Source organism: Hydra vulgaris, chromosome 01 (assembly GCF_038396675.1).
Source record: "Hydra vulgaris chromosome 01, alternate assembly HydraT2T_AEP".
Classification (NCBI taxonomy): Eukaryota; Metazoa; Cnidaria; class Hydrozoa; order Anthoathecata; family Hydridae; genus Hydra; species Hydra vulgaris.
The window spans coordinates 8558047-8702225 of record NC_088920.1 but is presented as its reverse complement, the minus strand read 5'-3'; the positions used below and the strand labels follow the sequence as shown (position 1 = coordinate 8702225).

The window sequence follows — 144179 nt, the reverse complement described above, 5'->3', positions numbered from 1 at the left end:
CAAAATAAGTGTAAAAATATTATATAAGTGGAAGGCATAGTAATGTAGATTGTTTCTATCTTGCACCAAACTATTTTATGTTACCTAGACAAACTATTAGAGAAAATGCAAATTTTATTTGCTGATTTTCACAAGATTCAAAGAATTTAAATCATATTTATATAGACCATGTTTCAAATGGTATGACAAAAGATGAGTTTAGAAAGTTTTGTAAAATTGCTTGGTCAGACCCTCATAGATTTGTTGTTATAGATTTATCTTCTAAAAAAAATTATGGAAAACATAGAAGTGGTTTAAATAATTTTTATATTCCATGTGAATTTTCTAAATAATAATTTTTTTTTTTATATATAAAAAAATGTATATAATATTGAATGAGAAAAGTAGTCATATAAAAATTAATTTTGCACCTATTATACAAATAAGTAAAGATAAAGATTATGAAATGGCATTAATTGGTCATGATACATTCTACAGCTATCCAAATGTTGATTATTTAAATAACAATTCTAAATATAGTCCAGATAATGGAGCAACTTGGATAGATAGATAGACATTCCAGAAGGTAGTTTTGATACTGATGATATAAATAAATATATTGTGGAAAAAATTACTGAAAATAATAAAATTGTTAATGGAGTTGAAACTAGCATTATATTTTCAGCAGATAATAACACATTGAAATCAACTTTAAATATTGAATTGATAATGATTCAAAACCAAATACAATAGGCAATTATATTTCTTAAGCTTTAGTAGATGATCATATAGATGACAAGGAATTTGAGTTAATACTTAGTGAACTCGAAAAATTTCAGACAATGATGGAACAAATTGAAGCAAAAGTTAGAAATGAAATTGATAAACAAACCAAGTTGTTATTAATTGACCAAGGAAGACAAGAAGCTATCAAAGTAAGTCTAAGTAGGTGTAATAGAAAAATAGTCATTAAACATTTTATTGACAAGTAATAATATATGCAACGTTTATATCTGTTCTTCTTAGAATGTACTACTCGTGAAACAAATTTGAATAAAAAAAAATATTTGGAATTTCTTGGATTCGGAAAAGGAGGTATTTTTACTAATTCAGAAGGTCACTCTATATTTATCACTGATTATGAAAACTTTCAGATACCGACAAGTTATAGTGGTGATGAGAGAAATAAACGTAATAAACTTATCTGGAATAGCGATAGTGATTTTTATTGTCTAGAAAACGAGATTAAAGAATCGATTAAACAATGTAGTAATGTTAAGAAACAGGATAAATGAAGAATTATATATAATTATGTACTTCAATTAGAGTGTGATTTCAAAGACAAAAAAATTAGTAAATAGTATTTTATCAACTGCTCTTATACTAAGATTATTAAAAACAAATGAAATCATTTATAAAGACTTTGAAATTAAGAGTATATGTGAAACATTTGATATTGATTATTTTAAAATATTTGCCAAAACATAAAACATAAAACGTAAAACGCAAAACACAACATATAAGTTCTTGTTGTGTTTTTTAATCTTTTTTATATAAAAACAAAATGTCATTTTTAAAATTACAGATCCTAAAAAAAGAGATAAAATTGTAAAAGAATACTTGGATAGTAAAAAAAGAATACAGCAGAATGATTTTAATGAAAGGATAAGTGATTCTAATTTACAGATAGACTTGTCAAAATTGTACAAACCATTAATTGAGAGTCAAGCTGAAATAAAAGAAGATATATCTAAATTGAATGATCAAGCTGATAATTTTGCACTCACATTTTCAAATGCTTATCTTGAAATAATGTATAAGCCTGAATCTAAAGATCTAACGTCTATACCTGAAGCTAATTATCTGATGAATGATGAAAAACGTATGAAGCTTGAAAAACTTGCAGCAGATTATCTCAGAATGTATACTACTAGTAAAAAAGTCTACAGATACTACATTTGGGATAAATTCTTAAGATAATAAGTTTTACATTGGAAAAAAGCAAATATTTATTAATAATGATAATATCATTATTGATAATAAAATATATTATAGTACTTTTGGTTTTTGGGAGTTGATGACAAAGTTTAATTCTGATAAGAACATATATAATGAAGATGACCAAAAAACTTATGAAAATATATTAATACAAACAATTGCAATTACTACTAATACAGCCAAACCAAAATCATCTAGAAATAAAAAATACAAAAAAATAATAGCTCCAATTTGGAGAGATATAAAGAGAACTAGAAAGCTTGAATCAAAGGGAATAGGAATAACAACAATAATTCTTCCTAGTGATCCTAAAGCACTAATTAAAATGCTTGATTTACCTATAGCTGCTTTTAAAGCAAGTAATACTGGGGTAAGAAATAAAGCTGTTGCGATTTGCGGTGAGTTATTACGGCAAGGCGTTATAAATAGTGGAGACTGTAAAGCAATACAAAATCTTTTATAATTTCATATCTATAAAAAAAAAATATTATACATAAAAATGTTAATTATACAGAATAAGAGATATGTGAAAAAACATGTTGTCTGAGGTAGTCGAATATTTGATACTATTAAAAACTACTTTAAACGGGCAGCAGCATCAAAAGTAACAAGAGTATCATCAGCTATGTTGAATAGGTTAGCTGCAAGTGATTTAAGAAAAACTGCAATAAATGCTGCTAAATCAGCAGGTAAAGAACTTTTAACATCACCAATAGAAGCTGCTGGAGATATTGCAGTTGAAAAAGGAAAACAGTTAATTAGAAAAGCATCTTTAAAAGTAGTTTCATCACCAAATACTGTAAAAATAAAGTAATATTATCAAATTTAATGAAATCTGGATATAATGATCTAATAAATAATGGAACCAATGAAGTAGCAACAAATATAAATACAATAATAATGGAGTCTGCAATAAAATCAACAGCTATAAGAATAGAAGATCTAGTAAAAAAAAGGTCGTGGTCTCAGACTTGCATAATTATTTCTATTGAAAATTTCTTTTAAATTGTATCTAAAAAATGGCAACTTCTGATGTATTAAATTTTACAGAAATCCCAACTGTGGATGATGGAATTGAAAGACTTGAATTCCATGAATACGAACCAGTAGCTTGCACTAATTTAAATAGCACTGGAGAAACAAGGATCAATGTTGAGCAACAAGATTTGTTCACACTTCCATCTGAGGCTTATCTCTTGTTTGAAGAAAGACTTCTTAAACTTGATGGGACATCTTATGTTAATGCAAATGTAGTGACACTTACAAATAATGGTATTATGCACTTATTTAGTCAAATATCATATCAATTATCAAACCAAGAAGTAGAGTCAGTTTATTATCCAGTTCAAGCAACAACAATGTTACAAATGCTCAAACACCATAATGACTTTCAATTATGTAATTCCGTCAGATGTAGAGAGAGTTAATCTTTATAAAAGTATTGAATCAAAAGTGACACTTCAAGTAACTTTTTGCGCAAGGCAGTGTGATACTATAACTGTTCCACAATCTACAACGTTTTCTTGGAGGCTTAGCGTAAAGACATCTTCTGAAAAGCTAAAATACATCATTGCTGGATTCCAAACAAATAAGGATGGAAATCAAGAAGTTAATTCCTCGATATTTGATCATTGTGATTGAAAAATATGTACATTATGCTTAATCAAGAAAGATACCCAACTGTTAACCATAGTTTATCGTTTCCAAATCATCAATTTTCAAGAGCATATAGAGAGGCATCTGTATTTAGTGAAAAACTTTATGGAATTAACGATTTGATAACACAAAGCAACATAACTCCTTCAGACTATAAAGATTTATACCCTCTTATCTCTTGATGTTAGCAAACAATCAGAAAGATTAAAATCATCAGTAGAAGATGTACAAATTTAAACAACATTTAATGCAGCTGTTCCAGCAAATACTAAAGCGTTTGCTGTTGTAATATCTGACAAATTTTTACACTTTCAATCAGACGGAAATAAAATAAACGAATTTTGGAATTGAGTTAAACAATTTTTTTCTTAACAAAATAAAAATGAATTGAATGAAAAAAAAATGATTATACAAACAAATATTTACGAAATCTATTAAAAGATAATAATATCACAAAAACATTTAACAATTTCAGCACTTTGTTGAAAATTACTGTTGATAATGGGTTGATAGATAAAGAATCAATCATGCCAAAAGCAATAGAAACAACTGATAAAAACCAGTTGGTAGACCATGAATCCATCCAGTAAAGAACCAAGCGAAACAGAAAAAGTATTAGATCCAAAATAAGAAAGATTAAAAATAATAAGGAAAAAACCAGTCACAGTTAAATTAACAAACATGGAAACAGGAGAAATTATAATATATAAATCATTATATAGTGCAATGCGTGAAACTAAGCATGGGTGTAGATATTTAGAATTGCGAGAGGGAAAAGTAGATATGCCTTTAAGATTGAAATATTAAATTCTGAAATGTTAAAGAAAAATAAAATATTTACATTTTTTTGTAAATAAATAAAAATAATTTAATCAGAAAAAATATTTTTGAAAATGACTTAAAAAAAATCTGAATATATAAAAATGGAAAATAAAACGGTAAAAGAATTACAACAAGTTGCAAAAGAGCAAAAGAATAAATATTATTATAGAATGCGAAAAAGTGAGTTATTAAATGCGTTAGTACCCCCACTAGTACAATCTACATCAGTCGAATAGAGAAATATATTAGACGAACATATTCCAGATACATCTTTTTCAACAATTTTAACTCCTATACCTTTTATTGCACCTAATAGATCAATATCTCGAAAAGAATCAAAAAATAATTCTTTTGCAGATTGGATTATGTCTTATGTTTCTAATATAAATAAAAAAATTTACTGCAAATAGTGAAGAAGATGATGTTCCACAAATATTTGTTGATAGATTAGAAGAAGATATCAGGCAAATTTATAAGATGATTAAATTAAAAAAAAATATGATATATACTCCTGAAAATAAGAATGATTTTAATGAAGCAACTAAATAGCACATTTGTGGAGAAAATCTTGAAAATAATAAAGTAAGTTACCACTGTCATATTACTAAAAAGTATATAGGTGCCGCTCATGAAAATTGTAATTTAAACTATGAAATTCCAAAATTCATTCCAGTACTATTTGACAATTTATCTGGTTATGATCCCACTTATTTATAAAAAAATTATCAAGAGGAAAATTCAACAGTATACCTAACAATGAAGAAAAGTACGTTAGCTTTTTTAGTGAAATCAAAGTTGATGAGTTTTTTTATAAAGAGGGTAGAAAGTTAAAGTTAAACGTGAAATCCGTTTCTTAGAGTTTCTTAGTTTAGGCGCTTTATCAAAGAATTTAGCAAAAGACATGTGAAAATATTGGAAAAATATATTCCGGTAAACAGTTAGATTTATTACTAAGAAAAGGTGTGTATGATCGGGTTGATTCTATTAATAAATTTGATGAAACACAACTACCATCAAAAGAATCTTCTTTTCAAAATTAAATCATGAAGGTATTAGTGATGATGATTACACGCATGCACAACTGTATGGAAAGTATTTAAATGCGAAACATTTAGAGATTACCATGACTTATACAATGCTTCAGATGTATTACTACAAGCTGATGTCTTTGAAAATTTTAGAGATTACTGCGTGAATTTTTATAAGTTAGATCCAGCTTGATATTATATAGCACCAGAATTAGCTTGGGATGCAGCACTAATGGGTGAAGCATATAATCAAAGCAATCCAACAACATATATCAACTACTTAGTTGATAATAATTTTATGGTTGGACAATGACTAAACCGCTTTCTACACATGGATTTAAATGGATGGATAAAAATGAAATAGAAAACTGGAAATCAATTCCCTCTAAACTAGAGGATGGTTTAGAATATCCATAAAATCTACATGATGATCACAACGATTATCTACTTGCCCCTTAAAAGATAACTATCGATAAAGTTAAAAAGTTATTTCCAAATTTGGGAAAAAAGAAAAATTATTTCATTCATTATGAAACTCTAAAACTATATGAAAGATTACGATTTTAAGATAACAAAAATTAATGGAGGCATAAAGTTTGAAGAAAAAGCATGGTTAAGTAAATATATTAAACTAAATACAAAAATGAGAACTAAAGCAACTAATAACTTTGAAAAAGACTTTCATAAACTCATGGTCAATTCCGTATTGGAAAGACAATGGAAAATATTGAATATAGAGTTGATGTTAGATTAGTAACAAACAGAGATGAAGCTGTTAAATTAACATCACAACTACGCTACGAAAGTAGAACAATATTTGATGAAAATTTAGTTGCGATAAACATGAAAGATCAAATCAAAATTAAATATGATCTATAAATAACTATAGAAAAAAAAAATCAATTGTCAATTGTAAACTAAGTAAATATTCAAATAAAAGTTTATTTAAATATATTGGTAATTATAAAATGGACAAACTTATCAATGTTGAAGGAATCATTCTACCAAATGAACCATTAACAAATTCTCAATTGATCAAAGCAGCAAAAAAATTAAAAATAAAAAAATTTAAAGGTGTATTTGTGAGAGATCAATTACCTAAAAATACACAAGGAAAAGAACGTGGAATATTAAATACAGGAGATTCAAATACAAATGGATTTCATTGGATTTGCTGGTACAAAAACAGAGATAAAAAACTAAGTTTTAACTTAGTTTTTTATCTCTGTTTTTGTACCAGCAAATTTTGTACTCTTATGGACTACCACCACCAAGGAAAATTGTTGATTATTTAAAAGAACCTGTTTATTATAATAGTGATGGAGTTCAGTTTGGATATACCTCATTATGTGGACATTTGTGTCTCTATGTTTTAAAAAAAACTAGATAAAGGATATGATTTTCAGAATACTATAAATAATCTACAGTAATTTTTTTTATAATCTATATAAAAATGCCTGTTAATAAATTCGGACGTACAGCAATTAATTCAACTACAAGTTGAGTAGTTTCAAATGGCTTAACAGCATCCCAAGCTAATAGTTTGTTTATTAAAAGAGATGAGCAAAATGATGCAACTGTGATATTGATATGAATACATATAAATTAATAAATGTAGTGGAACCTACAAATCCAAATGATGCTGTCACAAAGTAGTATGTGGAGGCAATAATACCTAATCGTAGCAGTTTAGAAATAGTACTAAATTCTAAATTCAAGTTTAACATGCATGAGAGTAAAATCACAGACTCTTGAACCAAAAACAGGTACTTATAGAACAGTATTTTTATTCAAAATAGTGGTCGTGGTATTCTCAGAAAGCTATGGTTAGCATTTAAAGAAGGAACAAATCCTAATGGAAGTGTACCAAATAACGTATTTACTAGAATATACGCAGATATATTTAGATACACTTTGCATAGATGCAAAAAAAATAGGAAGTATTGGAATAAATACTATAGGTTTAGCTTGAGATTTATTATTTGCTCCACTTCGTGGACTATTTTTTACTAACTCTTTACAAGGTTGTAATATGGATTCTAATATTGAATTAGGAGGATACTTTACACTTGATTTACCATTTAAGACTAATCTATCAATTGAGTTGTACAATAAAACTGGAAATCCACTTACATATTGGTTGCAATCTTTTGTTACAATAAGTTCAACACAACAAGCAAAAATTATCTCATTAATAACCCCACATTTATTTCAGATCTTAAACTATACTCATCAACATTTAGATATTTGAACACAACTTATCGTAGTGAATATATATTATTGAGCACTGCAGGTAATATAAACGGTGTTAATTTAAAATATATTAGAATGCATATTATCAGTAGATCTGGAAGCTGGTAGGAATCAAGGGTACGCATGTATGACGCAATTAATCCTCCTGTACAATAACTCATTTATTCAACCTTGGACACCCTGTAACTATAGTAGTTATACAATATTTCCTTGATATGACAATAATAGCAGATGAATATACTGTTCATTTGGTTAAGAAGATTTTTATCCTTCTTCGTGGAATAGCTCTCATATTACCTCATTTAATAATATATCATCTGGACTATTGCATCAATCAAAACGAAAAATGATCGTAAACCTAAAAAAAAATCTGGTAAAAATGATTCCATGCCCAGCGTTACTAACAGTAGAAGATTAGTAGTGACATTAAACTCTGGTGATGCACATGTTGCACAATCAGGAAGTTTTGCTGCTTTAATAGGTGAAGCTTACTATTACACCTAAACTAGATTACATTTATGCGTAGATTTCAGTTGTAAAATCAATGAGCTATAGCTTAGCTACCTTACATTTACGCTTTAGCTGTATACTACACAGAGATTCCAATTGTAATTAATATATAAAATAAAATGACTTAAAAAAAATTTTACTATATAAAAATAGATAACGCGTAACTTTTTATTTACAGACAAATTTTATGATCTAGTTATAATGTAAAGTTAACAAATAAAAATTATAAAATTAATTTTGTAATTTTGAAATTGTTTTCTTAATATTTTTTTTATTTATAATATTTTTATTTATATTATTAGCTCGAAAAATATGAATAAGAATGTGGTTGAAAAAAGATATAAGATTATGGACAAAATGATATCTAAAATAAAATAAGCTAGAAAACGATACTACTTTATTAGTATATTGATGTGAACTAAGGTTATTGTTGAGCTTACTGAGGAAGACAATTTAATACAAATGATAAAAGACTATCAGGTTTTGAAAAATCGTTTTGAAAATTTAGATGTGAGTTTAAATACATAAATACTGGTATTCAAATCAGAGAAGGCAAAGTAAATTTATTTAGAAAGAGATTAAAACTTATTCTTACAAAGTATATTGCACTATGGCATAACGTTTAAAAAGATATTAGAAAAAAGCAAAGGGTTATTAAACACATGCGCAGCAGAATTTTAGAGTTTTGAGAAATTAAAAAATGGCTGCGTTCTCAAACAACATAGAAAATTTAAGTTAACTATCAGTTATTTGTAAACTTCTGGTCATAATATGTGTTAATAAGAGTAAGTTTTATTGTATTATAAAAAAAAGAAATATTTGATAGTAGAAATTAGCTTAGGCCAATTTCAGTTTTTAAAATTATTAATATAGTTGCATCACCAGCTAACTTAGCGAGTTTAATAAATTTATCAGCAAAAAGACGTCGAATAACAAAAGAGTTTGATGAATCGAATTCTTGCACCAAAGGCGATTGAAAGCAAATATATTATTTGATTTAAAAACGGAACCGTCAAAAAAAATTGAAGGTGGCACAAAGAACATCATTTATCAAACGTGAACTTAATTTAATCAAACTATCATTACTGCTTTACACTCAGCTAACCATGTTGTAAGAGAAAATGAGGTCAGAAGATGATTTTGTGTATTTCTTTGATAATAAACTTTTAAAGAGTGTTTATGAAAGTACTCATAAAAATACACATGCAGATTTCCATCTTGTCAAACAATTTTTGAATAAAAAACGAGTGCTCGCTATTAAAATTATTGATTAAACAAAGCCCAAAAGTTAAATTACAGAACCGTTATAGTACATATCAAATTTCACTGTCATTATGAAATGATAGGGAAAAAAATTAAAATATTTGAATGATAATATAAGACTTTGATAAATTAATATTAATTAGTTGGGGTATGGACAGAGCCTAGGTCGGATTGACAAGAGAAGTTGGGGAATTACCCCGGGCCCTTGTTTTATCTAAAGGTCCTGGTCGTCACTATAAAGTACAATACACAAATAAATTACACAAAAATACAAATTCATAATAACTAGTTATTGTTAATATGCATCAATTTTGAAAAGAAAATTCAATAAATATGGTTGTTTCTACAATTAAAATATGAAATGTTTTGAATGAAAAGCAGCCTTATACAATATTTATTAGTTAGTAGAGTAAATTATCTTGAGTAAGAGACTAAAAATCTAATGTAATACAAAAAACATTAAACTTTGTGTTTTTTATTGAGTCATGCGCGTATATTTTATATAAGCCCAGGGCCTTGAGAGGATAAAAATATGCTGGTGCAAAATAATTGTTGACCCCCTCCTTCTGATGATTATTTTATTAATACATTTAGAACGCAATCATAATTATGATAATAATCATAATTATGATAATAATCACAAAGCCGGTGCTTTCCACCATATAGGTTCAAAAATATTAAATTGAGCTCGAGATTTTATTATTAAAAAATTTTATTATTTCTTAGTAAACATTATTTTCAGTTATATTTAACAATAATTTTTGCATTTTTATAAATACAAAAAAATCTAGTGAAATATAATTCGAGTTCAGCTTTAATTACCGTAAAATGGGTTAATCTAAAAAGTTTCTCATTTTCCAATAAAAAAGTTTCTAGAAAATTTTTTATACATAATTAAAAAAATATATACAATAATAAAATGAAATATATAACATTATATTGTACAACTAAGACAAAATTTTTACTTTTTCAATTTTGTGTTAATGGCTATCATGTTTTTTAATAATAAAACGCAATCGTAATTGTTTACATTGCCACAAATCCATTTTAGCATGGCAATAACGTGCAGAAAAGAGATTGGTGCAAAACGACATTTTAGAATCAAAGCAGCCGTAGCGTTGTGGTTGGCGCGCTTGCCTTAGAAACCAGAAATTCGTGGTTCAACATCACCTCTATGCAAGTTTAATAGTATCTAAAAGAAAAGAGGCGCGAACTTCCTTTCAAATGCTCTTACGCAGAGTTCTGTGATAAGACCGTAAGTACTTGTTGGGGCACCTAAAATAATAAATTTAAAAACAATTTCAATACTTGTAAAACCTTGCATATGGATTTATTTTTTAAATGTGTCAAATAAGATAATGGACGGAGTGCATTGTCAAAGTTATGGAAAATGCACCACTTGAAATTTTTAATTTTTTACTGCATAATTATATTATAAATTATATCATAAATAATATTTTGCATAACTTATTAGTCAGTTTATTGTAACTTTTTTGTTAAGCATTTTTCTTACAAAAATAAGAAAAGTTTTTTTAAAAACTCTCTTAAATTTAATGTAATAAATATGGCATTTAAATATTTAAAATACTTGTCATGTAATTATTTGAATCTTAAAACCGTGATAAAATATTCAGAGTAATAAAAGTATTTGTAAAAATTTTAGTTGTAAACTTTAATAGGAATGCACCATTTACGCAATGCGTTCTTGTGGATGGCGAAATTCTTTCATATTGACTAAAAAAAATTGTTTTTAGAAATTTTGCATCATCTAATTTAATTGAAACAAACTTTTTCTTTCCTAGACGAACCCTTAAATATTCATTCCATTGATTAAACTATTGAGTAACCTCTTAAACTAGTTTCTAAGTTAATGCTCTTTAAAATCACAAAAAGTTTTTACTCCAAAACAAAATATCATTTTTATCTCACCATTATAGAAAAAAACATGCCAGAGTTCAACTTTTTTTTTAAAAAAGTATCCGTCGCATGTCTAAATATTAATACGCTAATGAATATTGGTGCGCATAGTTACGCATAGTTTCGCCTATTGTTCGTATTGTTACTTACGGTTCTGTATTCTGTAAAATACACTACTTCTTAGTTTTTTTATTAGTTTCTAGACTTTTTAATGCGCGGTTATATATTCCATGTGGTCTTTCGAGTAGCAAGCAAATTAGAGCTGATATATTATTATTTTCGAAAAAGAATTGATGTTGTTCATTGTTTAAAATAGAAAATTTAAATAATCGTTTGATTGTTGTTGGTTATTTTTGTTTTTCTAATTTTTATAGCTTGTTTTCATTTTTTAGAAGAAGTTTATAACTAAAATTTCTTTTTTAGTAAGCTGTTTCAGTTTTTTAGTAAACTATTTCAGTTTTGTCGTTAGTCTTTTTAGAACATTTTAAGCAAGTATTGTTTTATTTTCTGGAGCAGTTAAGAGGAGCTGATGACTTTTTTAGAAAGTTCAACTCATTTTCTTATTTATAGATTAAGATTATTTTTTTGTAGAAAGAATAATGAGTATAAAGTTTTATTTTATGTGTTTAATATGAAAAGTTAAATAGAATAAGATTGTTGTTTGTGGTCAAGTAATTTTGCGTTTATTTCAATCTATTTTATATTTCTCTATATCTATATGTATATTTTAAATTCTTAGTAAAAATAATAAGGAATAGAAAAATAAAAAAAAATTCTGTTGGAATTTGTCAAAAGAATGTTGTGTTATGCTTCATTTTAAGGTATCTTAATATGTATTTATTTGAAATTTATAATTTTGTTCTTTAATGGTTTCATCTTTTTCATTACAATGTTGTAAATTGTAGTCTGCATTCTTTGTTACATTAAAAATAATTGATGCTAATAAATGTCGTTTTATAGCTGTTAAAGGTTTGCTTATATGTTTATCTTATGCTCAAAGTTAAAAAGTTTTTGATAAATATGTGTATGAGGTGATATATGTAGTTTGATAAATACGTCTATGTGGTGATATATATAGTTGTTTTATAAATGTGTTTATATGAATGTGTTTTTATAATAGTATGAAATGTATTTTATCCAGGGATGCTAAGTCCTAAAAGGACTCCGGCTTTTTGTCTCTACTTTTTCCAAGCCTGTAGTGTCCAGAAGCTCTAAACATGTTTGATGACTTATTATCTGCTATAATAAACAAATTGATGAGATTAAATGACTTATAACTTATTGTTTTTAAGCCAGGAGTCCTTGCCGCCATGATAATAAGGAATTCTGGGCTCAAAAAACGATTGTTCCTCTACCTAAAAGTCTTAATTTTTTTCCAATTAGTAGTCCATAAACTTATTTATATTTTTAGTGCTCCTGTATACCAAAAACTAGGATAAAGTAATCTTTTTGTGACTTTCTAATCCGGAGTCTTTTTTGGTACTCTGCATCCCTGATTTTATCTAATGTGTACATGATTATTAAGTGAGGTGTTTTTATATGTTATATAAAATTTTAAAAAAATATTGTGTTTTATAGTTAGTATAACTATAACACACAATATATTTGAGATATAGATCTAGAGCAACATTCGTCAACCTTACCAGTCAAGCGGTGTTACTGCTTTAGGTCTAAGTGTAGCCTAGCCTTCAATATAACTATTCTGAAAATACATAACATCTTTAATAATTTTTTGTGTAATGTTGTTACCTTTGGCTTATCTTTATGTTAGTGTCTATTGTTAAAAATGATTAATAGGTAGTTTCATTACTAGATCTCGCAGCTTTTGTTTCTTAATATAAATACATTAATATAATTTCTTCAAGCAGAAACATAAATTAGTGACTTTTATCTGAAATGGCACAGTGAATATTATTATTATAATTAGTGCGCATAATTATACCTATTGTTCGATATTAGTTACAATTCTGTATTCTATAAAATACACTATTTCTTAGTTTTTAAGTAGTTTCCAGACTTTTCTTAACAAAGTGTTTTCTTAAAGAAGTCATGACCTTTTATCGTAGATAATGCTTAATAGCTTAAATTGATAGGTAATATAAAATCTTTTTAAAATTTTATTAAGTAATTAGTTTATTGTAATCTTTTTTTATAATGTACTTTTAAATTTAAAGCTTTGTGTTAAAAATGTTAATATTGAAAATATAAGTCACTATAATTCTTAGATGGGGTCTACCGTTAAAAGATATTTATGGGTAGTTTCATGCTTTCACATGCTTTTAATAATTGAGATAAAAGCCATGACAACATTTTGTTATAAATAAAATTTATCTATTATATTGTTAAAACCTTTGCTCTTTGAAAAAAAAGTTTCTGGCTTTTCAATAAGTGTATAATAATTTCTCTTGCATGAATGAATTGTGGTTTAGGATATAATTGTGTTATTGTATGTTTGTTTTTCTATATTTAATATATCATTAATCATTTTCATACATTTTTTTTAAGTTTAATTGTTTATAATTTATTAAGATTTAGATTATTAGAAAATTCATGTTTACAGAGTTGTTATTAATCATGATCGAGTTGTTGTACCAAGGAAATTGTAGAGGTTTATTTATAAAATGTACTATAAATGTTATAAAGAAAATTTTAGATTTCATATGTTTTCACTAATAAATAGTTCAATATATATATATATATATATATATATATATATATATATATATATATATATATATATATATATATATATATATATATATATTAAAGTGGTTCTAAAAACAACTTTTTTTGAAAATGACTGCTGGCACCCCCTGAATATGTTGTATATAATTAAAAAAATGCTAGATTTAAAAAATATTTATATTTATATATATTTATATTTAAATAAAAAATATTTTAAGGGGTTGTTACCGACCCTCGAACATTATGTAGGTCCCTGATATTATTAAAAAAAAAATTTTTCAAAATTATGTCTTGTTGGGTCTAAAACGAAGGGAAATTATATAAAAATTTCAAAAATAATATTCATTTTATAAAAAAACATAGATAAAAAAAATTATCATCAAAAAATCTTGTTAAATTCCGTATTTTTCATTTTTAGTTAAAAAACGTAACTTTTTGTTTACCAAAATCTAAAATAAAAATTTAATTATAAAATGATTAATGTTTTTAAAATTTTTATATAATTTCCCTTCATTTGAGACCCAACATGACATAATTTTTAAAAACTTTATTTTTAATATAATTAGGGACCTATATAATGTTCGAGGGTCGGTAGCAACCCCTTAAAATATTTTTTATTCAAAAATTTCATAAATCTAGCATTTTTTTAATTATATGCAACATATTCAGGGGGTGCCAGCAGTCATTTTCAGAAAAAGTTGTTTTTAGAAACACCTAATATATATATATATATATATATATATATATATATATATATATATATATATATATATATATATATATATATATATCTTTGGAGTTGCAGCAGCGTCAAATTATCTGTGTTGGAGGGAAGTGGGGGGGGGATTTAAACACTTCAAGTACTTAAGCTTTATTTTCTTTTTTTTTTTAGGAGAGTTGGAAAAAAAACTAAGTTTAAGTTATGTGATTAGTATAGTTAAATAAATAAAGCATTTATATCTGTATATTAAGAAGTCCAAGTCAGTTGTCACATTTTAGAAATTGTCCAGGAGAGAGTAAATAGTAAAATAATTAGCCTTCATTGGCTTTTTTATTCTTGATGGTTAAATTTATGTTTTACTTAATTTGTCTTGAGGCACATGAAATATAATTTTGACAAAAATAAAAAGTTAAATAAAAGAAGTGAAAAGTCATTTCTGAACTACAGACGTTTTTCCTTTAAACATTGTGGGGACACCAGACCCTTTATATTGACCAAACTTTGTTTCACATTGTTGCAGGAAAACAGTCTTTATACCTATGTAGATACTGAAAAAACTAAAAAGGTCTCATGCATAACTCATTTTCACAAAAAACTGGATAACCGACCTTTGCCTTCTGAGGTACAGATATTAAAATTTAAAGTTTATTTTAGTTTTTTAGTTTTGGTTTAGTTTATAGTTAATTTTAGTTTAGTTTTTATTAGTTTTAGCTTCAGTTATCTTTTTTCTTACTTTAGACAACTTCATGGAAGAAATTAGGGAATAGGTAAAAAAAATAATAGTTATATATTTATTTATATATAAATATAATTCTATCAATTATTCTGAGGTATATTTTTTGTCTTTAGCGTCTGGTAGAAGCATAACTGGTAGGGCTGTGTTTTAAATTTTATATATTTTTTACGGAGAAATATGTGCAATAGGTGAAAGAATTATTTAATATAAATATAATATTTTTAAATTGTTTGCATTTTACTCATTTTTTTATTAAAACTAAATTTTTCACAAGTTTAACCCTTTTTAATTTACTTTTTTTTATTATTATTATTTTTAGCATCCTCTTCATCCTGTGAAAATGGTGAGGTTATGCTTTATATTTTGATGAAAAAAAAATTGTAAATATTTTTAAATTTTATTATATCCTTCTATTTGTAATTTTAGAGTCGTTAACATTTGAGGAATATCCAGGGCCGGATTAGGACATTTTTAGGCCTGGGGCTGTAAGTATAGGAGGGCCAAATGATGAGGTAAGGTAAAAATCCCGAACGTTAGCGAGGCTAAACCTGGGGGTCAGTGGGCCGGAGGCCCCCAGCCGGGGGGGTTAGGGGGCCCCATACCCCCCAAGTAGGAGGGTCAGGGGGCAGCTGCCCCCCAGAATTTTTTTTTTCAGTCTTGCTAATGAAAGGACACAATCTAGGTATGTTTTAGAGCATTTTTTTAATAATTTTTTACCAACTGGTTAGGTACAGCTACACCCCTTTGGCCCAGACACCCATATATATGTAAACTGACAAAAGGTCTTGAATCATGACTTAAGAAAGCAACTGCTGAGCTGTAGGTATATTTACTATTGAGACAGTGGAGTACGTGTATCAAATTGATAATGTGTTCACCTCCAATAAAGGAAGAAAATACCAATAATATTGGTATTTAAATGAAAAAATTAAAAAAATAAAAATAAACAATATTTCAAATACACAAAAATTCATTCTTTAACTCAATGTTTATTACTGTGTTTATTAGTTTTTAGAAAATGTTTATTAGTTTTTTATTTTTGTTCAATAATTCATTTAATTGAATCTCATTCTTCTTCTTTTTTTGCATTTTGTCCCAACCGCTCAGGCCGCTCCTTTTCATTTTTTATTTTAATTTTGTAAACGAATGAGCAATGCTTTAATTTTCTGCGGTAATGGAAGTGATCATAAAATAAAATAAAATTAAAAAAAATTTTGATGTTTTAATGTTTGAGAACATTCAAGTTTATTTATGTTTCCATCTATGTCCGCACAACTATTAGTTTTTTAAATACACGCTAAAAAATTAACTTCGTGACATAAATTTTCTAATCAAATAGGTTTTATAAGAGAGTGCTTTAAAATCATTCACTAATATAATTGTTTTTCCTTTAAAAGGCTTTTACATCAACGAATGTTTTAAAAGCATTCTCTTATAAAACCTATTTAATTAAAAAATTGATGTCACGAAGTTAATTTTTTTAGCGTGTTTTTTAAAAACTGATAGTTGTGCGGACATAGATGGAAACATAAATAACTTGAATGTTCTCAAAACATCTTTATGCGGAAAGATAATTTAAAAAATATTTGCGAATACCAAAATTCCGCCAAATATACGAAGATAGAGATATAGTATATCTCTATTCTTTTATTTATTCACAACGCCTCCGCAGCTCCCAATAAATTGATTTAAAAAAACTGAGAAACATAGGAACATTTATCTGGTTCCCTTAAAAAAAAAAAAAAGTAAAAATAAAAAAAAAGTCACGGGCCTTAGGGCCTATTTTTTTTATAAGGGCCTGGGGCTGCAGCCCCATCCGCCCCCGCCTTAATACGTCAATGGGAATATCAAAGATATTGCTCCCAAACCCCACGGCCTCTCTCGGAGAGGTCCTTCAATAAGTGGCAAAGTAATGGCGGTATGGATGAGCCATCCTTCAAATCGATCCATACCGGGGTGTTTGGAGACACCGAAGAAAAAACAGCAACCAAAAGGATGTAAATGTCTTCTATCAGTGAAGATATTTATAACTTTTTTGTTGCCGTTTTTTCTCCGGTGATTTATTTTTGTTTTTTTTAATTTTGTAATTTTTTTTTTTAATTTGTATTTTTTTATAATATACTGTTGCATATTTTGTTTGTTTTTGTCTTTTTTAATTAAAATTTTATTTGTTTTTCACCAATTAAACTTAAATATAGTTAAATTGATTCACTATTCAATCATCATAACATGATGCTTCATTCTATTTGTTAAAAATAATTAATTGGTAGTTTAATTTATTGAAAACACTGCTTTTAAACTTTACTATAAGCCAAGACTATTTAGCTATATAAATGCAATTTATTTATATCTGTTTGAATTTTTATCTTTAATGGTTTTAGTTTGGCTCCTTGAAGCATTTGTTTTTTTGCTTTTTAATTAAAATATTTTAAATCTATTATAATGTCTTTTAAATTTAACTAAAGTTTACTAAAAGCCAACGTGAAAAACGTCATAAAACAACACCGACAAGTTGCATCATGACAGCAGTTTAAGTATGACAACAGGCTACCGAAAAGCAGGTAAATTGTATTCCAGTTGTTTTTTTTTATTTTGTTTTGTTTTTCTTTTATGTCTACTTATCTGTAACAATTTTTATTTTAGGTTTGTCAAATGACGCATTAATGCAACATAAAAGATCAAAGTTTACATATTTTTTACAATTTGTTATACACATGTTTGATTGTAAATCAGCTTTTTTTTGTTTGAAACGTATTTGTACTCAATTGCTTAGTTATTTATAATAAATTTATTTAGTTGTGTGCATTTATCGTTTTAAAGACAATTTCCTTTTTTAAAGAAACATGTATCAAGGGGATACCAAAAAATTAAGAACTCATAAATAATTAACATTCACTTTATATTAATCTTATTAATTAAAGTTCATGTTATAAAAAATATAACAAGAATATAGCTTTAATCTTTCGTCAATTTAAAGCATGATGAAGTGTTATTATTTTGTGTCAGTAACTAAAAACGTATTGTGTTGAACTTAGTAATGTCTTGGTAAATGGTTCTGCCATACACTGATATGACCTATGTCAGTTGTAAATTACTCAAATAACGTTAAATAATTGGTAAATTAATTTATTTTAATTTTACAGATGGTTTAATTATTTAATTTGAAGGCGTTTTTCTTACAGGGTATTATTAGTTAAGGTTTCGCAACTTTAAATTGGAAAACAGCCACTATAAATTAAGTAACAGACCGACCGTAACCCGTATTACGGGTTTCTTTCTGCTAGTTAATAATAAATATTATTATCTTGAAATAGTTGAAGTATAAAACTATCTTGTTCAAAAGTTATTAGCTGTTAAAAAAAATGAAAAGATCTTTTTTTTTTTTTTTGCTTAGATTGAAACTCTATGCAAAATAGCCCACTACTTAAATAGCGGCTTTTTCAGAACCATATCAGATATTGATCTGAAAGTTTTAAAACATGCTGTTCCTTTATTTATATATGTGCAAAATCAAAAAGTATCTGCAAAATCTGAGATGGTCCACAAGGACCTTTGCTCCTTTTGGCATGGAATGATACATAAACTTTTTTTAAATAGATTTCATGCTTTTGCAAAAAAGTATTTTGTCATTGTCAATGTTTACCAAATAAATATATATCATCATTTAATTTTTATGTATAAAATCAATAACGATACGATGCCAATTATTTTAAAAACGCTATTTAAAAAAATTCAGCACAAATACCTTACTAGACATGCAAACAATAATTATAATTAAGCTAAAGCTCACTTTGAAGTCACTAAGTTTTCTATCACAGCTAGTAGCTCCTAACTATGAAGCATAGTAATTTAAAATGACATTAACGCTTGCAAACATCAATATTTTTAAATCAAAACTAAAAAAATAATTTTAATTTTTCAAAACATGAACGACTAAATCCAGAGCTATATTTATTAGTTTGCCTTTAAAATATTGCATAGCATATTTTCATTTTGTTTGCAAAGGTTTAAAATTTTAATTCTCTGTAAACTTATTTTTTATTTTTTATTTTCTTATTATGAAAAACTAAAACTTTTTCCTTGAAATTTTAAACTCTCTTTGTTATACTTCCTAATTAGGAATTCTTAATCGCAATAATTAAAAACTTCTGTATATAGTTTTGAATATCTTTATTTTTTTTTCGTTTGTTTCTTTTTTATTTTTGCTTTGTCTTCAATTATTTTTGAAAATATATTTTAGAATTTGTTATCTTTACTTTTATAAAAAAATTTTTTTTTCCTTTTTATATTTGACAACATTTTTAATGACAAGATTTGATGGCTATATTATCTGCAGATTATTGGGAGCTTGGCGATAAGACTATATTGTCTTCTTCTTGCCCCTGCCAAGTGTATATTTTACCAATACGAGAGTTGTAATTATTTTAAACGGCAAACTTATAACTAAAAAAAAAAAAAAAAAAAAAATGTGCAGTTATTGCAATAAGTTTTTTGACTCTTGGTAAGTATTTATCAAAAATTTTTTGCAACAAAGTGATAGGATGTCAGTTATTATGAACTTGGAAATATATAAACAGGTTTGTTTCCAAGTAGTTAATAATAAAAGAAATTAAAAATAAAAATAAAAGTCTTTTATGCAATTTTTGTTTAAATAAAGTTTATAAAGTCTTTCGTCTACTTTGGATTTATTACTTAATTTTAATATATAAAAAATGTTTATCTACTTTGGTTTTTACTCATTTTCATTTATCGAAAAAAAAAACGTTATTTCCAAATTAAAATAACCTTACAATGTTTTATTAGAACTTTCGTGATTAGGATTAGTCCATAATTTACCATTTCCACAATATTATTTTTGAACTTATAGTTTTTTCTTGCCTCGCTGCAAGCTATACTTCCTGTGTGTGTTCTTTAACTTTTGAAAATAACTTTTCTGCTTTCCATTGTCGCTTTAGACATATCTTCATTGGTATAAGTGTTCATTTATTTGAGTCAATTGGTTTACTTTAATGTTTTTATTTTATTCTTGTAACATTGCAGTTTCATAACAATTTTTCTTAAAAGACCATCTTTTTTATATCCATTACAATGTACGCGTTCTATTTCAATTTCTCAGAAGCAAAGCCTTAGCGATAAAAACAGGTTTAACAACTAAACCCTTGTTTAACAAATTAAACCCTTGTTTAAGTTGTCAAACCTGCTATACTAATGTTGGTTAACATGATTCTCTGGATAAAGTAAAAACTCAGCTGCTCAATCTAGGACAAAATTATTTGTTACTATAAAAAAAATCCCGTATATAGAATATAATATTAGTATTAAAACTATCGCTGTACAACTTATAAAACTGATTAAGCTAACACAAGCAAAACTGCTTAAAAACTTATACATATTCGTGAAAGCTAAAATTAAAAAATTGCTTCCAAAACCACAACGTAATTTCGTAAACAACCTAAAAAGCCATTAAAACACCAAGATTTGATTGATAATACCGCAGGGATTGTATTATGGTACAAAAAAGTTTTCCTTTAGAAATTTGAAAAACAAATGGAAAAGAGCAAAACAATCTAAATTCATTACTATTGCACGCTATTAAGTTTATCAATTATGTAAAATTAAACAATAAATAATTATATTTAAATTTGTTAATAACAAAAAATAATAAAAACAAAATACTTTTTTTGTTCATTAAATTTTTCTTTGAAAAAATTTCATTAGTAAATGTCTGAGGCATATTTACAAAATATCAAAATCTTCCATATAGCCATTATGCATTCATTGGCGTCAAAAACTTACAAACTGATTGGTATATTTGCTTCATTTCAAAAAAAAAAAGAAAAAAAAAAAAACGATTCTAGAAACCCTAAATAAGCAAAATTATCCTTTAAATATTCTGAATTTAAATATCACTAAAACAATTTAAATTTTTGATTATTAGAAAAAGAACACAATGAACGGAGTTTACATATTTCAAAGACATTCAAAAGATGATATTTGTCATGTTTAACTAAAATCAAACACCTAAGTTGCAAGACTTATGTCTGGGTCTTGAGATTAATACTTAACTGACTTGGTGTTAGTCTTTGTTTTGAAATTTGGAGATTTGGTCTTGTAAACCCAGGGTATTAGTCTTGGTCTTGGATCTATACTGTCTTGCATTTGTATGATCTTATTAAAAATACAATTATAAACTAATAAATAATAAAAAACTGGGTTGCCGGACTCCTCACCTGTTTTCTTTTAAGGAGTAATGTACCCAAGTAAAGTCTTATACTGGATTTCTTTGTCCTTTCCAGTGTTTTATCGATTACCAAAATGACCAAAACGGGTACTACTAGAAGTTACACAAGGTATGTTTGCAATTGTTGCTAAGCATACTGCATTGGTATATTGCATTAATACGTTTAATAATAATATAATAATTTTGTATAATATTTGTTAAGTTAGATCCATGGAAAAATATTGTTTGTATTCTCAATTTCAATTTTTGTTACTTATAATATTATCAATAGTTTGAAGATATATGATGACATAAAATATATTTCAACACCAATGAAAATTGATCGAAACATTTTATATTATTTTGAAATGAACTATCTAAACATTATGGGAACAATTCTTTAGTTTAACTGCATATTTCATAATAGGACTATCAGGCACACATTTTATATATTAATAAAATTTTGGCATAAAAATTTCCCAAAAATGTCACACAGGAGCGTTGAATGCATCAAGGAAAATTGAAATACGCAAGAAAAAAGAAAAATTGTATTTAAATTTGCAAGCGTTTCGAAAACTAAGGTTAACAAAAAATAGTTAAACAATATTTTTTATAATATGTGACAAACTGGTACTCACTTATTTTACTGTTTGACGAGTAACTGGATTTCTCGGCCTATTTCACTAACTGTTTGCTAGAACGAAAATTTCAACGCTGCACAATGGGAAATCATATGGTTAAAAATTAAAAAGGTGACATTATATTTGATATTGAGTTTTGTGACCAACACCCTTATTTTATAGATTGTTTTATAGACTTATTTTATTGATCTGTAAGTGGGTTTTGATACTAACACCCTTACTAAGAATGTTTCATTTTATGAAATTCTGAATAGGGCAGGGTCGGTGGTAGAAGCTTTTTGATATTAGGATTTTAATGTATTTTTGATAAAAAGTTTTAAGATTTAGTTCAGTAGTTTTTTTTAATATATAGATCATTGAAAAAATAATATATGCAATATTGGAAAGATTATAATACAGGCTGTTAATAATAAAACGAACTAAAATATTGCAATAAAAATTTCAAACTTTGATGAAGAATAAAAAAATTGCTCCAACTTATACCTTCTACATATATTGATGTTTTTTAGTCAATAGTGTCTACTAACGACCCTGAGAATGACGGCTGCAATTATCCGCCATCTTGAGCGCTAAATAATTTAAAAAAATTAACGATTTCTAATTGTTTAGAAAAAAGAGTTTCTTTTTACTTCGTGAGTATTTTTTTATGAGCAATTAAGGAAATTAATTCAAGACAAATAGTTGAGTGGTTTCAGGTTTCAAAAAATACTTTTGAACATGTAGATAGATTTAAATACATAATTGCTATGATTCATGCTAGAGAAGATAAATTTATTAAAAACGAGATTAAAACTCTTACAAACTATGTCGCACAATAGCATGTATCATATCAAAAAAAAAAAAAAAAAAAAGTTAGATAATGAAAATCAGTTTTTCCCTATTTCAATTTTTAAAACAGTTAATTTAGTTGTATTACCAGCTAAGCAGGAGGGTTAAAAAATTAATCAGCAAAAAGAGATTAAACAACAAAAGAACTTTATGTTTTTACGCCAAAAGACAATTGATAGCCAATATATTGTTTGATTAAAAAACGAAACAGTCGAAAAAATATTGCTAGTTGCACAAAGAACAAAAAATAACAATCACGAATTTAGTTTAGTAAATTTACTTAATATTGTTACAGTAAGGCAATAAAATGAGAGCAATGGTTTTAGAAAAATAGCTATGAAGCAATTTTTAACAAAGTATTTCTCATTCTAAAGTTTTATTGTGAGCTCAACCCAACAAAAATGTATAAGGTTTAACTCTTAAAAAGAAAATAGGATAAAAGTGACGTCAATTAAAAACTTTACATCATTTTTTACAATTGTAATTGATTATAAAGCACGACTTGTAATTAATTGTAAAGCATGTGTAAATTGTAAAACATATAATATTCAAAAAATATTTTAAATCTGGAGATAAAACAATATTGCATAGAAAATCTTTTTTGAATTTGAAAGTAATCTAATTTACTCATATGAAGTTTGCATTGAAGTATATTAGATTTACAATTTAGATTTAATGAAGTTTTTTGAAAATCTTTGACTTATAAATAAAAACTTTATTTATTTACTAAAAAAGTCCTTTATAACTATTTTGTAATTGGTTATAAAGCATGAATAGTAATTGATGAAAAAAAATTAACATATGGGGGAAGGTTGCGCAAGATGTGCGGGTTCCTAAGATGGTATAACCTCTTTTACGGGTAGACTAATGATTTTTTAGCGAACTTTTTTGGTCAAGAATATTCATACAAGTTTGACAGTGTTATTTATTTTAAACTCTTGGTTGTATAGATAATATTCTTTGATTGCTTTACTGTTAAAATATTGACCATCCCCTTTATAATTTTTTATTATTCAATATTTTGTAAATACGTCAGAACGAATCAAGATCATTAAAAATGAACTTCATCCTCAATATTATATGCTTATCTACTGCGAAATCCATGGGTTTTATAGGATAATACATAAGCTAATGTCATGCTATTTAAATTATGATAGTACTTGGTAAAGTTGCTTTAATTGAAACGTTATTAGACGCTTAAGATGAGATGCCGCTTTTTGTTAAGAAAAGCGCGTTTTTTAGTTTGTTATTCTCCACGGAGCTTCATTTTAGTTTTCAAAAGCGAAAGTTTTTAAAAAAATTTTTTTTTTTTTAGAGGTATGAAAGATTTGTTTTTTTTTTTTTTTTTTTTTTTATGGTTGAGATAATTAATTTTTACTTAAGTATTGTCCTTGAAGATACAATTTATTTAATTTTTTATTTGTGATTATTTTTTCGTTATTTTGAGGTTTTTTGAGTTCCATCAAAAAAAGCTTATCTTAGGAAACTGGTTTCCTAATTCCTAACATCGCAATTTTTGGTATGAAGATCTTTTTTTAATGAACTGTTTATTTATATTCTTTAAGAAGAAAGATTAAATTATGATAATCTGCAAAATAAAGATAAATATTGATAATATAATAATATTTCGGCTGCAAAAAAGCATTCGTGCTCATCATACCCTAATAAAAAAATATTTTAAATCTGAAGATAAAAAAATCTGCTTTAAATTTAAAAGTAATCTAATTTATTCAAATTGAAGTTTGCACTGAGTTTGTGATGTTTTACAATCTTTTTGCCTTCAAATTAAAACTTTAATTTTTTACTAAAAAAGCGCTTCCTAATTATTTTGCTAACACCATTACCCTCATTTTAAAGATGTTTTACAATTTTCGGGAAATTTCTTGCGCTCATTGATAGCCACAATGCAAATAATGGATTTTTGTGAAAAAACAATCGAATAAAGAAAGCTCTTTTTTTCTCAAACAAAAGACTTTACAGGTGACGCTAAAGTAATATATAGCAATATAACCTAACAAACTTATTACGCTTTAAGGGTTAATAAAAAAAAATTATTTTAATTTTCTTTTATCAGATTCCAAAAATGTAAAAATCGGTGACTTCAAATCCCTTATAGAGCAGCTGTAGCGCAGTCGTTAGCGGGCCTCATCCGTGGTTCAACACACCTCTGTGCAAGTTTTATAAAATCTGTAAGAAAAAGGCACTTTTGCGGTGCTCTGTATTACGACCGTATGGACCTCTTTGGGCACTTAAAATAAGTAAATAAAAAGTATTTAATTTTTAAAATAAATACCTAAATTCAGATCTCAACTTAGATCAAGGTATTAACTTTTTCTAATGATGTGAACGCGTGATCTTATCAATAACCTTATAATAATATTTCCATTAATCAGTTTTTAAAATCTATAATTCATTTTTTTAACTTGATTTATTGCTAGATATATTAAATAAAGCGAGCTTTTAAATCTCTAAAAAGAAACAGAGCAATCGGTGCAAACAAAGTTACTAGAAACACAAGATTGCTTTAAAAACTTGAACGATATTATTTTGATGTTTTCAATTTTCGAGTTATTTTAATTTACAATTACACAAATGATTGAAATAACAAAGCTTTGGATCTAATGAGCGTGGTGTTTGCTGACGATACCAACTTATTTTTATCATACAAAAAAATAAACAAACTTTTTTTAAATTTGAATAAGGAACTTGTAAAAATTTCTTAAATTGCAATAATTTAATCTTATCGATAAAAAAAAAAAAAAGGATTCTTTTCCATTTCTCAACAAAAAAACGTCTCCGCCTAAAGGTTTGCATTAATTTTTACTGGAAGAGTAGAAATTAAAAAAGATTTCTTTAAAACGCTCCTTGGTATTTATCTTGATGAAAATCTGTCATTAAAAATTCATGTTGATTATATATCAACAAAAGTTACAGAAAACACTGAAATTCTTTAAAAGGTTTAAAAATATTAAAATAAAAATATTTAAAATAACCATTGGGGAGACCCAAAATAAATGTTATTGTCCCATTAAATGCAAAGTTTATAGAAACTTTTTTACTATTCATTTTGGCAACAGTTCTATGCCAAAAATTTAATATTACATTAGCTGGTACCAAATATTAGTTCATTTAACAAGACAAAACTCAGATAAAAAAAAAAAAAAAGAAAAAAAAAATATTTTTTTTCAATTTTTGGAAATAATAAATTTTTTCAAAATTGTTAAATATTTAAAACAAAATAAAAAAATAATTTTGTAAAAATATATTTTTTTTTTTTCACCGGAAACGCTATGAGGCAATTCGCTCAAGATTTTTGCTAAAATACCCTATAAGGCCTATATTTCAATAAACATATAAAAATTTAAAAAAAGAAATGATCGTAAATAGTAAATTAATTGTAACTGAAATTGTTTTAAAATTTTTTTCATAGGACTACTTTTTTTTATATATAGTAAAAAAGAAGAGAATTTCCAAAATTTACGATTTTATCCAAAAAACTCATAAATCCCAATATCTTCCATGCGCATACGCGAATCTAAATAAAACTCCAGTAAAAGAAAAAATGGCCAATTAGAAAAATTCTATATAATTTTTGATAAAAGACTTTCAAGAAAAGCGCAGTTCATTAACTTACCCCAGTTGCCAACTAACCCCCTGTCTCCCTATGCAAAGATTATTTTTATTTTAAACACTTCAGTTCACATTTGTTAGTTCGTTTTTACAATATAATAAAAGTAGATGAAAATTTATGCATTTTTATAAAGTAAGCAAATACATTTGAAAACATTTGAAAAACTAGGTACTGAAAGAAGATAAGTAAGATCTTATCGTCAGAACTTTATACTAGTGTAAACAAAATATTAGGTTTTAAAGTAGAACACAAGTAAAATGCAATAAAATAATATATACATACACATATAACTTTGTAGTGCACGTATTAAAGTTTAATAAATGTTTCAATAATATAAATATTATTGTTAAATTTTGATGATATGGGAGAGTAAAAGACTTTTCAGCTTAATTTTAAGAAGATGTAAAGAAGTAAATCAAAATTAAAATTACGGAAATTTTAACTTTTATTCCAAACATGGGGCCTGCAATAACCAATGCAAAATTGGTTAAAATTAGTTCGGCAAAAAGGCTCATAAAGAAGGCTAGTATTTCTTAGAGAGTATTTATTGGCAGGACTCAAGGCATTTAAATCATTAAAAACGGCAGGAGAAAGGTTATTTTTACATATTTATACAAAGCATAAAATATTAAAAATAATAAGTTTGCAAATATTAAGTATTCTTATTTCAAAAAAAAATTGTTTAGAGTGAGAAAAATAATTCACGTATTGCATGTTTCTGACCGCAACAGAGAGATTGTAACTTACTTTTTTTACTGTTTGCCCAAGCAATATTTGCATAATTAATAAAGCTTTGAATAAATGCATTATAAAGTTGAGATAAAACATTTCTATTTGTATAGATTCTGACCTTATAATAAATTCCAATATTTTTGGAAACTTTATTACCAACATAATTAATATGTTGCTTCCGTGTGATGTTCTCATTAAGGAATACAACTAAAAATTGTGTGACGCATTCTCTTTTTATTTAAATTTGGTCAGGTAGAGCTGAGGGTAAATAACGTTTTTTAGCAATCGAATTAAAAAAATTCTATTTTGTTTTTTTAATTTTTAGGGTCAGTTTATTGCATTTGAACCAGCTAGAAATATTCTTAAGTTCATCATTTTATAATAGTAAAGAGTTTATTAATATTGTTATCAGATAAAAATAAACTAGTATTATTCGAAAACATAATACTTAAAAGATTAAAAGTTATATGCAGATCATTAATGTAGATTAAAAAAAGAAGTGGCTCTAAAATTGATCCTAGCGGAACATTACATGAAATATCTAAAATATTTTTCTAATAAGGATTGTTAAAAGAAACAATTTTTTTTCGTTTGTTAAATAACTTTGAAACCATTATAAAAATACGCCATTTACTCCATAATAATTAAGCTTATGAATCAAAATGCCATGGTTTACAGTATCAAAAGCTTTGGTTAATTTAAAAGAATACCTAATATGAATTGAACATTTATGATAGAGATAGAGATTTCATGGAGGAATTGGATTATTGCATGCTCAATAGAACTTTTTTCTCTTTAAAGAAAGTATATAATCTTTTGTAAATAATTTTTTAAGATTTTTGAAAATGTTGATAAAATAGAGATAAGTCAGTAGTTACATATATTAGTTCTGTCTCTTTCTTTGTAGATTGAGATTGTCTTACCTATTTTTAACTGATCAGGAAAAACTTCGCGTTGTATTGACGCTTTGAAAACTTTAAATAGAATATCTTTGAATTGTTCAAAACATACTAAAAAAGAAACTACTGTTTCTATTTATTTCACCAGCTCCAGGGGCTTTGCTTTTTTAATAGATTAAAATGAAATTTGAAACTCGTGAATGGATACATCAAAAAATAATTCATTCTAGCAAAAGCAATCATCCATCAATATTAAAAAGTTATTGAACACAACTTGGGTATTAGTAATTTTATTTGCCAGTATGGAACCAATGTCAATGAAGAATTTGTTGAAGTAAAAGTAGTAATTCTTTTTTAAGTTTTTACGAGTTTTTTTAAATAGATATTTATATTCAGGGCCGTACCGAGCCAATTTTGCGCTTCGGGCAAGATAAGAAAATTGCGCCCCCCTTCCCCTCCCTTCCCCCTCCCCCTCCTTAAAAAAAAAAAAGATGAAAATTAAACGAAAAAAATGATTTATTGATCACAAAATTTATCACATCAAGTTATATGTAAAATTTGTCATTAAGGTTGCACAAACTTTAGTTCAATGCCACTTTTCTGGCTTTTCTTGAAGCAAATTCACTAATGACATCATCAAAATCAATGTTGCTTGCTACTTCATTTTTAATTGAAATTATAGCTAAACTAGACAAACGTTCTTGGCCAATTGTTGACCTCATATAGTGTTTTATGAGCTTAAGTTTACTGAAACTTCTCTCACACGTAGCAACTGTGACTGGTATGGTGAGGAAAATGCGAATAGCAATTGTTGTGTTGGGATAAGCATCGGTCAAAGAATATTTATGAATGAGCTGCAAAATGTTGATCGGGCTAGATTTTTCAAAGTTGTCCATCATTGCGGCAGCTTGATATTTTAAGCTTGCCATTTCTGACTGGAAATCGGAAGAATCTAAATCTGCCTTGTCAATTTGAGATAAATTTGCAGCTTTTTTCTTGAGTTCATCCACTGAACTTTTAGAGAGTGAATGCCCACTGAGGTAGCCAAAATCAGAGGATACAGCAGACATCAGCCTCAAACCGCCACTCTATTTGTGTAATAATGCTGTCAAACACAAGGTTGCACTGAGATCCGAATTCTGTTTCTGCTGTGAGAAGGTGAGAGTCATCTTCAGCTTCATAAAGTGCTATTCGCTTCACTTTGCGCTTCCTCTTAATTGGAAAGCCACCATCAATTCCGCTCTGGTTAGCTTTTTCTGTGGATAATATTGTCCACCCCAACATCTCAAAAATTCTAAATGAAAGCCTTCAACCATTTCATTTTTTTTACGGCAATGTCAATTGAAATGGTATTTGACTGAAGCAGTTTGTTTTTCTGGTCAACTAGAGAAAGAATTTGACACCAGAAATCCAACAAACACAAAAAACTGATATCAATATGAATGAGAAGTTCTTTTGCACTGCTAACTGTGACAGCATTTGTCATGGGATTGTGGATAATGGATTCCAAAACTTGAAGAACATCTTTGATTTGTCTGTACAATGGTGTAGTTGCTTCTTATTTGGTAGACCATCTTGTGTCACTATTTCTTTTTAATGAGATGGTCAACGTTTTCATCAGTTTTTCCCATCTTGGCGTGAAGCTTGAAAAAAAGTTAAAGATGGCTTGAACCTTTCCAAAAAACGTAATCATGAGTGGGGAAACCTCAGCAGCATGAACACCAACAAGATTTAAAGTGTGAGCTGCGCATGGAACAAATCTTGCTGACTCATTAAGAGAATGGATGTGAGCTTTGACACCATTGTATTTTCCAGACATATTGGCTCCATTGTCATAGCCTCGGCCCCGGCAATCGGAAATGCTTAGACCATCCTTCTCCAATTTTTTACTTATCTCTGTTGCAAGACCTTTTCCGGTTTTTTGGTGAGATTCAATGAAGTCCACAAAGCTTTCCTTAATTGTGCAGGTTTCATCACTGATGCGGACATACCTGATGATCTGAGTCATCTGCTCTTTGTGGGAGGTATCTGGAGTGCAGTCAAACAGAACAGAGTAGTATTTAACTTCTTTGATGTTTGACCAAATTTCTTTCCTGACTTTCTGCCCAAGTAACTCAATCAGCTCATTTTGAATTCGAGGAGAAAAGTAGGATGTTATGGTTTTTTTTGCTTTAACGGACGCAATGTGTTCAGCCACTAAAAGATAATAATGGCTAATCAACTCAATTAAGCTCAGAAAAATGCCACTGTTTTGTTGACCGATGTCTTCTGTTGTTCCCCGAAGGGCAAGATTGTTCTTGGCACAGAACAAAATTGCATCAACAATCACTTTTAAGATATCTCTCCTCTTTTTCATCTCTCCACTAATAACTCTCTACAAATCAGAATTCAGGGTCTTTCCTTCCTTTAGGTTTTTTTCAAAAGTTTTCTGATCAGAATAGCATTTTTGGTTTTCATTGTTGTTTTCATGCTCAGGAATTCTTTGGTTTTAGTTTTTTCCAGACACAAAACCCTTTAGAAATTTCTGAGAAATTGTTGGTTTTTGTTGTTAAAAATAACAAACAGCAAAAACAAAATAAAGAATCTTTTTTATTGCTGTACTGCAGCCAAGTGCGAACAAATTTTTTACCATTGGGATGAATTTTTTCATACCATTTTGAGCTGAAGTGTCGCATTCTGTTGTCAAAATCACACAGCGTGTTTGGGAAAAATTCTCTTCTGTCTTGCTCTGGCCTATGCTCAATCAAAAAGCATCTTGTTTTGTCCGTTATTTTAGGCCATGTTGCTGGATCCCTATGTTGAAAATTTTCTTCTGAGGCCACTGGAATTTCTGAGATTTCTGAATGAAGTTCATCCTCGTCCATTTCAGCTGGGCCTGAAAGCTAGGCATTTTCATCTTCCCTGGTTGGTTCTGAATCAGTTGTGCAAAATTCTTCTTGTCTTTGGCTGATGAAAATCTTCTCTTAAATTAATTCCAAATGATGATCTGAACTCAATTAAAGTCAATTATAGGATATGAAGAATTGTCATTAATTTCAATACAAACATCCTCTGAAATAATTTGTTTCTCCACTGAGTTTGTTACCAACCACTTTTTGAAACAGTTTTGCAGTTTCTCGTCACTTTCTTGGCGCTGTTTTCTTTTCTTCTTAAATTCAGCACCAGATAACTTTTGGGTTTGACTCATAATAGAATTATAATGCTCAAAAGTTATCAAAGGTATATTAGTGTTATAGGGCGCTTTTTTATTCAGTATATGAGCGTTAATATTTAAGAGTTTGTGTCAAGAGGCGGAATTTTAATTAATTTTCATATCAACAGCAGCGACACCGTAAAAATTAGTTTCATAAACTGATTTTTGTTTTTTTAATTTATTAAAGTTTGCGCCCTTCCAATTTTGGCGCCTCAGGCCGCGGCCCGGCCGGCCCCGCCCTTGGAACGGCTCAGTTTATATTCTTTGTGTAATTTTTCATTTAAAGGTGTTTTTGTTTTTAAGTAATTTTGATAAAGCCTTTGTTTGATCTCAGGTGATTTTTTAAAACTCTTAGTTATGCAAGGAGCATTGAAGCTTTTTCAATTTACTGCTTTTTCACATATAGGAAAATTTGCAACGTATGTAGATAAAAAAATTTTAATAAAAGTTTTCATAAATTTTATTTGCGTTGTTATTAAAATTTATATGCTTCCAATGAAGCAGTAATAATTGTTTTTTAAACTGTTCAATATTGTTCATATTATAAATGCGTTTACTTATTTTATTATTAGTTTTAGTTATAATTTTAGTATTTGAGTTGAATGATAGAAATATTTGGAAATGTTCAGATCTGCTTTCATTATACCTTCTTGTATATTGAAGACATTAGTTGCAATAATGTTATCAATGAGAGTTGCTGAGTTTGTTAACACTCTAGTTGGACGAATATTTAGCGGAATTGCTTCTATTTCAAATATTAAATCATAAAATTTATTGATTTTACAGTCATTTTCGTAGTAAATTACATAAGTAATTTTAAAAGTTTAAAGTATATTTACATTTCCATATAAGTAGTTAATTTTTTTGAAAAGACTGTTACTTTATAAAGTGAGTTTTTTTACTTTCAACAGTAAGTTATGTAAACAAAGATTACATCATAAAGAAATTTACTTTTACATGTAACAGTAAGTCACATGAAAAAGCTGTTTACTTTTACATTTAGAAGTTAATTACTTTTGAAAGTTACATTACATAATATAAAAGATCCTTAAACTGTAATTTATATTTACCTATAATAGTAACTAATTAATCAAATATATATTTAAAAGTAACTTGCATATGAAAGTAAATTACATAAAAGTAATATGCTACCAAATGTAAATTAAGTTTACAAATAAAATAATTTTTTTTAAGTAGGAACTTTTTATTTTAAAAGTAATAACAAATCTTTATTAAAAATAAGTTAAATAAAATAAAATTTAAATTACATAAGCTTACATTATTAAAATATAATTTGTAAAGTAAATTAAAAGTAATTTTATAAAGTATGCAAATAAAATTACTTTTTTTTTATAATAACTGACAGGATCTTGTACGAAAATAATGTAAAATATTAAAATTTTAAGGCACTAACATTTATTTTGCCGCAACATTCGATTTGCGCTATGGCATTTCTTTTCTGAAAAGTTTGAGAATATCAATAATAGGTTTCCGCGCAAAGTTTTTTGCGTAAATGCCTTTATTATTTAAAATTTAATGAGAAAAAGTTTAAACCTGACATGAATTAAGAGGGTTGTAAACCATACCTTGAAGATTAAGGAGCCCCGAACTTTATAAAAGGACGCATCATTTTTGTAAAGATTTTTTGCCACTTTGATACAAAAAAAGTCCACCTGCTTAAGAATATCCTATGATTCTTAAAGTCTTGCTTTAAACAATTACGGTACTTTTATATGGACATGACAAACTAAGAACTTTTCACGTAAATATCTTTATCTGCTGCACTATCAGCGGCCTAGCTACAGCAAGACCAGTATAAGCAAAACTTACGGTACCACAAGCAACAATGTTAAAATTGTTTTCAGGGGCGAAAAAATCATTGAAAAAAATATCTTTAAAATTTTTTTATATTTACTTGTTGTTATTTACTTGTTGTTATTTACTTGTTGTTATTTACTTGTTGTTATTTACTTGTTATTATTTACTTGTTGTTATTTACTTGTTGTTATTTACTTGTTGTTATTTACTTGTTGTTATTTACTTGTTGTTATTTACTTGTTGTTATTTACTTGTTGTTATTTACTTGTTGTTATTTACTTGTTGTTATTTACTTGTTGTTATTTACTTGTTGTTATTTACTTGTTGTTATTTACTTGTTGTTATTTACTTGTTGTTATTTACTTGTTGTTGAGGTAATAAAAATGAAAGCGCACATAAAAGAGCAACTCAAAAATAAAATAACTGAAACTGACTAAACATAAAATTATTCTATTTAAAAATAAGTGAGAGCTATTTTTAAGCATTTATTACATATTTAAACTTTAGCATTCATCTCTTAAATTTTGTCTTTTTTTGATTTCAACATAGGCATTGTTTCCCGATTACGCAATTGCATTCGTATCTAAACGTCGTTCAAGTTATCTTCATTATTTTATTTTTATTCGTTAAATGACAATCTAACTCTAATTTATCTCCACAGGCACAGTAAGTTGGTAAATTGGCAAGTGGCACATTGTATCTCAATTTAAGTGCGTTTTTAAACTCTTCCTTATTTAAGTCGAGATTTTGTTCTTTAATTGGTAAAGTGTTTAACCAGCTGCTGGCACCTGTTCACACGCCTGTTTAACCAGTTGTTTCAGATTTTCTGGAAGCCTTACATGCATTATATTATTCAGTGTCATCATCAGCTAACCATACTTGTTTTACTTCAGGCTCTTCTAATTTCAGTGCATTTATGATTGTCACGGTGCTAAGAGAGTACCATGACATAGCAAGGGGGTCGCCTTGTGTTGTTCCTTCTCTCAAAAAAATAGCTTCTCCGCCATAGATGAATAGTTTTGCCGGTTTACGATAAGTCTGAATTAAATACATGGCTAAAATTGGACAAGTTATTTGAATATTATGTAGTGCAACGGAGCGGTTTAGGCAGTAAAAAGCGTTTCTAGCATCGATTAGCAAAACCCCATCTGTATCTTCTTGGTAAAATATCTCTTGCATGGCAAGTATTGCAACTTTTGCTCCTACACCGCGTCCTGCGTATGTTTGTAGTGGTCCCGCTGACTCTTTGATTTCTTTTTGACAGTGTTGGCTTATGGTCTTACCTACAATTCTTCGTAACACTTCCCCTATTCCTATGGGACAAATCCCCGGGTTTTTGTCCAAAGGAATTAAGCAACAAGCAATGTAGGTTTGAATTAAGTTAGGATGGTACAATTTTGTTGCAATACTTTTTGTGAATATTGTTACTTCTTCTCGCATCATCTTACAAGAGGGTCCGAAGCACTTTGAGCATAGGACTCTTCGGTAAAGGTCTGCATCCATACCAGAAGGACCTGAATATCCTTTAGTCCTCAAAGCTGAGTTAAACATGCTTATCTCGCCAGTTGAATCATAAAGACACTCTGGAATTTTTTGCAACGAGCCATATAGTAAACAATCATCTTGTACCGGAGATATTCGTCTGGGTGTTTACTTTTCAATTCTTTCAATACATTTTCTGAGCATTGCAAGATGACAGATGACTCCTTATCTAAAACCTTTAGCGCAGCAGCAACCTTACCTTCCATCATTAGTTTTAAAAAAATCCTTGAGGTATCCTCAATTGTCTTCTTTTTTTTTGAGGTATTAATTTTGCTCTGGATATATCTAATTTCCCGCATCAATTCACTAAAGTTTTCATTCCTCCATAACGTAATTCGTCTCACTAAACATTCTGCATGTTCTTTGGCTTTAGACCGCAATGAGGGCTTCTGTAGCATTAAAAAAGAGAATTATCATGAAGCATTTCATGGCTATTCCGTTTTATTTTTTTTTTGATTATTAAATTGTTTCAGCCAAAAAGTCTATTCTTCTATAATCATTTTGCCCCCTTTTCCTGATGGCACTTTAAAAACATTTTTAGGATAGAAAGCTATCTCATAGGATAGAGTTTTGACACAAATTGAGAAGTGAGCTAAATGGCATACTGCTCCATAAATGGTCATTGGGTTCTACAACTGTTTCATAAATAATTATTTTGGGTAAGTAGGGTGTATTAGTTGAATAGTGTTTCACAGATATCTTACTGCAGTTTAATATCATACCAATTTCCACTTTGCTTCCACTCGGTGTAGTTAATTCTTTTTTAACTACAACGTTTATATGTTTATTTGTATTTGTAACAAAGATCTTACATTGATCTCTATGAATACTTATTCCATTTAGTGTTGTAAAGCTACAATCACATCTTTTGCATTTGGACACCATACTAATTAAAGATTTTTCTTTTTACCGAATAGTTTTTTCGTTATTTACCGTAACAAGAAATACAGTCTATATTATGTTGTTTACCGTAACACGGGATACCGGTATTGTACCACAACAAATACTTTGTTTAACTACGTATTCAATTGTTTACTGCGAAGAAAGAAGAATTAAATATTTTTGTAGTGAAGTATATAGTATAAGTATACAGCGAAATAATTTTTACGGTTAGTTGAGCATTAAATTACAGTTTTATAATGAACAAATTCAAAAGTTGAAAAACAAAAACTATTAAACCCCTTCATTGGTGAAAAATGGAAATAAGGTTTAAAAAAAAAACTAAGGCGTTTCTTTAAGTTTAATAATATTAGAACGATTATTATTGTGATAAATTAAAAAAAAAAAATTATTTTTTTTTATTTCTATTTAATCGTTAACAAAATTCTTTTGTACAGTAAAAAATACTAATTTCGATTTCGATAAGTTAGTTGGCGGAAGAATATATTAAGCAGATTGAGAAAGGTAAGAGTTCTGATTGAAAAGTTCAAATCTATAGAACAACAGCAATCGCTGCATAAATTTTAACACTGCGAACAATATTACAACAACAACCATAATAAACAATATACCATAAATAAACGATTTGTGATAAATTAACGAAGTAAACCAAATAAAGGATTTGAGGAATTATAAACCTACTGCAGGCGGTACCAGATACCATATATTTAAAATCGTAATATTTTGATATTAATAAATAAACTTTAATAAGATTATTATCACATTCGAAATTTTCAACTTAACAACTCTAGTTTAGGTATCCTAACGGACACTTAAACTGCTACAGTTAGCAGACAAATTGGAGTTCTAAATACAAAAGATAGTAATTATTGGAATAAAGTTATTTCTTTTTCACAGTTCTTTAAATATTAAAACTTAATAACTTCTTAAGTATATGTTGTAATATTATTAGTTCTTCATAAAAGTTACTTAAGATTACCTTCTCATAAGCAGTTGAATTACGCATAGCAGTGGTAAGTGGTATTATTTGAAAAATATATATTTTTTCTTTTATATGTACATTTATTATATATGAACAATATTTTTTTATACGTATATTAGGGATGCTATATATATATATATATATATATATATATATATATATATATATATATATATATATATATATATATATATATATATATATATATATATATATATATATATATATATATATATATATATATATATATATATATATATATATATATATATATATATATATATATATATATATATGTAGCATAAAACTTAAAGAATCCGGATCTTTCGAATAAGCATGATTATAAAGATGTCTATTTTTTACGTCACCTAAACGTTTAGTTTTTTAAACATCCATTTAAGCATTAGCTTAAATGGATGCTCAAAAACTAAAGGTGATTTTTAATTAAATAATCATTAAAATTGGCCATTTTAATGATTATTTAAATTAAAAAATGTTGCGTTAAAAAAGTTTGTGGTTAAAAAAGTTTACATACAGTTCTGCGCATGCTTTACGTGTGCGCATTCTTATTAAAAAGTTTCCGTTAGGGAATGAATTTAGCTGTTAAAAAAAGTTAACCTCGTTTCGTAAGGGTATGAAATTATCAAAAATTGGTTTATATTTATATTAAAAATGGCTGTCCATGTTGATGATGTTAAACGGTATCTTTCTGATGGCATATTTAAGGTTTTTAAATCGTAGAGTGTAGCTTTTCTTAAAAATAAAAAAATTTTGGATTCTGTTGTATGTGTTGATTTATAAATATTTATAATTTTTAATTAAGTTTATAATTGTGTAATATTATATTTATATATATGTATATATTTGTATATATATATTAGGTATGTTAAATGAAATTTTTTAATTAATCAAATTTTAGATTGTTATATATCATTGGAAAGAGCTTTAGTACAGTTTTTTAAAAGTGAAAAAATTATCAAAATCAAACGATTTGACAAAAATTTATAACGTTTTAAACACCGATTTTTTGATATATGGGTTTGTTGAAAAAACTGTGGTTAAAAAAATACTTTTCTTTACTATAATTAATATAAATTAGTCAATTACTTTTTAAACACCTATAACTTGGTATCAAAAGGTCAGTAGAAGAGTGGGCTACAAAGTCATGTTGGTTTCTAGCCACCACGCGTATCCGGGAGGCTAGAGGGGTACCAAAAAACATCTACACCGCCAATAAATGCAAATTTTATTTAAAAAAAATTTTTTTTTTGGTAAAACAGTTGGTTTTCATATTATTTTTTAGAAGTTGTTATTATTTGCTTCCAGACCACTGCCAAATATGATACTTAGGGTGGGTGTAAAGGTGTTAACACACCCTAAAATGAAAAAATCTTTTCTATAAAATTATTTTCTTAATAATAAAAAAAAATTTAGTATTAAATACAAAAACTTAATTTTACTACCACTACCAATACACACATTGATTCAGTGAAATAGTGGCACCACGTAATACACACATTGATTCAGTGAAAAGTGGCACCACGTCCCCCCAACCTAAAAATAGAATCCAATTTTTATATGCAATTTAGATAAAGATTTAAGTTGCTTTTATGTAAAATAAAATAACATTAAAAAAATTACAAGTTGCATCAGAGGATCCATTCTTTCTGTAAAAAGAGCGTTTAAATCCCCCTTCCCAACCTAAAAATAATATTTTTAAATTAAATTATTTTGAGCTAAAACAATTATTAATTTTTGTCTTGGCTTTTTGTTAATGAATAAAATTTTAAATGAAACAAAATAATAATCATTTTTAATGATAGACACAACGAGAATATACGCCAGAGCCGTCAATAAAAAAAATTGCAAGTTACACCACTTGCAGTACTTTTTTTGCAAGCCACACCACTTGCTGTACTTTTTTGCAAAGTAGCACCATTCGCAGTACTTCTTTTTCAAGTCACAACACCTGCTGTACTTTATTGCAAGTCACAACTTGCTGTAATTAATTTATACATATATTGATAATAACTTTTATGTATATATTTATAATACTTAAATAAGTAATATTAATATTGGCTACTACTATTTTATAAATAACATTAAACCACATAATAAAACAGCATAATTATGAAAAAATCAAATCTCTGCAATAACATTAGCAGCAAGCTAATGCATTCACGAGCCGCACACATGGTGTCACTGGCATTGATAAAGTGCAAGAAGGTTCAGAGATCTCTAGCTACAGATACAACAATTGCAGATCCTAACTTAGCAGCAGATATACAGACAGAACGTTCTACATTAGCAGCTGAAGCTCCGATTGTAGCCAATAATTCACCGGTTGTAGCAGTTGAATCTCCGATTGTAACAACTGAATCTCCGATTGTAACAACTGAATCTCCGATTGTAACAACTGAATCTCCGATTGTAGCCCTCGAAAACGAAAACGTTGTGTAACGAACTGGAAGAAAAATGTGATTAAGCGCTTACGAAATACAGGTAGCGAATATGTAAAGCATGGCGGAACGTTATAAAAAGCTAAGAAATTAAACGAACATTATTTAATAAATCACAGTTGCAAAAACAAATGTGCTGAAAATATGATCACAAGACACAACGCATTCATGAGGAACGCATCACTCGCATTAAAGATCATATTCGCATGTTTCCCACATACGAAAGTCACTATACTAGAAGTCACAGTGCATCTCGCCGCTTTCTACCTGCTCATTTGACGGTATCCACTATGTACGACATGTATAGAGAAAAATGCATACAGGATTCAGTCGAACCCCAAAAAGAGTGGAAATTTCGGGACATTTTTAATCATGAATTTAACTTGACGTTTCATCAGCCACTAAAAGATACGTGCAAGAAATGTGACATTTTTAAAACAGACATTGAAATAGAAAAAACTGAACACAAAAAATCTCAACTAAAAGCAGCGCATGAGATTCATTTGCGCAAAGCAGAGAAGGCGCGTCAATCCTTAAAACTAGAAAAGGAAAATGAAGACAATAAACATGCATCTTTTTGTTTTGACCTGCAAAAGGTCATGTCATTGCCTTGCCTTACAACCAATGAAGTTTATTATTGCCGGCAATTATCAGTGTATAATCTAGGCATTCATGACCTTAAAAATGACAATGCAGTGATGAATGTATGGCATGAGGGAACAGCCTCACGAGGTGCAGGTAAGATTGGTTCATGCTTATTGGCATATTGTAAAAATCTGGCAAATAGGGATATTACGTCTATTACAGCATTCAGCGACTCGTGCGGCGGCCAAAATCGAAATATAAAAATTGCACTGTTATGGATGCATTTGACGCAGACGACGAGTATTAAACTGGTGAATCATAAGTTTTTGGTCTCTGGGCATTCTTATTTGCCTAACGATGCAGATTTTGGAATAATTGAGAGAGCAAAACCAAAATCCACAGAGATCTTCGTGCCAGAACAGTGGTACAAATTGATCGAGAACTGCTCTATGAAGAAGCGCTTCAGTGTTGCAAGATTAAGCACTGATAATTTCAAGAGTGTGGAGCCCTTATTGAAATTAATTACAAATCGGAAAGTGGATGAGAGTGATCAGAAAGTCAACTGGCTGGATATGCAATGGCTGCAACTTAGAAAGAACGAGCCATACAAACTGTTCTTTAAATACTCTTTATATGATGACGCATCATTCAGTTTCATTTCGCTAGCGAAACGCGGACGTCAAACGAATCTTAGTGAAGTGAGTTTGGCTCCACTGTACTGTGGAGCAACAAAACTGAGCAAAGAAAAATACTCAGATCTAATGAAACTGTTAAAGTATATTCCTCCCATCTATCATGACTTCTATCAAAAGTTGGAACACAGCGGTCACAACAAGGATGTACTAGAAGATGGTCTGCTCGATGACAGCGGCGATGATGATTAGTAAATTCGTGTGGTTTTTATTGTACTGTTTGTAATAATGAGGACTATTTTTGCCGATAATTAGTAAATAGTAATTGTGTTTTTTTACAACATAGTATGAATTTGTACTACTTGTCTTAATTTGAACTGCTATTGTAAACGAATAATATGAAATTTGTTCATGATTTTACACTAAAATGATTTAGCGATTTCTTGATTATGTTTAGAGAAAAATGGACCAAGTCCATAACTATTATTATATTATTAATAATTATTCAAAAATTTATTTGTGCATTTCACATATCTTGTTGTCTAAGAAAAAAGATTTAAAATGATACTAGACATCAATAATATTACATATGGCTGATTTATAATATATGCAAACACTAAGAACGCTTATTTCTAACAATATAGAAATATGGACTTGGTCCACTTTTACTCTTATGGGCTCAATTGTTAATTTGACATTAGCTGAGTTGTTAATAGCAAGACATTCCTCTTAAACGTTTTATAGCTCAAAAGCAATTTTTTTAAAATAAAACTTCCCTCTAGTATTGTTGTCACAGTACTCGGTATTTCGGTACCAACACGATTCTTTATTAAAAAGGTAGTTATGGTAAAAGTCGATCAAAGTACCGAGTTTATTGGTACTAATATTAATACCGAGCAATTTTATCCGTCCAGTAGCGCTATTTATAAAGCTTCATTCAGATATTTATCAGAATTACCATCAATAAGTAAAGAGTAATATCGTGAAATAACGATGTAATAGCGTATAAAATAAAGAGGATTTGCAGTTTCGTTGTTTTGACTCATTTTCCCCCTTTTTCGAACATAAACAACTTGTACTAGTATTAAATTTACGATTTTTATTTTTAGTTATTTTTATTCTTTAAACTAAATATAGCATCTAAAGATAAATTGACGGTTCCAACTCATAGACTTTATTTTCAGCAACTAACCTAGTCAAAAAGTGTTTTAGGATTCTATTAGAATTTGGAACAAAAAACATTTCAAATTTGAACCCCATTAAATAAAAACACATAAGTTAAAAAGTGTTTATGGTTATCAAAGTTTTTTTTTTTTTTTTGTTCAAAAATCCTATAAGTCGTGTAAGACATTTTGGCGAAGGTTTGGCCCACAGGCTAAGGTTTGGCCCACAGGCTAAGGTTTGGCCCACAGACTCTAAATCTTATAATGAAAAAACCGCTTGATATCTTTTTGATGACACCAAAATTGTCAATTAAAGCCTAATTTGGAATGGTTTTGAAATTCCTAGCGGTCTCTGATACGTAGGAGGTAAGTCATTTCCAAAAAAATGCTTTTTGTAAAAGTATTTTTTTTTTTTGTAAAAAAACAAAAATTTGGTATAGCAGTTTACATACAACAAAACGAGCGACGGAAAATATTTTTTTATACTTTAGAAAGTTTTTAGGAAAACAGGCTAGAAATACAAAAAATACAAGTTTTTGCTAAAAATGCAAATTCATAATGTTATATTTATGCACGCTTTTATGCACACATTATCAACGCTTACAATTTGGTTTGTGGCCAGTGTAATTCTTCCTTCATTTGGGTACCGAATTTGATAACGAGTACCGAGTATATTCATAGGTGCTGGTACAGAATACTAAAATTTCAGTTTATGACAACACTACCCACAAGCGCACCGTTAACTAACGTCATAACATGACGTCACGGCGTGGCTAGACAGTTTTGGGTATTTATAAAACGGTAAATGGGTTCTTTTTAATATATTAATTATAAATAAAATTTTAAGTTTATAGATTTCCATGAGACGAAGAAGAGAAAAAATGTTGAATAAAATGCATTCCTAATGCAAATAATGTGACAAGTGGCCGAAAAATCTTGAAAAGTTAAGGTAAAAGGAAGAGAAAGACCAAAAAATCCACCATCAATTTGCCCAATTCTCTTTTAAGTTAAATACTAACATCTATACACTCTTTAAGATCAACTAAGCTTGCATTATCCTCAAGCCAAAATTTGACGAAATCGATTTATTTTTAGCACAAGATAACTTTAACTTTGACATGTTTTGTGACGCATAGTTAAATAAAAAACGCAATTTTACTTTTGAAATTGTAGCCTTCATTTCAGATAGTAAATTTTGTGTACAATCCACAGACTTTATTAATTATGCAACACCAAAGTTTTTATTTAAATTTGATTGCTGTTTAAAGTTTGAATCATATTTCAATGGTGTAAAAAGAAAAGTATATACTGTGTCTAATGTTGTTAACACATGGTCTAAATTTGAAGAAATTTTGCGATATTTGAACCTTTTGACACCAAACAGTAAAGAAATAGTAATGAATGAGCAAATTGATCCCATGAACACAAATAAGTATATACTTAGTGTACTCATCAGAGCATTTGAGTATTTTGCTACGCCTCGTAAACTTTATAAAAAATTGCGTGATGATTTTAAACTACCTTCTATTCGAACATTGACATGCATTACTTCAAAAATATCGAAATCTGATGATAATTTTTTTTTAAAGAAGATTTTGATAATTTAAGTGTTGATCAAAAAACTTGTATTATTCTCCACGATAATGTTTATGTTTAAAAAATGTTATTATATCATGGAGTGGTCTTTTTGGAAAAGCATTAGATAACCCAGAGTATGTAGCAAAAACTTCTTTTGGTGTCATGACAACTTGTATGTTTGGTGGACTAACTTGTATGTTAGGTGTAGCTACCCTAACACTATTTTTTTTACCTTTTATTTTTTACCTGATATAAAACTTTTTTATTTCACTATTTAAGCAATTTTATGAATTGAAGCAATAAAATAAAGTTTATTATTAAAAAAATTAAAAAAATTTATTAACTGTACAAATTTTCACTTCGTTTTATTTTTTTTAAAACGGGAGAAACATATTTTGTTTTAAAACAATTATCATCATTTTGGTTTTTGAAATATCGACTCACACGTTTTTTCCAAAGTTTTGCGTGTCAAGGCCTGTTACTTAAGCGCCGTGGATTCAACTTATAGTTGGTTTTTTAGAAGTATAGTCGGAATTCGGACGTTCCAGTCGGAATTTAGAGATTTAAGGACATTTTTTTTAGAATGTAATAGTCAATTAAATTATACTTTTCTTAAATTCATTTTTTTATTATAATTTTGCCTATATTACATGGGGTAGCACGCAACCTACAAAATTTAAAAAAATACCTAATGTTCAAAAACATGTGTATTGAATTATAGGCGGAAAAAACAAGGGGAGTACAGTAAACCCTTAACGAGACATGAAAATGATGAATGTTTATGAAATAGATATTAATCAACAACTAATGTTAATGTATAAATATAGAAACAACCTCTCCAGTATCTTTATTTGTAAGTTTATATATAAATGAAAAGTATTTCTTAAGAACAAATCAATGAAAATTTTTTTAAATTTCCTAAGAAATTAAATAAATATATAGAGTTTTCGATAACATTTCCAGGACCAAGAAATGCAATTATTTTCAAAAAAAAAAAAAATAATATGATAAAATCATAAACATCATTAAACTCATCAAAGTTTCAAGCTCTCATTTAGTTATTTATGTATTGGTTTTTATATTTTAAATTTTTGAGTGTTTAAATTGGAAATTTAACATCTTACTAATATCTGCAGTTTATTAGAACTTTTTGATGATATTTATTTTTTAGGAACTCTATGAAAAGATTGAGATGATATTGCATTACCCATATCTTCTTTGTGTATTGATCTGTTTTTTAAACAGATCAATACACAAAGAAGATATGGGGGGATATTAAGAGAGAGAACAAAAAATAATTTTTAAAAGAACTTAAAACCAGTAAGAAACATTATATCAGAGGTCGTCCATAAAGTACGTACGCCAAAAATTTTGAAATTTGGTCCCCTCCACCCCCTGCTGCCGTGTGTACTTTTAAGTTCCCACCCCCTTAAAAAGTACGTACGTTTTTCAATTACCGCCCCCCCCCCTTTTTTTTTAATAAACTTTTTTTATTCCTATAAAAAAGTTTATTAAATAAAAAAAGGTGGAGGAGGTACTTTAGATGCTTTATACAACCCCAAATCCCTTTGTTTGCGCGATTTCAAAACGTCTTCAAGTATATATACAAATATTAATTTTAATAAAGTTTAATTACATTATATAAATGTGTGTGCATGGCCTTGAGGTTAATGTGTAGGACATCGACGGCGAAGACCGGAGTTTAATTCCTGGATATTCCGGGTTGCACTTTTTTTTGTTTTAATAACGAATTAAATAAAGATAGATTATACTTAAGACGGACGTTTTTATCCGGCACCCTTCTTTAGTAAGTACGTTAAAAACGAGTCTTACGCGAGATCAGTAATATTGAAAACAAAGACTAAAATCCAGTGCCGAGGGAAGACTACCCATACCTCTTAATTTGATGTGGTGGTGCGGGGATGGGGTGGGGGAGGAGTTTGGACAGCAATTTTTGTTACATTTTGCTAATATAAGGAACTTTTTAATTTAGCAAACCTAGCGGTAAAATTGGAAGATTTTTTGGGACCTTAATGACACGTTTTTTCGAGGGGAACTCTGACCCATTAAGGGGCTACCCCCCTTAAAATTTCAATATTTTCAAAAAAAAAAAAATTGTTTTCAACTACTTTTACCTGTGTATGATTGTAAAAATTCTTTTAAAAGTAGCAAATTAACCTATAGCTATATTAATTTGTCTATTTAAATAAACTATTTTTAAGTGATGTCCCTAGTAACGTCATAGCAACGCACTAGTTTAACTGTATACATCCTATATATTACCTTTATTCAACCCAAATGTGTGTTATAATTGTCATGTACAAGCTTGAACAGCTTCTTTATGAATTTCTCTAGAACTTTTGTTAAGGTTGCTACATCAAGTACGACAATTTAAATTAGTTATAATGTTATTTTATCAGCTTAGTTTTATTAGTGAAAATGGGAAAAGATTGTCGAGTAAAGCAACGTACACAAACTCACCGTAAAAGGAAAGGATTTATGGCAAATCTTAATAAATCTGTGAACATTGATAGTGTTTCTGATAATGTTAGTATTGAGTTGCCAACAAGTAATTTAAATGCTGCTAACAGCACTTGTGTTTTGGAACAAAATAATGAAAACTCACTTCATTTGTCAGCTTCGTCTCGAAAAGTTGAAGACTTAGAAGATACACTTGTTTTGAAACCTTGTATATCTGGTTATCGTATTATTGATGTTGCTGTTTTAGTTTCTGTTTTTAGTTCTTTTCTGTGTCCAGAATGTGGTAGTCCCACACTCTCATTAGGTGAGAGATATAATAAACGACATGATTTATCTTCCTTGTTATATCTTAAGTGTCAAAAAAAAGATTGCAACTATCTTCATCAGTTCTACACCTCTATCAATGATAATAATAAAAAAGGATTTGATATTAATAAGCGAATAATTTATTGCATGCGACTATAGGGCCATAGATATGCAGGCATTAAAAAGTTTTGCACTTAATGAATTTACCTAAACCTATGACAACTAAAACTAAAAACAACTTTAAAAAACTACTGAAAATATTTGCAACAGCTGTAACAGAACAAACAATGATAAATGCTGCAAATAAATTCCAAAAAACATCTTTGGCACCAATTGATATTTGTATATCTTGCAATGATACATTGCACAAACAAGGATATTCATCGCTCAATCAAGTCTTTTCTGTTATCTCTACTGATAGTGGCAAAGTGTTAGATGTTGAAGTCATGTCTAGATATTGTATAAGTTGTAGTATTATTCAGGACCTTCAAAAGTCTAATCCAAATGCTTAAACACAATAGAGATATTTTCATGTTCATGCCAGTTAAGATAAATTCAATAATTAGGTGATTGAGACAGTAAAAGTTACATGAACGTTAAAAATACATACCCTGATATAGAAATTGAAAAGCTGGAATGCGTTGGACATTATCAAAAGAGAGTTGGAACACGGCTGCATATTTTACAGAAAAGAGAAGAAGGCTATGGTGGTAAAGGACGTCTTACAAACGCGACAATTGATCGCTTAAAAAATTTTGTTGGAGTTGCAATCAGACAAAATGCAGGTAGCCTAAAGGAAATGAAGGTAGGAGTGTTAGCATCGCTATTTCATGTGGCTTCATCGAAAAATAATAGCTTACATTTTCCACACTGCCCTACTGGTTCAGACAGCTGGTGTAAACACAATGCTGATAAAATAATTAAAACAATAGCATATAAGGATCGGGTTTACCAATGGACATCGTTATGAATTTGAGATATATATTAATATAGTTAAGTGAAGACAAAAATTTTTGCACGGCAAAACACAAAATGCTAATGAATCGTTTAATAGAATAATTTGGGACAGTATACCAAAACAAACGTTTGTCTTGCTTACCCAATTAGATATTGGTGTATATGATGCTGTTGCTTTTTTTGATATTGGAGCAAAAGCATCATTTGATATTTTTATAGAATCAGTTCTATAAAAATATCAAATGATGCTTTTGCTCCAATATCAAAAAAAGCAACAGCATCATCTGAACATGGAACCAGGCTTTCATATGATTGCAGGATGCAAAGTATTTAATAATGAAAGAAAAAGAAATGCTGAATATCGAATAAACCGTGAAAATAAGTCAAGACAGCAATTTTTACGTGCCAAAAAGTTGAAAAAAAAATGACAAAATAATTAAAAAAGATGGTGACTTGTATATACCTAGTGGATTTTGAAAATTTGGAATATTTTTTTTACCTATTTTAAGAATAAAATATTACTGTATTTAAAGTTTTTACTTTAATCGAGTTTCTCTCAGAATAGCAATTTGTGGATGCCGGCCAATATATCTTGAGAACCGTATGATATTTGTTAATGAAATTTTCATGAAGTGTTTTTCATATTATACTCTATGATATAAATTGAATGGATTTTATTTAAATTAAAAAAAAAGTTTTGGGTCAATAGAATGATAAAAAATTTGACCTTAAACTTTGGTCGTCCTGTTGTGGTGTTGAGAAAAAGTTATAAAAAATCTGTTCCAATCATATCGTAGACCTGCCTTTTAACAACATTATGATTCAATATGGAAAGGTGGAAATAAGCCAATTTTTTTGTATTTTAGGGATATTTTGTGGTTACCATGGCAACAATATGGATTTTCAAAAAATAAGTTAGTGCATTATACTTAATTTAATATAAGCATGTTACCAATAATCATTTTTTGTAAAAATGCTTAGATTTAAAATCAGAAGGGAGTTTTTTCAACTAAAAAAATAGATTGCCTGAAATATGCTTTACTCAGGTCTAGCATTTAAGGTGTGAGATGTGCCCCTGCCCATACGCGAGGGCATTATGTAGTAAAATTTTCAACGTTACTATCTAAAACAAAATTTAAATTTATCGACAGATTTTACATCTGATATTTTAAATTTTGTAATAAACAAAAGTTATTACCCTGCAAAATTTACACCTTCCTCATTTTAGAGGGTCGGAATATTTGCATGGTCATAACTTTTGTAATTTACAATATTTTTCTACAAATATTAAAATCTGTCGATAAGTTTAATTACTAAAGTTGAAAATTTTACTACATTAGTGCCCTCACGTATGGGTAGGGACAAGCCTTTTAGAACTCTTTGTTCCCAGGCCTCCGCCATCCCAATTTTTCGCAAGGCCTCTTCATTTGGCATAGACATAAACATACTTAAGTTTGGAGTTTGCACGTAGTGTGAAAGTGTCCTATGTAGAACATCAAAAAAAAATATAGAGGGCGTTTATGCATGTGTGTGCGAAGAGGAAAACTATACCCTCTACTCCCTATACCATACATCCTTTTATGTTGGCAAACTAGGATCTTTAGTCAGAATTTTAACTTTTTATTGATTAGCTGGTTAATTGTGATAAGTTAGAAAATCGAGGTACGTACTTCTAAATTGAACCCTTCCTCCTCCCCCTATACGCTTTTCGAAGACCTCCCCCTTTCCCCCTATGAGCGTACGTACTTATTGGACGACCCCTTTGAACTATTTGTTGGTCGTAAAAAAAAAAGGTTAATTTTTAAATAAAACTTTTCACATAAAAAATGAAAACTATTTAAAAAAAATATATTGACTTAAAATATTTGTTATAATATTTATTGAAATTTTATATTTTATAACATTTTGATCGATTAAATAAAATTTAGAGACGGTTTAAAATAAAGTAAAAACGTAAGATGAAACATGAAATTTCGAACTGAAAAGCTTCGACGAAAAATTCTACTAAACCATCGAATTTTTTTATTTTCTTGACGACGCATTATCTCTTAAATAAACAATGGCGAAAACCTTGAAAAATTATTTTTTATCAAGATTAATTCGTGTAAAAAGTGTATAAAAAGTGCAAATATAATGTCAAAATAATTTTTATATTTATTATAAAACTAAATTTTTTCATAATTAAACCAAATTAAAAACTTATGGCTTTATCTTAAATTTATAGTATGATACTATTCGAAAAGAAATTATAACAAAATTGAAAAAAATATATATTTAATTTGCATATTTAGTAAAAATTCTTAAACATAATAAAAAATAAAAGTATACATAAAATATTTAACAAATATTTATAAACAATATTATTTAAAAAATTATATTTAAATAACATAATAATTAAAAACTGAAAATATAAAAATATAAAAAAAAACAATAAATTATGTACCGTAATTTAAAAAGTATAATATTAATATTAATAAAATAAAAAATAATTATAACAATGAAAAAATTATAAAAATTTATATACCATAATAATAGTTATATTTAATAAATTAATAATTTATTAATTTATATTATAATTAAAACTATTAATATATTTGAAAACGAATTATTTTATGATATTTTATTAATAAAAATTTAAACTTTTAAAATAATAAATCTAATAAACTAGTAAAATTAATTTGTATATTTAAAAACATATTTATTATAAATTAATACATTAAATATTTCATTATTAATTTATAGTTATTTTTTTTTTTTTAATATATTTAAAATATTAAATATTTCATTGTTGTAAAGTTTTTTATTTCTTCGAGGTTACGAAAATATTTTCCACGGTAACTGATCTTAAACTCCTCGATATTCGAACAACGAATCCATTCATAAATTTCTTTAATAAAATCAATGTCGTTGTGAAGTTGAAGATGTAATTCTTCACAAAGATTAATCCACGGAAGAAAATTCTCTTCAAAATCTTTTTTTGTTATTAAATAACTTGAGATCGATATCCACAACACTTCAATCTTATCTTTCGGTTTCCATCCTTCGAAATTAATTGGACGATTAAAGTAGACAACGCAAACTTTAGTTGAACATTGTATTAAAAGTTTTTTTTCTTCATCACTTAAAATATTTTTATTAACATCTAACGACAATAACTTTCTTCCAGATTTTAAGTAATGATTTATGAAATAATTTTCGCAAGAAGTTAAGTAAGAAGTTTTCCCATCGTGAATCGAAATCCGCCATCCACTATTCATACACCATCGTTCATCAACAATTGATTTTATTTCACCAGTAAATGATTGACTTTCATAAAAACATTCAATGAATAAATCGTGGTAATCTTCTCGATCTTGACTTTTACTTAGACGATCTAAAGTAAAATTAAATATTAATTATGAAAATAAACAAATTATTAAAATAATAATCAAAATTTAATACATTATAATATTCTACACATTCATAAATATAATTTTAATAATTTTTTATGAATTTAATGAATGAATAAAAAATCATATACAAATTTTTATATCTATTAAATAGATTATATTTTACATAACAATATTATATACATAAATAAATATTAAATTAAAATGATATATAAAAATATTAAAATAGTAAAACTTTTAAATAAAATAATTTTTTAAAAAAAAATTATAAAAATATAGACAATTTTTTAATTTTGTTAATTTAAACATTTTATCACATTTTTAAAACGAAATAATTTAAATATAAGTTATAAATTAAATATATTTAAAATAACATAAAAATTAGTCATTTATATAACTTAAATATACTTTCTTTTATTCATATATTCCAAGAAAATTTCGTCGTTTGGTTGTTTTAATAAAACATTTTATTAAACAAGTGAATGTTTTTTATAAATCAAATTTCAAAATAAATTTTGTAAAAATAATATTTGTTCATTCGATTTCGACGTTGATTAAAAACTTTGACGAATTTATTTCTTTAAGGACTATAGTAGTGAATTCGTAAAATACTAAAACTTTCAACAGGTTAAGTGCAGGAGTAAAGTTCAGAAAAAAAAGTTAGGAAAAATATTTAGCACTTTATTCCCATAATTAACCCGTTGTAAATAACCGCAATTTCGCATTTTTTCTGTCTTCCAAATGATGTATTTTTATAAATTTTATAAGATAAAATATAATAATATGTGATACAAAATGCGTTTCTTGATTTATACTTAGCGATTAAAGTCTAAACAGAAATACGCATGACTTGTGAAAAAAGGTTGTCATGGTGAAATACAAAGAAATTAGAAAGATTCATAATAAAGAGGCTTTCACACATCATAGTCAACATTATTTCATCATTAAAGCATAGCTACAAAATGTAATATATATAATATATTAAAACAAGCAACAAACATACCTTAGAAAAACCGATAATCGATTAAATTTAAAATTTACCATAAAATCGCATCAAATGACGTATTGTTTTAAAAAGTAAAAATTAAATCCATGTAACATTCATTCAAACGTAAACAAGAAAATAATTTATTTTTTAAAGTTAAAAATTTGTAAAAATAATGTTTTCTACTTGACGAAATCATTTTTTTTGCAGTGTAGAATTTTTGTGGCGAGATGATGTGTTAACTTATACGTCATAAAAGAAGAATATTTATAAGGTTTATAAATATGTTATTTTATTTTTGCACCACTAACGTTTTGAAGGCATGTTGATTTATTTTTCAACATATTAAATTTTCTACATATATTTTCAATTTACCTTTTCATAGAAAAAAACTTACTCTTTCATACTCAATTATCGTATTTCCAAGAGGAAACTCGTATTATATTTTCATACTTTAAGAAAACATAAACAGATTAACGAATACAAAACTTAAATTTCCTGAACGCAATTTTTTCAAGTTGCAATATTCTTGTAAAAAATTTTCATACTCAAACGGAGATGAAATTTAAAAAGTAAAAAATAAATCCATGTAACAAACATTTTAACGTAAATAAGAAAATAATTTCTCATTCACAACTGTTTCATAAAAACAATATTTCTCTGAAACTTTTTGCAAAATAAACACAGGTTCAAGCCAGAATATTTAACTTAGACGAACTGTCGACTTACATTAAAAATAGTACCATATTGTGCAAATGTTGTAAACATATAGAACGAAAAAGAAACGATTAAAAACAGTTGGTTGAAAATGCAATTGAATAATACCTCAGTATGTTATAAAAGTAGTATGACATAGATACGTACATACATTTATCATGATGTACTAGTTTTTGGCATACAAAAGCATGGCAAACATTTTTTAAAGTAAAAAATTTGTAAAAACAATGTTTTCCACACGACGAAAACAGTTTTTTTTTGCAGCGTAGAGTTTTAGTGGCGAGATGATGTGTTAACTTACACGTCATAGAAGAAGAATTTTTAAGATTTATAAATATGCATTTTTTTTTTGCATCACTAACGTTATGAAGGCAGGTTGATTTCTTATTTAGCATATTTATTTAATTTTTTACATCTATTTTTAATCTACCTTTTAATTGAAAAACTTACTCTTTCATACTTAATTATCGTATTTCCAAGAGGAAACTCATATTATATTTTCATACGTTAAAAAAAAACAAAAAACAAATTAACGAATATAAAACTTCAATTTCGTGAAAGCGATATTTTCAAGTTGCAATATTCTTATAAAGAATTTTCATACACAAATGGAGGTGAAACAATATAAAATCGTTCGTTTTTATAACATATTTCACCATTTTCATATTAATTTAAAACTCTTTCCATTAACATTAACGAATAAATATATAAACAGTTTTAAAATTATAAACACGTTATCTATATGCTATGTTATATTAAAAAGAATAAGCTTAAAGATAGAAATCAAAATATTATAAAAAATGTTACATTAAATTTAAAGGTTTATATATTTTAGCAATTTAATCTTGCATATATATAACATAATTTAACTAATATATCCACAACAAAAAAAATTCTGTACAAAAGACAGTCGTCAAAAGTTATTGTTTTGTTTAACAATATAAATTTAGTTTTAAAACATAAACTTATTTAATAAAAACAAATAAATGAATATAAAACTGAACAATACTTACTTACGAATTTTAATAAGTTTTGTTACCAGTGTATATTTTAATAAACATTGGTAACAGGTAACATTGGTGATTTCGTAAAACTGTTTTATGAAAAAAAAGCATGAGGTTTTATAAACATAAAACTCGATGATCGAACTTTAAAAAAATCTTTTCACAAATTCGAACAAAATAATTTGAATCGACCGTTTAGTTTTATATAATGATGTCGTAACTATCGCAACCATTTTTTGAAATGAAAGTATTCGAGGATTCACCATAAAGTTTAGATCACGTTAAAAGCTTGATAATATGTCAAATAATAAATTATTTATTTTCGTTGAAGAACATAAACTTAAGGTGACCATATTTGAAAAATACCAGACACATACAAGGCAAATTTGGCATGTATAAATACATACATAAAAGCCTGATTTAAATACCATTTCTTTAAAGGAGGAGCACTTTATCAAGAGGCGCCAAAAATAAAATAAAAATAAAGGCGCCCAAGAGCAATTTTTGTTACTACAATTTGCGTCTACATTCACCTATTTTTTGATAAGACTTTGCATAAATTTAATAAAATGATTAAATATATTTTTTATATTTTAAAGACGGTTTCGCCTTGCCCTTTTTGTGTTGTACTAACAATTTTTAACATAAGTTTAATTTCAATTTTTAAGTCGAACAGGACAAAGCGCAGGGAAGAACGTGCCCCCCTCCCTCGCGTCCGCCCTGCATACGAGCTTGGTATAAATGGCTTTTTCTAAAAACTCGTTTATTTATTTTAAAATAGCATGTGAATAAACTAAATTATGGAAAAAATATTAAACAATATTTGTATTTTTAAATCACAAATATTTTTCATAAGAATGAATTGTTTTCAGCAACATGACATCTTTTTCAATTTTTTCTGCAAATTCTGAGCAGCTATATTTTCTTAAATTAAATTTAACGAAGAAAATGGCTGCCAAAGTTTTCATTGTAAGTTGGAATTTTCTTTCCGTCCAAATATCATTGCAATTAAAAACAATCTAATAACTTAGTTCTCCGAATTTCGTTAAACAGTTCATTGTCATCGAATATGATTTCTGTTGATTTTTTCAAAAAAGTTATAGTTTCAATAATTTTAATCCATTTAACTTTACAGTTAAGTAAAGACCATTTAAAAACTTCAACCTGATTAAAGTCACGCGTCCACTCGTCTATATATCGTCTGGCTAGATAAATATATATATCTAGCCAGACACTCCAAAAATGTCTACTTCTTTCAGAAATCGGTTTTTCAATGATGACTACTTTCTTTGGTAATTTGCAAATGCTGTCATACCATGAAAGATAGAAATTTTTCTTCTTTTCTAGATTTTATCTGGTCTTTCAAACCTTTTAATACTACGGCAACTTCAGCAGCAGAAATATCATCTTTCTAATTTTTTTTTACCGTGTTATAAAAAACATAGGCTTGACTCTGAACAAAAAACAATACTATATCACCCATTTCGTTATTGAAAAAGTTAAATAAAAGTCTCGGACAATTTTACAAGCTTAATAGGTATGATCTTAGTGGCTGATTTAACTTAAGCACTTTTTCGATAGGTAGAAGTAAGGCCAACCAACGAATTTTTTAGAACCCAAGCAATTTTTGATATTCCACACTGGCCTCATCGCAGAAATGTTCTAAACTAGAAACTCAAACAGCAAAACGGTAAATAAATATCAATAGATAAACAACCAGATGCAGTGTTTATTGGATACATTTTAACATCCTTGCGGTTTGATGCATCAGAAAGAATTGACATATATGATGCTTTTAATAAAGCATTTTCTTAGTTAGTTTCAACTCTTGAACACGTTTACAATTATTGCTTCACATTTTGTATGTGCACAAGCAAATCTTGGACTTTAAAATTTCTTAATTAGCTTTGATGTACAATCAGCACTTCTAAAGCTATGATTGTGTGGAATGCAATTGTTCCTTCTTGAATGGTTAATAGTTTTTCATTTTGACCAAAGCTGACTTTTCATCAACTTTGTGATTTTTGTTTGACGATATAGAAGCACCCAATGTTAATTTGTGTTTGATAGATTTGCGATGATCTTCACCGTCAACGACTACTAATGTCAAATAGGCTTTGACAAATAGTACATTTGAAGCTTTTGCTTTGCGTTAAGAAAGGAAGCATTTTTTTAAATTAAAATTAAATGTTAATAAAAATTAAAACCTTCTCTTCTTCCTATTCACTTTTTGAATTTAATGTAAAAATAGTTACAAAAACCTTAAACTACTTTTTTATGAACACTTATTTCTAAAAACTTCTTATTAAAATAAATCGCAAGGCGTTATTTACAACAATTAGAGAAAAAAGACATTACAAGGGAAGCAAAATTTGTGTAAAAAGAGCGCATTTTCTTCGTCGAGGTTGAAAAATCTTTCGAAGTAATTTTTTTTTTTTTCAAATGGGAATTTTAAAAACTTTTTTTTTTAAACTCTACGGGAATTTCATTTATTTAGTTTCGTGTTTTATAGTTAAGTTTTAATAATGGAATTTTTTTTCATTTTTTTAAACTATATTATAGAAAATTCAATTATTCAAAAAATATTTTTTGAAAGAATTTTATTTACTTTTTTTTAATATATAAACGCGTACACAAACGCGTATAAACCCCAAACGCGCAAAACCACCGTCAAACGCTTACTGCACGCGCTAAACGCGTACGTATAGTCACCTTAAACAAACTATTAATTTTATTGATGTGAAATAAATAAAACGAAAATAAAAAATTAAAGATAGATTAAAGTAAATGTTATTTTTTCTGACGTCATTAACATAATTTTAAAGGAACAAAAAATAAGCGAAACGCGTTTTCTTTCAAAACAAAATTTACAGTTTGTAAATTATTATTAGTTACTTTAGTACAGTGGTTCTCAACCTGTGGGTCGCGATCCCGCCAGGGGTCGAATGGCGATAAAAAAACATGAAACTTTAGCTATGTTCAGTTTTTCACAATGAAAATAATTCCTGTATATGCGGAAATTTATATTGCGATATATAATTTTACATTATAACAACAGCAAAAGTACAGAATATAAAGTGAACCGAATATAAAGTTATATATTCATAAAATATTTCTTATTATAAAAACGTAACAAGATAAATAAACAATATATATATATATATATATATATATATATATATATATATATATATATATATATATATATATATATATATATACATGTATGTATATATATATATATATATATATATATATATATATATATATATATATATATATATATATATATATAAATATTATATATATAATATTTGTATTTATCGTTTTCTTGATGTTTCTTATTTATATCGGTTTTAAACCATAACTTTCACGAGTTTAACAAAAAAAATTTTTTTTTGCATAAAAAGTATAAAAATTCACTAACTTTAGAATAATAGTATTTTAAAGCTTTGATCTTCAAATACAAAAAATAAATAAAAACAAAAATGGATCTATCTTTCCTTGTTTGATAGAGCATATAGCACAAGGGCAGTGCCTTCTTGTTTAATCCTTCTTAACTTTTCATTTCGATGACGATCATTCAAACGATGAATCGTCTAGTTAGGCTATCAGTATAGCAACAACTTTACTGAAGGCCTTACAATTCTGTTCAAAAGTATGATTTTGCTTTGCATCCTCTATAAATTTAAATTGGATGAGAATTTATATCCAAACTAATTTCATGGTCCACAAATTGCTTCACTAATTGAATTAATGAACTAATCGTATCTAATTAAAGACATCTTTTGTTTTAATTGCCGAAAAATGATAAGAATAGTTTTTCAAAATATGAGTATGCAAAACATAAGTATAAATTCTTAGACACAAATTAAGGTCTGCTTAAGGCAAAGTTAATTTAACACAAGTTAATTTAAAAACAAAATATCTTTATAAAGGTATTTATCTCTGCTTGAGAGAAACAAAAAAAAAAAAAAAATCAAAATAATTGCTTTACTTTAAAAAGGTCCACAATTTATAAATAGATTTCATCAAATTGAATTTTGGTGCATAAAAAATAAAACCATATATTTTGTAAATGAACAAAAAAGCGTTTTAAAAAAATCTAAAGTAAAAATAACATCACTAAAAAACATATAAAAGAATCTGTCTTGTGATTTTAAAATCAGTATAAATAGTAAGCAACTTGGAAATTGAGTAATATTTTACACAATAAAAATTATTTATACAATCATTATTATCACGAAAATATAAGAATAAATATCAAGTGAAATTTAATCTATTCTCTACTTAGTTATAAAATATTTTAGTAGCATTATATTTAATAGATCAGTAACTTTATTTTCTTTCTATAACAAAACATTGTTTAAGTTAGTTTTGAATTGTTAGTTTTAAGATGAACTATTTAAGGTAAGGGCATCCAATCATTTACAAAGATAAATTTATAACATAAACAAAAAATTTATTTTAGATCTGTCACAAGGTGAGCTAAAATCTGGCTTACTTTGTGACAAATCATTTTTCAGATCTGCAAACACATTAACACAGAAAAGGCATAATTTAGAAAAAGATATTTTTGACCAAGACCTGTCTTGTTTTATTTAGCAGATAATGGAAGCATAAGCTGACCAAAAAAATACCAAAATTCTTTTGATCAGCCTATAAAAAAAGGGATGCAAAACTGCAGAACTACAAACCGCAGCCTACAAACAGCAGAGCAGATGGACTGACACACCTTGATTTATTCTAGAACGATTTGGGTGGTAGTTTAATGCCCTCATGCATTTAATTACCGCCATAACAAGAGGTCATAACATCCATAAAATTGCCCTCATAACATGAGAGCGATTCCATGTAGAAACATCCAGAGCATGCCACCCTAAGTCGCAGATTTTGGTGATATTTACACCACTCAAAGATTTTAATAAGGTATGAATATTTCCAAAATTTTATCATTTAAATCCAAATAGTTTCAAAGATATAACTATTCAAACTTTGCCTTGAAAATGTTGCCCTGAATAGTTTACTTAAAGTTCTTACAAAGAATTGGAAAGAGGTCTTTTCGTAAACAAAAAAAAAGATGGTCAAATTTACTTAATTTGTTAGTTATAAAACATTTATGAAACATAAACAATAATAAAAAATGAAAGGCAAAAAAAGGTGATACTCCTAAGTGCTTAATACTCAGAAGTTAATAATTTTCGGAAAATTTTCCTACCCACCTGGAGCTTACTAAGACCTCCTCCCCCTGTTTATTAAATTTTACTCAGGGATGCGGAGTGTCAAAAAGGACTCCGGTTCGAAAGTCACAACAAGATTACTTTTTTCTAGTTTTTAGAATCCAGGAGCTCTAAAAAAATATAAAAGCTTATGGGCTACTAATAGAAAAATATTTAAAATTTTAGTTTTTAAACCCGGAGTCCTTAGGTATAATGACGGTAAGGACCTCGGGACTTTGGGCTTAAAAACAATAAGTTCTAAATCATAAAATCATATGAATTTTTTCTTTTCGCAGATCATAAGTCAACTAAACAAGTTTAGAGCTTCTGGACACCAGACACCGGGACAAAATAGATATGTAAAGACTATTTCTGTAAGAACTATTTTCTTCACAATAATTTTAGGTAAAGAAAAAAATAGAGGTAGATTGTTTATATATGTTATGATATTCTAATGATTATTACATTTTAATTTGTATATAAAAAATAATTTAAAGATAAAAAAATAAAAGCTTTTTAGACTTAATATATTAAATTTATATTTTTAAATAATTTATAATTTTTTTATAATTTATATATAATAATTTAATTAAACTATATATAATAAAAATAACTTTTAAATTTTATAAACTTATACCTAAATGCTAAATTAAATAAAATAATAATTGGCCCATCATATCAAACATGTTATGGTGCGTATAATGTAAAGAGTGATAAAATAATGAAATGCAGAAAGTGAAAGCAAACAACTTTATGAAATGTTGATGTGTTTCATCAATACTTGTCTCAATCAATTGGTGGCCACTGGTCAATAAAAAAATAAATCTTTATTATTCACTAAATTAATTTAGTCAAAATTTGCTTAGTATAGTATAAAAATTTAATAATATATTAAGAAACATTAAATAAAAAAGTCTAATTATGATTCTAAACTTACTCATTTAAATTTATCCACTAATAATGTACATTTGACAATGGTTTTTATTTCTCTTTTAGAAAAGACCGCATTCATTGTGCTAACTCTAACTAAAATATTATATAAGATAAAAAAAAAACAAAAAAAAACGGAGCCTCTACATCTTCACTTTTATAATTCAAGTAATCCCAGGTTAAATTTCAATAAATGTTTAAGGTCGGATATTTTAAACTACTAAGGAAACAGAAAAAGCAAGTCAGCAATAACTAAAGGAACGATTTGATATGGTTAATGGTTTTCCAGTTCATTACTGTTAAGTTACTCTCAGGGGCTTAATGCAATGTGGGGTGGATGGGAATTTTTTTAAGATTTAATAAATGAGGGGAGATAGGAAAGGAAGAAAGGGCAGGAAAAAGTAGTCTTAACAGAAAGGTGAGTGGGATTTTTTTTTTCCTATAAGTGAGTTTATAGTTTATAATTTTGAGATTTAATTTTGAGATTAAATTTGAGATTTAATATACAGTTTCTTTGTTCATAACATGTAAAGTTTAATAAAGTGGGGGAGGGGGCCTTAATTAGCTCTGGGTGGGTGGTAAAAATTTCCAAAAGTTATTAAACACCAACTTTTGTGTATTAAACACTTAGGAGTACTACCATTTTTATTTTTTTATTTTTCATAATTCCTGTTTTATAAGTAACAAATTTAAGTAAATTTAGTTTTTTTTCTTTTTAAGAAATAACCAAATTTCATTTAGCCACTGTTACATCCCTAATTTATGCACGTATGATTATAAACCATAGAACACAAACATTAGTTTGTTTTGGTAGCAAAGAAGTACAAATTTTGAGTTGATTTTGTCAGCCTGAGCTTTTTTTATTTCCTCAACATGTGAAACAAATATGTATATTACCTTTTTGCATATAACTCATTTTAAATTAACATTTTGCTTGAAATAAAGTAATACGATTTCATGATTACAACATGCATTTAGTTGCGAGTAAGCTGTAACTGTGTTACAACTTACATTTTATGATTACAACTGATTTTATTCGAATTTTTACACTACAAAAACATGCCTGTTCATGAGGAAAACATCCCTGTTCATGAATAAGGCTGCAAAAAAAAAAAAAAAAGTTTTAAAAAAGATAATATTTGTAATGCACAAAAATTTTTTTTCTGTAATGTTAATTCACCTTCCCAATGTCGAGTAGGCAAGTAAAGTGCCTCTTAACTCTATAACTCCGAAACACAAACCTTGACAAAGTTAAGTGCTGTACTACCAGGAAAGTGGTAGGGATCGTACTCGGAACCTCTTGCTTATGAGGCAAGCGCTCCACCACTAAATAAATATACTCTTCAATTAGATATATGTTTACAATATAATTATATATAATTTATGTTGTGGAAGATATTAATGTATTATAAATCGTATAAATATATATCACATATATATATATATATATATATATATATATATATATATATATGTATATATATATGTGACATATATTTACACGAAATATATATAAATATATATATATATATATATATATATATATATATATATATATATATATATATATATATATATATATATATAAACATGGACATATGAAAAAAAGGACCAATTTTCTGTATAATTAACAAAAACAAAAACTTGCCAGAAAATTCATAGAAAGTATTTGTTGTTCTGTCTACCATTAAAAAAACTATTAAAATTTATTTCTTCTGGGGTAAAATTGGTAATCAATGCCAATTTGTTTTGGGGCCTAAATTATATTACTATGATGCCAAAAACTTAAATAAAAAATAACCCAGAAATGACATACAATAAAAAGAAGTTAAGGTAGGCTGCAAATAAAAAGGCAGAAGGTAATAATGCACAAAAAATAAAAAAGCTCTGAGAAAATCAATGCTAAAGAAGATAAAACATCAGAGTTTGATAGAAAAAGAACTGCAATATTACCAAAAGTTAAAGAATTCTTTGTTGTTAAAATTGAGCATTGTACAAAAATTGGCTGGCCTTATGACAGATCTGCAAAAAAAAAAAAAAAAACTACTGTCAAAACATGAATAAACACATATGGGAAGAAAGGAGACAGAAAAATAAGAGAAAAACATTCCTTTCTATTCCATTTAAGCAAAAATATGAGATCTTAACTGCAGAAGATTTCATTTAAAGGCTAAAGTAATTAAAAGTAAAAATTTGTCTTCATTTACCTTTTTCTACAAAAGCTGCTGAAAATCAAACTAAAATAACTACAACTAAAAAAGATTAATACTGAAAACATTTTTAGGAAAAATAAAAAGCAATAACAGAATAATTATAGAACAAATAAAAACCTCTGTTGACTTTAGTCATTTTTGATGCTGGATGCTGATGAGATTGTTGTTTTTAATCTTATATCCTAGTTTCAGGGTAAAATGATCAGCAAATACACCTTTGACTTTATTGTTAATTTGAGTCTCGTGAGGAGCAACACAAAAATTTTTTATAATTTTCTTGCAGAGTATGTACTGTTATGTCGGCAAAGTTAAGAGACTATATTACATTATTCTGCACAGTTATGGCTTTTTAAAGATAAACAAGACTAAAAACAACAATTTTCACAAGATCAAGATCAAGACTTAGACTCTTAGATGTTCAACACAATAAGGACGCATGCTCACACCTGCATGTATACTATTAGGCTCTTAGCTAATGTATTATTTTACATCTTGGAAAAGTACCCATTTTACTTTTACTAATAAAAATATCAAAAGGTAAACCCTACTCTGATATTTTTGTTTATAATAAACAAGCTTTTTTAATAAAAAAAAACTGGGAATGTGTTTTATTTTGTTCTTGTTAACTTTTACAAAGTATAGGAAACATTTAAGTATAGTAAAACATACTGGTTGCCATTGTGGGGTTATAATCAAATTATATAAAAACAGTGTTTGTTTTGCGCAATTGTGCACAACATTATGATGGAATTTTACAAATAGTGCTAGCTCTATTTGTGAAGAAGTGATTTAAAAAATATATATATGCACACAATTACTTCCACGACTAAACTTAGAATGATGCGAGTTCAACCGCATGTCTTACCATACTTTAGATGTTCATCTTCAGTCTTATAACCTAGTATTGCACATAAAGTTATTTAAAAATACAAGGTAAGTTATTTACAACAAGTAAAATAATAAAAGAAACCTAATAAATAAAATAATACTTTTTAGGAGCAAAATAAAAAATGAAGAAAACAAATATATAGTTTCACAAGAAAAAATTTTTTTTTTTGGGTATTTATTTTCAATTTTATTTTTTGTGACAATAAGAACTGTAATATTTCTTCAAGACACAATTGTTGTTTAAAGTCGAAAAATTGTTTAAAGATTTAAATTTAACATACAAAATACACCATTATACAAACAAAAACAATATATATATATATATATATATATATATATATATATATATATATATCTATATATATACATACATATATATATATATATATATATATATATATATATATATATATATATATATATATATATATATATATATATATATATATATATATATATATATATATATATATATATATATATTGTTTATGTTTGTATAATGGTGTATTTTGCATGTTAAATTTAAATCTTTAAACAATTTTTCGACTTTAAACAACAATTATATATATATATATATATATATATATATATATATATATATATATATATATATATATATATATATATATATATATATATTGGTTTGTGTTATCCTAAAAGAACTTTTTCAGGGTATTCCATCAGAAGGATTTCTAGAGACTTATAAAGCATATATACAAAAACAGTTACAACTAAAAATTAAAAAAACTTAAAAAAATCTTTACATTTATTACAATTTCATTATGAAATGGTATTATTACAATTGTATACAACATCAACTATAAAAATTTTACAAAACATTACTTATAATGTCTTTAACAAAACATCAAAGCATTAAAAAACAAAAACACTACATTTGACCTTTATTGTCTTTTTGCATTGATCATTAATTATGCTCAGATATACTGTAATAAAAAGTTGATCAAATTATGTTGCCCTTGTATTTTTAGTTCTGAAAGAATTTATATTTTTCACAGCCCATCATCAAAGTCTAATAAAACAAATACCAAAAATTTTACACTTGATTTTATCAGTGGACATTAGTGAATCTTTTAAGCTCAAGTGAGGTTAGCAAGAGAGATTTAACCTTTTCCTTTATCACCTTTCCAATAAATCTAACTTATATAATGTAACTTATACTATACTAGTCTTAAAAAGTCTTTTACCAGCAAAAAGTCAAATATAAACATATAATAAATTTGAGAATAACCATTATGCCAATAAGAAAATTAATAAACCTTATTTAATCTGACTAGCAAAAGGTCATAGGGAATAACACATAACTGTTTTATCAACACTAACAATGTTCTGTAAACTAATGATTTGCAAATCATGTTAAAGTTGAAACAAATGACAAAATCATTAGCACCATAAAGTTTACAGATGGTGCACTCAGCAGAAAAAATTACTAAAAACATGTTTCTGCAAGAAGCAACTGGCCCTTATGCTCACAACATTTATCCTTAGTGGGCAATTTAGCACTTCATTACGATAGAATTAATCGAATAATTCTAGCTAAATTTGTGAGGAAGTTATTTTAAAAAATTATAAGCACAAACTTCATGCAAAAGTAATTTAATGCAAAGAAAAGAATTCTTAAAGTAAATTTATAAATTTATCTTGTAAAGGCATAAATTTATCTTGAAAACAATGTTTTTTAAATAACTATATGTCATACTCAAATACAAAACATTAAATTATGTTTTGTTTCCTAAAGAAAAATATTTTAATCAACTCTAAATTAAAAAAAAAAAACATGCACAAAAAAAATCCTGTCTAAACGTAACCAAAACCACATAACCACCTTCAGCATTTACAAAACGAGCAATGATCACACAATGAATTTAATTTTTTTGCGTCATATTAGATAAAGAATAGTTAATTGAATTTTTTTAGACAACTTGCCTTAATATTCAGAAACATATCAAATATAAAATAATATATTATACTATTCAATACCTTGTAAAAATAAATATTTTATTAAAAATAAATATCTTAATGAACACCTGAATGATTATCTAAAATAAGCTCACAATAATGCAACAGCGTTTTAGAACTTACCCAAAATGGAACACAAAAGTGAAGATTCTTTACTTGATTTTTTTAAAGGATTCAGGTAAGCAAGAAACTTTAATAAACTGTTTTGGTTTTTATTGGTTAATCCACAAACCATTGATATGCAGCTCTTCAGTTTTTTATTGCCCATAATCTCATCACAACTTAAACAATTATAAGCATAAACAGATGCACAAAACTCCACTATTGTCAAATGTGCAAATTGATAATAACAACCTATTTCTGTTTTAATCTTTTCTATAAATCCAAAAAAATTACCTTCATTTTTATCAAAGTCACTATAAAAAGCTTGAACTTCTTCTTTGGAAAAAAATATTTTATTTTCAACTAACAATTTATATGCAATTTTACAAATAACCAAAATATATTTTTTATTAGAACTGTCTTCCATTACCTCATCTACTAATTTATTGTTTTTGATGTGTTTTTGCATACAGTAAAAAAAAATATTTACATACAAATCTGTCATTGTTAAGAAAGAATTTGAATCGATTTTTTTTGAATCACTAATAATTTTACACATTAAAGATAAATAAAACGGAACAGATGCCATGGCTTTTGCAATTGACTCCTTTAAAGTTGTTTTTACAACTTCTTTTTTTTCTTCCACAACATGATTTTCTATATAGTTATTTATTTTATTTTCATTAAACCCCATTATTTGAATGATTAACTTATCACTATGTTTTGTAGATAGACTTTGGTAATGATCTATTGCATAAACTCTACCAGCAACTACATGTTTGTATTTTGTAATTTCTGCTAAAGCATTAACAATTGGATAAAACGTCAAACTTGGATTTAATAACTCATTGAAATATTTAAACTCATCTAATCCATCAACTATAAACATTGCAGTATGACTATTAATATTGAAGCTATTCATGATATCTTTGTATAAAACATTTAGTAATTCATTAATGTTAGAAATATTTGGATATTGATTGAGTCTCCTGCATTCCAAATAAAACACAAGTTCAACATTTTTCCAAATTAAACCATTTGACCAATCAAGCAAACATTTTTTAAGCAACCATGTTTTCCCAATACCAGCTATTCCAGATATTAATATTACTGATTTTTCTTTTGTGAATATTTCACTATATGTAATTGGTGTATAACTCATTTGGTTATTAAAAAGTTTATTTTGTTCAACACTAAAATCAAAATTCTCATTTATCAAAATACTTGTTTGAGTATTTAGATCAAAATAATTATGTATTGAAAAATTTGCAGATATTTTTAGTAACGGTTGAAGTTCACCAATTTTTCCGTAATATTCTAGATAAAACTTTTTAAGTTCAGCAGACGACCTTGACAAATCTAAATAAAACAAAAATTCTAGTAAAATCATGATTTTGCTAACATCTATGATCATAACAATAATAATTACTATAATTTTATATACTATTATATATATTATATTGCATATGTTATATATATTTTTATGTAAAAATAAAAATATTTATAAAACTATACTTTTTTTATGTAAATTCACCTCCTTAAGGCTAAGAAAGCTACTTAAGACAAGAAGGCTACTTTGTGGTTTTAACTACTTTGTGGTTTTAACTACTTTGTGGTTTTAATTGTGTTTATAACTCTCTCTCAACTCTATAACTCCAAAACACGAACCTTGACGAACAAGGCGGATGTACAGAGAAACAAGTTGAGTGCTGTACTACCAGGGACATAAAGGGGATTGAACTTGAAATCTCTTGCTTATGAAGTGAGTGCACTACCACTAAACCACTACCGCATACATTTCACTTGACACAAAATTTCTGATAAATTTAATGAACCTAACTTTTTGTGAAATGATTTTTATTGATTCAAGATTGAAGTTACTTTTAATGAACTCTTTATTTAGAGTCAACGTTGTTATATTTGACAAACCTTTTATTTGTTATTCTGCCTGAAAAAACTTTTGCTCAAGTTTTATGTTATTACTTTTAACAAACTTCTTAAATAAAATTATTTCAAGTCTTCTAAAAAACACTTTAAAATTGAAATTTGTTAATCTATTCACTTCAAAAAATCTTTATACTAAAGGCTCTTACTCAACTTTTTTCTTTGCACAATAGCGTTTACCAAGTTTCACAATAACAAAAAAAAAAAAAAAGCCTTTTTAGCTTTAGATTTAAATTAATTTTAGGTTTAAAACAAAAACAAGATAAAAAAGAAAAAAAGCTACCTTAAGTTAAACAACTTTGTCTGTTCGTTTTAATACCTTTTTTTTTTTTAATTTTCTTATTAAATTATCAAGTTCAAAAATTTCTTAACATAAAAATTCTGATAAATATTATAAATATTATTAATTTTTATGAAATTGATTTTTATTGGTAGTTGTTAAGATTGAAGATACTATAAACCAAAATTTTACTTTGAGTTGATTTTATTATATTTGACAAAGTTTTTTATTTGTTATCATTTTATACTCAAGCAGTTTGAAAGAAATTGTTTGAAAACTTTTTAATTATAACTAATTAAAGTTATTATTATAAAAACCTTTTTTTTTTTACTAAAATATCTTTAAAATTTTTTAATAAAAATTCGTACTAAACTTTAGAATTTCTCACTGAAAAATGAATAACTTAATCTAATCTTTAGCCAATCTTTCTGTAAGATTTTTTTAAAATGATACATTATTTGTTAATATCTTACTTTGGATTAATGTTTTTAACAAACTTCTGAATTAAAATTCACTATAGTAATTACTTGCAAAAATGTTATATTTATATAAAGTCAATTTTAAAAACTTAAGAATATTAAACTATCAAAGCTTATAATAAGAAATCAAAGGTATCATAAGATTAATCTGACATTAAAAACATTAAAGCGATATCAAAAGACAGAATTAAAGATTCCTCCTCAAAAACTTATTTTAGTCAAGCATCTCTGATTTACTGGTACTTGATATATCCTCACATAAATTATTTAGGTTAAACTTAAAATTTCAGACTTCCAAGTATGACAGTTTGGAAATTATAGCCTTATAAACACAACATAATGGCTGCTTTGGTTTATAAATGGTGACCCTTGACCCTGCCTATTGACCCTTTTGAAGGGTGCAACCTTTTATAAGTAATTTCTTAACAAAAATAGAAATATTGTCGGTTGCCACCACCTTGATTTGGTTTTTATAGTGGAAAGGGGCACAAAAAAAAATGGCAGTAAAGTTTAGTTTTTCTTCTTTATTTAATTTTAAACTATGTAGAATTTGTTTTACAGTTATTTTAAGATATCTCAAAAATAAATTCTCACCATTTTGATAAGACAGATTAGAAGCCATAGTTTCGTATCTAAACAAATTATTATGTAAAATAATTCTTGACAAGCAATCATGATTACATAAAGGTAATAATAAGGACAAAAATATTTATTGTATATGTTTATAAAATATTTAATTATTAGTAAACTGGGCATGTAAAACTTTATATTTTGTACAAAATGTACATTTTTGTATATCTTTTACAAATGTAAACAGTAGATTTTACCAGTATGCATAATTTCTATATTTCTATATTGAAGTGTTATTAATGATTACACAATCAAAAAGTGCATTAACAGTTTTTCACTTTATTTAGAATATTTATTAGTTTTATTTAGAATATTTATTAGTTTTATTTAGAATATTTATTAGTTTTATTTAGAATATTTATTAGTTTTATTTAGAATATTTATTAGTTTTATTTAGAATATTTATTAGTTTTATTTAGAATATTTATTAGTTTTATTTAGAATATTTATTAGTTTTATTTAGAATATTTTTTGAGCCAATAGCTGTTAATAAATTCTTAATTTTTTATTGTTTAATAATCATATTTCTTTAACTAAATGGTTTCATGAAAATTACAAATAAATAAACAGTAGTAAGTTAACAATTATTTTTTGTTGATACAGATTGTGTACTAAGCGATTGCATGCTTCTTGTGGGCAGCCCAGTATCAAAGTGGTAAACAATTAGGCGAAGATTAAGAAAATAATCTTTATAAAGAAGTTGTTTTTGTGATTGTAGGGCTACACTAAATTGATTCTTTAATTTATTCATTGTGAAACCTTTACTAAAGTTTAAATAACAGGTTTTTGTTTAGAAAAAGAAATTGATGAATATATATGTAATTACCGTATGATGAATATAATGTAATTACCTTATGCAATCTAAATTTAAAATAAGAGCTGTTTCTACCAATAACCATTCTAGCAATGTTAATGCATTTTCATAGTTTTATAAAGCATATACTGGAAATGGAAAACTACATATTTGTCATCCAGTTTTTAAACGGGGTATTTAAAACATACTAAATATTTGATATACTCCACTTTATAAAAAATTAAAAAGCAAGTTGTTGTATGCCAAAAAATATGTTTTTTACTTCTTTTTTCATTGGCAATTTAACGAAACAACTGCAGCTTAATAATATCAATAATAAAAAAAATTTAACTTTAACTTATCTTTGTTTTATATTATGATATTTTATTTTAACTAGTAAGCGACTGGGGCTATGGCCGGAGCTAGGTTGATAACACATAGCCGTGACCGGGTTTATGATCAGGGCTGCATTAATATTGATAGATCCTATAAAAATGTTACTTTTAATTAAAATTTATAACATGAATTTTATTTAAAAACAATATTTTATAGGATCTATTAATTTTAATGAAGCCCCGGCCGGGTTTTTGACCGTGCCTGCATTAATATTGATAGATTCTATAAAAGTATTGTTTTTAATTATAACTCATATCATAAATTTTGATTAAAAATAACATTTTTATAGAATCTATAAATATTAATGCAGCCCTGGTCATAAACCCGGTCCCGGTCACGGCTATGTGTTATCAAACCTAGCCCCAGACATAGCCCCGGTCGCTTACTAATTTTAACCCTTTAACAGTCCATGCCATAATAATACGCACATCCAAAGTGGTTTCTAAACGTCCATGCTGTAATATTACGCAAACTAAAAGTGGTTCCTAAATGTCCACACTGTAATATAACGTTTTAGTGTATCTCCTCATAATTTATTTCTTTTTATGAGTAATTATATACTTCTAATCGTCACAAAATTTATTACTGCATAATTAATAAGCTTTTCATTCAATAATTTACTTTTGCACATGTTCACTTTTATTTTAAATATGGCAGACAAGCAAGTTTTTTCAGTGCAAAAATCATTAACGAAAAAGCGAATATTTACTCACAAGGAAATAGAAAATTATATATTTGATAAAAACGAGGAGTTGAGTGAGGTTTCAGAAGTAGAGTATAGTTTATCTGATGTTTCTGATGAAGAAATATCCGAACCAGAGATATTAGAGTTAAGTTTAGAAGAAGAAATGTCTGCATTGGTCGATGCTCTTAGTTCTAGTGACAATTCCTTAGAAAATGAATAAAAAAACAAAACAAAAAAAATTTAACTTTAACTTATCTTTGTTTTATATTATTTCATTTTAATTTTTTTAAATTTTTATTGTCGTGATTGATTTTTTCACGTGTAAAATGCAAACACTTTAGGCTTGAAGCAAAGATCGTAATTATATAACTCAATTCTGATATCTAATAAAAATTTATAATTTTATTCTAATGAAAAAAAACATATATATAATTTAATTTTGCTTTATAAAGTATATAATTTAATTCTGATTTAAAAAAATATATTTAATATTAGAAGTAAAAATATATTTAAAATTAAATATATTTTTAAGATAATGCTTGGGTTTAACTTTTATTTTTAAAATTTATTGGAAAATTTTACTAAATTTTAATTTTTAAATTTTATTTATTCTTAAAAAAAAAATTAGCTAATTTTTATCGTTTTTATTGTTTTTTTGGTTTTCCTTCCTAAATATTCTTTTTTTTCACTCAAAATTTAAATAAACCAAACCTCACTTTAAATAAAAAAAGCATAAAAATAAACTTTTAATAAATAAAGTAAATAAATAACCTAATTTTTTATTTGTTAATCCCTAATTTGCAAAGCTTGAATTAAAAATTTAAGAAATATTTTAAAAAATTTACATATTTTAATTCATTTACACAAATTTCAAGAAAAGAAATATATTTGTTTAAATCAAAATCATATTTTTAAAAATGCAATATTAAATTTAATTAGTTAATATAAAAAAAGTAAAAGAAAATAAACAATAGAAATAGTAAAATAAAAATAAAAAAGTAAAATAATAAAATAATAGTAAAATAAAAAATAGTAATAATAAAAAACAAGTTAAAATAAAATTCAACTTGTTTTGCGGTAATTCATATACATTTATATCGCACAATTAATCTTCATGATGGAGTCTGCATCTTTATATCTGATACACTAATTAGCTATGAAGTAACAACATCTTGAACTTAACAATGACTCTGAACAAGTTTGGTGTTCAGTTAATCTTGGAACTGAAAAAATTCTAGTTGGCTGTATATACCGTTCACCTCTCAGCAATAACTTTGTAAATAATCAAGCCTTTATAAATTTTGCATCTAATTTGGTCAAAAAAAAAAACACTACTCTGGTCTTCTTATCGCAGGAGATGTTAACCTTGACCATACCACATGGCATAACAACACAGCAATCACCACAAACTCACTAGCTGAAGACTTTATTGAAACATTTGATTCAAATCATTTAACACAGCATGTCAATTTTGATACTTTTCAATTGAACTCTATATTAGGTCCATCTAGCACTCTAGATCTTATTTTAACTGAGTCATCTCAATATATATTTTCTCTTGAAAGACAATCTTAACTGGGGTGCACTAAAAAAGGACAAGCTCATTTAATTCTAACTTGGAATTTTGCTGTAGAATCTTCAAACCCTCCTAGAAATCGGTTTTCTTCATCTCAACAAAATTTTAAAAATTGTAATTTCGATAAACTAAACATGTATTTCAAAGATATTGACTGGGTTAATTATTGTAAAAATTTAAATATTAATGAATGTTATAATGTATTCCAATCTATCTATATTGAAGGATGTAATCTTCAAATACCAGGAATCAAATCGAATTATTTTGTTTTACACACACCTTGGATCACAAAAGAAGTAATCTCTGCTATTAAAAATAAAAAAAAAACTATAATAGAAACAAAAACCAAAACTGGCGTCTGTACCCTAAATTATATAATAATAGCTGAAATAAAGTAAAACAAACTGTAACTCATTCGATTGAAAAATCTATATCCCAAAAAGCCAAGACAAATCCTAAACTTATATATAGGTATATAAACACGAAACTTAAAGTTAAAAATCAAATAAGGTCTATGAAAGAGTCAAATGGAAACATTACTTCTAATAAAAGCCATTTAGCTACGATCCTTAACAATTACTTTTCATCTGTTTTTACTCCTTCAAGTTTGAGTCAATCGCTGCCAACATTCGAAAAGTGCACATTTTCTGTGATTGATGAGACGTAAGTCTTAAATAGACTTAATGAGAATTACATACAAGTGTTACTCTCAAACCTAAACTTGCAGAAACCAGCAGGCATAGACGACATTCACCCACATGTCCTCAACAAATGTTCTTCATCTCTGAATGTGCCCATTACCTACATATTTATAAAATCTATTTGTGAAGGTCGAGTCCCAGCCACGTGGCTGGAAGCTAATATAACATTGCTTTACAAGAAAGGATCTAAACTTGATGCATCAAACTACAGACCAATTTCCCTAACTTCTGCCTGCTGCAAAATCGTATTGTAAGCGTATTGTAAAAGATTGTTTAACCAAGTATCTAAGTGCAAATAAACTTTTATCTCAAAATCAGCACGGGTCTGTTCCAAATAAATCATGCATTACCAATTTATTGGAAAGTGTCGATCAGATCTCACACTCAATGGCAAGAGGCTATAGTGTAGATGCTTTATATCTAGATTATGAAAAAGTGTTTAACGCACCTCCTCATGATCTTATGCTCCACAAACTTTTTATCTCTAATATGCTTATTAATTGGATAAATTCTTTTCTTTCTAAAAGAACACAACGAGTTGTCATGGGTTCCACCATTTCAGATTCATTACCAGTGGTGTCCCTCAAGGATCTGTTCTAGGACCTCTTCTATTCAACTTATACATTAATGACATGACAGACCTTGTTAGCAATCCAATGAAGTTATACGCTGATGACAGTAAAGTTATTTCCACAAATTCTAGACCTGAGAGCCCAGCTCTGCTCCAGATGGATATAAATCACATTGTGTCTTTGACTCTAGCCTGGCGCTTACAACTTAATTACAAAAAATGCCTTATCTTACGCTTTAAAAAAAGCAAAAATCCTAACCACCAATACTATATCTTGACTCAGCAAAGGAAGCAGCTTCTTGATTCCTTGTACAGTGAAAGTGATCTTGGGATTTGCATTTCACACAATCTCAAATGGGATACACACGTTGAAATAATATCATCAAAAGCTAACTCTGTCCTCGGTCAACTAAAGAAATTATTTATTTATAAAAATGCACAAGTTTGGAAGAGGCTCTACACATCGCTGGTCAGACCTCACCTTGAGTATGCTGCTCCTGTGTGGAATTATTTTTCTGCACACAACGTTGAAAAACTTGAAAAAGTCCAAAACCGTGCCACCAAAACAATTCCATCTCTCAAAGCTTTATCCAGTGAAGCCAGATTAGCACACCTTCATCTTACCTCACTAAACGAAAGACACAATCGAGGTGATTTAATCTACAACTTCAAATTTATAAATAACTTAAAAAATATTTATTGGAAGAACCCACAAATCGGCTATCCATTTGTGCGAATAACTAGAGGACACTCTCATCGTCAATACAAAGAGTTCTTTAATGCTTCTGACCTCATTAACAACATGCTTGCTATTTTTACTAGACTCAATTTCTACCCTAACAGAGTGGTTAACCGACGAAATTTACTCCCACAAACTTTGATTGACTCTTGTCATCTTAATGAATTTAAAAACCGTTTAGACAAACACTGTAGCCAGCACTAGTATTACAGTTAATGTACCGAATTGCTGCTACAGCTCATTGTCTACTGGCAAAGAGCTCAAGGGCTGCTACCCCTTTTAAGCAACATTATTGTTTGCTGCAGCTTATCATCATTATTATTATATATATATTTCATATGTATATAACTGTTTTGCGATAATTCATATACATATATATATATTTCATATATACATATATAAATATATATATATATATATATATATATATATATATATATATATATATATATATACACACACATATTTATATATATATATCTACTATAGCTTGTTTATACATATGTGTGTGTATATATATATATATATATATATATATATATATATATAAATAAAATTTAACATAAAAATAACCAATTTTATAATATTTATACATAACTGCTTATTTAAAAAAATAAGACTTACATGAAGTTATTTTCATGAAAGATTTGAAACTGTAAACTTTTCTTATATTTCACAAAGTCATTTGTAGATCCACGATCAATAAACTCCTTGCAATTTTCATCTACTATGAAGAAACCATCTTTTGTTTTTTGATTTACTGTACTGGATGTTGCAACAGTAATTTTTTCAACTACCTCTTCTGACCAAAATTCTAAAACATTTCCAATAGTTTTGTCGCTATTTAAAAGCTCTTTGATACCACTGCAACTCTTAACAAACACAGTTAAAAATGAGTTTGATCTTGAAATAGCATCCACAAGAACATGACGAAGATATATCTCTTCTGGACTCACAAACACAATAACAGATTCAGATTCGGCTCCTGAAAACCCTTTGCAGTCAGTTACAAGAATGTCCAGTTCACTTCTTAAACTCTTATGAATTTTAAATTTTGCTTCTAATGTTGGGGAGTAATTCTGCAAATGTGGTGAATAAGTTACTGCTTTAAAATTTTTAATTGTATCTATTGCATATGCAACAGATTGCACTTCTTCGATATTGTTGCATATAACCACAGTTTTTCTTAATACATTAAAACAAATTTTTTCTAAGACAATGGATAATAATTTAACAGATTGCTCGTCTGTTATATCATGAAAAGGTAAATAAACAACCTTGGGTTTTTCTCCTTTAATTGAGTGTCCTATATTACCAGGTTTGAAAACATATTCAGTCTCCATATAACCATTTGGATCAATATTATTAATACTTTTTGTTATTAACTTAGCCATATAATCTAAATCATTGTCATGGAAATCATTAACAATTGAACCAATAAACTTGTTTTCTATTCTCGCTGAAGACTGATCTGATTTATAGTCTGTAAAGTTATCAACAGTTTTGTTATCAACAGTTTTGTTAGTAATTTCAACAGCTTTGTTAGTAATTTCAACAGTTTTGTTAGTAATTTCAACAGTTTTGTTAGTAATTTCAACAGTTTTGTTAGTAATTTCAACAGTTTTGTTAGTAATTTCAACAGTTTTGTTAGTAATTTTTGAATCTGTAGAGTCTTTAAATTTAATCACAGTTTTATTATTAGTAGTTGATGAAAAACTGTTATCTTTTTTAATCATGACAGATGCATATTGATTATCTTTATTTACCTTAATTGTATCATTTAAATCATAATGTGACGCATCATTAATTTCTTCCTTATCCTTTACATAGTTTTTAATAGAATTAGGTGTTTCATTTTTAGAATCATTTCTAGAATCAAATGTCAACATTAAACTTTGAAAATCTTTCCTTTCCTCAATCTGCGAATCTTCAACTCCAAACAAGCTTTTTTTTTTATTTTCTTCCAATATTTTAAAGTTCGTATTTGGTATGTTTAAAACACTTTTCGTTTCACAAATAACCTTTTGGGCAATATCAATTAACAATTTATTGCATTCAGTAACTCTCATTGATTTATTTAGAGATATGACCTTCATTCCTATTATTTCTTCTTGAAAGTTATTTCTTTGTAGTGTACGTTTTTGTTTATTTGTTACCAATTCTCGATTCTTTGTAATACTCTCAGGAATAAAAACGACTAAAGAATCTTTTAATTTAGATGCGAGCAAATGTTTAATTTGAGTTGCATCTTCTTCTTTAACATACTCTTCAGAAAGTTCTTCAAGTACAAAACATACTTTATTTCTGTTTGTGCTAGCCAAATACTCTAGTAATTTTGGTAGTGAAATGTTATTGCCTAAAGTATTTTTGTTTTGGCACATTTTTTTCCACAACTCATACAAACTATCACAGACAACCTTAACATTTGAAGATTTATCTATACTGTCAACAAACTCTTTCATATGGCATTCATACAAGGAGAAATGGTTACAACATATGTAAAACAGGGTCAAAGGATTTTGTGACTTATGAGTAATACAATTTTTAACAATCTCTTTTCCTACTATAGATTTTCCGGAACCATATCCTCCAGTGATAATTTTTTTTAGTGCTTTGTCATTGATTGCATTCCTTTGTTCAACATTAAGAACCAATGATTGTATCTGTTTTTGAGTATCTGATTCTAATGTGGGATAACAATAGTCAACTATAGACATTGACATCATAGTTAAACTGATGAGTTTTTTAAATAGTACTTCACTATTATTTTTTGCATTTACTTTTTTAATGCAGTATGCAACAACTAATCTCCACCAACTCTCAAAATTCTTATCTTCAATGTCATCTTTACATAGAAACAAAATTTGATCTAAACCAAAATCCTCAGAGAAGTGATAAAATAGCTCTTCTTTTAACTGTTTACGGTCATGTAAAGGTAAAACTACAATTCCCAAAATAATTAGTTTATTAGTGTCAATTAGAGGATTGTTAACATTAACAAACAATATGACATCATTTAAACACTGTTCTGATTCAAGCTTGAGACAATCCATTGAAGTAGCAACACGAGCAATTATAACAAGATTGAATTCAGAGGCAAAAATCATTATTCTATTTTCATCATTATAATAAGTAAACTTTTTAACATCACAATTTAAAAGAGATGCATGATAATGTAAACGATAACCGGGTAATACAGCACGTATGCCCGTACAATTAATAGTAAATAAATCAATAAACTTGGAAACTACCAAATTATCATTGTCAACAATAGAAGAAGTGACATAAATAACATCATTACAATCAGGAAAATTTCTATTGAAATAATCTAATGCAATTAACTCTATTGATTTATTATGAGGTACTTTATTTAAAAAAATATTGTTTCTCTCTCTCCAATCCAAAGAATTCAATGACTTTATATTTTGTCTAAACTCATCATTGAAAAATGGTTCAGGTGTTGCAACACACAACCCATTATAGTTTAAATCATAGTTGCAATTACCTAGAAAAACGTAAAATGAAATAAAATTAACCAATAAAATTAAAAAAAAATGAACATGCAAAAATGAGCATAAAAAAAAGAATAAATATAAAATTATTTTAAACTTTGCTTATTCAAATTGGTACTAAAGTTTTTAAAGTAGTACTAAAGTTAACAGTAGTACTAAAGTTTTTAAAGTAAACATAAAAAATACATAAGACAAAAAAATTAAGATGAATATGAAAAAAGAAAAAACAGTCTTGAAGTTTAATTTGAAAAATAAAATGTTATTTAAGATTTTAAAAATATATGACTTGAGTTGTTTTATTTTTAATTATATTGCAAAAAACAAGTAAAAATAATACCTGTAATAATAACAGAGCAATGATGTTGAAAAGATTTTTTATTTAAACCTTGAAATGAAAACTTAAAATTAATTGTTTCATTTTGAAACAATAACTTTTCTACTTTCACAAACAATGTAGTATTCTTTTTTTTCGTTAAATAATATCGAAATGCTTGTCTCTTATTATTGATAGCTATCCAATTATTAACAACACTGTATAATTGGAATTCCACTTCTCTACAAAATTGACCTTCAAGTAAGTCAAACTTAAAAACACAACCATAAGGAATTCGACATTTAATAATGCTGAAAAAAATAATACAAATAAATTATTAAAATAAATATGTATATATATATATATTCATATATATATATATATATATATATATATATATATATATATATATATATATATATATATATATATATATATATATATATATATATATATATATATATATATATATATATATATATATATATATATATATATATATATAGCTATATATAAGGGTGACTCAAAATTGCAAAAGAAATAAAAAAGAAAGGATTTTGCTACCTAGTATGAGTTCACAGGCAAAATTTTAAGTATGCTGTATGATATTATAAATAATACATGTATTATAGTGTTAAAAATCTATTTATTTAACGAATTTCAGCAGACATCATTTTTCTATTCAAGGTTACGTAATAGAGGAAATAGTAGGTTAATGCTGATGTACAATTTTATTTGTATTATTTTATTCATAGTCTGTGATTTTATTTATAAACTGACAATGCACACTAACTCCTCTCCCCCTTAATCGTTACCCTAAATCTAAATCCTAGGACTCCACCATCCCACCACTACTACTGTCTGCCATTATACTGTCAGTTCTTATATTATTCATAAAACTTAAAAACACAGTTTATTAATTTTAATATTTAACTTTATTTAATTATTGTTATTTAATATTTAATTATTAATTTAATTATATTTCACTTATAAATTATAAAGTTAAATAAATAACAATTATTTGTTATTTATACTTAACTTTATAATTGTTTAAATCAATTCTTTGTTCAAACATTTAAATATTTCAGAAAAATAAGAGCTAAAGCTAAAAAAGGTCAATCAATTACAACCCAAGAAGACCTGCCTATCTCCTTGAAATTCCACTGAGCTCTCTACCTAGCAGTCAATTGCCTACTAATGGTCAGGTTGTTAGATACTTTCTGTATGTTATTACCCTCTAGTTAAAAAGTTCAGACCAATCAAGAATGACTTTGCTGTGCACTAAAGACATCTTCTGTAGATATGAAGTGCAAAGGAACTGATGGACCTTGCATTGCTGTGATGGAGAATACTGTTTGCTCTGAAGTATTGTAAATATTTGGGCCTCTTGTGGTTTTCAAAACTATGTTGTTTCAGAAGTAAGCATACTAACCAAGATTCAAGAAAATTTTAACCTGTTTGACATCAGTTCCCAACAGTTTGAGTACACAATGCATCAGGATACTTTTATGCCAAGAGAGAATGCTATATTATAATAAGACCTAGACTTTCTTCAAGATCAAAAACAGACACAAAAATGTTTATCAGTGCTTGCGTTGATAAGGAGTTAGAGGCCAGGGTAATAAACATTTAATGAAACTAAAACTTATTAAAATGTGTCAAATATCTAAATGTTTTTATATACTAAATTTCAAAAGATTTTATTTAGATCGAGAGAAGAATTGACAGATTAGACATTAAGAGCTATGGAAGAAAGCTGAAACAGATTCGTTGGTTACTAATGATACAGAGAGAACAAACAATAAAGATCAGGACTATATCAGTGAAGAAGACAAACCACCTTTTAAAAAATGTAAAAGAAAATCAGTGTTAGGTATTATGTTTTTTAGTATCTTTTAATTATTTCCTAGTCATTTCTCTCTGATAAACCTGATAGATCTAGAAGGAGATCACTAGGGAGGGTTTGATTGCAGCAACCACACCATTGTTTATGAGAGCTGGTATCGGTATAATAGATCAAACTCTATTTATCCCCAGCATTGTAAATTATCTTGAAGGAGATATCACAGAGTTAAGGATAAGCAGAGAGCCTATCAGAAGAGACAGATACAAACTAATCCATTCTAAAGATAACAAATTATACTGTATTATTAATTTAGTTTTTAGATTGTAATAATATAATAGCCTGATTTATATTGTTATTTGATAAAATTATTAAATTTAAAGATAAAAAGATGTTTTGGTAGTAAAATCTGTTATGAGTATAGGGAAACAATAATGAACAAGTCATTGGTGCTACACTTGGATTTACTATGTTATGCAAAATATCTAAAATTTAAATATAATTATTTAAAGAACATAATTAATTATTAAAAAGAGCTTTTAAAACTGCTTATAACTTTTTATTTGCAACTCAAAACTTTATGAGTACAGTAAACTAATAATAATAATAATAATAATAATAATAATAATAATAATAATAATAATAAATATTAAATATTAATAATTAAATATTAATAATAAATAAATATTAAAAATTAATAATAATAATAAATATTAAATATTAAATATTAAATTATAATAGGAAATAAAATTAAGTAAATGTAGTTAAGTATAATAAATTTAGATAAGAAGTGTTTATTGTGTCATTGTGTCAATATATAACAATAAAGTCAATAAAAAATAAATAGAGGAAGATAAAATTAACAAATAATTTTTTATACAGGACTGCTATAACCGTGTCAACCTAAGCATTAACAATAAAACAATTACTTTTAAACATACCAAAACAAAAAGAATTTTAGTCAAATTCAACCTTAGATTTCCTGAATCTTAGTTTTATAAATCTGAAATTAAAATGGTTTAATAATATTGCCATTAAAGTTAACTTTTGTAGCTTAAATGATGAATTTTTAAATATTTCCCAAAAAAACCAAAAAAACAGACCCCTGCGTTTTTTTTCCAAAAAAACGTGTCACATCTTTGTGTATATGTATATGTATATGTATATGTATATATATATATATATATATATATATATATATATATATATATAGATACACACACACACACACACACACACACACACACACACACACACACACACACACACACACACACACACACACACACACACACATATATATATATATACATACACACACGTGTTTAAAAAAATTGTTTTTATCCCTGGAAACCACTATTAGATATTTTTTTAATGGAGGTAACATAATTTATTTTGAAAAATATATTATTTAGTATGATAATTTAAAATAAAATTATAAATGTTTATAAAATAATTTGATATATATATTTAACTTAGAATTAATTATTTATTGCATTAATTATACTGTAATCTCATATTAGACGGACATATAAACTTGATTACCCCCTGTACTAATTAATCAAAAAAATTTCCGAGATAAAAAAGATGGTATCAAATAAATTTTCAAATTGTGGAAAGTTGTGTTATTTAGGAGTTGTATTTGATTCATATAAATATGAATTCTACTTGTTGCTGTTGCTGGGAAAAGTATGGAGATAGATCAAAATCATTGAAAAAAATGAATAAAAACTTAGAAGAACAAATTCAACTGTTTATCTTTCTAGGATATTCAATGAACAACGGTTGCTATCCATCAGTTGTTTGTCCTGGTTGCTGAAGAAATCTTTACAGACTCAAAAAGGGAGACTCACCTCATGGTGAATGGGTAGCTAAGGTTACCAAGGTACAATTAATGATTTTTAAGTTCCATTTTTTGTTCTTGTTTTTTCTTTTGTTTATTTATAATTGTACATTTATTTAGATAGAGTGGAAAACTCTTTTGAGAAATAGCTCTAGTACCGGTCTAACTCTTTCAAATGTGATAACTAATTTACTGACAACTGAGTCAAGAATATGTTCCTTTTGCTATACATTACCTGCACCTGGTTATTCTCATAACTGTGAACCTACCAGTGCTGTGGCTAATATTATTACACTATCATTTCTTCTAGGTTCTCTTCAAGCTGAACAGGTAAAAAAACTATATTTTTTTTATATAAGTTTTATAAGTTTTTAGTTTTATTTTCAAATTTCATTTTGTGAAAATTTTACTTAGGTTGCTTCTGGAATTATAAAAAGTAAAATGGCTACAGAAAGTTTGATTGAAGGATCAACATTTTGTTTATCTACAGGAGGAAATCTGCTCAAATTTTTTGTTAGATGTCTGGCCAGGATTTGATGATTGGCTAAAGTCAAAAAATGTTATTCAGCGAGGGTACCAAGGCAGAGGCTATGACGGAAACAATTCTAATAAAATATTAGAAAATCTGGATTCTCTTGAAACACAAATCTTAGAAACATTTACTTATTTGATTCCAATTGTACAGTGTTTGAGAGATTTTAGAAATGTAAAAATTGTTGCTTTTCCACCAATTTACAAACTGGCTTCAAAGAAGCAATAACAAATTTAAAGAATTCAATTCTTTCCACACAAGAAGTTGCAATAAATTTAAATAAACAAATAAATACAACATGGAAAGTCCACATTCTATTGTGTCATGTTCAGTAGGCCGGATCATAACTTAAAAAAATTTGGAAAATTTCTTCGGGAATTTCCAGTAATTGGCTCTCAAATACGCTGAATGCAATGCTGCAAACCGTTTTTCGCTACTACTTTGCTATACTTTGTATTTTTACCTTTGAAGTTTTCAAATAAATTAACTTAAAAACGCTCATTTGTTACATAATTTATTGATTGAATTTATAATAAAATTCAAATTATTTGAACAGTCAAAACAATATATCATTAGCAAACGTTGATTAGAAACTATACTTAAATGTTCTTAAATTCAGATTTTGTGTCAAAGTGAGGCATCAACTTGTGGCGCTCCAGTTGAACGCGAATATAGCCATCACGATTTTCATCACGATTTTCACCATAAACTTTGGATGCTGATTCAGTCACAATTTTAATCACACGTTCAACACTTTGATTGTGACATGGAAATGGCTCAATGTCAATAACTATGTCTTCAACTGACGAAAGCCATGCCAATATTTGTACAGTTGGAATATGTTTTGTCAGAACAGGTTCCAAGCGGGGCTGTGTTTGCCAGTCAATCAGTTCTTCATAACTAGTCGCTTGAAATCGTATCTCAGGGAGTTGAAACTTTCGATTTGGTATGTCATCTTCACGAGCACGAAGAATTCTCTTCAACGCAAGCTTATGGATCACTTGACGGATGTCTTTGAGCATAGCCAGAATAATGCTCTCGATATGAGCCGGGTAGCTATTGCGCTTCAAAACTTGCTGAACAATTATTCGATAACGCACAGGAAGAAATCGTGATGTTTCTATCATTTTATAATAGTGTGGAGCAGCATTCCAGCAGTTTGAATGTTTCTTAATGTCAAACCAAACAACCGCATATGAATTCACAATAAATTTAGCCAAAAGTATTAGTTCATTTGATGGATCTTCAGTAGATATATAGAGGCGTAGAACACGGTTTGCTAGTGTCAACCACCTTGCATGGTTTAGTCGCCCAGGTGTTCTAGAATTAAATCTATCTGGTACAACACCTGTCTTCACCGCATTAACAATTTCGAAAAAGTACAGTTGATCACTGCTTAACAACTGCTTATTGCATATAATAGGTTCACCAACAAATATGGCAAAGCTGACTATGGGTTTCTGAACAGACATTGAAATAGACTTGCCAATTGGTCCATTAAATGAATGGAGTCCAGTTGTTGCACCATCTAAGGAGTGAAAAAGATGTCGCAAAGAAAGCTCGTTCAGATGTAAAAGACAAATGGACCAGTGCAGTGGTCGACCAAGTTCAATTTACATTCTGCGTATAACTCCATTGTTTAAACCAGTATTAACGTTAGTTGAATCAGAACCAATACAAACAAGGTTCGTGCAGTCAACAGTATCAATTATTGAATCTGCAATGGATTTGGCTGATCCACTTGTTGGCGTACAATGATCAACATACTTTGAATTTGGCTCTGATAAAATGGAAATATGTTCCTCAGAAATCACAGTCTGCATATCCCCCTCAAGTTTTAAAGTCTGATCTTTCCTTCCATCAAAATACAATCCAGTAATTCTACAATCAGCATTTTTACAGGATGTTCTCAGTAGTTTTCGTTCTCTGCGAATTTTATTCCGATCCACTGGCCCCATATTTTCTATACCAAAATCAACCAGAGTTGCTGATACAATCGCGGCAACTGCTCTATCTGATATGCCAAAACCATCTGCTTGTAGAGCAATATTTTTTAAACAACGGTTTTTCAGACGAGTAGATGTGACTTCGGTATCGGCATCTGATACGGAAGGGGAATAAGTTTCGGTGTCAGAATTGTTGTCTGTTTCATTATCTGATTCATTATCAGATGCTTCAACGACTCTGGCACACTTAACTGCAGTCACTTCATTTGATAATGAAACAGATTTTCGTTTTAAACGCCTCTCAGCACGTGCGGATTCCTTCTTGTCAATTCCAGCTATTCTGCCAACACGTATAGTGCGTTGATCAGTTAGGAAGTCATGCTCAATTGCTGGCACCTTCAGAACCATTGGACAGCAACAAGACGAAAGTTCTTTGCATTTACACGAACAAATGTCAAACAATGTGTCAAGATCTTTCTCTATTTCATCTTGTTTGACTGTTGCAGACTTTGATCGAATCACTTTCTGAACATTGCCTATGTACTTCTCCAGCTGTAATTCTATGCCTCGAAGACTAGACTTATAGTAGGAACTGATGCTTTAATCCATATCTGAGAAAGTTTCTCTGCTAGTCTCTTACAAACAGACTGTAGTGGTTCAGTTTCATAATTCTTCTCAGACAAGTATGGTTTGCCTACTTGCTTGTGGGTTGGCAAGCAAAAATTGGGTAATTCACAACCTTCTCCAAAAAGTATATGACGATTCTTTGAAGCTTTAGATCTTGAAATCATTATTGTTTTACAATTTTATAACATATCAGAATTTCAGTTAATTTCTAAAAATACAAGATGAGACCGATAAATTCTGCAATCAGTTGATAAAAGCAGAAATTAATAAACAATCATATAAAAATAGAATAATATAATAATAATAATATAATAATATAAAGTTATAATAACGTTGGAGTTAATCATATCATTAGGGTTAATTTAGTTAGGTAGGTATAGGTTTGGTTCAATTTCATAACCTTGGGATTATATCTAGTATTAGGGTTAAATGCATGTTTCAGTTAATGCATGTACTAAAGTAAACATACTTAGCATGTAAAACCTCAAAACTTAAAAATGCAAAGTATAATCAATTCTTTAGAAATATTTTTTTTGTAAATATTAAACAACACTATATCACGCCACTTTTCACAAATTCTAAAAAAAATTAATTTTTATGATCCGGCCTAATGTTCAGCCTTATGTGGAACACCATAACAAAGGATTGGGTAACTTTGCTGAAAAATGTGGAGAAAGTATTCATGCAAAGTTTAAACCAACATGGACAAGGTTTAAGAGGCAAAACAAGCATTCTAAATATGGTGACAGGCTATTATCAGCAGTAGTTGATTTTGGAGCAAAAAGATTTTGATTTTTTTTAAAAAATTATTTATATAGTTTGTTTGTTTTGTGGATAGTTTGTTTCAAATTTGAGCATACATGAAATAGTTTTGAATGTGTAGATTAAAACACTTAATATGTGTATCGACTCAATAGTTATTTTTAATTGAAGATGAGTTAAATTTATCTGTATCTTTGACATATTTCTCTGGAGCAAGAAGAATTGTTCATATTTTATTGAATTATGTACAATATTTTCATAAATATTATAAATTATTTGAATTTGTTTTGTTTATACTTTGTTTAAAATATTTGACATTTATCTTTAAAAAATTGTTGTAACAGACATCTAAAATGTTTAAATGGGCGTAGGGCCCCTCAATTTTACCCTTTGCCTCATTTACAACCCTTAACTTATTTTTGTTTAAAAAAAAAAAGTTTTTTCTATTTTTAATAAACAAATACTTTTGAATAAAAACCTTTTTTTTTGTAACGTGCAACTAGCATACCTAAATGGGCTTATACCCCCTTGTATTTACCCTTTTGCCCCATTTATGACCTTTAGCAATTTGTTCCGATTTTAAAAATCATTTTTTTTTATTGTTTTAATACAAATACTCTTAAATAAAAAAGGTTTTATTTGAGTGCCACGACATAAAACCTGCCATTCTCTCTGATGCACAGTGAGCTGTGCAACAAATTATTATATTAGTAAAAAAAAAAATTTAATACTAATATTCATAAGATTTTAATTTAACATTCAAGAGTGGTGGAATAGCTCACAATTTATAATTAAATAAGATTTTAGTTTTTTCTTATAAACAGTGTTTTTTTTTTTTTTGTCACAGATGTTATTTGGAAGTACATTCTAAAGTTTAGGACCATAGTAGGATAATGCTCGATTACCAAAAGGATTGCTGCATCTTGTTTCTTTAATTTTAGTGTTCTTTCTGATATTGAGTAGTGAATTAAACTGCATAATGACGTTGGTGCTTCCAGTATAATAGTTTTGTGCATTATTAAAAGGAGCTTGAAATATATTCTTTCTCTAATTTTCAACCAATGCAATTAGTTAAATTCCTGGTCGTTTACACGATTTTCTATTCTAGTTTTAAATACCAGTCTCGCTGCACAATTTTGAACAGACTGCAGTTTTTTTAATAGTGACTTTTTTGAACAGACTGCAGTTTTTTTAATAGTAACTTTTCAATTCCATAGTAGAGGGAGTTGTAATAATCTAGCTATGCAAATATTAGTGAACATATTATGGTACACAAATCTTTGTACAATAAGAATTTTTTTATTTTGGATATTTTGCTCAATATATCATAGCAGTTTTCAACAATCTTATTTATTTGTGTTTTTAAAGATAAATCATTGTCAAGCATCACCCCTAAACATTTTGCAGAGTCAACAAATCTAATGCATTCCTTGTTAATAAAAACATCTTTAATAATAATATCTTTTTCAATGCCAGGTGGTGCCATATTTAATATTTTTGTTTTCGATTGGTTAATACATAAGAACGATTGACTCATCTATTTAGATATGTATTCAAGACATTTTGGTATATCTAGGACTAGTGCATTATATTGAGATGAAGGAAGGAATGCTTTTAAAGTTTGATTTGTTTCAGTTGAGTGATGTTTTTTGTATCCATATTGATGTTCTATATGAAGATTGTTTGTTGTCATGTGTGAATCAAGACGATTGGAAACCACTCTTTTCTATTAGCTTGCTAAGGAATACCAAAGTAGAAACTGTTCTATAATTTTTCAAGTCATCAATATCTGCGGCTGAGTCTAACTTCTTTATTATTGGAAGTAATGTAGCACTTTTTAGACAATCCATACTGCTTGATTCTAGCGATATATATATGTATAAATGTTTGTAAATTATTCCGTAGTAGATATGCTAGAATCTGATCATCAGGAGAGCATTTTACTCCAAATGACATTGTGATTTTGTAAATTTTTTCAGATGCTGTTGGATCAAAATTTTTAAAAAACTGACCATTATAATCTGATGTGTTTTTCTTTGTTTGGAATATTTGAAGACCAGACCTGAGTAAAACATTTATTTAAGTTGTTAGCTAGTTCTTTGCCTGAATTGGCTGTTGGTAGTACATATTCTTGAGTTTTATCTAGTACCTTGCTTTAAAATTGATGATTTAAAATTATTATTATAAATATTTATAATAATAATTTTTTTAATTAATTAATGAAATAATATCTTTTTTAAATAAATAATTATTTTTGAAGACAAATTTGAAAGTGATCACTCTTCTGAGACAGCAAGGCATTGCGGTGGCTTGTGAGGTTTAAATTAAAACAAGAAAATAAAAATTTAGTCACATATTTATAACAGCAAGCAAATCTTTATTTTAAATTAAATTAAACTAAAAATAAAAATGCCTGGTCAAAAAAGAGATGCAATTTTGGATGTGGTTTAAAGAAATACCTGGAAATTTTGGGGAAAAGGGTAAGAAGGAAAATACCTGGAAATTTTATGAAAAAGGGTAATAAAGCTATATGTAAAAACAATAGCATGCAGTTTTAAGACAGTGGCAATAAGCAGCAAAAGTAGAAAGATTCATATTTCGTCAAAACCACTAAATACGAAAGAGAAGAAAAATTGCAGGAAATTTTTTACAAATACTTTAACTAATAGCTGTTGCATTAGACTTGATGACAGATGGACAGTTTTACTATTGGTGACAGTGTGAAGATATGAAATAAATAAAGAATTAACAGCTTATAACAGGATATATAGCTAAGCTATATATTCATGTTTGTAACAATGATAGACGAATAAAGAGAGTGTCAATATAATAAAAAAATTTACAAATGATTCTATATGTTATGTTTCTTGAATTTGCATCAATTTTTTCAACACTGCGTTTTCAATCATTTTCAGGCATTTTGGATTGTTTTGTTTTTGCTTAAAAGTTAATTAAAAATGCCAACAAAAAAAAAACTTCCTAAATAAAAAAAAAAACAATATTGTTTAAGTTTTAAAACCACAAAAACAATAAATCAAATTAACATAAATAATTTGAACATATTTTTAAATACATTTTTTTAAATGTTATTGTTAATAAAGTTAAATATGTTAACAAATAATGTTTTTTAACGTATTAGCTGATTTATTTTTTTTTTTTTTCTTGGTATTTACTTATTAAACAAAGTTTTTATCAAACATTTTAAACTGTTCAAACTTTTTTCTTTATATGGACAAAGTGCTTGATGAATAGATTTTTTTGACGAACAATATCAAGGGTATATATAGAGAGAAAAATATTATAAGATTAACTTCTCTTAAACATATAATCACCGTTCTGAAACTACCAAGATACAAGATGAACTACATTTACAAAAAATTAATTTTATATCACTTTTTTACCATTAAATTAACATAATATAACTAAATAAATAAATTAAGTATAAATAGCATACAAAGATGTTTTATTACCTAATTTTTTCTTTACTTGATAAAGTATCTAAAAATTAAAAAGTTAAGATTTTTATGTTGAAACTTTGAAAAGTTAAAAAATATTACTCTAATGTTCCTATAAAATGAATTGTTGAATAAAAGTTCTTCAGAATGATTTGCATTAATAATTTTTTTTTGTATAATGAAAAAAATTTTGGGTTATTTATTGGCTACTAAAAGTAAAGACATTGGGTAGATTTAAAAACTGCACTGATCCAAAAAAAATTTCTTGCTAATCTTGCTGATTGTAAAAAATATTCTTTTTCTTGCTGATTGTAAAAAAATTTTAAATTATATAATATAAAATATTTTTTTTTTTGAAATTTAACGTTATGACGTATTTATTGTGCTTAAAATATTACAATAAACCTAAAATAAATAAATTTTATATGTAAAAATATATTATAAAGTTTTAAAATTTTTTTAAAGTTCAGAGCCATTTATGCCACAAATTGAACATTAACAACCTAAGTTTAAAAGCGATTCCTAACTTCTGAATTTGATTTAGCTTTATTGAATGTGCACATGTGCACTGCATCTTTTGTGACCAGAGTGTGCACACTCTGGACACAAAAGAATGTTATTTGGTACATTTCCTTCTCTTTTTAGAACTAAGTTGCAGTGCTCTGCTTTTCATCTCTTCCAAAATGACTGAACATATTTAGACTATAGATAGCCTTCATTTTTCATCATTTTGAAAGCTTTACAATATACTAATAACTGCTGCTTTTTAACTGTCCTGTTTTGCCCCACTTACCTTGAAAATGTATATGTTTATATATATATATATATATATATATATATATATATATATATATATATATATATATATATATATATATATATATATATATATATATATATATAGATATATATATATAAATATATATATATATATATATTTTGTTGTTCATACAATATTATATAAAAAAATTATTCCATAAAAAAAAGAAAATATATATTGTTTTTAGATTTTTTTAATAGGTACCACTGGTTAAAATTTAAAGTTAATCTGAAGGACGACAGAAAAAATTAGTATATATATATTAGACCATTTCAAAATTATATTTGATATATTAAGTAAATGCATAATATGTTAATCTCTTGAAGCCAATCTTCTGAATATATCCTTGATCTTTGAGATATTCAGTAAAAACGATGTTTAAATATATTTTATTATTTGATAATATAAGCATATAAATTGTTTATTAATTGTTTATTAATTAAATTTAACTTTTTCAAAACTGACTAAATAATAAATAATTATTTAAAAACTTTTATTTAAAAAATGATGGCAAATTAATAATAGTTAGATTTATAGCTAATATTTTAAAAGAGTATTTTAAATTTAAAAAGCTGGGCTAGTTGAGCATAGAGGCATGTTGGCTCTGATGTGCTAGCCCATAAGCGCAAGGAGTGAGTGTGTTTAGCTTTCTATTCACCCGATTTGAAAGTGAACGAAAACATAACGAGACCAGACGAGACGACCAAACGGTACATACTAATGCACTACACCATCACACCTGTAGACATCAACAGTCTCTAAAATCAGTATATCAAATATTTGTTCTTTGTTGCATATGTTCAACACTCAGAGTGACTAGAGCGTTAGTTGTTCCTCCCCATACCCCCTTATCGTCTATTCTTCGTTTTTCTACTTCACGAAAGTCTTGCCACACATTTTATATTTTCTTATGATTTTTATTTTTTATTCAATGACACCACCTACAATCTGTTTTTATTTTCACATCTCCCAGGTCTACGTAACTGGACGGCTCCGTTGGTCACTTTTTGCGACCATTGTGTCGCATAAACAAAAAAATGATGGCAAATTAATAATAGTTAATTTTATAGCTAATATTTTTAAAGAGTATTTTAAATTTAAAAAGCTGGGCTAGTTGAGCATAGAGGCATGTTGGGCAGTTAAAATATCTCAAAAACTACGCATTACATGACAAAACACAATGCGCAACAAGAGATTGCTGAAAAGTTATTGAATAAGATACACAACGCAGTTCCACAAATATTAGGCAATATCTTCTCAAAAAAATTGATATATAAAGCTTAACGAAAAAAAGTGACTGCAACTAATTGCTTTACTGTTTGATCTTGTCATAAATTTTTTTTGAAAAGTAAGAACCGAAATGTGAAACAGAAGAATAATAAACTTATACAAAATGTATATACATTTTGTATAAGTTTGTAAAAAAAACTAAATGTAATTTCATGCCAAACCAAACTTTAAGACACCATGCAACTTAAAACTGGCATTGTTATAACAAAATATCAAAAATTGTTAAAATTTGAAATCTTAAATTTTAGTGACTTTTAGTATACATGTATACATTTATGAAAAAAATTTAAAAAAAAAAAGTCTCAATTGAAAAGATTTTCACTATTGTAGAAAACACTAACTAAACTAGCAAAAATTTATTACGCGCTTAATTATGCGCTTAATTATCTCAAATATATTTTCTAACAAGGATAACTAGTTGCAGAGTTTTTCAAATTAAGTGAAACTTTTCAAAAACCTTGCTTCTTATATGAACTGTGTGCTGAGTCAAAAATAAAACTGATATTTTTATTTAATTCTCTAAATATTACAACTTAGTATAAATCCCTAAAAAATAGCCCCATTGACCCAAATTTGAATTTGAATGGGATACCATAGTATATATATTTTTGACTCAGCACATTCATCTAACTAAGTTTTATCTCGGAAAAAAATTTAAAAGAAAAACATTGAACAAAACCAAAGATATCTTTGTTAGAAGGTAGAAAATCTTTAAATGTAGGTATACGGAAATCGCGTTTTATGGAACCGATAAATGTGCTAAAATTTTGTGCAACGATTTTTGTTGATTGGTTTACAAGACTTAAATTTAAGTGATTGAAAATTGCAATATCTAGAAGTATTTCTGGTCATTAAATTCATAGTTTATTATAAACCGTGAACACTGTTTGAATGAAACTGTCAATTTATCATATTGCAAAAATTTATGAAAAAAAAAAAACAATAAATTTACTGCAAAAATAATAAAAATCAAAACTTACATACTTTGAACTAATATTTTTTTAAACGATAATTTAAGGATTATAAATAAAAAAAAGTTGTAAGACAAAAATTATTATTACATAAGGTCCGAAAATTTGTGTGGTAATTTAAAAATCAACCAATAAAAATTATGCTAAAGCTATTTGTGCATTGTGTGAAACATTGTCTGAAAAATCCACCGATAAAAAGTTATGCTTAAGCTATTTGCACTTTTTATGTATGAGACATTAATATAAATATTTGTTTAGAGCGAAAGTTTAAGGAATTATTTATTTATAAATTTAAATGTTTTAAATTAGAAATTACAAATACTATCATGGTTGCTGGCTGAAGGAGCTTTCATCTCTAGTTCCATCAACCAAAACTCATTTTCGTCTGACTCGTCATTCATCAAAGCCTTATTTTTTTACAGTATCTGTCCCTGCATGCTCCAAAAACTTTTATTCCTCTTCCTTCTTTCCCTGCACTATAATCATTTGGAACTCTCTCCCATCTTCATGTTTTCCTGACTCATACAACTTTCAACTTTTTAAGTCTTCTGTCAACTGTTTCCTTGCTCTATAACTCTATTTTTTTTTTCTAGTAACTCCCAACTTAATAGTGGGATTATTATAGTGGGATTATAGGCTTGGTCAGTCATTTTGGAAGAGATGGAAAGCAGAGCAAAGCAACTTAGTTCTAAAAAGACAAGGAAATGTACCAATTAACATTCTTTTGCGTCCAGAGTGTGCACACTCTGGACACAAAAGATGCAGTGCACATGTGCACATTCACTAAAGCTAAATCAAATTCAGAAGTTAGGAATTGCTTTTAAACTTAGGTTGTTATGTTCAATTTGTGGCATAAATGACTTTGAACTTTAAAAAAAGATTAGAAACAAAAAGTTTTGACATTAGTAGTTGAATATTTTGTGTATAACAGGATACGTAGTGTGCGTAGAACAGGGGTGGGTTACCAATCTGTGAAACTGGTTTTTTATGAATAAAGTTTTGATATAATGTTAAATCGTTGTCTGTAGCGCAATAATAATAGATAATCATTGTCTACAGTGCTTATGTAACTTTGCTTGACTGTGGCAAAGGTATTTCAGAAATGGTTCGACTAAAACTTAAAATAAAAATTTCAAACACTGCAAACTGTATGGCTCAAAATCAGAAGCAGTCCTGTTCCAAGAACACCAAAGAAAATGTGCACATGTTTCTCAGTAAAAGTCTTGTTAACTCCAGTTACTCAAACTCATTGTCCAAATTAACAAAAACGCATCATCGATATGGATCAACAAACTATTGGAAAGTTATGTTCGAGCAGTCACAGATGATTATCAATGAAAGTTAAGAGGAAAGTTTAAATCTAGAAGACATACCAGGTTTACAATAAACAAGGTAAAGCCAAAAGACATAAACAAAACAAAAAATATATGTGTCACAAACACACATGGTTCTATGAAAGCCCAAAACAAAATTAAATAGGTTGAGTTAATTGAAACTGGAAAAAATAAAAAATAAATGTCAAAAGGAAAAGATAATGCATGAAAAAGATAAAGTAAAAGAACAATTTTATAATTTTATTTTAATTGTAAATTTAAATGATTTGGCATGACAATTGTACCATTATGGATTTTAAAAGAATGCCCAGTCTGCCACAAAATGAAAAAAAAAAGTTTGCAGCAAAGAATCTTGTAGAGTTAATGGAATGAAGCCAAGGGTGATTAATCTAACGACATCAACCAAAACAACTACTAAATATAAAGGCAATTTATATTTAGTAGTTAATGACAAGGAATGCAATAACATCGATTAAGGAAATGTTTTGTGTTATTTTGAAATGTAACTTACTGATTCTGAAAAGAAATTGACACTTAATGTTTTAATGTTTGCGCTAACTTTTGGACCCCCTAAAAACTACAAGCATCTCTACTGTTAGTAACTCATTCCGTCACCTAAAAAAAACATTGTAAAAAGTTTTGTGGCAAATTGCAAACTTATTACAAACTAAGGAATTGCAAACTTATTTCTAAATTAATGCTAAACCATGAAAAAAGCGAGGTTTTTTAGTTTAAATATAATTATCTTTTTAATTTTAAATTTTTAAATGAAAATAGTCTAACTTGTATTTTTTTAAAAGAGTATTTATATAAAGTCTTAAAACAAGAATATTATACGCTTAAGCTTAATCAGTGCTTAAAGAATATCAATTATGACTTATAAGTTTTTAAGGTGTTTGTGTTTTTAAAACGTACCTTGTAATGTGATTTTTCCTTTTTTTAATTCAATTACTTTTTTTAGATTAATCAAATGACATGTTTGTTCAATATAGATTTGAATATAATAGAAAACTATTGAAAATTGCTATTTATTGGTTTATTTGTTTATTAGCTTTGTAAAATAAAAAGATCATTTATTTTACAAAACTATTAGACATTGTTTTTAAAACTACAATCCATTAGGATTCATGTTTTATCTATTTGAAAGTCTATGCTAATATCTAACATTTAAACTTCAAGTTGTAAATGATAGATATTTTTTATGTTAATAATTAAAAATTATACCAAATTTTACAGATTTACTTTTACTTAAAAATTCAGAAATAAGATTTTAAATTATTTTAGAAAATTCCTTTTATTAAAAATATAAAGAATATATTTTTATAGGATATATTCTGATAGAGAATAAATATATTAATTGCCATATTATTTTTTCAAAACTATTTATTTATTACTATTGTAATAAATACAAACTCTTATATGTGAATTGATATATCTGTACCAGTTTTATATTTTTTTGAGCTATTGCATGCAACATAATTAACATTAATGAAAAAATGTATAACAAACGCAAAATGAAACTTGATGTATAAAAGTTTTTTTTGTCACAAACTGACGTCACTGTGCAAATGTTTGTTAGTGTAGACATTGTTAACATATGCTTGCAAGCAGTGCATGGAACAATGGTGCATAATAAATCTATAAAATGAGTAAACTTTTAAATTTTATTTTAACAATTAGAAAACTTTTTTGCCTTGTTATAATTGTTTTGCTGTAAATATAAAAGCAATATTAAAAAAAATTTCAAAATTTGTTAGGTTAAGAAGAGCTCTTATACCCCACTGAAAATATACCGCACTAAACCATTGAGCTATCAATGATATGCGTTAAGGATAAAACAAAAGTACTTATAAATCTCTTATAATCTCTACATATGCAAAAAAAAGTAATAAAGAATAGGTAAAGAAATCAGTGTGGAATAGATTAGTATAGAAACTATTGGTTTGGTTAAGATCCATATTTTAATTATCTGCTTAGTGATTGCTGAATGGCATGAAACTTTAAGCCATAAAAAGTCCTATATTTTTTATTTACATATTTTATTATATTATTGACCTTTATTATAAAAATTAATCACGCTTAAGGGTTATTCCATATCAAATCACCTAAAGGCTCCTAGGGTACCACCTCAGCTTTAAATTTTGACCACACAAAGATCTTATGAAAAAAATACAATCCAGAAAATTTCAGCTTGATTGACCAATTTGTTCAAAAGTTATGATTGAATTAAAAATGACCAAAATCTGAAAAATTTGTGTATCAGGAGCTTACAGCAACTTTTTTCGATTTTTGACAAACCATAACTTTTTAAATAAAGATGGTGATCACCTGAAATTTTGTATGGTAATAGTTTTTCACCCAAATAATCCATTACTGCAGTTGTTTTTGACTGATTTTTTACAGTTTTCGAGTTATTGTACCTTAAAGTTGCTAAATATTGCAACATTATAAATATTTTTTCGAACTTAAACGTGTTACAGTTTAATACTTACTTACAGAAAGTGGATTTTTTTGTTACCTTTGTGTACTTAGGGTCACCACTTGTTAGAATAATCAAAATTATGCATTAAAAATTAATTTAGCACATGCAGCAGCCTATTGAAAAATCACTTTTTTTAAAGATTATGATAAACTACATTGACTTTGCTGGCATAGAAAATAGAGTAAACAGTTGAAATAAATTATGAAACTTTTTAATGTTGAGGTTTTATATATAGACAATCACCAAAAAAACTTTAAAGATCTATACTCTATCTTATGACATGATTGTAGCCTTTTGAGAGTGATGATATTTTCAAAAGGAAAATGTTTTTAGACTATGAGCTAGCCTTAGGTCATAGTCTAATAATTAGTCATAGGGATGTCAGTAGTACATTTTTTATTTATCTGTGAATGAATATATTCAGTTTTCTTTTTAATGACATAATGTTTTAATTTGTACTAATAATAATAACATAATCAGTGTCGTAATCAGTGTCTGATATTTGTTAGTTTCTTTGAGATTCAATACGTTTATGTCTTTTTTAAACTTTTTAGATTAGTAATAAAAATAAAAAAATAGTAAAAAATGACAGAGAAATGTTGTGTGAGGAAATGAAGATTGCGACAAAACGTATTATTGTAGAATGATTGGAAGAATAAAACTAAAAGATATTGTGAACACAGATGTTGAAGTTTTATTTCAAAGAATTGGACACACTTTTGAACTAAATGAGGAGATATGTTTTCACCATGAAAAAGCCTATATTTCTAGATATGAAGCGCTTCAAAAATACTGCGGTGATCCGTTTAAAGTTCACAAGAAAAAAATTATTAAGGGATTGTGTAAAGTCGATATTTTAACAGCAAGTCAACTTAAGATCAAACCTGGTCAAAAACTTTGCACTAACTGCTTGAATGAATTCAAACTTGAACAAATTACAGGAAAATTTAGTTAAGTAGATGAAGACTTAGATGTTGATGATGAGGAGTTTAGTTCTTCAGACCTAAATAAGACAGTTTTAAATAAGAGTGCTTCTTTACTGGAAATATCTCCTTTAAAAAATGTAAGTAAACGTGACAAATTAGAATATGGAAAGCAAAAAGTTAAAAAACTGGAAACAAGTATGACAAACCTAATAGCATCAGCATTGGATATAGACCCAAAAAAAAATAATATCTGAGAAAAAGCAAAAGTGCATTAACTGTAATGATTTAGACAAACTTTTAGATGCAATAATGGAAAAAGTAAAAATCAGTTTGAATGAAGAAAAAGTTCAGTTAGTAACATTAACTCCTACTAGTTAGTCAATTAAAAAAACTTGCAATGCATTTTCAGTTTCAGACCATCTTGTTAAGAAAACCAGAAAGCTGAAAAATGAAAAGGGAATACTTGCTAAACCTGAGGCTTAAAAAGGACATCCTTTGGAGGATATTGTTAAGCAGAGAGTCATTGAAATATATGAATCTGACGAATACACTAGATAATGTCCAGGAAAAAAAGACTTTGTTTCTGTGCGTATAAATAATGTTAAAGTTCATAAACAAAAACGCTTAATATTAGTTTGTTTAAAAGAACTTCATCTGGAATTTAAGAAGTTATACCCTGAACACAAAGTTGGATTCAGCAAATTCTGTGAACTAAGGCCAAAGTGGTGCCTTACAGTTGATAGTAGTGGAAGCCACTCAGTTTGTGTATGTTCTTACCATCAAAATGCTAAGTTGATGTGCTCTGCTCTTCCTAACAGCCATTTAATATATTACAAAAATTTAATGAAATTATGTGTTTGTAATATAGATAGTCGAAACTGCATGTTTCATCTATGTTCCAACTGCTCTGGTAAAATAAATTTGAAGACTTACTTAGAAAATATGTTTAAAAAGAATGATTTTGATTTTGATGATCAGATCACATATAAACAATGGGTGTCAACTGACCGAACTGCACTTATTACAGTCCAAACAAGCATTAGTGAATTTATTGAAACTTTAATTGAAACTTTGTATGTCACCACCACTTTATCAAAGAAGCACAGTCTTCCTACTTATCAGAGGCAAAACAAATATTAGACCAATATATCTGCATTATTCTGATGAATTTTGCAGAAAACTATAGTTTTCTTGTACAAGATGCTATACAAGGATTTTACTGGCAAGCCGATCAAGCTACCTTACACCCATTTGCTGTTTATTACAAAGATGAAAAAGATCACCTTAAATGTGAATGTTATTGTTTAATTTCTGACCATCTTTGTCATGACCAATCAGCAGTCCATTGTTTTCTCTCAAAGTTGCTCCCTATGGTCAAAATCAAACTACCCACAGTGAATAAAATTAAATACTTCACTGATGGTGCTGCGTCACAGTATAAAAACTACAAATGTCTAATAAACTTAATTTATCACATTGTAGATCACTAAATAAATGCTGAGCATCACTTCTTTGCTACGTCACATGGCAAAAGTCCATGTGATGGAATAGGAGGTACTATAAAAAGGGAAGCAGCAAAAGCTAGTCTACGAGCAGCAATTACAAATCAGATTCTCACACCACAAGATCTGTTTACATGGGCTCAAAAAAATATCAAAGGTGTAAACGTATTTTATCTTTCAAGTGATGATATCAATAACCATGAAACAACTTTTAACCTTCTGAAACGATATAAAAGGATGCGCACAGTTCGGGGAACAAGAAGCTATCACTGTTTTGTACCAGATGGAGAGAAATTGTTTTTACGAAGAATCTCTAGTGATGCTGTCTATGATACTCATGTGTTAAATGATGTTAATTTGATTTAAAAAAATCCTTCAAATTTTCAACCCGGTAAATATATTGCATGCTTTTACGATGAAGAATAGTACATAGGGCTTGTGGTTGATATTTGTAATGAAAACCAAGACATTAATGTGAAGTTTATGCAAAGAAATAAATTAAATTTAAAATGGACAAACGATGCACAATCAAGTCGGTGTTGGGTTCCATTTGACAAGATAATATATCAAATAAGTGTTCCATTGATTAAAAGTATAATTGCTCGTGACTATATTCTTGCTAGTAATGACTATGACAGTATTATGAGTTATATAAATCAGAGATAAGCTAATTAGTTTCATGTATACATACTTTTTTTTTTAACTGACTATCTCACCCTTTGAATGCACTTTTTTACAGTATAGTTTGTATAAAATTTGAGGTATAAATTTTGTATGTGGTAAAAGGTATTTTGTTGTTCTCCTTTTAAAAATATCATCACTCTCAAAAGGCTACAATCATGTCATAAAATAGAGTATAGGTCTTTAAAGTTTTTTTGGTGATTGTCTATATATAAAACCTCAACATTAAAAAGTTTTCTATGCCAGTAAAGTCAATGTAGTTTATCATAATTTTTGAAAAAAGTGATTTTTCAATAGGCTATTGCATGTGCTAAATTAATTTTTAATGCATAATTTTGATTATTCTAACAAGTGGTGACCCTAAGTACACAAAGGTAACAAAAAAATCCACTTTCTGTAAGTAAGTATTAAACTGTAACACGTTAAAGTTTGAAAAAATAATTATAATGTTGCAATATTTAGCAACTTTAAGGTACAATAACTCAAAAACTGTAAAAAATCAGTCAAAAACAACTGCAATAATGGATTATTTGGGTGAAAAACTATTACCCTACAAAATTTCAGATGATCACTATCTTTATTTAAAAAGTTATGGTTTGTCAAAAATCGAAAAAAACTGCTGTAAGCTCCTGATACACAAATTTTTCAGATTTTGGTCATTTTTAATTCAATCATAACTTTTGAACAAAGTGGTCAATCAAGCTGAAATTTTCTGGATTGTATTTTTTTCATAAGATCTGTGTGTGGTCAAAGTTTAAAGCAAATCTGAGATGGTACCCTGGGGAACTTTCAAAAAACTAAGTGGTTTGTTATGGAATAACCCTTGAACCAAAAAAAAGCTATTTTGAAACTAACATAAATACAACACAACTATAATTATATATACATGTATATATATATATATATATATATATATATATATATATATATATATATATATATATATATATATATATATATATAAATATATATATACATGTATATTTATATATATACATATATATAATTATATATATATATACATGTAAACATACATATATATATATATATATATATATATATATATATACATATATATAATTATATATATATAAATATATATATATATATATATAAATTTATATATATATATCTACGCTAACTACTAAATTACTCACACACACCAAATACACCAGCGTATATATGTATATATATATATATATATATATATATATATATATATATATATATATATATACATATATATATATATATATATATATCTAGGCTAACTAATAAGTTATTCACACACACCAAATAAACTTGTGTGTATATATTTGTGTATATATATATATATATATATATATATATATATATATATATATATATATATATATATATATATATATATATATAAACATACATATATCAGTAAATAGAAGAAAAAAAAGATTTAAATATGATTCTTGTTTAGAATTGTTACCTCCAAACTTTGTTTCAATTTTATCCACAATATCTAAACGATCAAAATCCATCAACTCTTTTTTTAATTGCTCCCATGAAAGATTTTCATTTTTTTGCTTCCACTTTTTCAAAACATTATCAGCTTTCTCATAACAATTTTTGTTATCAAATCCAATGTTATCAAGATCTGAATCACTTAGACCTAGGTGTCTTCCCCATCGCAACCAATCACTTCCAATATTATAGCTTACTTCACCACAACATTTTGAAATTAATTCATATGAAGCCAAATCATTTCTAGACACTAAATATAAAAAATTTAAATTTTGAATGTATAAAAAAAAAAGACAAATAAATTTATAAAAACAAAAAACAAAAGAAAAATTAGTGCTTATGGGTAAAAAGTATATATATAATATATGATATAAAAACGATTTTATAAGAAATTTAAAAAAATTGATCAACAGATTAATTTATTAGTCATAATTGGTAATAACTATGATGTATTAAAAATGTTAAGATTCAAAACTTTAAAAACAAGATCTATAGCAATATAAAAATTAACAAACTTAAGTAAACACATTTAAAAAATAAAAATAGTCAAAGAGCCGCAACTTTCCTTTCCAAGAAACAAAATGGCATTAAAAATTGAAAGAAGAAGTTATTTGTTATTATCTTATTCAACATTTTGTTTTGGAAAGTTTAATAAACTTTCAACTTATTTTCTAATGTTATGAACACAACTTGTCTCAGCACTTGGGGATCCAAAATATAACGGTACAAATCTATTTAAATATTCAGTTAGCCTGAAATACAAAATAAAAATTTTTTGGAGTTGTTTTTTCACAAAATCATAATATTATTCATATTGCTATAAATATTAGCTTCACATTAAAAAACATTTTTGGAGATTGTCTATATATAAAACCTCAACATTAAAAAGTTTCATAATTTATTTCAACTGTTTACGCTATTTTCTATGCCAGCAAAGTCAGCAAAGTCACACACAAAATAAAATGATACAAATATATTTAGATAATCAGATAGGCTGGAATATAAAAAAAAAATTTGTTGTTCTTTAAGAAAATCATAATAATATGCATATTACTATAAGTATTGGATTGAATCATAAAAACAAATAAAAATAAAAATCATGCGCAAAAATGTTTACACCCTGCTTTGCTAATAGAATGATGAAAGAGTTTTACTTTTAAATTAAACAAGTTTTATCTTTAACTAGAAATTTTCATCAATAAATTTTAATAAAAAATCAATCAAATAACTTATCATTTCCTCCATCCCAAACTCATGAGAAAGAGTGATTTTAAATTCTCATTACAAGCTCAATAAAAGTTGCTATTCGCGCCTTGAAGTTTTAAATATTCCATTTTGTGTTTTACGTTAAGAAAGTGATCCTACACAAGCCCTGTACATATTTTTTTTATTATACTAATTGAGCCAACACAATACGGAAATATTGGTATTGTGTTGGCTCAATACTGGTACTTAAAAAAGCCTGGTTATACCAGTAATCCTGTATCGGATGGTATAACCAGGTTTGGTCAGGAAGTGGGAGCTATTGCTCTCGATTACTGACCACAGATATATTATTTAGTTGCAAAAAACTGGCCAGATTTTTTAGTCACTTTGACAACATTTCAAAAAACAAAAAAAAAGCGCAATAAAGATTAATAGGACCAATTAGAGACTTATACAAAAAAAAATAAACTAGGATAAGAAAATAACTTTTAACATGAAAAACATTAAAGCAAAATAAATTATGTTTAGAACAAATATTTTTGGAACATCGCTCTTTTATAATTTTTTTATAAAATTAAGCGACATTTTGTATATTAAGTGCCTAATAAGGAAACAAATGTTCTTTTATTTATCAAAGAGTATAATATAACTTTTATTTATATACTCAAGTCTTATTTACACTGAATGTTTCAATATTTATCAGTTACTAGTATGTTTTTTAATTCTTATGGTCGATTTTCATTTAAGTTTTTTTTTAGTTTTAAGAAATAATTTTTTTGTTGATAACAAGTAAAAATAATTAAACTGGCGAGAGGAGGTGGCTTAATGAGCATATGGTGGATGGGAAAATACATAATATATATATATATATATATATATATATATATATATATATATATATATATATATATATATATATATATATATATATATACATATACATATATATATATAAATATATATATATATATATATATATATATATATATATATATATATATATATATATATATATATATATATATATATATATATATATATAGAAATGTTTAGCCGAAAACTTTTAACAAATATGAGTAAATGTTCCAGGTAACAAAAGAAAAAAATATTTTAACTAAGATGAGTAAAATGTATTTATTATTTAAATTTTGACAAACATTAAAAAAAAAAATTTTCTCTAACACAGAAGGCCTTTCATATAAAACCTTCAGATGTGTATGAGATTTACAAAACTATAAAATACTCTTTATATTGAACTTCCTATAAAAAGTTTAAAAAGGAAGTAATTACGGTTTATTTAAAAAACTATAATTAACAAAAATATAGCATAACTTAATACTTGTTGGTAAGGAAAATTTTAAAAGTAATGTGAAAGTAATTACTTCCTGTTTATATGTTCATTGTATCATGTCCCTGTTTAGGTAGGTGAGCTTCATAAATAAGAAGTAAATTCTCATTTGAGAGTTTTAACATTGGAAATAATTTTAAAAAAGGTCCATTTGATGGCAATTGAAAACATCTTGATCAAATTTATCTGAACCAATACCTGTTCTGCATGTGTAGATGTGTAGATTAGTTCTTAAACTTAGGTTATTAGTTTTTTCAATGTATATTGTTTTTCCATCACATCCATTACATGATAATTGAAGTTTTAATGCACCATACTTTACCAGATGTGGTAAAATGGTTAACAAACTGAAGATACATTGTACATAACTTACAACGTTTTTATATATATTTTAAAACCTTGCATTCATCGTTAATATAAAATGGTTTCTTATTAAAACTTGATATACTAATGTGTCCTAAAATGCTTTTTGGTTGGCGTTGTGATAGTACAATAGAAGTGTTTTCAAAAACTGATTTTAATTTATTGTCTAAAACAGATAATTTCATAATACCATGTAGAGTAGTTTACAAATTTTCAAAATTAATATTTGCAAAATTTGTAGTTACAAAAGGTATAATTTTGTTCTTTTCTCTTTTTGGAGGTGCTGGTCCCTGTAGTCGAGCTTTAAAAATTCCTTTATTAATGATTTTTACTGGGTAATTGCATCGAACTAAAAATTGTTTTAGTTGTTGAAGTCTGATTTCCATTTTTATTGGATTAGATACAAAACAAATGATCCGTTTAGCTAATGTAAAAGATATATTTTCCTTTGTGTGTTTAGGGTGATGGCTTTTGTAATTTAGATAGTCATGGGAATTTGTAGGTTTATAAAAAATAATGGCTTTGAGAATGAGGCACAAAATTATAGATTGTTTGATAATATATTCTTGAAACAATATAAAAACTAGAAACCTCATAACTTATCATATCTGGAATAATACAATTTTTAAAACATTTTAATAGAATACTCGAAAACTTTATTTTGCTTAGTCAGAGTATTTTTTGAATTAATAGAATTAGTTTGTTCACAGATTTGGCGGGTTTTTAGAGTTCGCAAATATTCTTATTATTCTATCACACCGAGATGTTTTTGAGAACATTTAAGTTTATGTATGTTTTCATGTATGTGCGTAAAACAAAATTTTTTGTTACATACATAAACTTGAATACGGCTTAAACATATGGCATAAACTTAAATACGGCTAAAAAATCTGGCCAGTTTCTTGAGCAATTGATCCCATTTCCTGACCAAGCCTGTATAAACTGTAATCTACTTGTATTAGATGAACTATTACATACATACATACATACATACATACATATATATACCTTTAAATTTAGAAAGAAATGTGTAGTAAGAACAGCAGAGCTCAAAGAGTAAAAAGAAATGCAACTAGCCTTGTCCACCCCTGGTCCTGTATATAATTGTGTTAATATTATTGACTGATTTTTAGGATTTGGCCCTTATAGTGTTTGCCGATTTATAATTTAAAGTTTCAAAATAAAATTATGATACAAATAAAATACAATAAAAATACAAATAAAAATAAAATACAAATAAAATACAAATAAAAAAACCAAATAATAAAAACATATACCTTCTTTTTTAACTGAGCTGCTAAATAGACCATTTCCCATTTTATCGTAGAAACTTTAAAATAATCAAGACAACAAAATATAAAAAGATAAGAAATTTGCTTATACCAAGAAAATATCTTTATAAAAAAAATAAATAATGTTTATATATAGTAAGGTAGTAGCTTATAGTAAGGTAAAAAATAAATAATGTTAATATATAGTAAGGTAGTAGTAAGCTCATAGTAAGGTAAAAAATAAATAATGTTAATATATAGTAAGGTATATAGTAGTAGTAAGGTAGTAGTAAGGTAGTAGCTTATAGTAAGGTAAAAAGTAGCTCTAGCTTTAATTGCTTCTAAAATTGCCATTTTAGTTACTATTATAACATGTTGTTTTAATTACTTTTAGAATACGTTGTTTTACTTATTTACTTTTATAATATGTTGCTTAACTTCTCAATGTACATAACGATTTGTTAAATAAATATATATAGTCATATATCAAAAACTTTGTTTTTATGGTTAACTTTTCACTGAGATTTTATTTACCAGTATTAAATGCTTATTAGGAATTCCAGAATCATACAAAAAAACTTTTTTTACAAAAAAAGTGCTTTTTTACACACTAAATTTCTTGTATCATATTATCTCATATATTATCTAAGTTGAAAATAAAATATACAAAAAAAATTGGTCTCAGATCATTTTTACAAAATAAATTTTTTTAAGAAATGCAATTGTACACAAATTTATGTCTATACCAAGTAAAAAGTTAAATATAGACAAAAAAATAGATCTTAGTTTATTTTATGTGTTTACTGTAAAATTCAAAATCTCCTTTTATTGAACTATAAAAAAATAATTTACAACATGTTTCCTTAATTTACTTATATTAACATAAAATATAAAATATAGCAAGTTAAATTTTAAATAATTATAAGTTCATTATGAGAAAAGTCATAAACTTTAAAAATCTTACTTGCGTTTTAGTTAGACCCCTTACTTGAGAGCACAATGCTGTAACAGAAGTGAGATCTTTTTTAAACTTAAAGTATTCAAATTTTTATCAATATCTTCTTGACAAATATAACGATCAAATTAGTTTTATTTGCTGATGATACAACTATATGATCTAGTCTTGATATAAAACTATAACTTTTTAATTAGCTAGCCATAATACAACAAGTAGCAACAGCTAATCATGAATGTTATCTTTAAGTTTACTTTTCTTTGTCTTGCTCTCTGTTTTTTTACTCCTATTTCAAATTCCATTTTTTAAAAAGCTCTTATTTATCTTTATATAGAATACTGTTATCATTTTTAAGTAAGGTTTTATATTAAATCATATAAATATGTTCTTTCTTTTTCAAAAACATATTTAAAAAGTAGTACATAAACATATTTAAAAAGTAGGTGAACTTGCTAGCATTGAAGTTTGATAAAGGACAAATTCTCCTTTTTGTAAAAATTTTAAATGAAATAAGTTACTTTATAGTTTAAAAACCAGAGTCACTTGATCAATGCCTTATTATACCAAAAATACCTAAATTTTTTAAAATTTGATAGACGTAACAAAAAGTAAATTATAAAATCTGTTATATTATAAATTACAAATTTTATAAAAACTAAAAAAACAAAAAGAAGTAAAAGTATTTATTAAAGTTTTATTTCAACTTTTTTTTCAAATCAAAATTTTTATGTTTTAAATGTGCTCACTCTAAACTTGTAACTTCTTTCAACAAAATTATATTTCTTATTTTTTATTATTAATTTATTTTATTTAATTTAATTTTTTTAATTAAAAATTTTGTTGATAATATAAACTTGAACACCAGTTTTACATTTTGATTTTACAAGACAACTTTATTTTTAAGAAGTTTTCTTAAAAACTTCTTAAATACTTCTTTATTTAAAGAAGTTTTTGCTAACACCCAACAAACAAAAATAATAGTATTAAAAAATTCTAACAGTAGTCACTTTTTAAATTACTAGTATTCTATCTGTAGTTTTATGTATCTGTAGTTACTATCTGTAGATTATGCTTCTCTAGAATTCTATCTTTAGTATTTTTCTAGATTACGCTTAAATGATATTTTAAAAGTTACTCTGTTTTAGTTTGTTTGTCATAATCCAAGAAATCTCTGGAAACAACTCTGGAAACAAGACGTACAAGTGGTGATCTTATTGAGTTTTTTAAAATAACATCTGGGATTGATAAAATATTGTGGTATAAAGAGCTTCATAAAGCACCTTCTCAAAGTCTAAGAGGTCATTTAATGAAATTTGAAAGAAAATTTGCAAAAACAACCCTGAGACACAATTTTTTTATGAACAGAGTGATACCACATTAGAATGCTTTACCTGAAAAAGTGGTTTCTGCAATGACAGTAAATTCTTTTAAAGCTAGACTAGATAATCATTTGTTAACGGCTGTTAAAGTAAAAAAATTTTTACTTTAACAGCCGACAATAGTCATTACAGTATGTATGTATGTATGTATGTATGTATGTATGTATGTATGTATGTATGTATGTATGTATGTATGTATGTATGTATGTATGTATGACAATAGTCATTACAGCAGCTTGTATTACTATTACTAAATCTGTATTTCTTGAACTGGTTTAAAAAAATTATTTCGTTACTCTTATATAATTTAAAAATTGATAAAAAATAACTCAAATATCATATATCAGAATTTGATAAATCAAATTTTATAATCCCAAACTGAATGACTCAAATTTCATATTTCAGAACATGATAATTCAAATTTCAAGTCTGGATTTAATAAATCAAAAGTCACACTTTTTAACAATTTATTTTTGGTTTTTAAAAAAAATAAATTCTGTTAAAATATCAGACTATATGTCAACACTATAATTTACCAACCAACAAAGATTGATTATACAATTATGTTCAGTAAATATCTTTCAAAATATTTGTTACAAAATTTTAACTGTGATCTACTAAACAGAAAAAATTAAACAATGGAAACTGTTACTCATAAACAACTTATTAAATATAAAATAAAATAACTATAGCAACCACTTGATTGTGACTTATAATATTTATTTTAAATAGTAAAAAATTTTAAAATAAGGTAAATAAAATGAATTTTATAAACATATTTATAAATATATGAATAAAATATATTTTAAACTTAATGATTAAAATGTCACACAAACAAACAAAAGACCTTATTTAATAAGGTGAAAATATTTAAAAAGAAATATAAATTTTATATATAAAAAATACAAAAAAAAATATAAATTTCTTTTTTAAAGCTGTTTGAGTTATCTTCAATCTGCTTGAGTCAAATCTTAGAACTGTGTCAAGTATATATTAATCTTGACACATCTAAAAAATGACAGGCACACATATTATCTTATCATATTACTTTGTAATATCATATAAAATAATAATGAATAAATTATTGTTATTTTTTATCTGTGTTGAATGTATACTTTATAACAAAAATAATAGTTTAAAAGAAGAAAAAATGAGGGTTACTATATTATATGATTGATATGAATGTATTCATACTCAATATGATTACATTTACTGAGTATAAATAAAAATGAATGTATTTTCATACATTTATATTTGTTATTTTACATTACATTAATCATTTTTTTTTTTTTTTGTCATACCTAGTATTGAAAAAAAGAAGATAGGAAGTGGACTTGGTAATAAAACCAAACTTGTTTTGACCGTGTATTTTTTTAATAATAAAAAGTTTAACTTTTTTTATTAAAAAGTTAGACTTTTTATTAAGTTTTTTAAAGTTTTATTTTCAATGCAAATACATGAGTGCAATATGAATTACAGTATGAATATAATACAGTATGATTGCAGTATGAACAAATACTGCTTAATTACAGTATGAATACACGGGCTTGATATTCAAGCCATCATGTGTATATATATATATCTTATATTTATATATATATCTTCTTTATTTTTTTGAAAAGTTATCTCAATAATTTTATCAAATTTAAAAAAAAAACAATCACATGATAATGATTAAAATAAAAAAATATATAAATAGTACCTAAAACTCTTGGAAGATTAAACATTAAATATAACTATTGCACTTTTGGTAACAATTACTCCATTCCATTTTGAATTTAAAGGTAGTTATTTTTAACACATTACATGACATAAAACAACGTTACTAATCACTGTACTCAGTTGTAAGAACAAGAAACTAAGTCGTTCTAAACGCCATAAAACTTATTGTCAAAATGTCACATGGCGTTAACAAATATTACTTTTTATTTTGCAATGTTGACATATTGAATGCGAGCGCAATTTAAACGTATATTAAATAAATGGCGTCACCATAATTCTTTTAACGAGGACACACGGACTTACAACTGACCTATTTTTCCCGAGCCTTTTATTAACTCGTCGCACAGTGACCCAGATTAACCTAAAAATGGCAAAAAGTCCGAAAAAAAAAGTGGAAGTTTTATAATTTTTAGACTTAAAATGTTAAAGTAAACTACTTTTTGGTCTAAAATCAACTTTAAATAATTTTACAGATACTATTATTGTGTAATTTTAAAGGGATATATGCGTAAAAAGTTAAATTTATCACCATAAAATTATGAAAATTTAAGGTATGGTTATCTTGTAAGCAACCTTATTTTCCACCTCCATACAAAACTTTATTATTATTTTTGCTAAAGTAATGAGTGCTTAGATATTTAAAATTTATTTACTTTTTTTTTTTAGATTTAAAAAATAAGTTTTTTTTAATTTTTCTTTCAAAAATTAAAATTTTAGTACACAAGTTTAAACATAAGTGCCAGCCAAAAAAAAGTTCCACGTTGTTTCACGTTCAATTTTAGTGAAATAAAACCACTAAACTATAGCCAAGTAAACTTTGCAATATTTGCTGCAACCTCCTGCTCCTTAAGGAGATATTTTAAATTGATTCATGCATAGTTTTGTCAAATGCAACACCGCCCCTCCCTTTCTAATTTAAAAATAGTTTTCGGACGCTTGTGTAATAATATACAATCTAGTATTCACCTTCTATTTTGAAAATAAAAGAAATCTAATCATCATATTATTTGGAAAAAAAAATTAAGCTTTAAAAGTGAAATGAAAAGGTTGGATTTATTTTTATAAATTCGCAAATCTGAAACAAATAACGAAGCACTTCCTGAAATACTTATTGAATTTATCAAAAAATCCGAAATAATTCCTAAAGATAAACTTGGTGAACTTAATAGAATTGTACAGATTTTTATTTCGAAAGTGAAAAATATGCTTAAAAAGTATTGTAGAAACTATGAAAAGTTTTTAAAGTACAAAAATAATTGGCTTGGAAAAAATCTCATTAGTTATAGTGTGTCTTTTCATCCTAGATCTGGAAGACCAATTAAGGAATGGGGAGATCTTTGTGAAAGAAGTAAAAGAGCAAAGACTGCAGATTTAGCTAATGAACACCATGTAGCTCTATCTCTTGCTGCATCAAAGAGTGCTAAATCAGCAGAAGAACTTCTAAATGTGTTGATGTAGCTCAGATGAGAAGAAGTATTGATTCCTTGACTCCAACAACTATAAAACTAGAGGAGGCTCTTGCTCTGAAAACGCAAACTGCCTTAAGTGATTCACAATACCAAATGTTGAGAAATTCAGCTCTTTCTCACAATGTAAAAATATATCCTAGTCTTAATAAACTTGGGGAAGAAAAGCTGAAATGTTATCCTGAAGGTATTCAATTTAATGAAATGTCAGCAAAATGCTCCTTTAAAAAGTATGCTAAATCATACAGTTACTAGGATTATAGATATGATTGATTTAAAGGAAAGTTGTAAAGTTGAGATGAATGGAATTTTGTATGTGAAAATTGGGTTTGATGGAGCTTCAAGTCAAAGTATTTACAAACAAAAATTTGATAGCCTTAATTTTACTGAAGAATCAAAGCAAGAAGATAGCCTGTTTAGCACAGCTATTGTACCTCTTCTGTTTAAAGTTAAAAACATTGAATTTTGGAAAAATTCTAAAAGTTCTAGCTGCCATTTTTGTTGACCTCTTCACCTGCAATATAAAAAAGAGACATCAGAGTTGTGCAAAGAAGAAGAAGCTGATCTTCAAACTCAAATGAATCAGTTAAAACCCTTCTCAACCGATTTGAATATTGCTGGTGCAGTAATAACTAATAAGGTTACTTTTAAAATTGATATGACCATGTTTGATGGAAAAGTAATAAATTCATTGACTGACACAAAGTCAACTCAGTCTTGTAATGTGTGTGGTTGTAAGCCCAAAGAGATGAATGATATAGATTTAGTTAAAAAAAAGCCTGTTAATGAGAAAGCCCTTAAACTTGGTATTTCAAATTTGCACTGTTGGATAAGATCTTTTGAACTCATCTTACATTTAGGTTATAAAATGGAAATCCAGAAGTTTCAAGCCAGAACTGAAAAAGAGAAGCTAACTGTAAATTTAAAGAAGAATTTTATCAAATTAAAGTTCAGAGAAAAGTTGAGTCTCATTGTTGACCAGCCCAAAGTAGGATTTGGTAATAGCAATGATGGAAATACTTCAAGAAGAGCATTTGAGAACTCTGCGATTTTCTCTGAAATAACAGAGGTTGATATGGAAGTTATAAAGAGAATGCACATTGTCCTTATTACAATATCCTCTGGGTACCATATCGATAGTAATCAATTTGAAGTTTATTGTACTGATACAGCTAAAATTATAGTTAATAAATATGGTTGGTATATAATGCCACCCAGTGTTCACAACATTCGGATACATGGTTGCTCCACTTCAAAGCAATTTGATTTGCCAATTGCCCAATACTCTGAGGAAGCTCAGGAAAGTCTAAACAAGCAAATCCGAAATGTAAGGTTACATCACACGACAAAAATATCAAAAATTAACACAATGAAAAATCAGGTGCACTACCTTTTGATTAGATCGGATCCAAAAATCTCAAGCATTTCATTTGTAAAACACAGGAGTTATCAAGGAAGAACTTTGCCTCCAGAAGTAGTGAACTTATTAGTAATTTAAATTGTAAAAAGATTTTAATATTCTGACTTGTTTATTTTTGTATTATAGATTGCGTTAAAGACTCATAACGCGCTTTGTTAAGCGTCTGCGCGCATTCAGCAAATTCGCGCGCGTTGAACGCGTGTGCAAGTCTTTAACGCGTGCGCGAGCGTTTGTGTAATAATAAAATAATGCTATATTTTGGGTCAAGGAAGCTAAGTTTTTTACTAAAAATATTATTTACAAATTTTAAAGTCCTCTTACGTGTGTTTTGACGCGTACATGTGCATTATACGGGTAATAAGTGCATGTAAAAAAAAATTTAAGTTGCTAATTCGAATTCCTTGACCCCAAAAACCCCTATTTTGATGCATAGTATAAGCTTAATGTACATATTGTTAATAGTTAAGTAATTTTTGCCGTTTTTAACTTAATCTGGGTCACTGTGCGTCGTGTGTCAGTTTGTCTATGAGCATCAAATCTTGCAATCAATTTTTGAGCCACTTCCTGATAATAGATTTTATTCAAATTTTGCATACCTGCTCTTGCTTAAATGCTTAAACTCTTGCAATAATTAGTTTCGCAATAAGTCAATTAATTTAGTTAATTCTAACTGAGTTTATTTTTTGTATGGAAAAAAGAAGAAGAATTTTAAAAATAAGTATATTAACTGGATGGTTAAGCGCCATACCAGCCTATACAACAAAGCTGAAAAAAATTAGTTTATATTAATAAATGATTTTGTTTTATTTTTATGGTTAAGCGCCATACCAGCCTATACAACAAAGCTGAAAAAAATTAGTTTATATTAATAAATGATTGTGCGGCCGTGGCGCAGTGGTTAGAGCGCTTGCTTTAAAAGCAAGAAATTCAGGTTCAAAACGAGCCTTGGACTTATTTTGGCGTCATGGTAAGGAAGGAGGCGTGAACTTTCTGGTTAAATGCACATCCGCGGTGCTCTGTGACAAGACCGTTAGGTCTTCTTGGGGCACATAAATAACAGTATAAAAAAAAAAAAAAAAAATTTATGTAGTGTTACTTTGCAAACACCAAAATACTATAATTAAATTTTTCAAGTGCATTGAACTGCAATTACTTTTAATTTTTTCGGTTTTGTGACTTTTGTTAAAGACTTAAACTTTGCGTCAAATTATCTCATTTCAACATATTCGTTGTATAGGCTGATTTGGCGCTAAGTCGTCCAATTGTTCGCCTACTTGAACGCGTGTTTGTCTTATTTGGATAAGGCGCTGACTTCGTAAACGCAATGACTAAAGTTCGAGACCCGCCTCTTCCTAAATTTTTTTGTGTTGTTTTTTTAAACAGACATACAGCCGAATGTTAATAAAATAAAATAGAAATATCTGAAAAAAATTAATAAAAAGTTTGTGTTTTAATAACATATAAAAGCATTGGGTTTTAAAAACTCATTATTAATTTTACTCGTTAAAACTAAATACTAATAAATAATGTATAATAAATATTATTATATTTGAAATAAATAAACTTTCGTGTTAAAATTAGGAACATAAGACTCATCGTCTATTATTAATTACTAATCTATTTAGATAATATAGCCTAAATATAACTATTCAATAAATTTAAAACGTGCAGGAATAAAATTTGCAACTTTTGAAAATTTCCAAAAAGTCATACTACATCTCCTTCTTTAACAAAAAAGCCAACAATACAAAAAATACACAGAAAACATAAAAAGAAATAAATAACATCAAAAACCCTTCGCATTAATTAAATCTTACATTCTCAAACTTATGTAACAATATATCAGAGGAATAGGCTGTTGCAAACATTTTCAACGAATATATGAAGCAGTACAACGCCTACCCAATAAAATAACTTCTTAATAAAAAATCTGTGAATTAATTTCTTCTAAAAGTGGTTTATCTGATTATTTAAAATTTCAAGTTTTAATTCTTTCTTTCTTAATCCAGTAACTAAAATGAGGTGTCTTATTTAATAAAAAATACTTTACAAAATGATAAAAGATTAGGCCTAAATAGGATCCCCACACGTTCTTAAACTTATTTCTCATGTTATTTGCAAGTCTTGCTGTACCATATTGAATGATTTTTTTTAGAAAAGCCTTTTCCAGATGTTTTTAAGCCAAAGCCATTCCTATCCATAAAAAAGGTTCTCGAATGGACCATATTAATTATGGACCAATTTCTCTACTAGCTTACAAAATATTTGCACAGCAAACAGCAAACTATAGCTTTTTTTGACAAAAATCAATGTCTCTACAAACATCAGTATGGATTTTGCAGGGCTGGCGACATGGGGAGCCGGGGGGCGCGTGCCTTTCTCTCCCCCTCCCCCTATTTTTTTTCTGAAGGCCCTGATTTTTTTTTTCAAAAGAAATTTTTAGATAAATAGGACTTTTTTAAAAAATTTTTTCATTGTGCCCCCCACGTTGAAACCTGTGTGATCGGCCATGTTTTGTGACAAACACTCCACACTTTTTATAAAACCTCTTGACATTAAACTTTATGGATGTGGAGTGTTTCTTGAATAAGGAAAAGCCTTTGATTCTATTATTCACTCCACCATACTAAAAAAATTGGAGCACTACGGTGTTCGAGGTATTCCTTACTTATAATTTTCATTGTATCTTCTTAATAGATTGCAATATGTCTTCATCAATAAAGCCAAATCTTTGCCAACAAAATGAAGGTGTTTCCCAAGGTTCTGTATTAGGACCATTGATTTTCCTTAATTTTTGAAATGATCTTTAATACATGTCAAAAAACCTGAATGGCTTAACATTTTAAAGGCGACACCAACTTACTGAATAAAATTAAATCTGTAAAATAAATTAATAAACATTAATTATGATTTATCCAATCAATGGCTACGCTCTAAAAAACTGAGTTTTAATACTAGCAAAACTAGGGTTTTCAAAAAATCGCAGTTATAAAAAAAACCGTGGTTTTGGTTTTTAATTGAAAAATAAACTGCTGCTAACCGTGGTTTTCGGTTTTTCTTGTTAAATGATAAAGCTTATATAAGTTTATTTTGCAATATTTATTTAAAAAAATATTTAAACAAAGTGTTCTAGCATTATGTTTATGTTTCGAAAAAGAGAGAGTATCGCATTTATAGAGTATCGCTTTGAAAATTTTTTTAAGATTTTCTTTTCTTTTCCCCGTACTTCAGTAAAACAAAAATTTTGTTTAAACCGTTTAAATTGATCAGTAGATTTAGGCACATGAGTGATCTTATCTTTATTGAGAAATGCGTTTAATTCATCCTTAAAGAAACCAAAAAGTCTAAATGCACTTTTTCAAGCATAATTTAAAGTATTTTTTAATGGAACAATTAAGGGATGTTTTCGGCACCTTAACAACTGCATGACATTTCCATTAAATCTTTCATTGACACGCATTTTTAAATTTGAATGCAATAAAAATGCCTATTCTGTATTCATAGCAAATATTTTTAAAAACATGAATTTAAGAACAGTATCTGCTGTTGATAACGTTGCATCTTCTCTGTTAGGAATTCTACTGCTAGTTTTTCTGGCTCTTAAGCGGCATGTAATAAAGCTAATGACTCATAATCTAGATTGTTGATTACATCAAAAACATTCAATTCAGTAATGTTTGGAATAAACGTTTTTAGTTGTTAACATAAGAGTAGTTATTGAATAAAGTGAAATCAAAAGATGAAAACATCGAGATACATTTTAATATCTTTAGCAAACTCCTCAGTAACTTTCTACTTAAAAGTTTGAGTACGAACTGATGACGTATGAGTTTTACTACTTTTTGTGCATTCATCAAAATTCAGGTTGGAGCAGATTTTAACACTTTTTGTACACGTTGCTCAAATCAGATTTCTGACTTTATTTTTAACTAAGAATTTATAAAAATGAATGGATGAATGAATGAAATAAAAATGTTGCAATTTCTTCCTTTAATGGTTATTTTAACTGTTAGATAGAAAAGATAGAAAAAAAGTTGCAAAAGTAAAATAGAATTTGTTTTATAAAAAAAAGTTTTAAAATTTTCAAAACTGCCCCCTTCTTCCCTATAAGAAAGCTAAGAAAGCTTTTTTAAAATCATATCTTTGCCTTTTTTTAAATCATATCTTTGCCACTTTTTTAAAATTATATCTTTGCCTTTCATTTAAAATTTCATTGTTTACTTAATCAAAAAACTAAAATTATCATTGTAAATTCCATGTTCCACCTCTTCTGAACCAATGTCTGTTTCCTTGGGAACTGGTACATTTGTGTCTATTATTCATGGTGCTTTAAGCTGAATTTATGTCCTATTTGATAATTTCTTGTTTCATCACTTCCTTTTTATCAAAAAAATCCTGATAGATTAAATTCATCACAGTTGTTGGACTATTAAGACGACGATTTCCTCTTTGTTGAATAGATGAGCGAATAAATTTGTTGTTGGTAATCGTATTACTCAATACATTGTCAGCTAAAATTTCTTTAAGGCTCGTTTTTTGTAAATAACTTTCCACGGTTTTATTTTTTTTTCCGGTTGAGGGTTTGAGCTGCTACTTGATTCTCCAGTCGAAGGACCATTGATAGTAATTACATGACGCAAATTATGATTCCGCAGTAGTTGTGGATCCAACGGAACTAAAAAGATCCGTGCGTTTTTTTAAGGAGTAAAAACCTTTGATATAACAAATAAGCTATCCTATTTGAGTATTAGAATACTTTATATTTGAATATATTTGCGTGTTTTATTCAATATTCGAATATTTTCTTTGAAACAATTAAATAACTTTGAAAACAAAAACACATGTTCAGCTTTCAAGCAAAATATGATCTGAATAATAAAATAATAGTTTAATTACTTGCAAATTTTTTTTTTTTATATTTTTATATTTTTATATTTTGTTTATATGCTTTATATTTTTATATACCATAATACAAAAAAACCACTGAAACCTTATTTTTAAAACCGACGGTTTTTCATTTATGTCGGTTTTGACAAAAAAACTGCGGTTTTCGGTTATCGGCTACAACCAATTGGAAACCCTAAACAAAACTGAACTCATTATTTTTAAATCTAAAATGTAGAAAAACCTAAACTTGAGACCAAACGGCCAAAAAATCTTTCCCCTCGTTTCATTAAATTATCTTGGAATTAAAATTGACTCAAACCTATCCTTCTCCTTTTATCTTATAAATTTAGCCGTGGAGTTGTGTAGATCAAATGGAATGCTAGCCTAAATTTGCAGCTATGTCAATAATGAATCTATACTCAATATATACAATGCAATTTTTGCATCACATCTCAGTTATGTTTGTCAGGTGTAAAGACAAAACAAGTCTTATGTTTTTTTAAGATTATCAAACTTAAAAATCAAGGTAAAAAAAACTTACTTTCATCAATATATTTTAACTTTGACACCCTTTTTCAAACTATCAAAAATACTCTAACTGCGTGATCTTGTTTATCTATTAAATTGTATATTTGTCTGGAATCATAAACAAGTAAATTTCCCTCTGTCATTTTTCAACTTTGTCACCACTAAAATAAGTTATTGTTTTTATTTTTTACTGTTCAGCAATTTTAATCTATCTACCCTATATAGTTGTTCGGTAAAATACGGTGATAATTCTATCACAAACCAATGCACAAAATTGTGCAATAATTTACATCTTCATTTTCAATCACTCAACTATATTTCACAATTTAAAAACAATCTTTCTCACAATTTGTTTGGGTGACACGTGTTACTTTTATGCCAGTCATCCTTCGTCCTCCTTTTTGAGCAAAATATTATTAAATGTTCTCCTTTTAAAATATACTTTTACTAAAAAATTTTTAGCTTGGTAAACATCCCACTTTATTTTGTAATTTTTTGTGAATTTGAGCAGCTATTTATCGAATCATTTTTGTCTGTTTAAAAATCCCGCTCACGATTGTCCTATTGTATTTGAATCTTATTGGTTCGAATGTAAGATTTCCCCTCATATTAAAATGCGAATAGTTCGAAACTTCGAGATATTGAGGTTTTGATAGAAAAAAATTTATTCTTGCTTTATCTTATAACTTTTTGATCGTTAATATTTTTTAAATATAAAGTTACTTTTTTTTAAATGTATTTGAAGCAATTTTTTAAATGTAAATAGTCTTTAAAAGTTTAATAGTTTGCCTTTTTCTACAACAATTAAGTGATTTTTTAACGAATTATCAACTGAGTAATAATTGAAAATTATTTTTTATTATGTTTTTTTTTTCAAAATTTAAATGACTAACAAAAGAATTTTATTCGTTTACGGATAAATTACAACAATTTTATAAGCAGTTCAAACCAACTAAGAATCCAGTATTTTACTTTTCTGTGTATTCAAGTTTTTTCTTATACTAATCTTTTTTCAATAATTTTTTGATCGACAACAGTTAACAGTATTCACAAACTGCGATGTATAATATCTTTTATCCATCTGATTTGTAAACTCTTGCGCAGAATGAATCATGCGCGGAATGAATCGCGTTGACTTATGCGCGGAATGAATTGTGCGCTGAATTTTGACCTTTTAAATGGAGATTTTCGTGGTAATTTTTTCTTGTGCTGTCTCAAATGAACTTATTCTTTGATCTTTATTTTCTGTTTTTAAAGATTTTATACCGCAACCAGAATTATTTTTTATCTCCTTAGGCTTTAAGTGAAACTCATACACTATAGTGTGTTTCCTTATTTCAAATTATCACCGCTTTCTTTACGCCTATATTTAAATATTTTGTTATACCAAGCTTTGTGAACATTGGATTTTTCTCTTGGGCTCAAAGTAGATATGGATGACCAGAGTCAACACAATCTTTTCATTGAGCCCCTATGTGAGCTTTAACAAGTGCCAAGAAAATAAAGATATTATAATAAAATAAAATAAAAATGGAATAAAAAAAATAAAAACTCCGTTAAAATCTTTAAAAAAATGACAAAACTCTGAAAAAAAATTTTTTTTTATAAATAAAGAAAGACATTAAGAGAAATAAATTCCTTTGAATATATCAAAAAATTAGCTTAAAAACGATAATGTATCAAATATTAAAAACGATAATGTATCAAATATATCAAAAAATTAGCTTAAAAACGATAAAAAACGATAGTGTATATTAAAAAAACGATTGTGTATTTGTTAAGTTCCAAAGCTGTCATTTAATTTTAAAATTTCTTTTTTTATATAAAACTTAAATGAATTTATTGTTTTCACCATATTGATGTGGTTATTTTTAAAACTGTTCCATACCTTAACCCCTCGATATCTTATACCATATTCTTTGTATTTAGTTAGTTTACGAGGTAGTGTGTATGTTAGCCTCTCGTTTGATCTCAGAGAATAGTTATTGTTTTGATTTATCTTAAATTTTGTTTCAAAGTTTTTTGTAATGAGATTTTTTAAATGACAATACATAAAGATCATGTGTTGAAATGTATTTATCTCGTATACATTCATCATCTTCATTTCCCTCATTAACGGCTTTGCTCAAATTTGTTTTTTCCGTAATTTTGCATGCATGTTTTTTTACACTAAATATCTTTTTAAGTTCAGAGGGTTGTGTGCTTGCCCACGCAATCTTACCATAATTGATAAAGCTATGAATTAGGCTGAAGTATATTAATTTAAGATTTTGAGTATTAATGAAAGGACTAATTTTATACATTATACCAATAGTTTTTTTAATTTTTTATTCAATATATTTTATGTGGGAAAGCCAAGATAAGTTTCATCTACATAGACTCCTAGGTAATTTAAATATTCTCGTTTTTTAATTTGTTTACTATTAATAAAAAGAAATGGTAATTTAAGTGGCAGGTTTTCTTCCTGTGTTTTTTTTATAAAATAAAGTATATTGAGTTTTGTCTACGTTTATTGAGAGTTTATTAGGTCTGAATCATTTATTTACTTTTAACAGCTCAATATTCATTTCACCATATAGCTGATTAATATCAATATTGGACATAAACAACTTAGTGTCATCAGCATACTTAACTGAATTTAAATTTGCAGATACATTACAGAAGTCGTTTATATATATTAGAAAAAGGAGAGGGCTGAGAATTGAACCTTGTACTCCACACAGAATAATTAATGTACCAGAATCCGAATTTATCACATGTTGTTCTTGGTCAGTAAGGTAGCCTTTTATCCAAGAAAATTTTTTGTTTGTTACACCATATTAATTTATTTTTTCTAAGAGTATAGAGTGGTCTACTGTGTCAAATACTTTTGATAGATCTATAAAAATTCCTAGTGTAAACTTACTTTTTTCAAAACCGTTAGTTGTTTGAGTTAACTAACGGTTAACAGATAATACGGATATAGGTCTATAATTTTAGTTGGGGAGTTTTCAAAGTATGGTTGGCAATTGTCAAATATCAAGGACCTTTTTATTTTTTATTTTTTATGTCTCTAGTTAACAAAAAAAAAAAACATACGATATCCGGCCCTCCCTCCTCCCCCCCCCCCCCATAAGAGACCTCTTCGAGACGGTCCTGCTTTTTATGTTTATATGCACAACCAAAAAAATAACCATGATTGCTTTTTATTTTAAAATAAAGGGATCATTATACGGTGTGTCAATTAAGTTCGTTTGAGTTTCCTGGAAAAAAATGTTTATTTTTATAAACGATTCCTAAAAGATAATAAAAACAATGAAAAAACTAAAATAAATGATAAAAAAAAAACCAATGACAAAAGCAAAACTTTAAAAAACCTTACTCGTTTCTGTACGTCAAATTAATAATTGTCCTTCGGTCGATTTCTACATTTCCGTGCGTCGCGTTGACAACTGAAGAGTACACGGTATAATATAAATGAATAATATATACTTTCTCTGAACTTTTTAAATGTGACTCAACTATGTTGTAGATGATTTTGTTAAACTCATGAACGATAAGGGTATATGCACGACTTTAGCATATTGTCAATGTAGTTCGTTCAAAAAGTTCTTTTCATACTTTTTGAGTCGTAAAACTATAATCTTCACTTTTAAGTTTTTTGCTATTTTTTAATTAAATTTAGCAAGCCCCACTCGATGGGCTCGTTCAGTTTTTATATCACTCCCATTTGTTTCAATAACCCTATCAATTCTTAGGTTATTTCGTCTGTTTCAATCTTCATTACCTACACTCTAGTTTAAGTTCGGTATCGCCTAAAGATATTTTTTCCTGTGCAAAATGTTACACATTAAATTAAAATTGCATTTCATTTTGGCTAAAGAATTTTAATATAACTTTATTTTCATTTGAAAGTAATTATCTATGGTTACCATAGAAACATTCAAAATATGTCATTGTAATTATTTCTCTTTTTTAAAATTAATTTGGATAAAACATGAAAAAAAAAATTTAAATTTTTCCTTTTTTTTTTTAGATGCCCCAAAAAGTCCTTGCGGTCTTGTCACAGAGCACTGCGGATGATAATTTAATTGGAAGCTCACGCCTCCTTCCTAACCAATTTCGCTTAACTTGTCCAGATGTGGGTTTTGAATTACTGTTTCTGAGGCAAGTGCGCTACCACTGCGCCACGGCTGCTCATATAATATAATTATGAAAATAAAACTTACTTTCTGATAGAAAATCTAAATAATTTTTGAAATTATCTAAAATTTAATAATAAAAATCAAATAAGTTTTTTTAAGAATTGACCCCCCTATCCACCCCTAAATTTATATATATTGCTGTGACCAAAAAAAATAAAAAATCAGAAAAACGAAACTACGTACCAAGAGTGCTGCATTAATTTAACTATTAGCTTCTAATTTTTTTTCGTTAAAATCGGCTCCGTAAAACGCGATTTTCGCGTTCCTAACTTAATATACATTATTAGTCAATAAGTTTTTACCTTTTTTACTTACTAAGTTTAAAACCTTTGATGAAAATCAACTCCAAAATTGTAAAACAAACTTCAAAAACAATTTTTTTTTAATTTTATTTTATATTTCGCTGTTAAAATAAATTACAGAATAATTTTACATTGTAAATACCAATAAATAAAATATTTTAAAAACAGACGAGGACTCAAAGAAGATATGGATGATGCAATATCACCTCATTTTTTTATATAATATAATAAAATATTAATATTTCAAATTATAAAACATTCAAAAACAGTTATAAAAATCTATTAAAAATATAAAAGTAATAAAATAAAAAATACATTAAACAAACTAAAGATATAATAAGAAAGTAAATTATTTTTACAATTACAAAGGTATTTTGCAATAACTGTATTGCAATGACACATTAGCAACTTCTTAGACACATTAGTAACTGCTAAGAATAATAATGAAAAATCGTTTGAATAAATTCACAAGATTGTTTTGGAATTTTCATTCCGCATAAGTAAAAATATGTTTCTTTGCTTGAAACTTAAATGAGTGTAATGATTTAACCATATTTGCATTTGTTTTTTGAAAAAAATTCCATAATTTAGGTACTCGATATGCTATCGAGTATTCTATCAATATTCTGTATATTTATTTAATTTCCTTGTCAGTTTAAAGGAATTTCATCGATTTGTTCTTTAAAGATTTTTTTTTCTTTACATTTTGCTCAAACTTACAAATAAAATTAGCTGGAGTTAGGTTATTAATATATTTATACATGAAAATTAGGTGCTGATAAAAATTTATTTCGTATGCATTCATCGTTTTCATATTTCTCATCAAGGGTTTAGTATGCTCTCCTTTTTTTTTCTCGAAAATAATTCTACACGCATGTTTTTGCAAACTAAATAATTTTTTTAAGTTTTGATGGTTGTGTACTAGCCATGTAATATTAGTATAGTTAATAAAACAATGAAAAAAAGAAAACTAGATTAACTTTAGACAAACTGTATTTACACATGGACAAACTCGGTACACCAGACCAATGGTTTTACTAACTTTTGATTGTAAATATTTAATATGGGGAAGCGAAGATAAATTATTATTTACAAGTATTCCTAAAAAATTTATATAGTCTTGCTTTTTATTTGTATGTGTACAATTTTTATTAGTATGTGTACAAATAAAACTTTAACCTTATTAAGTGAAAATCAGAAAAAGTTTCGAAAACCTTACATTTTGGTTATCGTTTTTTCGGTTGTTTTAAAATAAGATTTTAAATTTTCAATTATAAAATTATAAATATTATACTTAAAAAATTATACTTTTGAGATTATTTCAAACTTAAATAACGTTTTTGTTGGTCTGCTTTTTATCAAGTATTTAAGATCTTACTTTGAATAATGCTAAAAAACGTTAATCTTTCATATTTTTCAGCATTTACTAATCCAAAACTTGACATTGTTTACTTAGCGGTTTGTTATGACTAAGGCTAATTTTTAGTTTTTCTAGATCTGAGCATTATCTAAAAAGATTTTGATGCCAAATGAAGCCATGGAATTCGCTATAAAATTAAATATTGCCGTTATTTTAATTTTGTCATTTTCAACGTCATTTTCATTTTGTCTTTTTTAAAGGAACTAAATATGCTTGCTAAATAGCTACTACATAAAGTTGAAAAAACACCTTAATTTTTTTTCACTACTCAGTTTCACTTCCAAAAAAGCTGTAAGCAGCCAATATTAAATTAAGGAACACTGACATTAAAAAATGAGACTTTGATGAATGGCAAATCAAGTGAGCAAGTGAGAATAAGTTTGAGTGGCAGCTATCATTAAGTGAAACAAAACGTCTTTAGGACGTCTTGTTTTGGTCTAAGACATCGCGAACTAAGTAAGACGTCCGTAAGACGTCTGATTAATGCCTGTGCTCGCTGGGTAGTAACAAAAGTTTCAATTGTTTCACTATTCTTAAAATTTAAAGGGAGGGTTTTTTGTCTAAAAAACTTCAACGCCTTTTCCACATTTAAACTTAAAGTCTGCAATTTTCATTTTCATTTTTTTTTTGATCCAATCAGTATTGATTTCTAATTATTGAAGAAATGTAGAAACCTTCACTATTTTGAAAATATATTAAATTCTATAAATATAACAAATCGATAGGGTTTTTATTAGCGTCATAGATTTCTGGTTTAGTGAATTTCGCATGACCTTCACCAGGTGATAAGGATTACGTAAAATGAGTATCAGTCAATTTAATATAGAACAAGGAAACAATAACTTAATATTTCAATAGAAATAATGGATCATAAATATTTACCATACTAATGTCTGAAGTAGCTCCAACAAATTCAAACAAAATAATTTCTAGATCACTTTCATAAATAGTTTTTAGACAACGCTTAACAATATTAGTTTTTGATGTAACAATATTAATTACTTTACAACCACCAAGACAATCAACAAAACGTTTATTTACGCAGTTCAATTCAACTTATTTTCAAATGGCTTATTTTACCTAAATTCAATGAACCCACAACACAATAAGAAATTTTCTTTTCCTGTTTTGCTTTGCTTTGAAGAATAACTGAGGCTTCGTTACTATTTCTTGGAAGACAGTCAACACTCTCATATTTTTTTTGAATAACTCTTGGATAAGGAAGTGCATTATTATATGTTTTCTTAGATATATGCATATATATCTAAGATATGCATATATGTCTAATATATATATATATATATATATATATATATATATATATATATATATATATATATATATATATATATATATATATATATATATGTATATATACATATATATATATATATATATATATATATATATATATATATATAAATATATATATATATATATGTATATATACATATATATATATATATATATATATATATATATATATATATATATATATATATATATATATATATATATATATATATATAAGATATATATAACATAGATATATGCAAAAAATTTTATATGTTTTCTTAACATAGATATATTGGAAAAATAAAAATGAAATGTTAAAGCAAAACTCTTTAATTCTGGTGGGTAACTTATCCTTGTAAAACCCAAAAAAATAAATGCTTTGCAGACTCAGGCAATTATTTGTTTAAATTCATACAAATGATATATTGAATTTTAAAGAATTTTGAATTAAAATTTATTTTAGTTTTTTTGCTGTCAATATATTACTCAAAAAAAATATTTGGTTTTCGTTACAAAAGTTTTAATCTAAGTAGAATAAATCACCATTCGACTTTTGAACTTTCAAATATGATTTGAGTTCGAAACATTGGCAGATAACACTATGTGACACTAATATTTTTGTCTCTCTTTCAAAATCTTTCAAAAATTTTAACTTAAACTTGCTTAATTATGCTTCAAATAAAAATGTTCAATATTTTTTAGATACTTTAACCCAATATAATCTATTACCAACAATAAATAAGTCAACGAGAATAACTAAGACTACATCTTCATTACTTGATAATATAGTTACTAACAATTTTCAAAATTGTCGTTTAAGTTCGGGCATAATCAAAACTGATTTAACAGATCACTATCCAATATTCTTAATTACTGATAACATTACCCAAACTAATCCTCCCTCGAACACTTCAATTTTAATGCGACAGATCAATGAAAACTCCTTATTGTATTTTCGAACTCTTTTATCAAAAAATCTCGATTTGAATCTTATTTTACAATCCCATGAAGTCAATAATGCATATGAACTATTTTTAACACAATTCTGTAAACAGTATGACATAGCATTTCCTGTTAAAAAAATAGTTATAAAATGCAAGTCTCTTCTAAATCCCTGGATGACCAAGGGTCTAATAAAATTGTCTAAAAAAAAACAAAAACTATATGTTAAATATTTAAGGCATAAAACATATAAAAATAAAATAAACTACAAAAAATATAAAAACTTATTTGAAAAAACAAAAAAACATTCTAAAAAAATTTATTATGCAAAGTTGCTAGAAAAAACCAACGGCGACACTAAAAAAACGTGGAATATAATTAAACAAGTAATTGGTAAAAATAAATGTGTAACAAATAATCTCCCCCAAAAGCTTTTAATTGACGGGGAAATGACTTACGATAAAAAAAAAATAGCTGAAAAACTTAACTCATTTTTTCTTGAAGTAGGGCCAAACTTGGCGAGTAAAATTCCACCAAGTACCATAGAGTTTGAATCTTATATCAAACCGTGTAATACTATTATGGAAGAATCTAATTTAAATCTAAGCGAGTTAAGAAATGCTTTTAATAGTCTTAAAAGTAATAAAAGTGCCGGCATTGACAAAATTAGTGTAAATGTTGTTAAATCAGTTTACGATATCATTGAACCGTCATTATTTCATATTTTTAACCTTTCATTAAAACTAGGTGTTGTGCCAAAAAAACTTAAAGTTGCCGTAATCACTCCAATTTTTAAATCTGGTGACGAAACTAATATTTCCAACTACAGACCAATTTCCGTCTTACCTTGCTTCTCAAAATTATTGGAAAGAATTATGTATAACAGACTTTATAACTATTTGATGTCAAACAGTTTGCTGTACAGTAAACAATTTGGGTTTAAAAAAGATAATTCAACTAACCATGCGGTAATTGAACTGATTAATCATGTAACAAATGCATTCAATAATGACTATTTTACCTTAGGAGTTTTTATTGATCTGTCAAAAGCCTTCGACACTGTTAACCATAAGATACTTATAAAAAAACTGGAACTCTATGGAGTAAGAAATAAAAACTTATTTTGGTTTGAAGATTATCTAGGTCACAATGTATTATTTATAAAAAAACTGAAAAAGAAAAACACATAACTTGTGGTGTGCCCCAAGGTTCAATCTTAGGACCATTATTATTTTATTGTATATAAATGATTTGTACTTAGCATCAAATATTTTAAATGTTATATTGTTTGCAGACGACTGCAATCTTTTTTATTCCGACAAAAACATAAAAGTTCTCTTTAATATATTTAATGAAGAACTATTAAAAATAAACGAGTGATTTACAAGTAATAGGCTTTCGTTAAATGTAGAAAAAACTAAATTTATCTTATTCTCCAAACCTAGTAAAGGTGATGATGTTCCTCTAAAATTACCTAATCTTATAATCAATAAAACATTTATTAAAAGGGAACCAATCGTTGATTTTTTAGGAGTAATACTAGATGAAAATTTGTCATGGAAACCACATATAAAATACATAGAAAATAAAATCTCAATAAATATTTCCATATTATATAAAACTAAACCATATCTTAACACTGCTTCCTTAAAAAAAATATACTTTTCATTTATTCATAGTTTTATCTCTTACTGTAATATTGTATGGGGTAGTACTAATTCTAGTAAATTAAAAAAACTTTATAGTAAGCAAAAACACGCATGCAGGATTGTATTTGGTGCGCACAGAATTTTTCATTGCGAACCTCTTTTAAGGAAGCTTGGTGCCCTAAGTATCTATAAACTTAATATACACCAGGTTCTACAATTCATGTTTAAAATAAAACGTGGGCTTTCTCCTATTGTGTTTCAGTCTTACTTTAGTGAAATCTCGCGCAAGTATCCTACTAAATTTTCAATTAACAACTTCATTGTACCAAAAACTAATTTAAAACTAGGTTCTTACCAAATTCAATATCGTGGACCGTTTCTGTGGAAACATTTTTTAAAATTTGTTACAAAAAAAAATAATATTCAAAACATCTCTTTGGAACAATTCAGGAAAGAATCTAAGAGTCTCTTATTGCAAAATGACCTTGATTTAAAATATCTCTTTTAAAATAAATAATATAAATTATCTAAAAAATAGTTATTGACACTACTTTTGTTGCTGTTTTATTTATATTTAACTTTTGTTAATTTTTGATATATTGCATTATATTTCAACACTTATATTTATATTGTAACTAACGTAACTAAATGCTTATTATGTACTTTGCTATTTTTCTTTTTTTATATATAAGCTGACGATTTTTTTTTCAATGTAAATGGGGCTCGATGATAAGACAGTTTATGTCTTCTGCTTGCTCCAGCTCTCTTATTTATTAACACGATTTATTTCATTGTAAATTTTAATATACGGCAAATATATATTAAAAAAAAAAAAAATCAATGAAGTTAATATTTTTTAGCAAAAACATTTTTAAGTTCTGGATTTAGTTTAAAGCTAGTTTTTTTAAGACTTAGTCCGTTGAAATGCTATGAATATTTGATTTCCACAAAAAACTCATACGTCTTCTTCAACATAAAAACCTCAATTTGATCTTTTGAAAAATTGGCTGCTGCTTAACCTAATAATTCTGGTTCTCTAAATGCTACGTTGTTGTTTCGCTCTAAAAGTTTTTAATCTGGAATGTAGGGGAGAGTGGGGTATTTGCAAACAGCATAGCGGGAATGTAAATTAAAGACATCGGTAGTTCGAAACTGATTGTATTTATTGCTCAAACCCTCAAAAGCAATTTTTGTAAATCTTCTTTTAAAATAAAAATTTAGAGCAAAAATAAAGCCATTGGCGTTTGAAATTACTCTATGTACATGAGGTAGTTCCGAACACACCGTAGGGTAATCCCAAAAATTGTTGTGTAATAATGAATAAAATGCTAATTGTAATAGTTAATTGCAAAATTCACAGATAGAATCTAAGGATATGTTCACTTTTCATCGCAACCTAATACACTACAACCTTATACAGTCTTTTAAAAATATTCTTTAATTTTTTTTATTAATAAAACCTTAAAAGATTACAAACAAATTTCAAAATCAAAACCCCGTGACATGCGTTTAACAATAGTGCACTTCTTGTGCAAGAAGGACTTCGATTAATGTTACATGATCCAATGTTCTGTGGCGGATCCTTATACTTTTCTTTGCAATTTAAATAAAAAAAATTCTGTTTCACATCGGGCATTATTCTTTTCTATAGATTGTGTTAAACTATCTCTAGTTGATTGAATCTTTTTTTTTTTGCTATTGTTATTGCAAACGCAAATAAGATTAAAAAAATTGAAAAAGAGCTTGAAGCGATAAAAAAAAAGTTTAAACTTCAACGAACACGTTGATAAAAAAATTGAAAGTAACAAAAACATTTGTTTAACAAAATCGATAACAAACAATTAGAGAAAAAAAGAGTTAATAATGAATTTTTAAATAAAAAAATCCGTAACCTCAAAGATAGATCGCGATGAGGTAACTTAAGAATTAATGGCATATGCGAAGACAAAGTCAAATCTTGGCAAGCAACCGAAGAAAAGGTTTATTCATTTTTACTTCAAAAACTGGGTTTGCAGGGCATTGAAATTCAACATGCACATCGTACCAGGCCAAAAAAAGTTGGACGTCCAAGGGTCTTAAAACTTCAACAATACAAAGACAAGCTAAAATTTTAAAAGAATCAACTCGTCTCAGAGGAACAAACATTTATGTAAATAAAGATTTTTCTTGTAAAACGGTTGCAAATCAGAAGAAAATTGTTTGCGGAAGTGAAAGAACGCCGTTTAAATGGTGAGAATATTTTAGTTCGTTACAATAAAATTATTTTTTTTTTAATTATTATTTTTAAAAACGTTCTAAACAAATAATCGAAGTACGCATTCTTAAAACGAAACCTTACTTAAACTAACTTTAACAATCATGGCTTTGAAAACATAGATCCAGATAATAATTTTTTTTGCGATACATTCATGGATTGTGCTTATTTTTATCCTAAAGAATTAGATGGTCTTCTTTTTCAGAATGCAAATAAAAAAAGTTCAAATAGAATTAGAATTCTTCATCTCAATATAAGTAGGACTTAAACAGAACTTTTGAAAAACTTTTAGATTTTTTAGAAGAAACAAAACATTTAAGTTTTATAAGTAATTATTAAACTTTTCATGCAAAGTTTAATAAATTTAAAATGAGGAATATTAAAATGATTGTCAAAATCGTTTAATGCTTAAACGATTTTAAAAATATTTTTAGAACTTTTTTTTTTCTTTAAAACAATAATTGTTTATAATATTATGATATGACATCAACTCAGGTTATAATGATAACAACATTTAACAATATATACGTTTTACAACTGTTAAAACGTTTTCCACTTTTTATTTATTTTATATTATCTTTTTTTTGTGTTTTTTGATTTTATATTTTTTTGTATTTTTTGATTTTATATTTTTTTGTATTTTTTGATTTTATATTTTTTTTGTATTTTTTATTAGTTTAGCCATTGTGCGGAAAGATATCGAGAATTAGGTGAGGTTTAAAATTTTTTTTATACAGTGCTTCCAGAAAGTATTAGCGCACTCATATTTTTTTTACCTAAGTGAACTTCAAATGAGTGTAATTCGAATATAATAAAAGGCTGATTGATAATTTTTTTTTTAACTTCTTCATAAAATAAAGCCGAAATACTCATTGTCAAATATATAAAAGATATTTCTTTATTATTAACTTGAACTTAATTAGAATACAATAAGAGTGATAAAAACAATATTAAAAAAGTGTGCAAAAGTATTGGCGCACTTACAGTTTTTCAAAGATTTTAAGAAAGTTTAATATTTTATGCGACCACCTTTGTTTTTAAGGCATACCAAGACTCTACGCGGCATAGAATCTATAAGTTTTCTGAATAATTCTTGTGGCACGGTATTCCACAACTCTTGCATTTGTGTTTTGAGCTGCACCAAGTTAGTGGGCTTGCTTTTTTGTAATTTGCAGTCCATCCAACTCCAAAGATTCTCAATAGGATTTAAATCAGGTGAGTGAGCGGGCCAAGGCATTAGATTCAACCGTGTTTCTTCCATGTATTCTTCATTGAGAGTGCTGTGTGGCAAGGAGCGTTATCTTGTTGAAATTGCCAGGTGGAGTCAGCCTTGAAAACGTCCAGTGATGGCTTAAATAATCTTCTAATATCTCTCTATATCAAAGTTGATTAAAGCGATCAGAGTAAAGATGCACCAGTCCATTGCTAAATCCAGCAATGCAGCCCCAAATGCCAATTGAACCTCCTCCTCCTCCTTGAACTCTTGACATGATAAAACGAGGATTATATTTTTTGTTTTTGTATCTCCTCACGACAATCCTTTTCTTGCGATTAATAAGTTCAAAATATGACTCGTCTGAGAAAATTACTTTTCTCCATTGCTCTACAGTCCACGCAGCTCTCTCTTTGCACCATTTTCTTCTCTTGAGACGGTATTTTATACTTAATAGTGGCTTCTTTATTGCAAGGTATGAATTGAAATGTTTTTTCTTCATAAGCTTGCTATCTGTTGATCGGCTAACTTGATGTGCACCCAACGCTGTATTCAGATCTGAGGCGATTTCGGCTATGCTCATGTTTGGGTTGCGTCTAGCGAGCAAAATTGCATTATTTTCGTACTTTTCTGACATTTTTTGGGACAACCAGAGCGATTTTTGTCTTTGACTGTTCCAAACTCATTTTTGTTTTTGAGCGTTGTTCTAACGCTGCATTCACTGATTTCAAGTTGACGTCCGATTTCTCAATTGCTGAGACCTCTTTTGTTCAGGCCAACAACTTGCCACTTAGTTTCAATTGATATGCTCCTTAAACCCATATTTTTGTTGTTGCAATAAAGTTTTAACTAACTGTATTTCAAATGATATTTCCGTCACTTCAATTTATTCTTCTTATATTTTTTATTGACTATTAATAATCAGCAGAGAGTTTTTAACAAAAATTAACCAAAAAAGTTTTTCTCAAAGGAATTAAATGAGTGTGCTAATACATTTTAAATGAGTGCGCTAATACTTTTGCACGCTTAATTTCAGACATTTTTCCAAGTAGTCATTAAACTTCTAATTAACTCATAAAAAAAACAAGCAGGTTGACAATATTTGACCTTATAATTAAATTTAATTGGTTTTACCTCTCATTTAAAAAATAAAACTAGTTCAAAATTAAAATTACTTTACAATTTATATTGATTTGAAGTTGTCTATAATAAAAAAATTACGAGTGCGCTAATACTTTCTGGAAGCACTGTATATTTAGAGATAGTGTTCAATATTAGTTAAGAATGTTTTGTAAGGAAGGATTTTTATTAAATAAGAAATGACAGACCTTTACACAAACACCACTTTACAATCGCTACATGTAACACATATATGTTGAAATTATATATCATAACATAATGGCTGGCAGTGTTTTTCTAACCATAAAAAACAATAGTTGTGCTGTAAAAAAAGCTTTGCAGAGTAAAGAGGTCTTTACTAAACACTTATTTTTGAATTATTAGCAAGTTTATCAATTTAGCTCATACGTGTAGTTTTAACTTCTTGTTCTCTACTTGGCAAAATACATTATTGATCTAAAAAAGTTGATAAAAAATCTCCGTTGTTTCAGCGGACATGAAAATTATATTTTAAAATAATAATATTTCTAGTTTTCTTGATTATTACCCTGATTACTGCCATTGGGTCAATTTTTATGTTACTAAACATGTGGTGGCATCTACTGTTCTATATTACACTCATGATGGTTTGAGTGAGTGTCAACAGCAGCTGCAAAGTAGGATTTTTCTCCTATAAATTCACTGTTTCTATCAAGAAAATCGAATTTATCGAAGAAAATATTTTTGGGATGTCAAGGAGTTATATACATGTTTGAAATATTCCCATATTTCAACAGAAGGAAGACAGTAGGCAAAGATATGAAGGTTGTCTTCAATTTTACCACAAGTTTTGCATTTGTTATTTTTAACGATCTGTTGCCTTGTGCTTTTTGCTAGCAAGGCCGCAGAAGGTAGACTGTTGTGTAAAAAAACAAAAGAGGATATTTTGTGTCGGTTGCATGCGTGGAAAGTAAAGTTTTTTTTCCAAATTTGGGTCCACGGCATTGTTGTTTTTTTTAAACCGTTTCAGAAAAGTTCTGCTGGCACGACTGCCTATTTGTTTTTTTCCAACTTTTAAGTAAAAATTTTTTGTTGATTTTTGAAGGATGTTAAACAGGGACCCGTTTTTGCCTAATATTTCAATTGTTGTTTTGTAGTACTGAGACGTTTTGTTGTCCCAGTGTTTTGAAAAATTGTTCTGTTTTAAAAAGTTCCAGCTTTAGTTTTGGTTTGTAAATTTTATAAGTGAACTTGTCAACCAATTCTTTGAAAAGTAGTAATAATCGTAAGTTTTATCTTCTACGCATTCTTTCAGTTGTTTTGAGGCGAAGTGCAAGATTTTGCTCCTTTGGAGATAAAATTCCAAGACCCCCACTTTTGATGGGTAAGAATTGTGTCTCTCTCTTGACCGGATTGAATTCGGACTTTTGCCACAGATTTTCGAAAATGGTTTTATGCAAACGTTCTATTACCCAATCAGGAATTGGCAACACGTTTGCCAGAAACCGCACTATTGACATTGCTAGCGTATTTATCAACATAGTCTTTCCCCTAAGTGACAAATTACGTAGTCCTAGAAACTTGATTTTTTTCTCTAATTTGTTTAGAGTTACTAGCTAGTTGAAATTGGTAGTATCACTCAGTCTGGTGTAAAAAGTAGCAACCAATATTTTGAAACCGGTGTTATTGTTCCACTTTATGTTATTCAATTCTGGGCACATTTTAGGATTAAAACCCCCAAGAGCAAGACCCTTAGTTTTTGAGGCATAACTGAACCACTCGCTTTTTCAAACAGTTTTGGTTTTTCAAAAAAAAAGCGGACAAATTTTACGTCCCTGGCAAAAAAGTTTGAATCGTCTGTGTACTGCTGTAACTTAAAGGGTTTCGGTGTTACTGGTAGTGGAAAACCCTCTATTCTGTTATCCTCTCTAACCACCAATGCACGAATCCTCTCTAACCACCAATGTACGTTTTTGTTACCGAAGCAAGAGCTTTGGCAACAAAAACGTACAGCAGAAGAGAGAAAGGATCGCCTTGTCTGACTCCTCTTTTCGTAGAGATGAAGACCAACAAAAAACCGCTATTTAGAACAGATGCCGAAACTTCTGAATACAGGGTGTTATCAAAGGATGCAAAATTTTGTCCGAGATTGACTTTTTGGAGAATTTGCAGTAGAAACGCAAGATCGACTTTGTCAAACGCCTTTTCTTGGTTTAGAGATAAAATGAAACTAGGTAGATTTTTAAATTCTGCGTATCCTATAAAATTACGGACTAAATGTAAATGAGAATATTGTTCTACCTGGGATACCGCAAGTTTGATTTTTTTCTATAATTTTCCCCATAATAATGGGGAGAATTGCAAAGTATACTTTGCAAGTCTTAGGGCCAGCGCTTTTGTGATTGTTTTGTAATCAGCGCTGATTAAGGATATGGGCCTCCAATTTTTCCATTCAGTGAGGTCTCCTTGTTTTGGAATTAGTGAAATTACTGATTTTTTTATAGAGAAGCTGGTTTGTTTCTCTACAAAATGTATTTCAAAAGCAAGTTCTTCAAAGTCTTTTTCTAAAATATGCCAATAAGTTTTGTAAAATTCAGCTTGAAGTCCGTCATATTCTGGAGATTTTCCGTTTTCAAATTTAAAAAGGGCTTCTTTAAGTTCCGCGCCAGTTTGGCGGGTGTTTAAAATTTGGTTTTCATCATCACTTAAACGTTTAGTGATGTGTGACAAGACATAGTTTTGGCTATCTTCACATAAATTAGTTTTAGTGTAAATGTATTTATAATATGAAACCAGGGAGTTGAGTGTTTCACCAAGTTCACTCGTCAATGTGAACTTGGTGAAACACTCAACTTGGTGAATGTACAGTCATTCTTGCAAATTTTGGTAATTAGCTTGTTCCGCTGTTGAGTTTTTTCCATATTATACAAAAATTTTGAAGGTTTTTCTCCTTCTTTGATTAGTTTTTGTTTCGTGCAAATAAACGCTCCAGGAAACCGGGGCAAGAAAAGAGCATCGCCTTTTTCTTTGATGCTATCTAACTTCGGGTTAGCGTTTTGTAGCTCTCGTTGGATTTCGTTTTCAATCCTTTTGATGTTTTTTTTGTTTTTCGCACATACCTGTATTGATATATGTTGTAATTCAGCCCTAACAAAAAGTTTGCAGTCGTCCCACCATTCTAAAATTGACTTATAAGACCGTTTTTTGGATTGTCAATCTTGAATTAAGAGTTCAATTTTTTGCCTATGCACTTCTATTTTCAAAAGAGAACTGTTTAATTTCCAGTATCCTGGTCCTCTCCAAGTTTTACTAAGGTTGACGGTTGTTGTTAGGAACTCGTGGTCGGAAAAGAGATTGGTGAGAATTTTAGTGAACGTTGCTTTTTCGTCGATTTTATCAGGGCAGTAGATTCTATCGAGTCTACATTTTACCTTCTGATTTCGCCATGTGAATTCTCTTTTGTTTGGAAATTTAAAGCGATAATATTAAAATTCCTCATTTTAAAATTATCTCACAAGAAAGAATGACATATAAACTGGGTAGAGGACTTCTAATTTATGTTTATGAAAATATCTTTCATAATATGAGAAATAATTTAAGCGTCTCCGATGGCAATAAAGAAGTTTTAACAATTGAACTTTTACTTGAAAAAAAAAAAATATTATTCTGAGCTGTTGTTATCGACCACCTAACGGCGCGAGCGAAAACCTAAGCATGTTTTCACAACATATCATAAAGAAAAAAAGTTTTGTGATTGGGGAATTTAATATAAATTGTTTCTTTATAACGATGACCATAAAGTTAAATAATTTTATGACACGATTTTGGAAACAAAATCTATACCCTTAACTAATCGCCCTTCTAGGGTAAGAATAAACTTGGCTACCCTAATTGGTAATATCATTACAACAGACATTTTTAATAAAGATATTCAAAAAGTCATAAATATAAATTATAAAAACTAATATATCCGATCATTTTCCTATATTCCTGATTTTAAACTCAAATTTAGAAAAAAAATATTATCAACCTGGTGGTTGCAAAAATATATATTTTCAAAAAAAAATATCTGCAACTATTTAAAGATCAGCAACTTTTACTCCATTGGAATCATATTGATTTTAATGACAATGCAAACAACATACTGCTTACGAAACTTCGTAACATTCTGTTTACGAAGCTAATTTTCCAATTGTTGAAAAAATAATAAAAATAAACAAAAGCTCAAAAAGTCCCTGGATTACGAAGGAATTAAAGAAATCGTCAAAACTTAAACAGAAGTAATATATTAAGTATCTAAAAACAAAATCACCTGTTGGCGAAAATATATAAAAAAACTACAAATATCTATCTGAAAACATACGTAAAAGCCTACAAAGAAATTACTACTCAGAACTAATTAATAAATGTAAAAATAACATAAACGCACATGGCAAATTAAGAAAGAAATTACTGGAAAACAAAAATCATGCTTAGGTTTTCTGCCACAAATGATTAAAGTTAACAACGAGTCATATCCCATGAACTTAATAAACTTTTTATTGGGATAAAAAGTTTATTAAGTTCATGGATATTTGGAATCTAATTTGATAGGTCTTTCCCTTTCAAACTAGATTCCAAATACGACGGCTTCTTTTATTGATTTCCTCGTAAATATGGATAATTGCATTTGTTCTGATGAGTTAACCTCAGAATTATATTTTGACGAATTTGATGTAGCTTTGAATTCTTTGAAAAGAAACAAAGCAACAGGAGCAGATGAAATTAATGGAAATGTAATTATACACTGCTTCGGTATATTAACACATGCCCTTTTTAAAGGTTTTAAAGCTTTAAAAGTTTTAAAATTATATGATTTTATTTATTTATAAATTATATTTCGGTATATTAAAACATGTTATTTTTAAAATTTTTAAAGTTTTAAAAGTTTTAAACTTATATGATTTTACACAGTTAAAAATATTTGAATCTAAAAAAAAAAGAAATAAAAATTTTGAAATTTTAAGCACCTTAATTATGTTTTATTTACCAAAAGTATATTTATAAAGCAAAATCATTGGTTTTTCATAATTTTATTTATATTACATCTAAAGTTTAAGCAAGTAGACATCATTATATTATTTGTTACCATAAAGTCTTTAAATGAGTTATATATCGTTTTTAACAACATATTAAAAGACCTCATTTGAACGTAACTCATAATTATACTATCAGAAAAACAATGCTGTTGATTCAGTAAACCTAATCGGTTTGGTGATAAAAGAATTGCCGCTTTATTAAATTATGAAACCTTTTTACACTGTTTTTTTTTTGCTTTTTTTTTTAATTTTATTTAGATGCTCCAAGAAGCCCTTACGGTCTTATCACAAAGCACCGCAGATGAGCATTTAATTGGAAGTTTACGCCTCCTTCCCAACCAATGTCGCAAAGCTTGTCCAGAGGTGGGGTTTGAACCAGGGATTCTTTGTTTCCGAGGCAAGTGCACTACCATTGCGCCACGGCTTTTGACGTGGTATAATACACGCAATACTTGTATTTAAATTGATTTACAATTAAGTCTTGTGTTTTGTTTTTATTTTCATTGATAATATTATTTCAATACGTTTGTTGTTTGTGTAATATTTCTTCTGTTTTAGCATCTACTTTTAGAAAAAGATTTTTCTTTCTTTAAAATAACATACTAAAACAGGAGAGTTTGCTGGCACGATGGCCTCTATATGGCAATTAGCCGGAGGAGGATAAACCACAATACCTTTTTTTTTTAACTTTTTTAATTAACTTGTCTCTAATTTAAATTTTCTTTAAATTATCCTATTAACTTAAGGTGTGATTATTTTTTCCTTTTACGATTATCTTATGATTATAGATTAGTAACTTAACATACTTGTAAATATTTGTTTATAATTTTTAAATGGTACAAAATAATTTAAAGTTCACATTTTAATGGTTGTACATGCTTGTTGATGGAAGTACGTCGGGGCGTAGTGATAAAGCAAATATTGTCTTCTTTTAGCACCAGTCATGTAGATTTTTTTATATAACACGGCATTGTATTCTTTTTTTTTAATGACGAAATAAATAAAAAAGTAAAAAATTTATGTTTTTATATACTTTATAAATAATGGAAAATAGGTTAATTTAGCATTATTTTAGTTAAATTTTTAATTAATTAATTTGATATATTTAGGCTTTATAAAATACGTTTAAATGTAGCTGTTTCAAATAACTCGTGACATTCTTAAGGTGAAGGGGGGGGGGGGGGAGGGGGAGGAAGGAGGAGGACATTAAAAAGTGTCACCAAATATCACATAGGGGAGAAGAGGATTTATTTTAGTGTGGCGTGACAAAAAAATTAAATTCTTTTTAAAACGGAATTATTGACTTTTAGAAAAAAATTGTATGCTCGGAGATATATTATGATCAAAAATAATGTCACGTCACATACAGGAGGAGTCGATAAAAATGCCACAAAATGTCACATGGGAAAGGGGAGTCTAAAAAGGCCAAAAAATGTGTCGCGCATTATTTGAACAACCCTAATAGTACAATTTTTTTTTTAAATATCATTTTAAAAAGAACCTTGGGACTATTTAAGTAATACGTGATAATTTTTGGCTCATTTCAGATTCATATTTTCATATAACATTTTAAGATATTTTAAACTATATTATCAACTTCCTTCCTCCTCTTGTAGGTGATGTAACATTATTTTCAAACAAAATATCTCCGAGTTTGCAATTTTCTGCTAAAAGTTCACTAATTCCGCTGTGATTTTTTGTAACTTCACACTGTAACTAACCATCCCCTTCCTCATGTTATATTTGGTTTTCCCATCTAAGACTTTTACGAATTATTTGAACAGCCCCCTATTCTTGTATACCACCTATAAGTGTTATACATTGTACACAAGGTTATGTGCGTTTATTAATTTTTGGAAAACTTTATACGTACAAGTGTGAGCTTAATTAGAACCCCCCCCCCCCCCCCCGTCTATTAATTCCACATTGGAACTGAATGTCAAAACTAATAACTAAAAACTTTCAGTGTAAATTAGCCTTAAAAATTAGAAATTAATAACTCGCTAATTAAAATATAAACTTTCAGTTTTTATCAGCCTTTAAAAATCATCAACTTATTGAAGACAACATTTGACGGCAACAATTTATCAGCTGAACTATAAGTTGTAGGAAGAAAAATGTTTGGCATTCAGTTAAAATCAGAAAAGTATATATATATTTGAATAAATTAAAATCTAGGCAATTTGTTTCTAAATATTTGTCAATTGCACCCAAAAGACTGCATGGGGGAATATGCAATTCATTGATTTCTACAAGACAAGTAACAAGAGGATAATAAACTAAAACGCCATCAGCAAAATTAATTATACTAAAAATTAGTTATTACTGAACAGTTATAATTAAAGTTATAATTAAAGACGAATAACATTTTAGTTAGGTTAAGTTAGGTAAGCGAAAAACTACAGTATGAACGTTGACCCGATAAACAAATGATTTAATTTATAACACTGAACCTAGCGCCAATAAGTTAATTTATATAAATTATATAAAGTGGCCCGACGTAATGTCAACCTAATGAAACATGAACAATAATTTTGTTAATTGGGTATTTTTAATAAGAATTCTTTACAAAATAAAAATTCTTTACAGTAAAACAAAAATAAAACTAGTGCTGAGCCAACCCCTTAGCTTTAGCCACGGCACTGACAATTAACAATTATAGTATGAGTGAATATCAAAAAAATAAAAAGTTTCTAAAATATTAAACCAATCTATTTTAATAAATTGAGTAACAAAAATTTGCAAAAACAAAGCGGCAGCAATAACGACCTGTTCGTTAATTGTTTTAAAATTGTTGAATTCCCCCTTATATATTTAAACTTAGCGTGACATTGTTTATGACCCAGAGGTGGTTTTAGGCAAAGACTACTATAGGCTATAGCCTATGGGCAACATGAGGCCATGGGGCTCCGCAAGAAAAAAGAAAGAAAAACAAAACAAAAAATGGAGGAGGGGCGTTAGGGGTAGAAACTTCAGCCTATGGGCTCGAAATTCTTAAATCAGCCTCTGTTATGAACAGGCTTAAAATGATAACAATGGAAATCTTATTTATGATGACATCAGTCAAATAATACCTTTTGACTTCTATACTTTAAAATTAAACCTGTGAATTCAGAGAAATTCTTAATTTCATAAAAATACCTTAACATAGAAATAATGAAGCAACAAAAACTATTAGAAACTTTAGCAAAAAGTTAAAAGAAAAAAAAGTTAAAAGACAAAAAATGAAATCAGTTTTAAAAGTTTACACTAATTGTACTTAATCTCAATATATAATATTCTACAGATAAAATCATTTATAAAAAGGATAAGTATATAACTGTGAAACTATTGTTTTTCACATGCTTGGAGGAGAGCGTTATTAAAAAACCGGTAACTAACTAAACTGGTTCAGAAACTCACTCATACATAATGTTCACATTTACCTTACCTTGCACGATATTTTAGTTGAACAATTGAAATGCTATCCTGAAAATATACATTTTTATGAAATTTCTTCAAAGTCTTTAAAGCATGTTAGATCACAGTGTTAGTAGAATAACTGAAACGATTGATATGCCAAATGTGGTCAAAATAATGAAATATTTGAAGTTTTATATGGAAAGATTGGTTTTAATGAACATCAAGCCAAAGTAATTATAAGCAGAAATCCAAGACAAGCAACATAATTAGAGAACTAAAGCATGAAGAAAACATCTTCAGCTTTTGTACCTTTATTGCTCAAAGTAGAATATGACAAAATCTGGAAAAAGGGAAATTCTTTAAGTTGTCACTTTTGTAGACTTCTTCATCTGCAACATAAAAAAGAGAGTCCAATTTTATCCAGAGAAGCAGAATCAATAATATCAGATATAAAAATAGAATCAGTATCAATAGAATCAGATCTAAAAAATCAATTAAATACCATTTCACAAATTTTTTCAATATTCAAGAAAAATGGTGACGTTAAATATCAGTTATAGGTTTGATTTTACAATGTTTGATAATAAAGTAGTGAACACACTTACAGAGACAAAATCCACTCAATTCTGCAATGTGTGCAATGTTAAACCCAACGAAATGAACAATAATGATTTAGCAAAAGCAAAAACAGAAAACAAGTCACAGGATGAATCTATGCACTATGATCAATCCGATGCACTACCTTCGACCTACCTTCTAGTAAAACCATATCCAAAATTATCAAGCTTATTTTTTAGAAAACATAAGAGTTATCGAGGAAAAACTGTTACCGGATTAAATTATGAAAATAATTGCAATATAATTGATAAAATAAATGTAATATAATATAGTTTTCTTCACTATGTATCAACATACTTTGAAAACCATTTTAATAAAAGTATCAAGTAGAGTAAATTATCAAGAAAGTATTTTTTTCTTAAAGATTCTAGGGCTTTAAAAAAAAACATTTTGTACACGTATGGTCAACTTTACAGCGCGCTTACGCGTATACGCGTTTAAGCGCGCGTAAAAAAATTTTTTTGTTACAAATTTGAAATCTTTGACCCAAAAACTATTATTTTAACAAATAACATGTTTATTTTAGAAATTATATTAAATTGTATTTAATTTGTGCCGTTTTTTGATTGCTCTGAGTCACTGTGCAACGTAATTGACTGCTATAATGAATTAAAACTGACTGTTTCTGGTTGTTTAAAAACATAACAAGTTGAACATAAAGTGCGCTTATGCTATTATGCTAGTTTTATTACAATATTTTTGATTAAAAAAAATTAAATTAAATTTATTATTTAATTAAACGATTAAATGCTTCTCAATAATGGATAAAGAAGTTGTTAACAAGTTGAAAATGAAAAAATTGAAAACGACACTTTTCAACCAATGGAATTCGAGCAAGATACTTTTATGAAAGTTGTTCGCGATTTACCAACCTTGTGGGATGATAATCATCTCACTTACAAAGACAGAAATGCAATAATAAATGCATGGAATAAACTTGTCTTAATATTTTATAAATATTTTAGTTAAACGTAATCGTATGACGAGATCAGGAGCAGCAGCCTCAAACTTACCTAAATTAAAATGACATTTTTTGCTTGAAAAAAGTGAGAACAAACCTACGGAATGTAACTCTACCCAACGTAAAATATTGTTCCAGATCTTGTTTTCCCTTCATCACAAAGTTTTTCACTAGTAAGTCCAAGTGGTAGTTGTTATAGCAGTGACTTCACATTAACCAAATATTCAAAAAGATTAATCGATACCAGGTCATCCAATAAAAATTTTACATAAGTTATACAAAATATCATAATATTATCAGATTTTACTTTAAGGAAGCTTTTACTTTTGTATTGAAACATGAATGGGATAGCATTTTTTATTGAAACATGATTGGGTTAGCATTAAAAAAAAAGTTTTTATTTGCTAAATCAAATTGCCAACTCAGTTCTCCTTCTGGTGTAAGAAAGTATTTATTATAGTCGTCTCGGACTTGCTTTGTACCTCTCGAGTTGTTGTTAGAACTTAATTGTGAAACTGGCTGTTGTGCAGCAGAACATGAATTATCTTTCCTCCAATCACCTGGTCTAAACGCAAAAGAACCATCAACATCAGTTTAGTTTGTGAGACAGTAGGGAAAATCATTTTCTGATTTTTTTTTCACAAGAAATTTACGTAAAGCTACAATTGCTTGTGTAATCAAAATCACTTTTTCACGATTACCGGTAACTGGTCTGTGAAATATACGAAAGCGTGTTGTAGCAATACTAAATGTATTTTCTATAACTTTTTTAGGCCTTGAAAGTCTGTAATTTAATGTTCTTTGCTTTTTTGAAATTTTTAATATTTTCTGGAATATTACAGTAAGAGTACACTGAGCATCTCCTGTTACAAAGAATCTAAGTGTTACAGCCTACCACTTACTTGGGCTAAAAGGGTCACTCATAATAGTTCTTTGTTTCACAATGGTCGACGCTACATACGAAAGCAACTCTTTGTTGGAGGAATTAAAAGTTGTTAAAACAATAATCTTGTAACAATAATGAATCTTTATTTTCTGTAGTCGTTCGGCATAAGTTACCCTTACCCATTTCTTATTTTAATTTTCTCCTTTCATTTGCAACATCTTTAAAGTAATTGTTTTGCATCAATTACTTCTTGTATTCTTCTTGGCATACTTTGCATACAATTCTTTACATTTGCTTTTAATTCCTGATCATTTTGCCAGGCATTATTTAGTGCATCTATACGATTTTTTTTTGTTTGTTAAAGTTTCGTGCCTAATTATCCGCTTTGAAAAGGCGTTCTCTATTTGGTTTAAGTTAGGAGAATTGCCAGGCCATGGTAAAACAGTAACATTTTTTGACTTTAAATATCTTGTCACTGATTTGGCTTTATGGCATTAGGCGGAATCATGCCTTAAGATGCATGATATCGATGCACCACGGCCGCATCGATATATCTTTAGTTTTTCCCATTGTTCGGCACCAAAGTTCAAATATTTTTGGTTAGAATTACTAATTAATGTAAAAAAATGAGTAAGAGTCACCAAAACGCTAAACAATTGACAAAAAAAAAATATTATTACACACGTGAAAACAATAGTTTTATACATGAGCCTTTTAGTCGAACCAAGTTTAATCAGTTTTGTATGCATATCGTGCACCCTATCTTTCGAATAAAATTGTTTTGTCCAATTTCGACGTGCATTTTACTTTTCCCATTTTCAAATATAAACTTAATATATATATATATATATATATATATATATATATATATATATATATATATATATATATATATATATATATATATATATATATATATATATATATATTAGATCTGTTGGTTTTCAGAACATTGAGCTCTCTATTTTGTATATTACATTTTAAAGCTGTTTAAAAAAAATATATATATTTTGTATTTTGAAATATTGAATAACTACTTTTTTATTTTTTATGCAGTGATGCAACTGAATATGTAAATAAATGTACTTTAATTTTTCTTGTGCTTTAAACACTTGACCACGAATTTATGAATTAGATTTTTATGAGGTTTTTAAGTATAAGAGCGGTTCTCGATTAAGACTTGGTGGTCTTCTGCGAGTTTCCACTAACTTTATATTTATCAAATCAAATACTTGTATATTTTTTGTTTATTTATATTTTTTAGATGTGAAAAGAATATTTATTCTTAACGTATTAATTTATTTGTAAAATGACTTATTTTTGTTATATATTTTAATTAATATATATATTTTAATTAATATATATATTTTAATTAATATATATATTTTAATTAATATATATATTTTAATTAATAAATATATTTTAATTAATATATATAAATATATATATATATATATATATATATATATATATATATATATATATATATATATATATATATATATATATATATATATATATATATATAACAACAATAATCTGGTTAATCGTCTTGCAGTTTTAGATAAGGAAAACAAAACTGAAAGAAACTCGAAAAAATGGGCCTCAATTGCGAAAAGAGTTTTAGTTTAAATCAGAGTTTCAAGCCATTTGTTACCTCAAGTTTCCTAAGTTTTACTTAAGTTTTCTTTAAGGGCAATCGTTACTTTAAATAAGGATATTGCAAAGTGATAAAGTAAAGCTATTGTCTTCAAACCCATGAGCAATGCACTAAGCAGCCATATTTTTGTAGCCTATAAATTTTTTGGAGTAATGTTGGTTTCATACTTGCCCATGATAGGTTTGCATAATTTATGAAACAATAAATTAGTCCATAATATATCAATTTTAGATTTGTTATAATTTAATTAGGAAGCTCTTATATATACTGATTTTAGAGACTGTTGATTTCTACAGGTTATGGTGTAGTGCATTAGTATGTACCGTTTGGTCGTCTCGTATGGTTTTCGTTCACTTTCTATATTTTCATCGATGAATTCCTAAGATTTTTACGCTTACTTGTTTTTTAATTGTTCATTTAAAAAATATCTTTCAACCATTTTAAAAGAGTTCGGGAAGCTTAAGTGGAATGTTTAGTTCTTGTGCCATTTTTATGAAATAGAATATAATTTGTTTTCTCAACATGAAGTGAAAGTTTATTTACCCTAAACCATATATTTACTTTGGTTAACTATGTATTAATATCAGTCTATAAATGTTTTATAACATTATTGGTGAGAAAGAGATTGGTATCGTCTGCAAACATTATTGAGTTCAGCTTTAATGACGCATCACAAAAGTCGTTAATAATAATTAAGAATAGGAGTGGGCCAAGAATTGATTTTTGTGGTACTCTGTATAAAACGCTTAATATTCTGGATTGTTATTACAAACATATTGCTTTCAATCAGTAAGATAACTTTTAATTCAGGAATAGATTGAATTATTCATACCATGCCTAATTTTTTCAAAGAGAATGCAATGTAGTTACCCGTTGTATAACACGTTATGTTTTTTAAAAATATAAGGTATTTTTCTTTACAATCCAACATTAATAATACCATATGTTTCATATTTTGTTGTATCAATAACCATTATTAAATGTTTTTAAAGATATGTGAAC

At 27.3% G+C, this 144179-nt stretch overlaps 2 protein-coding genes across 3 annotated transcripts; both read right to left on the bottom strand.

The window, feature by feature from the left end:
• Positions 1-30077: 30077 nt before the first annotated feature.
• On the bottom strand, positions 30078-30875 carry LOC136074052 (zinc finger MYM-type protein 6-like). Its single transcript, XM_065786350.1, has one exon. The coding sequence runs from the start codon at positions 30873-30875 to the stop codon at positions 30078-30080; it is 798 nt and encodes a 265-aa protein (XP_065642422.1).
• An 18908-nt stretch (positions 30876-49783) lies between these two features.
• LOC136075087 (uncharacterized) lies at positions 49784-108869 on the bottom strand. 2 transcript variants are annotated; one of them, XM_065787329.1, is made up of 9 exons: positions 107894-108869; positions 103864-103916; positions 99635-99919; positions 88182-88209; positions 77183-77469; positions 73958-76838; positions 67837-67874; positions 64561-65898; positions 49784-50488 (listed from the first exon to the last, which is right to left on the bottom strand). In XM_065787329.1, exons 2-9 carry the CDS (start codon positions 103901-103903, stop codon positions 49881-49883), a joined length of 5505 nt encoding a protein of 1834 aa, XP_065643401.1. In that variant the 5' UTR covers positions 103904-103916; positions 107894-108869; the 3' UTR covers positions 49784-49880. The 2 variants fall into 2 exon arrangements, with proteins under 2 accessions (XP_065643401.1, XP_065643402.1); XM_065787330.1 differs by lacking the exon at positions 107894-108869 and adding an exon at positions 104822-104891.
• Between the last annotated feature and the right edge of the window lie 35310 nt (positions 108870-144179).

Excerpts from the sequence above, each read along its gene's own strand:
- LOC136074052 (XM_065786350.1), bottom strand. The coding sequence starts at position 30,875 with ATGAAAAAGAGGAGAGATATCTTAAAAGTGATTGTTGATGCAATTTTG.
- LOC136075087 (XM_065787329.1), bottom strand. The coding sequence starts at position 103,903 with ATGGGAAATGGTCTATTTAGCAGCTCAGTTAAAAAAGAAG. Across the intron at positions 99,920-103,863 it reads CAGCTCAGTTAAAAAAGAAG|TGTCTAGAAATGATTTGGCT; the intron begins GTATATGTTTTT and ends TTTTATATTTAG. Across the intron at positions 65,899-67,836 it reads TAATCTGTCTTATCAAAATG|ATTTGTCAAGGTCGTCTGCT; the intron begins GTGAGAATTTAT and ends TGTTTTATTTAG.